General features: G+C 41.8%; 2 protein-coding genes across 6 annotated transcripts; one reads left to right on the forward strand and one right to left on the reverse strand.

Annotated features, from left to right (window-relative positions):
* Positions 1 to 4,096: 4,096 nt before the first annotated feature.
* Positions 4,097 to 112,045, forward strand: LDLRAD3 (low density lipoprotein receptor class A domain containing 3). Of its 5 annotated transcripts, none has more exons than XM_077179984.1 (6): positions 4,097 to 4,222; positions 39,312 to 39,458; positions 57,880 to 58,005; positions 60,421 to 60,555; positions 105,273 to 105,618; positions 107,236 to 112,045. In XM_077179984.1, the coding sequence occupies exons 1-6, from the start codon at positions 4,189 to 4,191 to the stop codon at positions 107,495 to 107,497; spliced, it is 1,050 nt and encodes a 349-aa protein (XP_077036099.1). In that variant the 5' UTR covers positions 4,097 to 4,188; the 3' UTR covers positions 107,498 to 112,045. The 5 variants fall into 5 exon arrangements, with proteins under 5 accessions (XP_077036099.1, XP_077036100.1, XP_077036101.1 ...); XM_077179985.1 differs by having other exon boundaries at positions 107,239 to 112,045; XM_077179986.1 differs by having other exon boundaries at positions 60,424 to 60,555; positions 107,239 to 112,045.
* A 24,158-nt stretch (positions 112,046 to 136,203) lies between these two features.
* On the reverse strand, positions 136,204 to 140,830 carry COMMD9 (COMM domain containing 9). The gene is made up of 6 exons (XM_054635610.2): positions 140,716 to 140,830; positions 140,511 to 140,636; positions 140,034 to 140,173; positions 139,332 to 139,366; positions 137,989 to 138,092; positions 136,204 to 137,169 (listed from the first exon to the last, which is right to left on the reverse strand). The coding sequence occupies exons 1-6, from the start codon at positions 140,764 to 140,766 to the stop codon at positions 137,029 to 137,031; spliced, it is 597 nt and encodes a 198-aa protein (XP_054491585.2). The 5' UTR covers positions 140,767 to 140,830; the 3' UTR covers positions 136,204 to 137,028.
* Positions 140,831 to 143,723: the final 2,893 nt, after the last annotated feature.

Genomic DNA, 143,723 nt, shown 5'->3' on the forward strand with positions numbered 1-143,723 from the left:
GGCAGTTCTGTCACATACAAAATATTGCAATACATTATAACAAATTTTTATCCTTAATTACAACAATCTTGACTTTTCATCATTATCAATCCTGTCACTGAGCATGACACATATAAATTACTAGTATTAATTTTGTTCAGAGTTCTATTTACAGATTGAAGTCAGCAAATTTAGATTGTACCTAGAGAGATTATTGCATTTTGCTCTTTTGCCTCAAACCAGTGTCAGCTCCCTAAAAAATCAACTTCTACCTTATAAGAATGATTGTGAAAATAAATAAGGGTTGTATACTGAGCTGATTAGAAACAAGAAATGAAAAATTTGAGCTTCAGCTTACAACACGCTGAGAATTGGTACTTCCTAGAGAGGTCAGGTTCTCTTGGGGATGCAGATCCTCTGCAATGTACTTAGGAATAATCATTTGTCCCCCTAGATAAGAGCTGAGAGGGCTTCCAATGTGAGTTGTTGGAGACACTCCATGACCTGCAAAACCTAAAAAAGAACAATTTTATACTCAGGCTTGCTGCTGCCACATCTGGAGCACTGGGTCCAGTCTGGGCTCCTCAGTACAAGAAGGCCATGGAGCTCCTTGAGCAGGCCCACTGGAGGGCTACAAGGATGTTCTGAAGCATCTCTCTTACAAGGGTTGGAGGAGGGAACTGGGCCTGTTCAGCCTGGAGAAGGCTGAGAGGATATTTCATCAATGTATCTGTACTTGCATATCTGAAGGGGGTCACCAATAGAATGGAGCCAGGCTCTCCTTGCTGGCTCCAAGCATTGGGATGAGAGGCAACAGGCAGAATCTGATGCACTGCAAGTTCCACCCGAATATATGGAAGAATTTTACTGTGTGGGTGTCTGAGTACTGGAACAGATTTCCCTGAGAAGCTCTGGGGTCTCTCTCATGGCAGATACTCAAAAGCTGTCTGGACACAACCCCAAGTGATGTGTTCTAGAGAAATCCTACTTGAGCAGAGAATTTGGACCATATGGTCCCACCAGTGGTCCTTTTGAACCTTACCCATGCTGTGATTCTGTAATTCTGTGATCTTGTAGGAATACCAATGAGTCTTCTGTGATAAGTTTGTTTGAAGAAAATTTCCCTTTCTTGCCTTTAACCACAGTGCACACAGCTGAAAGATGTGGCTTTCTTGTAATGGATCCTATGACAGCTTGTCATTAGTTCAGCATAATTTACTATGAAGCTAATCTCTTTTTCAGAGTATATTCCTTGTTTTTCCTGATTATAGGCTGCATTACTGGTAGCCATTCAGAATCTAGCCACATTCTGAGCAATCTGAAATTATTTATTTGTCCTTTATCTTTGTGGTGTAGGTGGCTGGTAGTTTCATCGAGAGTCAAAGCATGGGTTGACAAGAGTGACTTGCCTGTGGGTGTACAAAGTCTTCAGCAGAACTGGGATCACATCTTGCTTTGAGGGACAAACCCAGAAATCTGGCCTAGTGAGAGAGGAGAAGGCAGTTCATGTGAGGCTAAAGAGAATCAGAGTGTGTATTGTTGACTTGAGGCCTGTGTCCTTTTCACTTACACATACTCAGACTGTTTGTTTGTTGGCTAATCTAGCTGGAAGTTCACGAGTGTTCACACATATCCCCTCAGAAGTGATAGTGCACCTACATGTAAGATAGCTAGAAACAGGATTTAATTAGAAGATAGGCTGTGGTGATCAAACACAGCGCTCAGCTAGATCTGGCCAGCCCCTTTCATTCTCTTTTCCCTTTATTTTCCCACATTTTTTCCTCCTCAACCCATCTCATAGATTTCCTTCTCCCTTCCTGTGCTCTTTGCCCTAAACATTGCACAGTAAATCTTGCAGGTTCCCAAAATATTGTTCCCATTGCATCCCTTCATGAGTCCTATACCACAGGCAATAATCACCTTTAGTTTGCAAGGCATCTGGGAGACAGTTTCTTGGCAGGCTTCACACCAGCTACCAAGGTTTAATCAGTTTTATCTGATGTTCTTTGGAGCAGCCAGTGTTGTCTGGTCCATTTTCCCTGACGATATTACTGAGGTTTCTCTTCCTGTCTTTGTTCTCCCTGAATCTTTGTGTTAACAGGGATTACACTTTTAGTCACACAGCCCAACATCCGAAAGGTAACGAGGAATCACACACACTGGACCTTTTATTCTGTGCTGGCTAAGAAACTGTGGTGTACAAAATGCTTTTACAGACGAAGAGCTTCCCACTTAATCTCAGCAAACCAGAAGATCCTGCTTTTTGGGAGTTGCTAAGGAGGCTCCCATCCCCCTTGCTTTGCCTCTGAACCCCAATTGCTGCATGTAGTCAGGGTGAATTGGCAGGAGCCCACCAGCTGGTGAGATGGTCACACTGGGGTGCCACACGGACCCAGGATCTGTGTCCTGGCAGGCAGAGGAAATTCCCAGAGCCACATCGCTCAGGAGTCAGAAAACACTCCTCCTTCTCAGACCCCCTTCTGGAAACTAGTTCCCAAGCTGACTTCTATGTGGGAATTAGCTATCAGTGGTTAAAATACCACTGAAAAACTAACAGAAGCTACATCTAAGTATTCACATAAAAGCCTTATTTTAAATAAAAAATTAAATTCATCTTTCCAAATGATGGGAAACCCTTATCAGTAAATCTCCACAAGTTCTGAGTATGTTAAACATGAATTGTAAGAATTCTGCTTGAAACATTATTATTGTGCAGATCAGCTGGGCATAGTTTTAGAAATCATTTGGCAGCTTCTTACTGCTATAAACTGGCTTTAATTCTTAGCTAAAATACCTTCTGCACTAAGCCTTCCTCTCCAGCTCTTAAATACATGCCACAAGCTTTTTAGAGAGTTAAAATTTTATTCTATACGCATGCAGATCTACTTATGTCCTTGACACTCACACAGGGGAATATTTTACAACTAAACAGTACCACTTGATGAACCGCTCATGATTTTTACATGAAAGCAGAATGGCACACAGTAATCTGGGTTTCTTCCTGGTCATCATATACTGAAAAATGTTGTTCCTTGAAACAAGGCCCACTCCTGCTCCCACTGAAACCAAGTAGGGTCAGGATTGGGCCACTAGATTGAAAATGCAATATAAATTTCCCAAATGCTGTGTCTCAGAGCCTTACTAGGATAGTACAGCCTAGTCTGGCTCTGATTTTCCTTTGTCCTTGGCACTTCCCCCTGTACTCGGCACTGGTGAGGCCAAACTTCGAGTATTGTGTCCAGTTCTGGGCCTCTCAATTCAGGAAGGACATTGAGGTACTGGAGTGTGTCCAGAGAAGGGCAATACAGGTGGCAAAGGGTCTGGAGCACAAATCCTGTGAGGAGCAGCTGAGGGTATTCAGCCTGGGGAAAAGGAGGCTCAGGGGTGACCTTATCACTCTCTACAACTGCCTGAGAGGAGGCTGGAGCCAGGTGGGGCTCGGCCTCTTCTCCCAGCCAGCCAGTAACATGATGAGAGGACATAGTCTTAAACTGAGTCAGGAGACGTTTAGGTTGGAGGAATTTCCTCACAAAAAGGGTGATTAGATATTGAAATGAACTGCTCAGGGAGGTGCTGGAGTTACTGTCCCTGGAAATGTTTAAGAAAAGACTGTACATAGCACTCAGTGCCAAGGTCTAGTTGACAAGGTGGTGTTTGGTCATAAATTGGAGTTGATGATCTCAGAAGTGATTCTGACTGGCTATGGAAATACCTTGTCTTCTAGTTAGGGAATGAAGTTTAGAGGAGCATGCATCAGAAGATGTAAGGGGAGGCTTTTTGAAAGCAATATACCCCTTGGTCGTTGCAGAAGTGTTGAGCGAGCCCGTATGCCCCTGCATGTCCGCAGGGGTGCAGCTCCGACCCAAACTCTTCCAGGTGTTCCTAACGGGTTCCTGTCTGCCGCTGCACGGCAAGCGCAGACTTTGTTGTAAGACACGCCAATGCCACCGCAACCCGGCCGTCAAAGCTGGCCGGGGGTGTCTGATGGGTAGCAGAGGAGAGGAAGATGAGGCGGCCCTTCAGCCGTGCGGGCCGGGCGGCGGCAGCCGCGGGTGGGCACGGCCGCCCAGCGGGGCGGGGCGGCGGCGGCGGTGCCACCCCCGGGCCCTCCCCCGGGCCGGCCCCCGCATCGCCGCTCCCCGCCGCAGGCTCCGTCGGGCCGGACTGGCGGAGCAGCCCCGAAGTTTGCGGGGCGGCCGGCGCGGGGCCATGTGGCTGCTGTGGCTGCTGCTGGGCTCGGCGGGTGAGTGCGGGCGGGGGCGGTGCCCCGGGGCGCTGCCCGGCAGCGAGGGGGCGGCTCCGCTCGGCGGGGGAGGGCGCCGGGGCCTCCTCGCCACCCCCGCCTCCCTGGGCGGCTCGTGGCGGGCCGGGGGCGCCGCCGGCCGCCCCTCACCGGGCTGCTCTCGCCACGCTCCCCTCCCTTTCCGGCCGGGCCGGGATGCCCACGGCGGGGATGCGGCGTGTGCGTTTCGGCCCCTCCGCCCTTCGGGGCGTGCTCGGGGTGGTCCCGGCCGCAGCGGGGGTGAGCGGGGCTGGCGTGGGGCGAGGCGCATGGAGCGGGGCGCATGGAGCGGGCAGCGGGGCCGAACCGGGCGTCGAAGTCTCCGCCGGGCCGAAGGGTCGCGGCTCCGCTGGTACATCCCAGGGCGGGCCCCCTTCTCCTTTGCGAGGCCGCCTCGGGGCCAGGGAGGCCGTGGCCGGTGCGGGCGACCCTGTGGCGGTGGGCCCTTGGCGGGATACGGCCAAGTGAAGCGCTCGGGTCCTGCCTGGCTTTGCTTGGGGTGCGGAAAGGGGGTTACATACTTATTGCTCATATTCGTCTATATAGAAACTCTTTCTCCCCGCCACGGTCGGCATATGCCTGTCAAAATTGGCGAGTTGGTGATGTTTTGTGCAGCTTTGCTGCAGGTGTGAATTATTTCTGCAACATGATCTTAGCGGGCACTTTTCCAGACAGTGTAAGTAGCCTGGCTGCATGCTGCTGTGTCTGTTTCCGAATCACGCCTTGGCGATGAAGTGATGACACACAGTGTGTAAAACTCAGATTATCAAGCTCAAATTATTTTCTTTTCTTGTCTTTTAAGAGTATTTGTTGTCATGAAGAACTCGTAAGTTTCACAGCTTCTATGGTAAAAGTTCGAGTTTGGTGTAGACAAGTAGGAAGGAGAAGAGTTACAGGACTTGCACTGTTTTGAAATTAGACAACTGCAAACTTTGACTGTGACATTCGTAAGTCTTTGGAGGTTTAGGTGTCTTTGCAAAACTATTTCCGCCGTTCCATTTTTGGGAGACTTCAGATGAAGCTCAGCTTTGTTTACCTGGATTGTGTTGCCTTCTTCCTTATTAATTTCCATTCTACTACTGCCAAAATTCCATCTAATTATTCACAGCAAGTTATATGTTTCCATGTGTTGAATATATTTTCTTGTAATACCACCCTTATATTAACACGGAGGGATCCCATCTACAAGATACTGATCTTTACATCTGAAGGTTTCCCAGCCACCCACACCCCATATTCCTGCTCCACCTTGGCTTGGGGGCAGTGACAAAGACCTGTTTCTTGTGTGGAAGTTGGTACTTCAGCTTTTTGACTACTGGCTGTGGTTCTTGCACAACATTCTTGCAGTTACTTAACCAGAGACTCTGGCTTACTTTGGGGCAGATTCAAAGAAATTTCTGAAACTTCTTTTTTCATGTGTTCTGTTTTTCTTTTGAAAAATAAAGTAGGGGGTCTTCAGGGATTTGTTTTTTAGATGTTGCTTCCTCTGTATATTTTGGCACCTCTGCAAGCTTCCCACAGGGAGCATAAGTTTGTCTTTGCCTGGCCTTCACTCTGGTTTGAATTTTACTTCTGGTAACTCTTGATATAAAATATAAATACTTCTTTTCCTATTGAATCTTTTTTGGGTACAGATGGGAAACCTTGCAACCCTAGGGATGAATTTCAGTTAACAGAAGATAAACAGAGTATAGTGTCCCTGTCTAAACAGTTGTTCTGCTAGCGTGCAAGTGTGCAGAAGTAACTGTTGACTTGCATTGGCAGTGAACCTTTGCAAGGCAAAGTTGATCTTTTATTTTTGTCTTTATTCATAATATTGTAGTTGTATCAAATAGTGCTTTTCATCCTGAAAGAGCCTATCTGCATGGGAAAGGTTTTACTTTGTTATGATATTTGAGTTTGAACTTACACCAGGCTGTTAATTTCAGTTGGTAACTAACTGGTAATTGATCAGAAAGAGACTATGGATCTGAAGTTTCAGCCTCTGTTCCCAGCACAGGAGCTTCCTGGTTACCTTCCTTTCCTCTTCTAGTCCCCATCTCATTTCAAGTCTCATCAAGCTCTTGGGCAGCTCACACACCATGCACCCAGTTTCTTTCATCTCTCGTGCTCTTGCCAATATAAGCAGGTCAGGCTCAGCTCGGATCCCCTCCTGCTGCCCTGTACATGTCATAGTGTGACCCAGTTTCCAGCACTTTTCTTTGGCTCAGTGTCAGCCCATGAGTTCCTGGATGTAGGTTAGGTCCTGCAAGGATTCCTGTTTCCAGCTCAGACTGTAACAACATTATCAAGTTAAGTTAATATAGAAGGAGGTCTGTTAGTTAGAAAACAGACATCTATGTTTATCTTCTACTGCTTGTATGAAGTAATGGAAGCTGATCTACACACAGTTACAGTGAGTTTTGGAAAGGATTGTTTCAGTGAATTGCAAGTACACTACAGCTGAAAAACCAATAAAATGTAAACAATCCCTAACAGAAAAATGAGTTCTGTAATCCTGACTGCCACTGTACTGTGTATCCAAGACATTTTTTTTATTTAAAGAAACCTAAATCCTACTGAACATGTTTTGAACATAGATTTATGTATTTTTTTTCTTCAACCTGTATATCATCCATTAAGAAGAGAAATGATGGCAGGAGTCACAAACATTCAGGTAAATTAACTGCTTTTACAAAGTGAGCAAAAAGGGACGCTGTTTTTTCTGACAATTACAGACCTTTCTGTTTTAACTGAAGGAGGTTTTACAATGTTAGTCTTTGACTGGAGAATCAAAATGCAATGCACAGCTGGGATTTCTAAGTATCATCCCCAGGTGTCACAGTTCAATATAAGGGCCTTTCTGATACATTAGTCAAATATATAATGTAGATATTATGCCTCTTAAAATATACTCAGCTTGCTCTGTATTAAGGGGAAGCTTCTGTGTCTTATTCCCTCCAGTATTTTGGTCTAAGATTGTTAGGACCAGGACCCATTCCACAGACAGCATAAACATGAAGGGCCACACGTGTGCTTTCATTACATTTTCCAAATTCACCTCAAAATCTTGCAAAAACCAGAACATCCCTAAAATCAAGGAGGTGTAGGAGCTATTTGAAGAGTCATGTTACCACATTAGTCTGCATTGTGTAATATCTGCTAACTTAAAACTTCCACATGGTGTTAAGGAGATAGCCATTATTTCCTTAACTGAGTCTTCATTTGCACTGACATTCAGAGGTATTGCTAATAGAATTTCTTTGCTGAAAACCTTGTGTACTGCATGGCAGGAGTAATCAGCAGTGCTGAGTAGTGGTCTCCACTGTTAGATAAGCAGAGAGAAAAAAGCCACTCTCTACTTGAAGACTCATGTCTGTATTGTTTATTCAGTAGGTCTGTTCTGTGTTTTTCAGGCAGTCCTCTTAAAAACTCGTAAACTGAGTCTAATGCTTCATAACCAGTGTTTGTCTTTCTTGGTACATAAGCCAGTGAGCATGGGTAGCACATCAGTGTGGGAGGGATGGAGAAAGATTCCTGGAGTGGGTAAGTCGAGAAACTTCCAGCTTGGGACAGCAATAAACAACAAGCACTGGATATTTGCTGAGGATGTGAGTCTGCCAGTGGTCATAATGAGAGCAGCCAGGGGTACTCACTCCAATGCAAAGCTCCCCAGCCATGCTGAGGAGAATGTGGGATTTGTCACAGGAGCCTGTGCCCACACACGAGTTGTCTTGAATGAGTTTCTGGTATTCAGTGTTTGATGTTTGAGGCTGTTGTCAGACTTTACTCTTGCAAGTACATTTTTTGTGCAGAGAGTGAAATAAGCAGAGGATGATTTGGGGGAGGTGTGTCCTTGGCTAGATTTAAACAGATTTCTCTTACTCACTGAATGTGGGGAGTTGCAGGGCCCAGGAGCTTCCAGCCGTCCCATCTTGCCTGGCATAATTGCTGCAAAGAGTCCGCAGTTGCCAGGCTGAGAGGGAGGAAGCATGACTGCAATGTTGTAGTCACATGTTGTGATAGGCAGTGGAGATTGTTACAAAGAAAATAGATAGTAAAAATGCACCTTTTGTACAAATGTGGAATAAATTGTTACAAGCATGCAGTCAGTCTGTAGTGCTTGATACACTGAGACCAGCAAGCTCCATACCTCTTTAGAGAAAAAAAAGTTTCTTGGTGATACTATAATGTTTTTATTGTGACAATAGGAACCTGCATCCTGCTTTCATTCTTATCCTGATTATCTACTGGGTGAGGAATAAAATGGCTCCCTTTGCTGTAAATCTGGTAGACTGTTACAGGGTTATGTTGATTTGTTAAGTAGCAGTGATTAATTTGAGCTGAGATTCAAGCATCTCTGTGTTTCAGGGCAATGTGGGAAGGCCTAATTAAAAATTAATTTGTCACCTGGAGAAAGAATTTGTTTTGGTTTTTGTTCGTGTTATTTATGTTTTTAAAATTTTAATTGATTTTTCCAAACTGGTACATTTTACCAGAGTAGTGTCTGTCATATATCCTGTTCTCTGGTTCCTCTCTCTGTCCATGTGAGCAGAAATGCAATAATGGAGTAGGCCTGAAAAATGTGTAGTGTGAGATCTACTGTGATGGTAGCAGTGCTCTCCATTTCAGTGTCTTGTCTGTTATAGAAGCTGATGGGTTTTATGAATTGCTAGAAAGCCTGGAAGGCTGTTCAGTTGTCCTGCTTGCTGCAGACTGGAGCTGTGGATATTCTACCTTTGGTACAAGGCACTCTGTGATAGCTATTTCAACTGACATTTTCAGGGTCTGAAAAGATTTGAAAACAGCTTCATTATCAGCTGGCAGGTTTCGAAGATGAGGAAGGAGAAACATCTTGGGTCTCAATAGTTGGGTTTTGGCATTTTTGTCTTTTCAAGTATTAAAATAACTCTTCTGTCCTGGCAGGACCTCATAATGGGCTATATCTAAGATGCAGAATGGAATATTTCAAGTGAAAACAGTTTTCATTATGTATTTTAAGGTAGCTCTCAAGTGAAACATGGAATGACAGATTGCCCTTTGCTTGAAATGTAAATAGATCGTGGCTGGAGGTAATTGTATAGTCGGCCATTAGGATAATCAGTTTATCATACATTTATTGACTGCTATAGAATTCTTGAGGAGCAGCTCATGTATATTAAGAAACAAAAAAACTCAAACCAATAACAAAATTGAAAATAACAAACAGCGTAAGAAAAACTAGCAAACAAAACACCATGGCAGAAAGCATTTGTCTAAATTAGTTACCTCTGATAGTGAAACTTTTGATTTATATGATCAATGGGGTTTTGCATTTGCCAGGACTGTGTGTGTGTCCAGATTATTTGACATCTAGAAGCTTGTAAGCCGCAGTAACTTGATCAGATGTTTAGTTTCTTTCATGCAGCCTCTTGTGCTAGTGAAACTGTCAGACTAAAAGGAATTTTAGGCCAACCTCACCTTGCATGCAGTGTTGTCTATCAGGACAGAAAAATCCTTTTAGGAGAGAAGATGGTGTAATAGTAGCTGGCTTGGTGTGTGGGTGTGTTTTAACTTGCACATGGGAAATGCTGAGGCAGTGAAATTTCTAAATGGAGCCGTTGGTCTCTTGTTCTTGTTGCTTATACAGATCCCCACTTACCCACTTCTTGGTTGTAAAGGAACTTGTGGAATCACATATTTATTTTAGTTGCAGCTTATACAAATGTGTATTCTTTGGAAGTTGGAGAGAAATAATAGATAGCTCCTGTTAGTGTGAGAAATGTGTTGAAGGACTGGGGAATCATATGGGTGGATAATCAAAAGGCTCCAGATGAACAAAATGAAAATGGAAGCAATTTGGGGGATGGGGTGGAGTGGCTGCTGGTAATTTTTTCCTCTGTGTTTCTTAAGCCTTCTTCCAGCCATGGGCTGGACAGCTGTGAACTTGTCACAATTAAAACATATCAAGCAAAGCTGCTCTTTGTCAATGTGTAAATGGTTGAGTAAGTTTCTGTGTCACATGTCAGAGTGAACAGGGAGCTGAGGTAATGAATGGAAGGTGATGTGGCTGTGAAACTGCTAAAATCTGGGATCATTTAGGATTGGGAGCTAATGAACTCCAAGGTCCTGATACTATGTCTTCTTAGCCAAAAGATTTCTATTTTAAAATGGCTTTGGTATCTCTCAACTAGCCTGTGAGACTTAACTTATTAAAGATTGGAAAGTCTATAAGTTGAATATGGTTGAAATACGCTGTTGTGTTATAAAATAGCTTGTTTCAATAGGGGCAAAAATATAATTTTTCAGGTTGTAGTGCTATTTTTATTCTTTAGTAGGGATTCTGATTAGTTTTTTTCCTTTTAAATTAAATGAGAAAGCTCTAAGTATTGCACCTTGCTCTGGGTCTCAGGTGTTGCGTTATCTTTCATCTGCTTAGACAGATTCCGGATGGCTCCTAGGGAATGTGATCAGGAAGATTCCTGGTTCAAGATTCTCTTATTGAAAATTTTAGATGGAAATCACATGAGGTATAATGTGTTGGTCTATTTTGAAACTGTTGGGTTTGTTGGATGAAAAGTTCAATTTTACGTAACATTTTCCTGTGAGGCCCTATCTCTGTTTTCATAAAATGTAATAGTGCTGCTGCAGCAAGTAGGTTGTGGTTCCATTAAAAATTAAGATGTGAATTCTGGCTATTAAGTATTTGTGTTCAGATTCCATCATTCCTTGGAGTAATTTCTCTTGCTTTATGTATTTTAGATGAATTTATCACTTCAATTGTTAATGAGTCAGATGATGCTTATGGCTCCAGACAGAACACCATCGCCAGCCATGTGTATATGTGTCAACTAAAGACTTGTATTCTTCTGGGCAAAGCTATTCACCATCTTACTGCTGCAGGATCTACATAGGGGGATAGAACATAAGAAAATAAAGGTAGTGTAGAAAGTAATCTTACCTCTAAGGAGTTGCAGCTGGGCCAATTATCAAAGATTAGGAACAGGCCTGACTTTAACAGGCCACAGCTATAACCAGTGAGAAGAAGAGTGCTATAAAAGAGTGGGGTGGCTGGTTGAGAGGGGAACTGGAGTCAGTTGGCTGCTTTGTGAAGAAGAAAGAGTCAGTGCTCTGAGGAGCTGCCCACGAGAAGCACCAAGAAGGTATGAAACTTTTGTGATAAGAAGACAACAGTATGGAGCCCCTGCAATGAGATGACAACAGATCTATTCCAGGTTGTGTTACTGATCAGGGTATGACTTTGGGCAAGATTTAATTCTTTCCTCACTGTATTCCCTCCTCTTTTATTTGTCTAATTTTTTTTTTGACACCAGCTTTCTTACCATCTTTCTCTGATGCTGTTAGTGCTACCCTAGTTTTAGTCAAGAGCTATGTGCCACAAATATCAGGCATATGTTTTTACAGTTCAAAATAGTGGGTTTGGCGTTTAAGAGATGTTCTGCCTTGCCTGGTACGGATTTGATGTGAGGTAAGTAGATTTTTCTTGATATGATAATTTTTAGTCAAATATTCCTGTTTTTTCCCCTTTCTTTTTTGTTGTTAGCGTAAAGGCATTAAGATTCCTCAAACATAGGAGTGTTAGGTGTACAAAGATGTGAAGCATGATAGAGACACACAAATTGATGTACTTATGAAAATCCATGTATTTGTCAAGTTGCACTTTCTCTCCCTTTTGTAAGGCAGGGCAGGAGCTGACAAGTTGAAGTACTGTTGCTTGTCTAGGGTGCTCTGCACAGGGAACCCATGATTCAGGACCATGTCGAAATAGTGGCTGCTTGACAGGGAATGCAGTTACTGCTCACACGTGGCTACAGAAGGGAATGCTTGAGCTTGCACTGTTGAGTTTTGAGGCTGCTAATTCAGTCTCAGGGCTGGTATTCTGCTGCTGTCTCCCAATGCAAGAAGTTATGTTAAAGGCTATTAAATGTTTCTGCTTCTCTTTGTATAAGCTTAGCTAAAATTCTGCAGCTAAAGATAGTCATTATTTCTCGGATTTTGAATCCCTTTCTTGTCAGATTCAAACTCCTTTCTTTTTCTTTCTTTGCCTGCATCCTTGATCTGTTGTTGTGAAGCTGCATGCTGATGACTTAGGCTTTACATGCTTCTTTTCATAGATGATTTGTGCCACTTCCTTCCTCCTCTCAGTATCCTTTCCTCTTTTTTTCCTTCGTGCCTCATGACCTCACCAAATTGTACCCATTGAAGCATAGAGCTAGCCATGGATTTCCTCATCATGCCTCCGTACTTAAAAAGAAAGAGGCTGTTATGTGTACTTACTATATCTATGCCAAACTTGAAGGTAGGTATTGTCATTTTTCCATTGCCTCTATCTATTGCAGATGTTCTGCTTCACTCTACCACCAGTGCTGGGCTTGCTTTTCTTCTCCCTGTCCATTGCTTAGCTATGCTGTTTGCTAAGGCTCAGCTTTAGGCTGTGTAGGACTTTGCTGCTGTGTTTGAGAGGTGGAGTTTAGTAAGAGAAGACTACTTGGGACTTGGTCTTACTCAGTTTCTGGTACAATTTATAAGTGAATTGTGCATCTTAAGCAAATGAGCCATTTCTCAGGGATCATTTATGAAGAACAGGTAATGTTCACAATGCAAGACATGTTTTATAAATTGCTAAATCATTAGTGAATGCATTGTTAAATATGTGCAGTCATAGACTAGTTAGAGAGTTAAATATGTAGAGTTGCTTCACCTGCCAAAGCACATCAGTTGTTCATAAACACATAATTGGTAGAGTCAGCATGTGTGACCTTCAAAGGAAACACACTGCAATCAATGAGTTTCAATGGCCAAATAAGTCCCGTTAGGCAGCCTCCTGCCAGTGACACAAGTTGCTGTGGTGGCTGGATCCAAAACAGTGAAATCTTAAAAGCTGAGTGGAACTGCACACTCCCAAACTGAATATATGGTTATATGGAACCTGATGTGCATGTTTTTTGTCCTGAGGAGAATGGCTGTACACCAAAAGAGTTTGAGGCTCTGATGGTGATCTTGAAGATGCCAAACTGAATCTTCCATGATCTGATCCAACAGTAAGAAATGTCTTCTCAAGGTCTTGGCATCATGTAAAATCTGAACATCTTTGCTTGTTTGTGTAACTGGAAAGGCACAGTACAGATGCTGAGATCGAGATCTGCTCAGTCTGGTAGAAAGCAACCTGCGCTTGTGAAATCCTGGAGTCTGGAAGAACTTACTGCTCAATTACTTTTAAAAGACCAAATCCTTAAACTAAATAGGCATAATTCAGAATTGGCTAAGGAAGAACAGCAGTGTTTGTGGTGATTGCTGTCTTTCAAACTCAGAAAAGGCTTCTTTTTCCTTTCAGCAAGTTTTTAAAAGGTAAAAAGAAGGTGGAGAGGGAGGAAAACAATCCATATGGCTGATGTTCAGTACCTGCTTGTGAGTGAAATGAAAGCATAAATGGAGTTACAGGTAGAATTGTGAAAAAAACCAATCCAAAACACTGTGAACTTTTAAATGAGCAGATCATTCATTTTACTGTGTAACCAGGGTTCTAGATGTTAAACTTGACATTAATTGAATCGAGTCCTGTTGGAATTCTGATTTATGTTCTCTAAGAGTATGTAGATCTCACCTTTTAAGACACGGCTACCAAACGGTAGCCGTGTCTTAAAAGGTGAGATCTACATACTCTTTTTAGGCATTTTCAGTCTTGTGAATATACTGGCTTTGAATATCAGCAAGTGTGGAGGGAAGAGAAAAGTACATCCCTGTAATATTTTTCAGCTTACACATTCTTAATCCAACCACAAGCATTTGTCCTCAGATGGAGGACTTCCCTCTGTTATGTGCAAGCAGTATTTAAATTTCATGAACCTATTCTTTTTATCTCCTCTGAAAATGGAACTACCATGTGCAGTATACAAATTAAGAATCTGCTTCTGTCCAAAGATCAAAGTGGTCTGTCTAGAACATTAGCAGAGTACTTGGAAGACAAAAAAGACATTGATAGTAGAGTTCCTAAGAGTATTTTTGAACAATAGGAGTTGGCAGTACCAGTTGTACCCTGAAAATCTTCCATGAGGAATGTGAGCTTCAAAATTGCAAGTTTGAAGTAGAGTGTTGTCAGATTTTTTTCCCTTATAGGGATTACTGTCAGTATCATGTTTTTTGAAATGTTTTTCATTGCAACCTTTCTTTTCAAAAAGAGAGTCCAGAATAGCAGTGACCTTATTTTGTACTTGAATTATATGTCCATTAAGGTTAAGAGTGCAATAGACATTTTTCTTCTTCAAGTTTTCATAAAATGAGAGACAAAATGTTTTTCAGTGTAATTTCCTATTTGCACTGCAATTTCAAGTGATTGAAATGCCTGCCCTTTTCAATAACTGAGGTATTAGACATTTCATGGAATACTCCTGATTCAGAGATCCTGCATGTAGGCTTTTTAGAGGTAGCATGTAAGAGTGTGTGTCTCTTAGTTACATCAACAGAGTCCACCCAAAAGTGGTGGGTACTTGATAACAAACTTGCTTGGTTTGCACAGCCCTACCTTTTCATCAGTCTCACGTTTTTCAATATAGTACAGAAAGGGTTTGCCATTCTTATGCAAAATTGTGCATATTAGTTACACAGGAAAGGCCCAGTGTCTCTTCCTGCTGTGGCTTTGGTAATGTTCAGGCTTTCAAAGTTAAGGGCTCTTTACTTATTAATGGTTTCTACATGAGATAGACTTCAGCATCTAATCAGATTGAATATCCTTAAAATTGCTAATGGGATCCTTGAAAATCTGCCAATGGACTATATAGGTTTTCTGATGAATTGTTTTAATTGAGCTCTGCCTTGCTATTTGGTTAACAGTCTTCAGGGTAGCCTCAGGCTGCTTACTTTCCAATTTCCTTGTGTTATCTGTAGATAAATGTCCACCTCATTGGAGCTTAATGGCCAATTAGCTGAGTCAAATAAAATCTGGAAACACAAGAAACAGTGATGATCATTGGCAGGATATTCATGTCCTAACTGAGGTTGAATCCAGAGTTGCTGACCTGCTGACTGCCACTGCTCCTTGTGAGTAGTCTCATGGGGAAACTGTTCGGCCATGGTTTAGCTATTTTTTCCCTGCAGTGTTGGTACTTTGTTTTCTCATCGGTAGTTGTAAAATTAGGCAGATTTCTATTGTGAGCAAACTTTCCAGTTGAAGAAGCAATCAGTGTAACTTCCTTTGGGCCTGTATCGAAGAGACCTCTGTAAGGCCCATTAGATCTGTTAAAATTAGGCCCACATACAATCATGGACTCACCAAAGCCTTCCAAGACTGACTCCAGCCTTTGACTGAACACCACCACATCTACTAAACCGTAGCACTAAGTGTCGTGTCCAGTTGCTTCTTGAATACTTCCAGGGGTGGTGACTCCGCCATCTCCCTGGGCATCCCGTTCCAGTGCTCACCCTTTCAGTGAAAAAATTCTTCCTAATGTCCAACCTGAACCTCCCCTGGTGCAGCTGTCTTGAGGCTGTCTTCTTGTCCTATTGCTGGTTGCCTGGGAGAAGAGGCCAAACCCCACCTGGCTACAACCTCTTTTTGGGCATTTGTAGAGTGTGATAAGGTCCCCTGAGCCTCCTTTTCTCTAGGCTGAACAACACCAGCTCCCTCAGGACCCATACTTCACCTTGTTGAGCCTCATACAGCTGGCTTTGGCACATTGATCCAGCCTGCCCAGCAGATCAGCACTCCTGCCCAACTTAGCACTGTCTGCAAACTGGCTGACAGGACGCTTGCTCCTCTCATTCAATTTAATACCTCATTAATAGAGGTATTAAACAGGACTGGAGCCAACACTGAGCTCTGCGGAACACCACTTAGGAGTGGCCACCAGCTGGATGTACATTCCCCAGTGGACCTGGCTATCCAGCCAGTTTTTAACCCAGTAAAGAGTGCATGATTTAGACTTCTAAAATATCAGGTGGTTATCTCCATTTTGTAAAGGAAGTGTGTCTGATATGGGATGTCTCAAAGGAACAGTGACATTGAGGAAATAGAATGATCTTTGCGCCTTTGCCAGTCTGGCCCTTGAAGATGGAATAAGTTGAGTGTTTGCAAACACAAGCCTTCCAAGCTACTTTGCACATTCCTGTAAGAAAACTAACTTGGCACGGATTTAGTTACTGTTCCAGCTTTGTTTGCTTTGGTTTAGAAGGACTATGTTGGCCTGTTGTGTTGGAAAAAATGTGTTACTGAAATGCTATAGTAAATGTTTTGGTTAGAGAACCGTTTGAGTGATCTCAACTGTCAAAATTAAACCCTAGGTGTAAGCAGCTATACCAAGAGCTAGTCATTGCATGTTTCCAGGGTGGAGTGATTTTTTGGATACTTTGAAATATACAGATTTATAATCTGTTTTCAAACAAGCTTCCCAAGTTGTTCCCTTTTTCCACTAATCTCATCCCAACATTAAACAAAGTAAAGAGTATGTGCAAAAGGAAAACAGAAATTGAACCATAGCAGGTGTTCTTGTTGGACCCTGTAAGTGTAAATAAGAGGGCAGTTAATTTCTGTATCTAAAATGGTTTGAGTTTCTTAGGTCTAGGGGATCACTTATCTCTAGAGTTACCATGTGAACTGAGTCTAGTTGGTAGTTGAAGCTGCAATTTCCCAAACTCCTTCCTGCTTATCTGTTACAGAGTGGTCCTACCTATTTTAGTCAGAATCTGTGTATCAGCTGCATTCCTGCATAACTCAAAGATTTTTGGTTATAAAAATATAAAAATGCCTGTTTACTGTTGAGGAGTAAATGGAGTTTGCAGACAACACCAGGCTGGGTGGGAATGTTGATCTACTGGAGGGTAGGAAGGCTCTGCAGAGGGATCTGGGTGGGCTGGATCAATGGGACAAAGCCAATTGTGTGGAAGTTCAGCAAGGCAAGGTGCTGAGTCCTGAAGCACTTGGATCGCAGCAACCCCGTGCAGTACTGTAGGCTTGGGGGAAAGTGGCTGGAAAGATGTCCTGTGGAAAAGGACCTGGTGGGGGTGTTGGTTGACAGCAGCTGAACATGAGAAGGCCACTGGCATCCTGGCCTGAGTCAGTGTGGCTTGCAGGACCAGAGCCGTGATTGTCCCCTGTACTCTGCACAGGTGAGGCCACACCTTGAATCCTGTGTTCAGGTTTGGGCCCCTCACTGCAAGAAAGACATTGAAGTAGTAGAATGAGTCTGGAGTAGGGCAATGGAGCTGGTGAAGGGTCTGGAGCACAAGTCTTGTGAGGAACAGCTGAAGGAGCTGGGGGTGTTTAACCTGCAGAAAAGGAGGCTTTTCTGGGGGGAAATCTTACTGCTCTCTACAACACCCTGAAAGAACATTGTAGTGAGCTGAGGTAGACAGAGTTACAAGCAATAAGACAAGAGGAAACGGCCTGAAGTTGTGCCAGGGCAAATTTATATTGGGAATAAGGAAAAAATTCTTCACTGAAGGGGTGATCAGGCATTGGAACAGATTGCCCAGCAAATGGTGAAATCGCAATCCCTGGAAGTGTTCAAAAAACATGTAGATGTGGTCCTTAGAGATATGATGTAGTAGTGAACTTGTCAGTGCTGGGTTAATGCTTGGACTCGGTGATTATTGAGGCCTTTTCCTTCCTTAATGATTATATGATGCACAGATGGGCTTTAATATTAATAGTTTGCATTTTTTTATAATATTTCTTTAAAAACAGTTTATATATTTGGCAGACAACTGATCAGTATATATCTCCAGGTACTCATCTTCTCAGCATCCAAGCAGGGTGGAAACATAAATTATGGATGCTGGCAGTATTCCCATGGGATAGGAGAGCATTAGTAGTCATTAACAGATAAGGAAAACTGAAGCCAAGAAAAGCAGAATAATATGATCATGTAAGACATCTGTGGCAGGGCTGAACCCTATCTCTGGTCATCTAAAATTCCACACAGAAAGCTGCCCTTCCCTGAAAGACATCCTGTCTGCAAGGCTGGACTACATGGCAGGTACTGACATTCATCTTCCTCCTTCTGAAGCTTATGTCACCAGCATTCCTGTCAGAGAGCTGACTACAAGTCAGCACACTCGCATGGGTGTAACCATTGTGGTGTTTGAAGGGATGTCATGGTGTTTCACACCAGCTGGATGATGTACGGCTGCTAATTTGTAAAGCTGCATCTGTGTCTGCCTCAGCTCTAGCAGCTGCTGTTGAGGGTGAAAGCTGTACAAGTGTGAGAGATTTACCTTTAAGTGCATGTAGACATTAGCCTGTCTGCTTGCTAAGTCTGATGAAAAATTGTGAAGGGGCAGGATAGATAATGTGCAGTGAATGCTCGTATCTTCCTTTGTCTGGTTTTTAATGATATAAATAGATAATGGCAACAGTTGGAAAGCTCAGTTGTGAAGTATGGTAGGAGTAGAGTGAGTTCTCTTTCCTAGATCACTTTTATGTGTTAGTGATAGGAAATGTTCCTGTATGGCATTACTGACAGCCTTGAGTGGCTGGCAAGAGTGTTTTAAATCCGAGACTGAATTCTTGGCTTTCTTCTGAGTTTCTAGTTGAATATATTTGCATTGGCAAAATTAGTTGGCTGACTTAAACACATGTTAAGCACAGACATAAAGTATCTTGAAATAGTAGAGCTTGAATACCTTCTTTGCTTTCTCAAGGGCAAATTCTGCCACTGAACATATGTTGTAGATCACATTTTAAAGTGGTTTTTCCCTGGCTCCAATATTGCTGTCCTTTATTTTGAGCAACCTTTTTCTCCCCACCTCTGAAATGGTAGTAGGATGTGGTTACTGCAATTATTAAATTCTGTACCTGGAGCATTCACTGTGCCTCTCTGAAGCAGGAGTGTGTTACAAATCAAGGTAATATGTGACCATGTACAAACAGAACTGAGATAACGTGCTAGAGATAAGTGATCCTCGGCAAGGCGTAATGTCGTGGAATTGTTGCTGTCTGCCTGGCTTCGTGCCGTCTGCAAAATGGGGATGGCGCTTACCCACCTCAGTTTCTTTAGTTTCATAAATGCTGGTAAGTGCTCAGTTCCCCAAAGTGAGTGTCATCAATAATTCATTATCGCTTAATTGCTGGAGCTGGTTTCCGATTGATTTGCTAAGTAAGACGCTAGGAAGTGGTAGTTGCCACTGTCAGTTCCACTTCTCTACTTTTCCCAATGTTTTATGAGGTTGTTGTGCACATGCCTTTTTCCTTCTCCTCCATGAATGCTTTGCCCTTAAGCCCCAATAAAATTGTAGTAGCTTATGAGAAGAATGGAACAAACAGCATCAGGTGAGATGGTGGATTTCTTTTTGCATCAGCAAAGCAGCAGGTCCAGGAAGGGCTGAAACTCAGGCTGAACTTGGAGGACTGAGCCCTGCGTGTGTGACACACTATCACTGTTTGTTACTTTTGCTTCTTTTCTTTTTTCAAGTAGGCTACTTCTAGACTGCTGTCTTTTCCTCTTGCTGATGCTCAAAGTGCTTGCTTGTCTCTTAGCTTGTGTGAGAAGGCTGTTTCAGTTGTCCCTTTTATATCCCTACTTTGAATCATATGTGAGTTATTTCTGATAGTTTTTCATTATAATCAGAACATGTAGGTTGGGAGTGGATAACAGTTGTACATGTTTTGCTTTCTTATGTGAGGAGTCATAGATAAGGATTTGGAGTTGTGCAGGTTCTCCTTCCAGTGTTTCCTGATGTCAAGAAGTTAGTGCCTCCAGTCTCCTAGGGTGGAGCATTGGCAGATTTCTTTTTGGATGCTAGAGAGGGGAACTTTAAAATAGATGTCCTGAAAAATATGTGGTGCTTATTTTTATTAGCATAGGGCAGTCTCTGTTCTGTGTAAGATGTGAACTAAAATATAAATGAGGAAGCAGGGTAGTATCACGCTCTCTGATATGTAGACATGAGAGATGGGGAAAAAGTATTAATTTATCTATATAGCTTATCCCCTGGGACACTGCAAGGGTTTTTCATCTACTTTCCTGGATGAAGGTCCAAAGATAAATAGCTGCAACTGGACTTTATTCATATGTTTTCTAATCACTTTCTTAAAATTTGGGACATTGCCTCACCTTGCAAAATCTGAACTGTTTAACACTTGTGCAGGGTTTGGCAGTGCCAAATGTTTTCAAACACTGTGCTGCATCCTAAAAAACAGTGCACAGTCTGTTGGAGCATGTCTTTCATCCGAGTCTGGTTTGCCAAGGAGGCATTAAAGGGAAATATATGGTTTGTTTTTTGGGGTGGGTTTTTTGTATAAACATACGTAGCTTCCAGATTGATTCAGTTCTATCTTAAACACACATGAAGAATGATTTTGTTGCAATTTTTTTACATTCTTGAGAATTTGCATCACATTTCTTTAAAATAACCTCAATGGGTTTGTTTCAGTGCATTAACTTTTTGCCTTCAACTGCTGTGGGAATAAAAATGAATTGACATCTCAGTTCTCAGAGATGAAAGAATATCCTGGTTTGGAAGGAACCCACAAGGATCATCAAGTCCAAATATTGGCCCTGCACAGGACACCTCCTATGCCTGAGAGCATTGTTCAGATGCTTCTTGAACTCTGTCAGGCTTGGAACTGTGACCACTTCCCTGGGGAGCCTCTTCAAGTGCCCAAGCACCCTTTGTTGGTTTTGTTTCAATGTGTTCTGATGTCTTTAAACTTCATTAAAGGGACTAGGCTAGAAAGAATATTAGTGTCAATCAGCTGCTTTGTGTGATTCCTTAAAGACCTACTGCAGTCTTGCTTCAGTTTCCGTTTACCAAGCTTCCTTTAAAAAGTGTTGGTTTCAAAATGAAATTTCAAATGATGATATTTCATTTAAATAAGGAAGTTAATCTTTTCAGCCTGCTGCACTTTGTTAGGTCTGTAGTCACTCTTGCCTGTCTTCAGGGAAAGAGGACACAACTGATGCTGCTACTTTGAGTAAATAGTTTCCCAAGGAGGAGTTGTCAAACTGAGGGTTTTGACTTGAATGTGTTGCAGCTAGGATGTTTTGCACAACGATGTACCTGCATTATGTTCCTAAATCTGTTCTTCCATATACTAACAGGAATATTTATTGCCAACCTTTCTAGGCAGCAAATTGAGAAAAGAGTACTTTTTAAGTCTGTACAATGGCTTAAAACATCACTTTCCACAAACAAGAGCAATCCTTGAATCAGTGCTTTTCTCAAGTGCGATTTTAACATGTTTAGTGGAGGAGCTCTGATATAAAGGTGCAGCAGAAGGAAGAATTAAGGCTTGGGAAAGGAGTAATTACTTTCTGGTTTCCAGTGGCACAGTGAATTTTGTGCTTTTGGGAATACGAGGGGGAAGGAAAATTTTTCTGCCATACGTTTAAAGTTTTTCTGTGGTTTTGATCTTGCCATACAGATTTTTTCAGTGCTAAGTAAGCATCTCTGTCAGTGTGTGCTTCTTGCCAAGATACTCCTGACACACAGAAGTTATGTGGGCATACTGGGAAAGTTGTGTCACCACCCTTCTCTGGCAGTTGCTGTGATTGACGGTCTGTTGTGTCTGAGTGTGATGAAGAATGTCAGCCAGGTAGACGGTGATCTGCAACACACTGAAAAACTCATAATGGCCATTCAAATGATGGCAGTGATGACACTGCAGCGTTACCTTGTGGTAGCAGTCTCTGAGAACGTCTTCCTGCTTTTGGATGAAGCTTCCAGACTGCTGAAGGATACACTGTACCATTTCTGATCATATGAATGAACTTGGTGATCAGATGAGGATATAAGTTCTTGCTTCTTTTCACCTTATCTTAAGGATCTCTGTGTTAGGGGTGTTGTATTATAGACATTTTCACATGACCCTCTTTTGAGTTCACACACGGAATGAATGGATGTTGTTTGATGGAGGTAACACCTCAGTTAAGTTTGTGTGTGCAGTCATCAGCTGTAATGAAGTCAATACTTAGTGTATTACTTCTAAATTTATTTTGTGGAAAAAAGCACAGCCATAGTGCAAAGAGCTAATAGATAATATTAAGTGTTTCTGGTTGAGCCATATAATCTGCTTTGTGTGTGAAACACAACAATATGATCTATGACACAGCTTGGACAAAGTTTCTTGGTCCTGGGTGAATCTTAGCACTCCATTATGTTTTCTGTGTTAGTTTTCTCTTTATACTTTCAGATTGTTCACAGAATATGGGTCAGTGTACATGGTCAAAAGGAATGCTATTTTTGAGTTAACCCCCTGAATCAGAAATATCCATACACAAAACTTGCAGCAAAGCAATAAGTGCATAAATATTTCCTTTCTATGTTATAGACTATATTGTGATTGAATATGTGAAAATTAATTGCCTAGGAGATTAGGAGAATGTGAAAGGCTGAATGTGATTACTATAGTCTTTCTTGAGTGATTAAAAATGAAGTTAAATTAATTCTATTTATTAGTTGAGCTTCATCCCTTTTTTTTCCCAAAGGGACTAACCTCTGAAATAAAGTCCTGTTGCTTAAGTAGAAAGCAAACACAGTTGAAGTGCTTTCAACATAACAGAGAACTATACAGTTAATTTTTCCTGCAGCCACTCCAGTTACATGGCTGTTAACAGTTAAATTATGAATGAGGTAGTCTGAAGGAAGCTTCTTCTGACTCTCAGCATTCTCTTTTGTTGGGGTTGGTCACCAGGGTCACAGGAGTCTCATTCCACATGGAGCAGTATGAGATGCAGACAGGCTTTCTTCTGGACTTGAAGAGAATGCGACTGAGTTGTCGGTGTCATTCACAAATCTCAGCTCTTCTGGGTCCTTAAACTCAAGGAGTTTAGGTTCTGGTGCAGTGAATTATGAGTGTTCTCATACAGATTGATGAACAAAGGCATGTCTGGAATGATCTGGGCTGCAAGGTGCTTGCTTGGGGGTCTCTGAAAACAGAGCAGCCTGGTGTCTTGTATAATATATGAGATCACAGGTTAGCCAGTGACATCACCATTCTCATCATGTTGCTTATCCTGTGTCCTAGACAGCATGGCTTATTGTCTTTTAGTGTTGTGTAATGTCTCCTGCTAACAGGATGGCACAGCTGACCTGTTAAATTGAGCATTAGTGATAATAACAATGAAAGCATCCTTTTTTGGAAGCATCTTGGAAGATAGTGACTTTTTTGTGTGTAATAAAAAAATATTGAAAGTGGTCCCAAGTTTGTGGTCTTTATGATATAAGCACAGGATTTGTCTTCTCGGCCAAATATTTTTTGCTTTTGTGAGAGTGCTTTTTTTGCTTAGGTGCTGATCTCCACATACTTCAGTAAATTGCCAGTATTGGGAAATAAAACTGAAGGGAAAATTTAGGGAAGATAATTGTGCTAAGTGAAAGCCCCCTCCTACTTGTCTTGTAGGAAGAAAGTCTTCACTCTCTTTAATTTTTTTTCCATTTGCTTTACATCTTGTCTGATGCAAAGTATGTGAAACCTTTCTGAAGTGTTTAACTAATTTTCCAGTTATAGCAGAGTCTGTTACTTCAGAGCTTTCTACTTCACCTGTGAAGCCTGTTTTTCTGATGCTAATGGAGTAGCTTCAGAGAATAGGCAAAGCCTCAGTGTATGAGTGGTTGGAGTTTACTGGGCTTTCCAGCAGTGGAGGTGGCAGCTGTGACTGTGACCCTTCAACAGAAGATCTGAGCAGAATCTGTCACCTTGACTTTTAAGAAAATTACTGCAGTAACTGGGAGTCAAAATTAGAGAAATGAGTCTGTGAAGAATCTCAGGTGCCTTATTAAGAACTTTATTGCTCCCAAGTGTCTTCAGTTCAGGTTTCCCCAGGAGAAAAGTGAGTTTTCAATGTTTGGCAAGATTCCTGTTCTTTTAAATATAGGCCTGTGTTTAAAGAGAAGAGGGTATGTGTGCCAGAGGCTCTGGTGCTGAAGGACTGAAAATCTCAGTAAGTCTGGAGTAAGTCTGCTTAGGTATTTGGTTAGAAAAGTCAACTCTAAATGAGCAGAAGCAAGTAAAGACTGCGAGTGGGTTGAGACATTGTTCTGCCAAGGAGGAATCAGAGTTGTCATAACAGCAGTGATGCACTGCCACGCTGACTCTTGGAAATGCAAAGGCTGGAGGCTGCTTTGCTTTTGTTGCTTCTGGTGCACACTTCTGTTAAGTAGGAGAAGAACTTCTGTTAAGTAGTGTCTGTATCCATTACACTGGTGGTCTCTTTTGATGGCAGTGGGTATCAGTCTGGCACTGTGTATTACTTAACAAAGTGTCCTTAAAAATACCTATTATGTACAGTTTTCATTGTCTCTTGAACTTGTAATGAGTGACAAGGACAGGAAGGTGCAAATGTGTATGTGAGTAGTTCTGGGAGAGCCGCAATTAGAGCTAGCCAGTCGCTGATTTCTTGGGGCTGTGAAAGAAAATTAAATATTGTTGTTACAGAGAAAATATGTTCAGGTTGTCCTTGTATTCCAAAGGCATATTCTCCTGCTTCTTTTTTCTTACCAAGATTTGATAGATGCTTGGCAGAAGTCTTGGCATTGCTTGGCAGTAGCAATTCTCTGTTCATCAACTTGAAAAAAATGACTGCTGAAACTCAGAAATGCACAGAGCTGTACTGTTTTCATCATTATCAAGTCAATACAGTTTGATTTTTCTTACTTCTTTCTTTCCAGAGATTTGGGGAAAAAACAGAAAAGCTTTCATAAAGTCTGGTATCTTTCTTTTAATTCTCATTAATCAAATACAGTCTCCGGCAGTAAAAGCATGATGTGAGACCCACCATGCTAAATTTACACCCTGCAATTTTCAAACATTAGTTGCCACTAAATTGGCAGAGGGACTGGAATCAAATATACCTGTTTCGCAATTATATCTGCTGGGTTGGTATTTATGGAAATAGCCAACCAGGCCAACAAGAGTCAAAATTAAAATTAACCCTTATAGCAGCATGCTGAAACTGCTGTTCATTACTGTGTCAAGCAAGGTGCTGAAGAACCTCTGTTCTGGCCAGCCTCAGGTGCCACTGCAGCGATAGTGCTTACTTTCCAAGAAGCTTGAAGAAAAGATTGGCAAATTTATGAGCTTAGTGCACCCTAAGTTCCAGCTTGGATTTTGTGTGAAAACAGATGTGTCCTGCCTTGGAACCAAGTCCTGTGCACTTTGCAAATCAAAAATTTATTACTATGTAGATTCCATGTCTTTTGTCTATGCATTTTGAGTTCTCTGGTTTACTGAGATAATTTTCAACAAAACAAAAATCTTTTTTTCATGAGGTTCCTGAGATCTTTTGTGTTTCTTCTGATCCTAGTGTGTGCAGCTCTGTAGGTGATTCCCCAGCTCGTGGGTTTGCCCTGCAGCCCTCACAGCATTTGCCAGTATGGTGCACTCTGCCTGGACATGTCTTTGCCCCAGCTTCTGCAGAATGTACACTTTGTAGCATACAGAAATATGATGGGTGCCAGAAGGAATGTGGACTTTGTTTGTTTAGCCAGGAAAATGATATGTGGCATTATAGCATTGGGTTTTAGAGATCTCCTGAGTTTTGATTTGGCTCAGTGGAGAGTACCTGTTAGAAAAAAATGTTGAATGAAGCCTTAAAAGGCAAGAATGGTTTTTAATGGTAGTTAACTGGAAATGTATTCATTTTTGTTAACTGATTTGTGCCTGGGATTGAGTCATCTGAATGAAACACATCCAGGTTTGGAAGCTGCAAGAGGGCTCAAGTGAGGCACCCAAAATATTTGGATTAGGGGCTGAAATTTTTAATTGTTCTTAACTAGGGCCTACTGGGAAGCTTTTTTCTGACACTTGTTGTGTCATAGGCAGTTTGAATAGGGTAGATAGGATATTTCTTTCTTTTGGGACCAGGATACGTATCTAAAAAGCAGATGCCGCTTTTCTTTTGAGAAGTTTTTCAGAGGATTTTAGAAATAAAGGAAACAGTACTGTCAGAAAGCAAAAAGTGGGAAAAGGAAGAAAGTTGGTACACCATGTACACTGAATCCTGGTCTTTTTGTTTTGTGGCCCTTTCCAGAGTCACTTGTCTACAGTTGCATCCATGGCTCCTAGGGAAAGTTCATTTTTCTCACGCTCTTGTGAAAAGCTTTTCTGCTTTTTGCTACATCTTCCTCTGTCTACCTTCATTCCTGTATTCTTCACTCTGTTGTGCTGTTAAATACAGCAGCTGTTGAAAGAGCCAAACTCCAAGATTACCTATGTTGCAGTGAACCCCCTGATTTTACTGCTAGCTCAAAAGCAGTTTGGGGTACGTGGTGTGTGGAATGGTGTCTTGCTGTGGAAGTATTTGCTGGAAAGAATCAGCCACCAGTGCCTTGCAGGAAGATTGCATAGCCCCACTGTGCTCCCCATGTTAATGTCCTGTCGTGTGGAGGCACTCTGTATATTCCTCTACAGGGAAACAACATCATTGCTCTTGGCTATGGCGTCTGGCACAAGAAGTGAAAGACATAAGGTGAAACTAAACTCCAGTGAAAAGAGTGAGACCTTCCCTTCAATATAATCCCTGCCATATATCTGCCTAACAGCACATTTCCTATTGACAAAATGCAAATGATGCTTATTTTTCTGGTTTTGATTTGCTTACAGAAAGCATCAGCAGTCTAATTCATGCAGCAAACACTGAGTAACTTTATCTTCTGGATAAATTTTTATTATTGCTGTATAAAGCACATCAGAGAGTTCAGTTTGAATGGGAGAAAATCATACTTTAGGTAAGTGGATATAAAAGCTGTTATTTCTCACTTGAAATTATTATTTTCTAGGTCTCTGGTAGTGATGATGGGAAATTTCCAACTTCAAATAAATAACCATTACTTGTATACATCTGTCATTCCTGAGCCCCATCTTCTGCCCCCACTTAACTCTCTTTGAGGCTTACCTAGTGGAGGGCATGTGACCAGAGGTAGAGGAAAAGGGCAAATACACACTCTTATATAAAAAGAAAGCTCTCAACTCTAAAGTAATGGCAAAATCTCTTCAAGTGGACCTGGAGCATGACATTTGAAGAGGCTTGTGTCCTGTGGTTAAATTAGACCAGTCTGTTAGCAGGGGTCTCCAAAATACTGTGAGAGTGGTGAGAGCCCCTGGACTGTCTGAAGGATGTTGCTGTGACGGTCTCATGGCTCATCATGGTTTCATTTATATAGGGTAGATGAAAATCAGCTGATTATAACCCAGCCTGGTGATGCTCTGAAATCAAGGCTCTGTTTTGGCTTGTCTTGTTAAAATTGGTTTTTTTTCTAACAGGGTCCAGCTCTCCATTCTGCAGCTGATGAGCAATGAGTTACCTTTCTCCTTAAAGATTCAAGGATGTTCTAAGTTCACTTTGCATCATTTTTTGTCACCCAGTACACAAGGTCTTCATGTATGCCCTCTTTTCAGTTTCACTCCTACCTCTTAGTTGGATTTGCATGTATATGAAGAGGTTATCATCTATTTCCAGGTGATGCTTCTGTTTAGGAATACTATCCCATCTTCACTGTCTGTGTGCTATCACTACCACCTAGTACAGTCTGTCCTTTTTCTTATACTATTGCCTTTCCTTGGCTCTGATTGTCTTCTGGTAGTTCTTCTGATTTTAACTGTTGACTCAATGTATTTAGAAAAATGTACTTGTCCCTTTTCCAGATTTTTTTAGGAGCCTCAGGAGAGAGGTTTCTGGTCTCCTTGTTTTCTTTTCTTAGGGCAAGACTTCAAAGCAGGAGCTGAGTTGCCTTCCTAGGGTAGGGAAGTCTGCAGATCTGTCTCTTGTCTAGATGAAAATCATGGTTATCTGTCATCAATCTTCTCACACTTGGAAATTAGCTCAGTGTTGTTGAGTGAAGGGTTATGAGTTTTTTCTTTATTGTTAAGGACAGTGTTGATGTTTTGTTTTGTTACTCTGATCTGCATCCTGGCCTTCCTTGGGCTTGGTTCCTCTTTGGAGCCTCACACGCATCTGTCTCTTCCAGGCTCTTTGAGGTGTGACCTTTTCATGCAGTGTCAGAGCCCAAGTTCTCCCCTCGTTACCAGTAGCAGAGCTTAGTGCTGTCACATCCTAAATGCAAACTCTGCAGAGGGAAGGTCCCTCTGCCAATCTCTATCATCAGAAAGATAATCATTACCACAGCTTCATCTTGGTTTGCCTTCCTCACCATTATTCCACAGCAAGTTAGCTTTCAGAGCCCTGCACTTTTTGTCCCTAGCACACCTTTGGAATGGTCAGTGACCAGTGCTGAGGGATACACTTGGAGCAGGCACTGAGTGTGCAGCTGCAGTGGGAGCTGCAGGTTGTGCCCTGCCTGGGAGGAATGTTGGGAGCCCAGACAAGGAAGGGGCTGTGATCTGGTGCTGACCCTTTGCACAGCAGAGGGCACAGGGACCTGTGGCAGTGGCCAAGTGACTGGACACTGGGATACAGCAGAAGCCAAGGATTCAGTAGGAAGACCCCAGACTATTGGCAGCACAGACTGAGGGTATGAAAGCACAGGAATTCCTTTGCTCAGGCTCCCTCTCCAGAGGCACCAGCTCGAGCTGGTTTTGTGTTATGCACCATGATTAAATTACTTAAAGGAACAGAGATTTGAGAGTGCACTATGGGAAACCAGGGTTAATGTGGTAAGGAAACCTTGTCTGATGGGAAACCAGGATTAATGTGGTAAGGAAACCTTGTCTGATGGTGTGAGTGTTCAGAGAGTCAAGTGCACCCCTTGGGTCACTGAGCCCCACACTGTGTAGGGGTTTCAGTCCCAGCAGTGAGAGAGTCTGATAGTAGGAGTGTGACTGCCAGAGTGACTCCTGGTGGTTGGACAGGAAAGTTCCTGTGACACCAGTAAATGTCAGTGTGGGAAACCAGCCTTCACCATTTACACGTATGCTGGGGCACACAGTGGCATGTTTGGTTCTGACAGAAAGCTTTCCTTGCTGGAGAAGATTGATACACACCTATCAAGAAGAAATTAGTGCTCTTGAAAACTTTGCTGCTTAAAGAAGCAATTGTGGAATAGTTGTTGAAGACAAGCAACTTTGTGAGACTAAGTGGTGTCTATTGCAGTTGAAAATGGCAGAAGCATTTGCTTTAGGTTGCCTGACTTCGCCTGAGGAAAGCCTACAGTCCTTGTTGTGCTCTTAATCTGGAGAGGGCATGCATGTTCCTTTCTCTCTGTTTTGTGGTGGCATAAGCTCTTGGAACTTTGTGGTGGGTTGATTCAGGCAGCACTGAGAGCTACAGGCTCTAGGTTAAGTGTTTTTTAAAGCTTGCTGCTCACCTGTGGTGGAGTTCATGCAAGTGGATAGTAAGAGGAAGACAGGAATTTATGACCGGGTTTAAAGAAAGATGGGGCTATTTGCTCTGATTTAAATCAGCTTGAACTGATGAAGGCATGCACCTTTAGCTAATCAGCTATGCACAGAAAGCAGCACAGAAAAGTTTGACATGGTGTTTTCTGCCCCTGAGCAGCAATAGCATTCCATACTGTCATCATTACATGGACTTGGACTCTGTGGGCTCTCTATAAGTGTAGTGGTTGTAATTTTGTATATTTGAGTTTTTTTTCTTCCTGGCTGAAACATTCTTTTGTCTACCAGTTACTGATATCAGTTTGTTTGTTTGTTTTTCCTGTAACACGTAGCTCTTTCTTTAACTGCATTCACTTGCAAAGGTTGATTCTGTGTCTGATCTGTGTGCTGAGACATAAGACCACAGGAAATATTAAATATTGTTAGAAGTGCTGAGCAACTACTCAGTGAAGAAGAGGAAAGATGATACTTTGCTGAAGCACTCTTTCTCCCCTTCTCTGTTTTTGTATTGCTGCATATTTGGGCATTGTTGCTTTTGTATGCTGGGATGTAAAAGAGGGAGGAGTGTGTCCAGTGTCAGCTACCAATTCCAAAGGACTTCAGTGGTTTTTATGCCTGTAAGTTCGAGTGTACTTTAACCATTACCACAGTAAAATGTTCCTAGAGCAGCTGACATTATGGAGTTGGTTTTTTTTCCAGAGAATTAACACTTTTACAGCCTCACAGTTGGCTTTTGCAAGTCCTTGTGGTTACTTCTCGTTGGAGCAGCGCTTTAAGTGATTGCCATGTGACATAACAGAATAGCTCGAAGTACCAGTTGCTTGTGGGGAAATAACCTAATAGTGAATTCAGTTGTTTTCTCCAGACAGAGCAACTGTGGGATTTTTCTTACATCATGTGTAAGGCCTAATGTATTTGCCCAGCTAGTAAGGCTGAACATCCCGGAATTTGCACAGCTAACCCATCTTCTCTGAGGGCCCTGAAATGCAGGTAATTCAATACATGTTTTTAAGCAAGAAAATCTGGTTAACAGCAGCTGTTTATGATCTCTTGCTTCTGCACACTGCAAAAAAAGTCCTTGCAGAAACAAGTCTCAAAAGGCAATTAAAAGCTTTTGATCTTTGAAAGCTAAGGTTCTAATTCTGATTGGGAAATTTAAACTTAGTTATGGTAGGTAGGTTTTTTTATTGGCATAGAATGTCATGTGAGGAAATTTAAACCTAGTCCCTCCCAGTTGTTAGAAAAACAATAGAATACCCATAGTGCTTCTTGTTAAATGGAAGGGGTTTCTTAATCACTTCTGCTGCTCTTCTGTTACTCCTTTAAATTTGATGGTGAATGAATCAGACTCACTCTTGCTGCTGTCATATTTCAGGCATGATCTCAGTATTTTCTGGGCAGAATGTCGAGCTTGGCCTGATTTTTGGGAAATTGGAGTAGTGTGATGGATCACATGAGCTTATTATCTACTTGTTTACCCCTACTCCCCATTTCATTTCTTATAGGCACATCTGTTAGATACAAAAACTGATGCCAAGTAATTACAAGTGTATTATTAAATGAAAGACAGGAACAATGAAATCTAAATTCTGTCCTAAGATCTGTTGTAGGTTTTCTGCATAACTGTGCATAAATCCTTTAGTCTTGTTTTTGTGGAGACAAAAATAATGTTTTCCTCAGGGTGTTGTTGTAGCAACATGCCATAGAATCATAGAACATGCTGAGTTGGAAGGGACCCATCAGGATCATCACGTTCAACTCCTGGCCCAGCACAGGACACCCTGAGAATCCCACCCTGTGCCTGAGAGCATTGTCCAGACACTTCTTGAGCTCTGTCAGGTTTGGTGCTGTGGCCACTTCCCTGGGCAGCCTGTTCCAGTGCCCAGCCACCTCCAGCTGAAAAATCTTTCTTCTAATATCCAACCTAAGCCTGCTCTAACACAACTGCAGGCCATTCCCTTGGGTCCTGTCTCTTGTCACCAGAGAGAAGAGACCTGTACCTGCCTCTCCTCTTCCTTTCAGGAGAAATTTGCGGACTGCAATGAAGTCTTCCCTCAGTCTCCTCTTCTCCAGGCTGGACAGACCAAATGACCTCAGCTGCTCCTCATACAGCTTCCCCTCAAGGCCCTTCACCATCCTCATGGCCCTCCTTTGGACCCTCTCTAACAGCTTCATGTCATTTTTATATTGTGGCACCCAAAACTGCCCCCAGCACTCGAGGTGAGGCTGCCCCAGTGCAGAGCAGAGGGGACAATCCCCTCCCTTTCTGGCTGGGGATGCTGTGCCTGATGCCCCCAGGCCAGGGCTGGCCCTCCTGGCTGCCAGGGCCCTGCTGGCTCAGATCCAACTTCCCATAAACAGAGCCCCTATGTCCCTTTCCTGTGGCACTGCTCTACAGCCTCTCATTTCCTATCTATACACACCAGCAACCAGGATTGCCCCATCCCAGGTGCAGAATCTGGCACTTGACCTTGCCTTGTTAGACTTTGCATAGTTGGTGTCCTTTAAAGGTATTAAAAATAAAATGTCTTTATCTTTGCTGCTTTTTTAAGGGAAGCGGTGTGGGTAGCTCTAGCTTGGATAAGAGCAGCATAAAATCTCCATTTGACCTTCTTGCTGGGGAATGCTTGTCTTTCGAGGTGCACCAAGTTCAGTAATCTAAACTATTCTTTCCTCTTTATTTATTTCTGCTTCCTTTTTCTATTTAAACATGTACTAGTTTGGAGCTCTGCCCTGTTAATGGCCCACAGCCTGTTTACCTTCCATCATGGTAAGTGTGCCGAGAGCCTGCAGACCTGGGGGATGTATTTTTGGTGTATACTCAAGCAGCTGCACTGCTGCTGAGGCAAGCAAGTGAGGAAGCTTTGGTGAAGTGCTCAGTCACCCAAATATAGAATCCAGCCATGAAGGGTGCAGGTTTAAAGTAAGCCTATTCACCTCAGCTCACTTCCTGCACATGTTGTTACAAGGAAAAAGCAAATGGTTGTTTAATAGGGAATGATTTAGAATATTATATTTAATTAAGGTGCTTCCACGGCTGAGTGCTGAAATGCAGCCACCTACTACTGGGAACGTGTCAGTTGCTTCAACTAACGCTGTAAGATATTTAAAAGAAGATACTCTGTTCTATGCATATTGTGTTATTTATGGTGGAGACCATGATGGATTAATTGATCTCCAGTTCAACAAAGTCAGGTTTTGCAGTGAGGAATTAATGGGTGAATGATGGACATTGGGTAGTAGTCAGTGTTCCTTGCTGAAGTAGTTTTTCTGTCTAAATTCAAAGAAGCTATCCATTTTAGTGCTCTGAAAGGGATGGTTTTCCCACTGTCTTTGACTTGCCTCAGTAATATTTAGTGTTAAATTTGAAGTTACCATAGTAGCTTCTGGTCTTTTGGCTAAGACTGATCTGTGGTAAATCTTGAGAATGCCAGATACCAAATATACCTCATCTCATGGAAAACTGAAGGAGGGGAAGTTGAACCTGATCAATGAGCAGTTCCTTGAGTAATCACTAATTACCTGCTGCCTCAGTGAGGAAACGTTTTTGAGCACTTGTATTGCAGTGGGACTGTCAATCTGCCCTTACAAATAACCCTCATAACTTCTAATATAGCATGAGCACTGTAATCATCAGGCAGTTTAAATGAGGATAGGGGAGTATAGGGATTAAAACTACTCAAGGGGATTTAAGTTGTCAGATAATTAGTGGCAGGTGTCCTTTACTCGTGGCAGATGGCTTAGGTGTTGTCAGAGGTTTCACTGCAGAGCAAGAGAGTGCTTGTCTTATTCTTTGCTTCCCAAAGCCAGCATGAATGTGCACAGGCATGCTTTTCTTCTGTTTTGGCAAGGACCTTTGCAGCAGTGCATAGGAAAGCAGATTAAAGTGAAGACTGGCATTTTTGCTGATTTACATGATACACTTACGAACATTGAACTTTTTGGGTAATACCAAAGGTGTTTATTTGAGAGATGGAACGTAAAGTTCCCCCTCATTGATGTATTTTCCTTACCCTTTTGGTGCTGTTAATGAGCAATCTTTTTATACCCTACGTGCTTGAATTCGGTATGGGTGCCTTCCTCTTCAAAGCTAGTTCCTTGTTTTCATTTAAACAAGGGGTGAAGTGTAATAAAGAGGTTGAACATGTTTGTCCCACAGTCTCTCTGGGTGACTGTAAGTCCTGACTTTCTCCCATAAGCACAAATTGTCTCTGCCTTCTGTTTCAGTGCAGTGAGCATTAATCCAATGCCTTAATGCCACTGCTGTTATCTTGCTGACAACATACTTTTATTGCCAGTGAAGTTTGTGCATGCACATGTGAAACTGAAGTTTATAGGCAAAGCACTTTCTTCATGCTCAGCTTTTGAATTCCTTTTCTGAATGCATCACCTGCATTAGATCTCTGTAAAGTGGACATGGAGTGAGTCACATGCCTCATGTGAACATAAAGAGGTATGAAAAGAAACATCTGTCCTGTGGGGCTAATTTCACAGAAGCAACTGGATGCAAGCATTTGGAAGTAGTTTTGTGTTCTCTGAGGAATCAAATCTTGTAATAGCCTACCAGTCACCAGACTGTGCTTATTTGCAGTCTTTTAAGATGACAGAAGAAGATCAAATAATGTTTGTTGAAGTCTACTAATATTGCTGGCTTTTCTTTATTTCTGATGTGTTTTGCTGGTGATCAGGTATTGGCAGGTATTGAAGGTATTTCTTTGGATGCCATCTTGCTGCAAATTCCAGTTACTGACTTGCTGTAGTCTCTCTCCATTTGTTTTCGTAACATGTTGCAGATTTCAGTAGAGTTAAAACAGATTTCTGATGTGCTTAAATCAAACCTAGTGTGGATTTATACCTGGGAAAGGTTTAAGCAGAAATTAAAAATTAGTATGGCGTATAATATGTGCATGGCATCACAGGAAAGTATCATCAGTAACCCTCAGCCTCACAGCTACATACCAGCCTGATCAAAATAATTCTGTTTACATATGTAAAGCTTTAAGCAGCAATCCATTGAGAATATCCGGTGAAGATCCCATGATTCCCACAAAAGACATGCCAAAGCTTTGGCAGTGAGGTGTTCATGCTTCATCCTTGGTGATGGATCCCTCTTGCCATGAGGCTGATGTTACTGGCATTGTTCTTGAGGGCAATGAACACGTGTCCTGTATTTCTTCCTCAAAACCTCCTTGGCCAAGCTGATTGCCTGCTCTTACTGATTATACTTTCTGATACAGAGCTGTGTGATCAGTAATGATCTGTTCTGTAATGTGCACAATTCTCTGGAGTGCTTTCAGGTAAAGGTGGTTTTGTGAAGGATATCCTTGACTTGCTTTCTTAATACAGTGTGAAGTGCTTGCTTAGTATGACTTTTCCTTTCATTTATTTTCCCCTGATTCTTTTTTGGGGAATATTAAATATTTAGATACCAACATTTTTGCAAGTGGCTGCTAAAACAGATTGATTTTCCTTACTCAGTCCCTTTCAGAGTGAAACACGAGTCCGTTTTTTTATATTCAGCCCAGATGGTATGCTGCTTAAAGTGAGCAATGTGTTGCAGTGAAAATGGACTACTTTCCCCTTCTTTCCTTCCTCCTTTACTTAACTGAACGCATCCGTGTAGCTCCTATTTGGGTTGAATTCAAAATTAATCAAAGAGGCTGCAGGGTAAATATGTCAACTTTGGAATGCCAGCTCTGCCAGATTGAAGGAGTTTCTGCCCCTGCCAACAGGCAGTGCCGCAAGCTGGCTACACAAAACCTGACATCTTTATGGACCTTGTTTGAAAAATGGACACGATGATGTGTTTTGGTCCTCTCCATGTCTGTACTGGGTATCTGTGACACTGCTTCTCCTTGTGCATGTGCAGTCCTGCATTGGGCTGTGTGCTGGGTGGGCAGGAGCATCGCATTCCTGAGGGCTGGAAGCTGAGGACCACACTGAGGATTTCTTTGGGGGTTTTTTTTTAAGATCCATTAGGGGAGACTTGCAAAGTGTGAGGGAAGCAGAATGGGTAATACCATTTAAAGCAGTTCCACATGTGCTATTGTTTTGACAGTTTTTTAATCCACCAATGAATTTTTTGGGCATGGAGTAATGCACTAAACAAGATTCTAGACGCATTGGCTGTGACTCTCAAATTGCTCTCTGTAACATGCAACTCTCCTAGGAGCTGATGAAGGTCGTGTTTTAAGAGAAGTATTGGTTGCTTTGAAACTAGATCGAGTCGGAGTTCCCATGTTCCCATTCCTCAGCAAAGCTTGGGTAGGGCTGTCGGCAAGTATCTTGATCTGCCGCTATCTTTTGTTTGTTTGGTGAAAGGGTTAATAATGCATCCTGACTTTAAAAGAATATTGAGGATAAGTTTATTATATGACAAAGGAAATCCTGTAAATAACTTACTGGATAACAAAATTTGATACTTGTTCCTGGAATGTTGCTTCAGTCTAATAGGGTAGAAGTATGCCATTTATTTAAAGGAGTTGTTAAAAGAAACAGGGACTTGATAATGCTTTTTTAGGGAAGTTGTTTTTTGTTCATGCTTTTTGAAACTCTAAAAATTTCTAAAATTAGTTAGATTGGTCTAAATTTTTTCATTAAAGGAATGTGGAGATCATGGCTGAAACTTTTCAGCAGGATAACAGTTGTAGATCTGATAGGAGCTGACGTTTGGTTATTCTGCACAGAAGGTGCTACAGTGCTTGAGTTTTCTCTTGGAAACACCAGGGTGCTTCATGGAGCAAAGGCAGTTCTGTAGCTGGGACAGGTGGCTGTGAGACCTGCTGCTGGTTCTTACCCAACAACTTGCCCATGTCAAGAAGAAATCCCACTTAAGTGTTCACAGAAGGACTTATTATTTTAAATAGATGCTGCTTCCATGTGGAAGGGGGGGCAGGTTGGATGAGAGATATATGAGGTTAGATGAGAAGGTAGTGCAGAACAATTGGGAGAGATGCCATGAGGCTGGTGCCTTTTTGTTGTTGCTGCCTAAATGGTCTGCCTTAGTTTCTTAGCTTCTGAGAGAGCAAAAGCCTTGGTAATTTCTAGTTCTCATATCAAGTTTGAATAAGCTGTTTTATATGAGGTTTATTCTTAGCCAGGACATTTGTTTTGTAGTATCTGAGAACTTGTTAATTCTAATGAAAGTTTAAAAAATTACCAGGAAAGTTTCATAGTACCATACTGACCTGAAACTGCTTTTAGGGGGAATTGTGGAGAAGGGAATTAGTTAGATTCTACTGTTGAAGTTCTTACATGCCTTGTAACTAGCTTGAGTACATTGACTGAACTTCTGCATTGCAAAGAATACTGAGGTATCTCTTTCCTATTTTGATCTGATAATGGCATCCTGTAATTTTGTTTTACTGTGGTAGGTTTTCTCCAGTGGCAGGCAGAGGTGGTGTTCATGCTCTGCAAGTGGCTTGCTAATAAAAGGTTGTGCTAATGCTGAGAGCTTCACCCTGCAGCTCTTTGAGTGTGGCGATTTCCACTTGGTCGTTACTTAGCAGGTACATGTCAGTGATACAAAGACTGAGCTGAGTGTGTTTGATTACTGTTGTAACAGGAAAAAAATGCCTTAAGCAGCATCAAAGTCCTTGCTGGTTGAACACAGAAGTGCCGAACTCAGTTAACAGGGATGCTGTAAGGCTGCCCTAGCCTGGGGGTGCTGATTGGCAGCGTGGCATCTGTTCAGTGTTGCATGGCCTGGGTAGCCAAGGACAAACTGGTGCCATTGCTGATTTTAAAGTCAGGGACTCAGGCATGAGGCAAAGTTGGTGTAGTGTTTCCCCAGGAGCTGCTGGGAGCAGTGAGGGCTCTGCCTGACTGTGATGGAGATGAGTCTGTTCCAGTGTGCTGTAGGCTGTAACAGTGTAGAGAGCAAACCTGCTGTTTCTCCATGGGAAGAGCAGTGATGCAGGGAATGAAACTGAGGTTTGAATGACACTGCTAAAAGATGTCTAATTGCCAGCTGCATGCCTGGGCATGCTTTTTGGTGGCTGTCACTCTCTTTCTTTAAGGTGCTACATACAGCATGAGGGTTACAGGTGGCTCTGGAGACCTTATTTCCACCTTTTCTTTCTGAACTACATTGTCTTTTAACAGCTCAGGGCAAATTTCCATTAAGGCATCTGCTCTGTGCTGGCAGATTCTTGAAACATTCCCAGGAAAGTCAGCCATTTGCAAGAAATAACATTTGAAAGGAAGTACATTGTTTGAGACAGACATAGGTTTAAAGAGCCTGCCTCCCTGAAGCATTCCTCTGTATCTTTTGAAATAGTGATGTGAAACTTAGCAGTTTTGCCTGTGTCATGGATGGAGCATTGTGATGTGTTGTGGGGGAGGGAGAGAACAATCTACATTTGGCTGATTCAGAAGTTTCTGAAAGGCCTCATTCACTAATCATGCTATAAAACTTATTATTTTGGTAGGTGTGTTCTCCAAAGGTGCCTGTACAAAGCAGATTCCTCCCTGGGGCTTCAGGAATGAGCTAGGAAAAAGGGCTTACCTGAAACTTCTTATGCTGGCAGTTGTGATCTGCTCTGTGCCCTGTGCAGCACTGAAGAATGGGGCTCTTGCCATGTTGTGTTCACAATAGTTTTCCTTGCCCTTGGTGTTCAGGCCTTCCTGGGAGAGGAAGGAGTTGGACTCCAAGAGCAACAGGAAGCAAGATGACATAGGGATGGGCAGTGGAGGGAACCAACTACAGCTCTGCTATTCCTCCAGAGTTCCAAAAATAATGTGGTTATCCTCAAAATAGATAAATGATAGGTAAGTGGTTAAGCTTAGTGTCAGCTTAGTTTGTTCTTCCTGGTTCTGACCCATGAGGGTATGCAGATTGGCAGGGGAGACATGTTTTTAGGACATCCTTACCTGGGAAGGTTTGTATTTCTAGGGTTTTTACCTACTCAAGTGTAGGTTGCCTGGGACTAGTCTGGAATATGACAGGAAGACAAGGGGAAGGATATTATATTTCTCACTTTCTGCCTTGTCTTGCAGCTTCCTCCCAGCTCTGTGACAGGTCATGCCATTTTGATGCTTATTAAAGCCATTGGGTGTCATTGTTCTTCCTTCACTGAAGTTCGTTCATGTTTCTGTGATATCTGCATTCCAAAAGAAAATGCACAAAATGAGAAAAATGGTAGATTAAAATGGTTGACTAATGCTGATAGCTGATCTCTAGGTTTCTTTCTCTCACTGTTCTCTTGATCTCCAGTATCCTGCTACTGTCCCCCCTCCACTTGGCAGACTCAGTGTGCCAGCTGCCTTACTACCCTGTGGACAAATTGTGCCAGGGGACTGTATTGACACCAAGAAGCTCAATTCTAACTTTGACCAGAAGCACTATATTTAAAGCTTAATTGAAAATCTAGTATGAATTAGTCAGTGTGTTTCCTTGTGCATAGCCCTTGGCTAATAACAACAACAACAAAATATTCTGCAAGCTAAGTACTAATCTGACAAAAGCATGGGAGGATAGAGCTGAGTTCATGTAGCCTCATTTTTTAAATTCTGTTTAGACTGACCCTGTGAAGAAGAGAGAACTTTTTAAAAATAAACATTGCTTTGACCAGGATAGAAGTTGGGTATGTGTTCCTAGAAAGAAAATAGCAAGAGGAAATCGGCAAAATAGTGTGCGAGAATGGAGAACAGATAAAATGAGAATTTAAGAAAAAGAAAGTGCTACCAAGTACCAGGCACAGGATACTGATAGGATGACAAAGTAACCAGGATCAGGGTCCATTTGTTTAATCTTCATTCAACCACCAATAAACAGCTTGCTCAGTAACAGCTTTTGCTGCCTTTGTTAAATCCTCAATGAACTTACCTCTCTTTCATTTCCCGCAGACAGCCAACTGTTGCCTGGGAATAACTTCACAAATGAATGCAACATTCCTGGAAACTTCATGTGCAGCAATGGACGCTGTATCCCAGGGGCCTGGCAGTGTGATGGGCTGACAGACTGCTTTGATGACAGTGATGAGAAGGAATGCCGTAAGTGACCATTGCTGTGACCTTAGCATGCTTTTTATCACAGGGCTTGGCTAACTGGTCTTACTGCTGTGTTCTGTGTTAGAGAAGGAACAAAGCTGCTGCCACTTTCCTCATTTGGATCTTGCTGGAAAAAACACTTAGTGCTTCAGGTCTTTAATATTCTTCAATGTCCAGTTTTAATACAGCACTTGGGGAGGTACGAGAACTGATGGATAAATTGAGGTGGACTTGACTTACAATTCTTCCATGATGCTTTGTGATTTTCAGGTATCTTGTATGTACTGCTTCAGCACACTGGTGTAGTGCTGTAAGTTGACCTTCACTACCATCAAACTTAGTTCCTTCCATTTCAAACTTGTTGACTGTATCCTGTGATTTTTATTATCTCCAATCAAAATGCAATTCTTAACTCTATGAACTTTAACAATAACTTTCTAAAAAGTGGGCTAAATTAATTTGCTAATTGGTGTTTTTAAGTTTTAATCCTTCCTAAAGAACTTCTAGTTCTAGAGAGCTAAGAAAGTCTGGTTCTTGTCTGTGAATTCATCTTTTTCGTAGTATTAAGCAAGATTTAGTTGATGTTACTCTGCCACAACATGAAAATTTCTAGCGTACATGTGTTAACCAGACAGCAAAATTATGCTGTATCATAATGAAATCCACTTGAGAGTGAAAAAAATCAAATTTCATGTGATTCTAGAGTAACTGAGAAATTTCTGCGACATTACTGGTTTTCATGTAGCAAATGTGGTTTCTCTATGTGTATACTTTACAGAGGTTTTCATTACAGTTAAACTGAATTTATAATAAGCTTACCTTTCCCAGGACATCCAAGACAGCATTAGCTTTGCTGATAGAGCAGAAGGGAAAAAGAATAGCTTCTTTCAAATTACCTGACTAGAAATCCTTGAATTGTTAAATGCTCTTGCTTTTTAAAACTTGATTCCTCTTCTTTAATGCCAGTAATCCATCCCTTTTAAATAATGGGGCCTTAATACCTGTGCTGTGTAAATCTCCATATATAGTTTTGCTTTAGGCCAGTGAGCTTTGCTCACTTTCTAAAGAATTAAAACTATCTGTATGAAGTATCTAATGCTTTGCAGTCTTTGTAAAGCATCAGGCTTGTGTTGTAGCATTGAAGACAGGTTAATTTAATTTTTTTTCACACTTAAATGTTGACATTAAAGGATAGGCCTGTTGTAAGGATTGATCAGTGTCATGCATATCTGTTTAAACCCTAGCAGAAAATTATATCAGTGGGAGCTTTGGCAAGAATAAAAATATCTAAAGTTCAACCTGTACCTTTCAGTGAGATGTTCCTGATGACAACAGCTGTGTGACTCAGGTTCCTCATTACTTGGCTCCTGAATAGACTGCTGGCATGACTTTTGGTGTGCTGCTTCTACTTTTTAAAGCAAGCTGAATGACAGTACTTCTTTGTATTTATAGGATACACACCAGGAGTTTCTGTGTCTCTAAGAATGTTGTCCTTGTCTGGCTTGCTTAAATTTTTTCATTTGATACAATTAGATGATGTCTATGAAGATTTTCCTAATGAAGGCTGGACTGGGTATTTACTCAGGAATCAGTAAAAAGAAAATATGCTTTGTGACTCTGTTCAAAAATTTCCTTACCAAAATCAGTTGGGTCTGGTGAATTGCAAACAGTAATAAACATAGTAACTGACAATAAAATATAAATAGCTGTAAAATGGCAGTTCATAAAAGCTGTTCTTGTCACCACAGACTCAAATAAACCTCAGTGATGTAGGCTATGCTGCAGCTCTGAATTTTAAGTTGCTGCAGAACTGTCCTTCCTGGGTTTTTTTTCAAATACTTTTATCCGGCTTGATTGGCTGACAGTTTCCTGGATGAGCAATCTTTGATCCTGCACAAATTGATGGAGATAATTAGACTGTTCTTTCCTCTTGCCATACATCTATCTGTTATTGGATCACCCTCACAAATGTAAAACTAGCATACAAAAGAGGCTTGCAGGGAGAGCAATCAATGTGAATCCTGTGCTGGCCTGCTGTTAACAGGTCAGATAAGCCAAAACAGAATGCAGATAGTGCTCGTTTGAATCTCCACATTTGTTGTGTTTCCAACCAGTCTTTTAGGTTATAAAGTAATCAGAGGTTGGATGGGCTTATACAGGCCAAATCTGGTGTTAGATTTGTTCCTAGCTCAGAGATAAGGCATTGAAAAGCAGCCTTATAGGTATATATTTTTTCCCAGCATTTTAGTCTATAGTTTGTTACTTTCCTTCCATCAGAACAGGGCTCTACTTCCTAAAACTTACCTTGCAGCAAAATTAGAGTTCTTTGTTTTCTACTGTGATTTTGCTTTGCAGTAGCTGAGCTGTTGATGGTGAGCACAAAGCCATAGGAGTTGCATTAGCAGCATGAGATGGCTGAGTTCCCAGTGTGTTACTACTCACAGCTGTACTTTAGGCTGCTTTGTCTGTGATTCCTCATCAAGTAACTATTTCACACTGAAAAGTGTTAATCTTGCTTAAAAATGTGTGTGTGAGTAGGAGCTTGGTTACAGGGTTCATTTGTTGTGAAGATGAGTATGCTGTGTTGTGGCATGACCATGAGGAAATAGTCATGCACACGTGTTATATGGAATGTCTTTTTTTTCTGATTTGTCTTACAGTTGAATGTGGATGTCCAACAATATTTTATCAATTCTGTTGCTCTAGCATCTCATCCTGTCTGCTCCCCTTTAAACAGGAAAACTTTGAACTCTGGGTCTGGTTCTGGATTTTTCTGGCCAGCAAGTGGAAAAGTGATGGTCTGTGTGAAGAGGAAATAAGTTGCAAAGCAGAATTACCTGCACATTGTCCATTCATGTCTTAACCCTTTCTTTCTTTTGTCCCTTTTCTGTCTCTTTTGCAGGACCATCTCTGTTAACCATGTCACTTTGCTTATGGCCTTTCCTTCACCTCCCACACTTGCCAGAACCCACACGCTCACATACCATCTGTCATCTTCTGTGCTTCCTCTGTGCCCTTACCTGTCACCTTAACACATCCCATGCCAGCTGTCTTTGTGCTGTTTAGTGCACAGAACATTTCTCATACTCTTACTTCTATAATAGTGATGTGATGACTGAAAAATGTTACCTGGTTTTATCTGGGGAGGAGGGTTGAGGAAAAGCATGGAAGGGAGGGAATAAACTGAGACAGTGACTTCTCATTGTAGTACATAAGAACTACTTCTTGAAGAACAACCTTGCTTTGTTTCTTCCTCCAAGCAACTAATTGAGCTTGAAAAGGATTAATTTACCATATCAATGTGAATGTTTTGTGAGTACTTCCAGTTCTCTGTAGTTTGAGTAAACTGCTGTCAACAGTGTATCTCCCAGTGGAGAACTGTTTTGTAGTTCATTCCCATCTTCTGGTTCTCATCGACTGGATTGCTCCTCAGCCTGTTGACCAGTATCTGTCACACACATTTCTTTGAAGTGTTGCTATTATTACTGCTTTTCACCTGTCTAGATGATTTATAAAGGAAGCTGAGGCTCTTCTTCACAAATGCAGAATCTTTACCAACAGGACTTTCCTGTGAAGCTTGGAGGGATTGATTGCACAGATCCTAAATCCTCCTCTGGTTGCACACCAGGCTTTATAGATACCTGGGGTGTTAGTGCTTGTCCTGGTCAGGTTGGGAGCTACATGCTGTCAGCACTCAGTTCTTTCTGTTATCAGGAATGGAAGATACAAAATTTTGCAAAATAAAGAGCCTGAATGGAAGGAGCCTAAAAATGTGTGCTTGCATGTTTTGAAACGTTTTGAGGTAAATGGATTATCTCTGGTGCCGACTTCTTTACCTACCTGCTGACCTATTCTTTTGGAGCCAAGACCTGTGTCTTGCTCTTGGAAGGATTCTCATCTTGAGATTTACGAGTGCATTAATATTCTTAGTTAAGCTCATAATTTACTCTGTCATCTCTATTTCCTCTTTCTTTTGCCTCTTTGTACATCTTTGTATTAGATTATTACAGAGAGAACATTGTGAACACAGAATGGCTTTTGTCACTAATGAGCAGCAGTTAGTGGGGAGATGGCATGTGCTGCCTTTGTCAGCTAACGAGCAGCAGATGGTGGGGATTCAGAGCATGGCACATCATCCACGCTAAGTGCCTGGCATGACAGCAGCCAGAATTAGAGACATACCAAATACCCAGGAGTCTAGATTTTCCTTTGTTGCTCTTCTGAGAGATGCCAAATTGGTATGTTTAGCTATGAGCAAATAGTGGCACAGAGTGAAGCAGTGACTATCTGTGTTACTCCAAGGGCTGAACAGTGTAGGCTGTGGGCTGGAAGAACACTGTGTGCAAGGATAGCCTGGGGGCAGCGTGTTCTCGCCTTCGAAACCTCAGTCTCACTTGTTTCTGTTTCCAGTTGGTGCTGTTGCTCATTCAACACCAACATAAAGGTAAAGCAGGTTTCTGAGTCAATGCTAAAAGCTGTGACTGGGTTGTATAGATGTCTATGTTGAACAATGGAGTATCATCCATGCTTGTAAGGATGTGCTGCCAATGCACTCCTGGGCCGGCTAGCAAGAGCAGGTCTGTAGGAGCATCCGGAACTGTGGTAATAAAAACTCATTTCATCACCCGCAATCCCTTGTCATCAAACCTTGATCTCTGATCGTCCTTCAGACAGAGCAAGTCTCCTCCATGGGGGAGAATATCTTTATTAAATGAAGTGCTGCATGAAAATGGTCCATTATAATTAGGATTCCCCAGACAGGTATTGAAGCCACCTGCCAAGCAGGCTTCCGCTAAAGGTCAGTTCTGTCTCTCTGCCTGAGACACATGTGCTTGCAGAGAACTCAGTGCAATCAGAACTGAAGGTTTTGTCATACCTGCAATCCTGGGTTGCACTCAGCATGGTGTGGTGAGCTAAGCTTTTCTGCACTTTGACAGCAGCAGGCTAACTCTCAAGGTCCTGAATACTGTGTCTTGTATTTGGGCAATCTGAGAAACCAGTTTAATCCAAGTGTCCAGTAGATCTGGTAAGAACATTTCCATTTGTGTCAGGAAATTTAATCCCTTGGCACCCCTGCTGAAGCCAGGGTCTGGTGACAAGCACTGTAGGAACTTCTACACCTGGTAGGCTGCATGCCATAGTTGCAAGGATGAAGGTGGGAGGTGGGAATGTGTTCTGGTTATGCTTGTGGCCATGCTTCTGTTGCTGGTTTTGCAAGAATGCAGAAGCATTTTTACCTGTCTTTGTCAGGTACGTAGAATAATATTTGAGATAGTCCTGTAATTACTTGTTAATTGCTGATATGTTAGCATATTAATCTTTGATTTCATCTTCTCTTGTATGTCTTTAAACTATGTTCTTGCTTTTACCCTGTAGAGTTGGAACTGTGTGTTTATGTATAGTAAACATGACCTATTTTGTCACATTCCATTCTGTGTCTTTTTCCTATGTTGAGTATGTTTGCATTTCCATTTAATCTATCTCAGTGCACACAGGATTTTTGTATAAATGCTTTATAGTCTCAGAAGATTTTATAGATCAGGTGTCATTGGGGTGTGGAATGCTGGGGTGGGAGATGTGGCACAACTAAATCTGCATCATGCAAAGTGTTTGTATCTGCATGCTTGCTCTAAATCTTCATTGTCTCTGCACTGGTGAGGACTTAAACTGGATTAGCAGTATAGTGTAGTTTGAAAGTGCAGCACATAGTAACCATTTTTAAGTTTCCCTGAGGTTTGCTGTACCTTTTTTTCCTTGTTTTTTCCATCTCCAATATGAAGCTCTCTTACCAGACAAATGTTTACTGCTCCCTCTGGCGTTCACTTGCAACAGGTGTTGAGCTCCCTACGCTGAGGAGTAGCGAGGCCACGGGTTCGTAATGATCAGCTACACACAGCCCTGGGAGAGAGAGAAAGAGTCTTTTCACAGGAATGCCAAATGAAACCCACGCTCTGCAATTAGTAGCCCGGGTTTCCTAGATCATGTGAAGAATATTTTACTGTGCTCTAAACCCTTTCATTTGGGAAACTGAAACTCTTGGGGAACAAAAGCAGATTAGCTAGGTTTTTTTTCAGGTGAATTTTAACTGACTTAATTGCATTCAGTTTCTACAAAAGAGGTACTTTTTTAACAACTGCATCTGAGGGCTGGAAAGTTTTTTGAAAAAGAAAAAATCCCACTGGAACCAAAGTCAAGTCTGAGGAAGTTTGTCTGTCATTGGAGAAGCTCTTGAGTGCAAGAACTCCTACACTTGCTGGCACGGGCTGCAGTAGGAAGAAGGTGGTTTGAGTGGGGGCTGCAACAGCTTCAAAGCCCTGTCATATGCTTGGAAGCCTCAAACGAGGACTGTCAGACTGCCTTGTCCTGCCCTCTTTGATGTAGGGTATATTTCTGGAGGTGGCCTTTAGATTTGTTGCTGTTTGCTGCTTTAAAAAAAAAACAAAAAAAAAACAAAGGTAAATCATGGGGTTTGCCCTCAATCCAAGAGCATGCTTTGAGACTGCTCTATAGGAAGTTCACAAGTTGATAGACTAAGATACATTGTGTGCTTTTCCCTTTTTAAGTCCCAAAATTACAATAGAGGCAAAGGCAAATTTTAGTACTAAATGGTCATTACTAACAACTCAAATCATTCTGGTGACAGTCTGAATTTAGATGTGTGTTCTCAACTTGTTAAGGTTTGCTCTGAGAGCAGTTAAAATCATGACTTCCACACTGCTGAGAATAAGTAACCAGCTTTAATAGCTACTTTTAAAGACAGAGGAAAAAATCTTGTAAAGACAATGAGTGCTACAATCTTTATAAGGTATTTAATAAGTGCTTATTATGACAGTGCAGTTATTACAGCTGAAGACATTTTGCTTGGATTTAACCACTTAGCAGGGTCAGTCTAATGATTGGCTTTCATGTACAGGAACAAAGGGCACAAAGTAACTCTGGCTCTCATCCTTTTAAATACTAGGCTTTCAGTTCAACAAGCAGAGCTCAGTGCAATGAAGAATGAGATGTGGTGTTTTGCTAGAAAAGAAAATAGAAATGTCTGCCTCATTCAGAAGGGATTGTCTAAACCAGTTGAGATCTAGAAATACAGCAGTGGGCCATGACTTGGGCAGGACTAATCCTACCCACCAGTAAAGACTACTGACTTTGAATTAATATTCAGTGGCCCCAGAAAATTATGCTTAAAGCATCAGTTAAAGCTAGGTGTAGACTAAGAGTAATTCTACAGAAGATGAGGGGCAGGGCAGGGTGATATTTAGAAGAGATGCTTTCAGATTCCTGGGATTAAGATCCAGCATTGCATACCTGCAACAAGTTTTTGGATTGTCCTATCATATATAAAGTTGAAGGCATCTCAGCTGCTGCAGTCTGCAGTTCCTAGCCAGCTTTGAGAAGATACTGTTGCTGAAAAGTCGTATTCTGTCTTTCTAGTGAACAGTTTATAGGCAGTGTGAGCTAAGTAGCTGTGAAGTGGTCTTGTATCAAAGCTCACTCGTTTTTAGAGAAGATAAGTATTCATTTATTTCTTATTTGCATGTAAGTGATTTAGTGACCTGGCACTTAAAAAAAAAACTAAGTAAACCCAAAAAATACTAAAAAGGGAATTCCAGCATTGAAATCACTTTTTCATATCTGAGGATTTTGTTACAACCTTATGATTGTAACACAATTCAAAAGTATTACAGCTGAACTTGTAGTCTTCAGTTCATTGAACCTCTGTCTGCTACTTTGGGAAGTGTGGAGTGTCTGTGATAAGGCTCAAAGTACTTACCAGAGGGTTAGGTGGCTGTGAACTTTGGTCATTGTCTGTGTGTGGTTGTGGAGGTGATGACAAGCCTCTGCTGCAAATGGATGTGTACAAAGACAAATGGTTGATACAAACTAGGCTTAACCCAAATGCTAAGAATAAGCCCAACCCTAGGTGAGGGAATACAAGGTGCATGGGGGTGAGGCTGGTCATAGTCAAACTCCTCTGCTAAAGCAGGTATACCTGCAGCCAATTGCACAGGATAATGTTCATGTGGCTTTTTTAATATCTCCAGAGGAGGAGACTATAGAACTTCTCTGAGCAGCACTAGCTCTGGACAGATTCCTCCCAACCCAGCCTCACCAAGGCAAGGTAGAGTGGCATTGGCTTTCATCTAGTGCTCAGGTACCGCTCTTGCTCTCCATGATCATTCAGAGGCGATAGAGAATGGCTTAGCAGTAGCATCGTTTCACATTGGGGTCCATGGATTTGTGTGTGCCAGGTGTGCCTGATCTCCTACCTGTTCTTCCTCAGCCAAGGGAAAGCCAGACTTTCTCTCTTGCCTTCATGGTTTAGGATTCCCAAGGGTTGCCCTTAGCAAAGATTGAGGCAAAGAAGGCATTCAGTATCTCAGCCTTCTCTGTATTCTTTGTCACCAGGGCACCCACCTTGTTCCCAAATGGGTGGACCCAAATTTTCCCTGGCCTTCCTTTTGCTATTGATGTACTTGAAGAAGCCCTTCTTGGTGTCCTTGACATCCATTGCCCATTAATTCTAAATGGACCTTAGCTCTTCTTATGGCTTTCCCTGTCTACTCTGACAGTGTTCCTGTGTTCCTCCCAAGTGACTTGTCCCTTTTTCCACATTCGATACTATTTCTTTTTGTTTGAGGTTTGACAGAATCTCCTTGCTTATTCATGTAGGTCTTTTGTCCTCTTCACTTGATTTCTTACTCATAGGGATGCACCTGCCCCCTTTGGTGCATCCCTATGAATAAGAAATTAAACAATCTGGAGGTTGGAGGAAGCACTACTTGACTATTAACCAGTTCTCTTGGACCTTCCTACCTTCTAGGGCCATAACTCATAGGATTCTCCTCAGGATTCCTTTGGCCTTGAGAATGCCAAAGTTAGCTCTCATGTAGTCCAGGCTGTAATTCCAGTTACTGCCTGGCTTTCTTCACTCAGGATCTTGAATTCCACCATCTCATGGTCACTGCAGTCAAGGCTGCCCCAAGTCTTCACATCCCCAGCCAGTCCTTCCTTGTTTGTCAGTACAAGGTCTAGCAGCACACCTCTCCTCAATGGCTCCTCCACCACCTGTGTCAAAACCTTACCATCAGTGCTCTGCAGGGGCCCCCTGGGCTCCTGCCTGCCCACAAGTTGTTTCTCCAGCAGAGATCAGAGTGGCTGAAGTTCCCCATGAGCACCAGAGCCTGTGACTGTGAGGCTCCTTCCAGCTGACTGGAGAATTCCTCATTGACCTCCCCTTCCTGACAGGGTGGCCTGTAACAAACACCCACTCGTGTCACCCATGTTGTCCCTTTCATGTTGCCTTCTTACCTGCCAGCTCTTGTCTGGTTCCTCACCCAGCCTGAGGCAGAGCTCGATACATCCCAGCTGCTCTCTCACATAAAGAGCAGTTCCACCACCTCACAATCCTGGCCTGTCTTTCCTAAAAAGATGCAGCCATCCAGGACAGCATTCCAGTCATGTGAGCTATCCCACCATGTCTCTGTAACTGCAGAGAATGTGCACACAGATCACTGATTCTGCCTGGTTTTTCCCTGTGCTGTGTGTTGGTGTACAGGCATTTCAAAGAGGTAATGGTTCCTGCAGGTTTTCCTGGGGGAAGGGATGCAGGAGGATCTGCCAAAGCCATGGACACCCTTGAGATGGTTTTCCTTCTGGATCTCATCTTGGTAGTGAGATCAGGAACATTTGTTGTTGCTGTGGTTGGCCTGGCTTATTCCCCAGCTGGATGTGATGTAGTGAATGTTGCCACTTTGGACCTCACACCCTGAGTCCTTCGGTTTAATGCCTGCTCACTGAGTTGGCCAGTCTGCCAAAGATCCCCTTGCCTCTTCTAAACAGGTGGATCCCTTACAGGATGATAAATAGGTGTGGATATTCTCCGTTTGGTTGAAGAAAGAATAGAGATAATTTCTCACTGGCTGAGCCTGGGAAACTTAGAGGAAAGAATGAAAGCAATTATTATCTCTTTCTGTAATGCTTGTTTAGAGGTATGATTCTTTCTGTAACCGTTGTTTAGAGATATGGTTCTCCAGAGTGTGCTATTCATAGTTCACCAATAGTGTGAGAGAAGATTCCTAAAGGCCAATCAGGTCTTAAGTCCCCCATTGTTTCTCTAAGAACTATAGATTTCTAACAATAAAGTGTCTTTTCATGCCTTCTGGTGATGGAGTTTCTGTATCACCTTCCTCCGTCCCCGATACCCCTCCAGTGATAAATAGGAATTATTTTTTATATTGACAACTTTTGGTGGGGAGTGTGTTAGTTTATGGAAGGAGAAAATCTAACAGCAGGACCTGAACTTAGGAAGAGAGAAGCATTCTACCAGAATTAGCATCCTGAAAGGGTCACGGCAATGAAAAGCTGCTGTCAGTAGATTTTGTGTATTACTGTTAATAAGCATTGTCATGTGCTAGGATTCCAGCAAACCAGACTTTAGATGTCTCATTCTTATTTAGAACCCAGTAATAATTTGTGAAAAAATCTAATGAAATTAACACCTCTTTTTCTAGATAACTAGAATATATAGCAGAAAGCTAGGAATTTCTCAATGAAGGTTTTGTAATGTTTTGTAATAGATGCACATATACACATGGAAGACCTCTGGACTTCTAGTTGCATCTCAAAATCAATGAGTGCTTTTAAGTCTCTTCCTGTGTTTTTTGCTGCTTCCTGTCATCTCCAGGTTGACCTGGAATATTTCTTGCAGGTAGGTAAAAAACATCAGAATTATTAAGCAAAGCTGGATATTAAACAGTGCATGAAATGAGCATCAGCATTAAATGGGAAGATGCTGTAAGACAGCTGCTGATCTTTTTGCCACTTACTCAGACTGCTCTCAAACTTGGAATATCAAACTGAAATTAGCTCTTATTTTACTCATGATTAAGCAACCAAATACTTAGTAGTTATAATAAGATTTGTAATTAAGTGACCATGGTGAATGTTTCATTTGAAGCTCAATTACACGAGTAAGGGCAAGTGCAATAGCTGCTTATGTTTGATAGCTTTTTATGCAGGGAGATCAAAAGGGTTTGTGGTGCTAATTATTTAATCCTCTTGATGGAGGTCTGTAAATAGCCTGGTTGGAGAGCTTGGAATTGGACTGGTTTAACAGTTGGATGGAATCAGTGGCACAACTGAAAGAAAAAGAAGAGGTAGGTAGTATCCCAGAATAGAATGAGGGATTGTAGCCCATCAGGCACACAGTTGTTCCTGAGGAGTACTGCTGCTGAAGTGCCTTAAGGTTGGTGTTCTGTCCTGCCTGTTTGCATCCGGAGTAAGTTAACAGCTTTGAAACTGTGCTCACTTTGTCCTTCAGTATGATGTTATTGTTTGGGTTGCTTAGTGAGCAGTAACTTCTAAAATACTTCTTTTAGTGAGAAACTGGTTTACTGAATGTCTGACAACCAAGATTTTTGTCCATGCTCTCCTCTGACATCTCTGCTTTGTGGCGATTTTGAAGGACTAAAACAGAGACTCCTAGACCATGAAAGATTACTTTAGGGCCTTACTGTCTGGCAAGAATTAAAGGCCACCGACTCATAGTAATTCAGCTCTGAAGTGCTTTCTTTTTTCATTTTTTTAGAAGGAAGCCATATACTCTTCATGGCAGCAGACTTTTGACTTTTTTTTTGCTTTAGCATTGTCCTTTCTCTCTTACTGCTAACTACAGTGTAAATATTACTCATGTAAGTGGTTGATAGTTTACTGTATTGGAGGCAACCTCTGATGCTTCCTACTGGGCTAATTTCACTACTTAAAAACCCATAAAATTGCTTCCTTTAAAATAAAGCACATCTTAGGCTCTTTTTTAATAATGTTTGCATTAGCAGTTTAAGAATAGCAGCTCTTTCACCTGCCTTGTTAAACAGGGAGCAAAAGCAAGAGTGACCCAAGGGCTTTTTATAGGTGCAGTGAATGCTCTGCAGTTGGCTGTGTTTTGTATCATAACTCAGTAACTTAAATAGTTGTTTAGTTTTGAATTGGAGAAGTTCTGACATAGTGGGCTGTTGAGTGCATTTTATACTGACAATATTACTCAAGTGCTAGCTTTTTTTCTAGATAGGAGACAGCAAGCAGAGGAAGTGAAACTTGTGTTGTTCTGCAGGACAGCCCTGTTCCAGAGCTCTGTGAACCAACAAATGATGCATTTGCCTTCAGTGGCTTTCCCATTGGAAACAGAACTGAAAATACTGTAGGGTCCAAACAGCAGTTAACTGATGCAAAATAACTGTGTTAACAGAGTTAGGGTTTATATCAGTTCTTGGGGTGAAAGGAATCAGATCCTGGTGCTATCCAGCTTGTGTTACATGTTGTTGTCAAATCAGTCCTTCTTTGTAAATTAAAGTTGAAACCCTTATCTCCTTCATGTAAAGCCTTTACTGAAATGCTGCATCTCACCATGCATTCATCAAAAGAATCTGGTTTTACAGTGCTGTCTGATGTGGCTGTAACATCCCTAACTAAAATTACCCACAACAGAGGAGTTTTAAGGTGGTTTATAATCAAAGTCAGGAAAATACTGATGTCTGTGCAATAATGCAGCATCTGCACGCAGTGGTTTCTGTCTGGAGAGTTGCTCTTGTCGCATGCAAGTAATCAAGTTTTGATTAGCTGAATAAATCATTATCGGTTGTTGAGTTTTTGTAATGTTGAGATGCATAGCTGTGAAGCAGCATAAAGTTACTTGATTGCTGCTTGGAGAGGTTCTAAGGCAACAATTTAGTTCAAAGATGCTCAGGTTCTCTGTAGCTTACTTCTGTCTGTATGTTGTATCTGCTGCATCCTGTTTCCTCACTTCAGATTACAAAATAATTGAGAAACATTTTAAAACTGCAATGTTTGTAAAGTTAAAAGGAAATAAGCTTGTCTACTGGCCACATGTGTAGGGTGCCTGCTGTGTGCTCTTTGCATGTTGCACTCAGTAATTAGTGCCTAGTTCACTATAACTACCTGTGAAATACTTGAGGTGTCGATAAGCTGGCTCAACAGTAACAGTCATAGAATCACAGAACGGTTCGGGTTGGAGAGGATCTTAAAGATCTTCTAGTTCCACTCCTCCTGTCCATGTGCAGGAATACCTTTCTCTAGACCAGATTGCTCAGAACCCCATCCAACATGGCCTTGAACACTTCCAGGGGTGAGGCATCTGCAGCTTCTCTGAGCAACTTGTTTCAGTGCCTCACCATCCTCACATTAAATAATTTATTCCTTGTATCCAATCTAAATCTACTACTCCCTTTCAGCTGAAGTGCTGTCACCACATGCTCTTGTAAATAGTCCCTCTCCAGCTTTCTTGTAGATCCCCTTCAGCTACAGAAGGGTCACAGTAAAGTCACTCCAGAGCCTTCTCTTCATCAGGCTGAGCAACCCCAACTCTCTCAGCCTGGTCGCATAGGACAAGTGCTCCAGCTCTGTGATCCATTCTCTGCTCTCCCTCTAACAGATCAATGTGTCCCTCCTATTCTGAGATCCCCAGAGCTGGATGCAGTACTCCAGAGGTCTCACAAGGACAGAGTAAAGAGGCAGAATGCCCTCCATTGCCCTGCTGGCCACACTGCTTTGGTTGCTGCTGAGGATGCATTTGACATTCTGGGCCACAGGTGCACATTGCTGGGTCATGTCCAGTCTCGTCCGTCAGAATCCCCAAGTCCTTCTTGGCAGGGCTGCTCTCAGTCCATTCACCCTCCAGCCTGTTTTCATATCAGGGTTTTCCTTGACCCAGGTGCAGCACTTTGCACTTGGTCTTGTTAAACTTACAGTTAATACTGTTAATTATAAAATACACTTGATGTCTTTGCTGCTTTATCTATGAAAAGAAAAATCACCTGCCCATTGCAGATCAGTTGTAACTTTCTAATCAGGTTCCAAGTCATTGTAGCTGTGACTATCAAAATTGCTTTTATTCAAGAGTGTTATCTGTATGCAGCATAAGGCTTTACATAGTATTGCCAAATCTGATTTCTTTTTCTCTGCTATTGTGCATCTCTGCTGAGAAATAATAAAACGGATTACACTTTTTTAAAAATAGTACAGTTTCACACTTGGGATCCTAAAGATAGCAAAATGTTTTTCTGTTACTGCTGTAGAGCTGTGCCTGCAAACTGTCACATTGTCAGTGAAGTGTACTACTGGTCCTGATGGGAAGTTAGTATTTTTTTAGAGTTTGAAAGTAGAGGGTGGGAGGATTAGGTTCTGTGTAGCATAAGGAGCGACTTCACGCACTCGCACGTACAACTGCCAAAATAGTTTTTTTTAACTTAAGCGAAGCAACCTGGAGGGAACATTTGGCAAACTTGTACTGTGGCCAGCAGCCCTCTGCCACCATCCTTCACCATTTGCTTCATGTTTCAATTTTAAGAGATGAAAAGAATATTTTAGTGAAGAGCAATTTCTTCCCATGGGTGATGGAGTCATAGGAGGCTCCTCAAGTTCATGGTAGTTCACTGATGCCTCTTTTTAAATACCACGGCAATTCCCTTTTGTGTAATGTAAATACAGATTCACATTAATCTTCCAGTCATGGGTTGCTTCTGCCATGAGCAGGTAACAAATGAAGAGTGGAACTGGAGTGAATTGATTCTTTTTTGACATAGGCTCACAAATTGGTTGAATGGCAGTTTTTTGGGGTGTATTTTGTACTTGTTATTTTGAATCCAGAGTGACAGTTTTGTAAGTTGCTCTGTGCTTTCTTGCTGTATTTCACCCCTTCCTGTCCAATGTGTGGTCTCTCGGTTTCTTCCTTTCTGGAGACATGGGTTCAAGGGGACTTGCCTGCAAGTTCCTTTAAAAACAACCATCTTCCTCCCTTCCCTTTCCTTTAGCTGGTTGTAATACCTTGGATAAATAAGGTCAGACAATCCACATGTACCTGTTCATTTTTTCACTTCTATTCTGTCATTTCCAGATACCCCTGTAATTCTTGATTATCCTGAGCCTGTTTCAACCAAGTGTAGCAGAGAAGAATATAGATTGCAAAAACAGTGCTGTTCTTGAAAGCTTATTGAGGCTGAAATATCCAAATAGATAGCTGCTGTTAGATAAATATAAAGCTTCTCACATACAGATCTGTCTGAAAACTCTTAACCTGTGCAGTAGGAGACACAATGATGAGCAAAGGAGAAGAAAACTTTTTGTAACAGTCACGTAAATGGGAGCTGGAATTGCAGAGGAATGCTGGGATAGTGCAGCACATGACTTGAATGTGCTATAGGCTGTCATGATCCTGGTATATGTATCTGTTACTTGTTAGGGTGCCAAAGACCTGAGGAAAATGATAGCCCTTTGTGTTTAGAGTATTTCCAGAGATCCTGCAGAATGGGAAGGTAGATTTCTGCTCTGGAAGAAATTATTGTCCTTTCCATAGGAACTTTATGAGCAGTGACCAAAAAAACACTTACTTGAAAACCTTGGGAAAACTATGCCAGGGGACAAGAAGGATGTCAAATTGGAAATAAAGCTGAAATTCTTCAGTGGAGTTTTCCAGAGTCAGGGGACATGACTTGGACTTAGCCTTTACTGGTTTCTAATTTTTTCTGCATTTGTGTACAGCATATGAAAAATGCATTTTGTGTCTGGAATTGGAACTTGGAAAACTAAGTTCTGTTTGGGAGAAAGACTTGTGTCTAGTAAGCGACTGACTGACTTGTGAATCACCTTGGTGGTTGAAATGCTCTTTTATATTCCTGGAGTCTCTAATATAAGTGTGAGTTTGAATTGGGATTGGTTTATATGTTACGTCTGTTGCAAATATTGAGAATTGAATTTGAGTTTTGTTTGTTATTTTTTCCTTCTCTTCAGTAAAAAACAAAACAGAACTAGTGGACTATAGAAAAGGGAAACTTAGAGATAATTTGAAGGTGTTTAATTCCTTGTTTGTTTTTGGTCTGTGGTTACTAGTATGTGTTTTTTTATGAACAGTTATTCTAAACCAGAATTTTCTTGTGCTCTGGCTGCTGTCTCCCAAGGAGAAGATAGAAAGATGTCTGGGCATAAAATGTTTAACTAAATATTGTATAACTATCTAAGTAATACTTATCTTAGATAATTGTCCTGAACAGTTTCTCCCTCTTTTTTGGTGGGGTATCTATATGTTTTATACAGAAGAAAGACCTCTTGGTTTTGTTCCTGGTCATTCCAGCATGATTTTCTTCCAGGTGTGGCCAAACATTAAATATTACTTATGGCTTTACTGTGGTAGCTCAAGGCAATGTCGCAGATGTGCTTTGTACCCTCTGGGGCCAGAGCAGCCGAGGATGTTGTGACCTGTGCCTGTCATGCCTGAAATGGGGTTCATGCACAGCTCACTGCCACTTCTGGCTGCACGTTCACTCTGCTTAGGAATGTGCAGCCACATGACCTCTTCAGAGGGCCAGAGGCTCTGGTTTTGACAATTCACGGTCTGAAATCTGTCGGGAAGAATAGGCTACAAGAGTAAGAGAATGGTCCATGCTAAAAATGTTAAAAGTAAATAATTTTGAAGCCTTAATTAGTCAAGATTTTCAAAAAGGACCAAGAGCATCATTGAGTATGATTTGCCAGAAAGTTGATAGCCTCTGAATTCAGACCCCAAGTGACGAGAGTAAACCTGCTTGGAGAAATGGAATCCAGTAAAAGTTAACAGAGGCAGAAGTACAGTTGCTTCCCTCTTTTCTTATTTCTTCTCCTTCTTGAAACTCTTGGAACTTCTTCCTTTTGTCCCCTCTGGAACTGTTCTGGCTCAAAATACATCTCTAAAATAAGTTGTCCAGAAGCACTTGGAGTGTGTTCACTGTGGGGTTTCAGAAGGATGTTAGCTCTTATAGAAAGGAAAACAGCAACAAAAGCACAACATGTGAAACATTGAGCACCTCTTCACATGTGTGTGCTATTATCACTCTCTTCCAGCAGCATCTTGGCTGGCTTGTTAGTGCATTAGTATGGACTGTTTGCTTTGATGACACTGAATCTGTTGCTGAGCTTGTTTTTCTGCCTTTATTTAAAGATTTTTGGGGAGTTGCCTCACACCTCGAGGTTATTAAATTATTTAGCTGAGATCTGTCTGTCTCAGAATTCTAACACAGGAGCTGCTCTTTGAAGTTGTGTGAAGAATTGCAGGGGCTTCAAATGTCTCTGCTGATGGTTTTCTATAGCCAGAGGTGTGAAGCACAGTGGCTACTTCAGGGTAATTTATCATTTTTTCTGCAAAGTAATGGCTCACTTTCTTTTCTCCAAGTGGACCTCGGATAGTCTTCAGAAAAAGTGGTAGTTGAATATATGCAATTTAGTGATATATCTTATTTTACTTTATCATAATTACTTCATAATTCTAATTGAAAACTACTAATAAAATGAAGAAAAACATGTAAGAGAGGAACTGCAAGAACTTGATTTTGGAGGACACTAAAGCAAGTGAGAATTACTGTAGTTGTGGTTTAAAACAATTTATATGCATTCTGTTGAGTGACTGAAGAAAGCCTTGCTACAGCTGTACTTAGTAGCTAATCCTGGAAGAGAGGATTCCTTCCAAATGAATGTTGTTTATCCCTATTAGATACCTTGTTTTGGTCTGTACACTGATAGTACCTGACCTTGTCCTGGCTTTGTAAAACTGTGCAGGTTGGTGTATTGATGTGCTTTAGGGCCACATTAAAAAACTTGCCTCTTGCTGTGGTACTTGTGAGTTGTAAGCATGCCTTAGATTTGGTGTAGTAGTAGGAAACATTTGCTTAAAAGGCCAGCAAGCTCTGAATCTGGCTTCTTTCCTGATGTTCTCCCATCAGTGGTGTTACCTTATTGCACCATACACACCTTCCTGCAGAGACTGCCTTTGCTTTAGAGTGGACTGTCCAAAGTCTTCAGTGTCCTGTGGTGTGGTCTATCAAGTCATGAGATAGTTTGAAAAAGCAAAAACGTAACCGTTTGTCTTGTGAAATTGCTTTTTCTGCTGGGAGTTGTTTTGTTCTAGGCTGGTGATATGATACTGCAGTACTTAACTGGTGCTTGCCTTGAGCATCGTGGTGGAACTGTCTGCATTACTATGGCTGAGGGCAGTGTTCTCTTGCTACAAAAAGTGGCTGTGCAGTAAAGTAAAAAATGTGTAGCACTTGAGATCATAATGAGATTCTGTAATCACATGTTAAACACATTTTGATGCTATTGTTAGTATTTAATGTAGCTGTGCTGTGCAACATGAGATACAGTGGTTGTTTTATATAAATCATGTTAAATAAAGGCAGTGTTATTTGTTTGCAGCCTGAAAAATATTTTTATGATGGTCTCTTGTGTTTCTTAGTCTCACAAAGACACTAATTTGCTTGTAAGGCACCTAACATCAGTGCCAACAGCACTGCATAGAACACCCTTAACTGTACTGCTGCAACAGGATCTCTAACCATTGTAAATCGCTTCCCTCACCTCTGCCCACTTGTGTCTCTCCTCACAGCAAAAGCCAAATCCAAATGTGGTGCCACGTTCTTCCCCTGTGCCAGTGGGATCCACTGCATCATTGGCCGCTTCCGGTGCAACGGCTTCGAGGACTGTCCTGATGGCAGCGATGAGGAGAACTGCAGTAAGTGGGAGCCTGCTTGCAAGTGAGGGCACTCCTGCTTATTTCAACTGATTGATGCTACTTAGAAAGGAAACATTCAGTAGCCTTCCATTTCTGAGTCAAATATTCTCCTTGTCATTTGCAACCCAGACGATCCTTGGTTTTTCACTTCATGAAAATTAGTCTGCTGTTTGTTTTTTTTTTAAGGTCCACCTCAGTCTTGCTTTGTATATAATGGCTGTGTGTTACTACAAGCCCCTGAAATTAGTTTTAAGCTGCATGTTTGCTTTGAACACATTCTCTGTACTCAGATGTAATTCAGATTCGACAAATATTAAATAGAATTTGAATTGTTCCATTTTTACTTGCTTGTTTCATGTCACTGAAGAATATGATGTATTTGGCCATCAGTGCATCTGAGTTTCTCTGTTTATACATGTTCTCAAACAACAAAAAGCAAATAATGGTATATTTAGTGAAACAGGTTCTTGGAAGGAGAGGCAGATTCTTGAAGCCAGACATGCCTGCCAATGCACAGCAGCAGGGAGGTTGTAGCAGAGAGATGATCTGAAGTACTGCTTGTTTTGGGCTAAACCCTCTGCATGTGGCTACACAGATCCATTTGTATCTGTAAGTCTAGCAGGGATATAGCGTAGCAGTAGGGAAGCGTTATGTTGAATCCAGCAGCTCTGTTGTTACTATCAAGAGCTGGTAAAAGCATGGGTCTCTAGGTGAAAGCTTGCAGCAAAATACTTGCTCATTCTCCTGTCAGAGGCATGCTGAGGTTTTGTTTTCAATGACTTTTGAAGGTCAGGAGGAGGACAACAGACAGCAGCTTTCAAAGATAACAAAAGGGGCAATCTTTAGCGTGATCTGTCACTGTCTGCTTGGTGGAGGACTTGCATTTCTTGTTGGTGGTTGGTGTGCTTCCACAGCGTGAACCTCTCAAGGTGGCATCTGTTGTTGTCCTGGAGAGTCTGGTTTGGACCCTGCAAGGACTGTGTGGCTGTGGCAAGGAGTCAGCATTTCTGAGGAGAAAGTGAAGCCAAAGAAGCATTGACGGCTAAGGAAATTACTCTGGGTTATGCTTGAACACGTGGACTAAAAATAAGACTTGACAAAAGTGCTTTGAATATCCTTAAGGTGGTGGACTGACAAGTGGCTGGTCTCAACTGAAAGTGCACCAGCTTATGGAGTTCATTAGGAATGGCACAATTTCCTGTGAGCTTGTAGTATGTAGCTCTAATGGGACCTTAAAGCTGATGATAACATGCTACTGATCTCCCCATTATTCTATGCCAGTAAGGCACTTGGTGTTTTTAGCATGTCTAAATGTCTAGTTACTGCTTATGTAGAGGGACAATCATTTAGCTTCTGAGGTGACCTCAAAAATCAGTGTGCTATGCAAGTGTGCAGGAGTTTCAAACCAAAGGAGTTTTAGCATGTTTATGCTAAACAAACTCTTGGGGAGCTGGAGAAATTGGTAGTTTTTGTTATTTTTCCTGCAGGTTATATGCAGTTATAAGACTTTAAAGTTTTATTTATTTCTTTATTTTTAAAAAAAAAATTTAAATGTAGCTTTTACTTTAAAGACAAAAAAATGGAAGCCAGTTAGTATTTGGAAACAAATCCCCTTCATTATTGTTGCAGAGAAGCAGTTTGATAGGGCATCTAAGCAGCCTTTTAAAAATTTTCAGTTGGAAAGTTGCATTCTGTTTCAGTCACCCCATTACCAAAACCTGTTTGAAGTTCAGAGAAGAGTGCCAAGAGGTATTAAAGGACAGAGATTGATTCATTAGTAGATATTAAAACCAGCTAAATTATGCATATCTCAGCTAAGTGATGACTGTTTTGAAGGATATGGTTATTTATGACGTGTATGAAGGGTGTAAACATTGTTCCTGGAAAAGGAGTTGAAATTCAAACAGTGAGAGGCTGAGAGATTTTAACATTGCTGTTATATCAATTCAAAATAGTGAGGAGAATGGGGAAGAGAATCAGAGGTAAATAAACCACTGCCTAGCAGTTCTCAGTCAAAATTGTTGTCTTATAATATGAAACTTCAGCTAAACTGAGCCTTCTGTAATAGGAATCAACAGGCAGTGTTTATGGTAGGCAGTTCTACCCTCCATATGTCTTCAGTGTGAGCAAATGTGGAACAGTGATCATGATTGGGCCCTCATGAAAATGAACAGAAGGCTTATTTACAACTGTGGGTGGGCTAAATCTCTGCTAATTGTAATGAATCTTGCATAAATTAGAAGTTTCAGCTCTCCCTGGTTAGAGAGCCAGGGCTGCTTTGATTGCCAGGTTACTCCCACATACTCAGCGAATTGACCAGCTGTTGAGTTGTGACCTGTGGTTGATGCTTATCAGCTATTTAACTGCCTGAGCAAGAGAATTCCTAATGGAAGGTCTCACTTTCTCTTTTTGCAGCAGCAAATCCCTTGCTTTGCTCTACTGCCCGATTCCACTGTAAAAATGGTCTTTGCATTGATAAAAGCTTTGTGTGCGACAGTCAAAATAACTGCCAAGACAACAGCGATGAAGAAAGCTGTGAAAGCCCTCAAGGTAGGCACAGGGGTTTTATTCTCTTCTGCAGCATTATACCAACTCAACACAGAACAGGCTCAGCTGAAAATACTATTCTCTTGGCTGGCTCTGTGTTGGCTAGCACTGCAGATAGTGAGAGTGAAATGTGTAGAGAGTGTGCACATGCATACATTGCATTCTCAGTGCTCAGAAGAGTGGCATTTTTTCAGGTTAGTAAAAATACACTTTTGCTGGAAGCACTTGTAATCTGTGATCCAGTGCTCACTGAAGTTGCTGGGAATCCATTTAGTACTTCTGGGAGATGGATTGGACCCGGGGGGCTTGATAGTAAAACTTGAGTTGGAAGTGAATCTATCTGTTTACCGGATGAGTAAATCTTGTGTATGCTTAAAGCTTTAGATCTTCATTGCTCAGTTACCTTCTGAAAGATATGTTTAACTTCAGGACAGATCTACAATGAAAGCATTTATTCTTACCCTTCTCCTGAAGACAGGGAAGAAAATTTTTATTTGAAAATTTTTGTGTATTGAGTCTTGGGAGAATCTCAAAACACAGTGACATTTTTATTCTTTTTAACCTATCATTTAGCCTGAAAAACACTATAAGGTAGTGTTTTTCAGTTTTGTTTTCTGTTACTTAATACCCCACAGTATTTTATAAAACAAGAAGTATATATGAATGACTTGAGATTAACAAACAGTGTGTATTGGGCATCTGTTGCTAAACATTTTAATGTCTGACTTACTACCAAGAAGCCAGAGTAGAAAAAATATGGGAGATGTGGATATTTTCAGGGGAGATGTGGTGTGCTTCAGCCTGTAGAAAGCAGGACAGATGAAGAGAGATAAAGCAGCATATGAAGAAAGTTGTAATTAGTGAAATTGAAGGACAATTACTTTACTATCGACTTGCACTGACAAATTAGTCCTTTGTGGAAAATAAAATAATCCTGAGTTTAAGATGCTGATAAAAAATAATCCTGAGCTGATAAATATTCTTGACAACTCACAGAGGAAGAGGAAGAACACACAAAAGCAATGCTAACAAAACAGGGGTTTATAGCAGTGGTGTGTGACAGACTCATCTGTGTCATACCTCTGCTTAACCTATGAGCTCTTTTCTTGGCTCCACATGTCAAGGTTGGGGGGATCACCTTGCTGACTCTTCTGCGTGCTGAGCTACATCACAGCCTGGGAACGCAGCTGTGCTCAGAGCAGAGCCTTGGAGAGGGGCTGGCCTGCCCCTGCTCTGTCGGGAGTGGGACGAAAGGGCTGCCGAGGGCCTAGCACGTGCCCAGGGCTGGGCTGTTCTTCACTGCAGCTCTAGGGCAGCCTAATCACATTCATGTGGGTGGTAAGGTTTCTTTTGCTTTCTCTCTTCTTTATTTTGGCTTCTGAAGCTTAAAACAGCAGTGCTATTCTCTTAGATTGGGATGACTGCTTCCTGTGCAGATTAATTGGCTGGATTGCCTCCAGGTTGTTTGTTGTCATGACAATCTGCTTTTGGAACTGACTGTCAGGCTCAAGAGAAGAAAAGAGCTGTATTTCATGAAGCTGTTACTTTTGTCTTCATATTTGGTCCTTCTGGAAATGTTAGACTAGTAAGAGGGTAAGCAAAGTAATTCTTTCTGATTAAATGTGTGAAAGAGACCCAAACAAGGAAGAAGAAACTCTCTCCATTAGGACAAGAACAGCCATGGTTGTGGGCTAATTTAAAAAAGCAATGATCAAAGTATGGGGTTGGGAATGAGGAGTTCCCACAGTGAAATGCTGGTTGTGGGGAACCTGTGTAATTGGCTTTTCCCTTTGGCAGCTCAGAGCCTCCCTGAATTGCTGTTTCACAGTCTGTAAGTGGACAATGTGTGGGTACCTGTCTTTCAAAGCCAGGATTAAAACAGTGTGATGTGTTCATCTGCTTCCCATCTGAGTATAACTGACGATTCCCTCTGGAGCTTGCAGCTATGGTAATGTCTGTCCTGGGTTGCAAACACAGCAACTACTTTGTGTTAATTGGGAATTAGATGCTACTGTGGACAGTCTTTAATTTCTCACAATTCTTTCTACAGCAGATCTAATTACTGTAATTACAATGTGTTCGTGTTCACACAGTACCCAAGTATCCTGGTCATTAACTAGAACTCAAGTGCTGAGGGTGCTTAGGGACAGAGCAAGGCAAATCTGTAGGGTGTTATAAAATGAAGATAGAGGGGTTTCTTCCCACTTTCTGTGTTATGTCAAATGTGGTAGCTTTAGTTCAGTGTAATTGAGTGTAATCTGACATATGAGATTGTCCTTGTGTGCTGTTTTTCCATCTGTAAATGTGTTGATTTAGAAGTCACTAAGCTTCTGAACCACTGCATGATAGTGTCATCACCATTTACCAGATGGGAAAGAGAGGGCATAGATCAGCTAAAGGAAATGCTCCCAGAGTGCCATCCTGACTGGTAGGAATAGAGCTTCAGCTGTGCTTGTCTGCTTCAGGGGCATGCCATTAGACTTAATCAATGTTTGCAAACTGTTTTGAGATACTATGACAACATGGGAATTAGAAGCGTGAATTATTAATTGCTACTTTGCTCTCCTTCTGCTCTTGGGTATACTGACAAGCTTTTTAAATTATCACCTCTTCCTGCTCTTCCATGAACTTCAAAGGCCTCCTTTATCCTGCTGTCATTACTGCAGAGCTCCAGTAGTGTATCAGTTTGGTTTGTGTCAGATACTCCTCCATGCGTAAGGATCCTTTCAGTCAAGAAGGGTCACTCTGCAGATGAGGAAAACGGGAATGTGGCCTCCTACTGAAAAAGTACTGACCCAGCTTTAACATGGAACACTTCAAAATGTGCCATCCTCAATGAATAACAGCTTTGCTAGCATGCTGCAATTTGAGATGAACCTGAAGACATGCATTTATAAAGATTAATTTTAGTCACAAATAAGAGCAGATTCATTTGACAGGAGGGAGGGCCCCATGATTTAGTTGTGAAAATGAGAAGATCATCAAATTTTGGAGGATGTTCCTGTCCTCCTTTCTCCTTACCACTTGTAACTGAGTGTTGTGTATTTTACAAAGGTCTGTGTGTCATGAGGAAAGTGTCAGATTAAAAAGTGCCAATTTAGCAACAAGTCAAAGAATTATTCACTAATTCCTCACAGAAGTTATCTGTAGCTCTTGTCACTGTCATGATGAACTTCAGACCAATTCTTTTAATCCCACTCCAGCTATACTTTGGTCATCTCAGTTTTCCAGCAGTGAAGTAGCATGGCACAATATTTCCCTTAATCCGGAATGCGATATATTCATCAAAGTATGTGCTTGAGTTTTGGGATTGGATGGAAGTCATAATTGCTTGGATTATCCATACCAATCAAATACATGAATTACTTAAGAACTGTTCTTTCTAGGGCTTTACTCCAGGTTTAACAAAACCAGCAGTGATTAGAAATTTCTGCTCCTGTTCTGTGTTTTTTGATCTCAATTCAGAGGAAAGTTTCTCTCCCCCATACACTTTTCTCCTATGCTTCTATTTAGCTGACAGAGTTAATCTTAATCATTCATAGCATCTACTCTGGGTGTACTCCTCAGGCCTGTCTGTTGCTGGGGGGATTTCCTGTTCTGTGACAGGCATCCACTCAATCTGGAAGGAATTACTCCTTTTCAGTATCTTCCAACAACCATATAAATTTGTTCAGCTCAAGGACTGTGTTTAATTTATTCTCTTAATTAGTTTGGATGTTTTTTAATCTAAATGTGTCTTCACAGTTCTTCTTTTCCTCCATTTTGTAGTTTTAGTTTAGAAGACTTCAATGCTAACAAAAGCATACTGGGTAGTTTAATTCAAACCCGTTTTTCTTTCACAGCCCTTCTTTTTTCTCCATCTAAGTTGCTAAATACCTTTAGTAGCTTTAACCCCGTTGCCTAGGAAAGAGAGTTTTATTGCTGCTAGTCTGTATTCACTCTGTCTGCTACTGTAAAGAGAGGCTCTTGACTTAAGTTATATTCCTGAAATTCTAGCTCTGCAGTTGTTTGCAAACAGTACTGTTGTGGTCACCTTATAAACCAAATGTTTTGCAAATGTTCAGAAGTTAATTCTTGTTCTGTCTATTTGGTAATGTCCACTGCTGTCCATGTGGATACCTCCTCCTTTTATTTTTTGTGTATCTTTTCATTGAATTTGCATTATGATTTTTATATACCCCAGTATTCTAAAACAGAAGCATACATAGTTTTAGAAGTCTCTGTTCTTTTCTCTGGGGCATTTATGAATTGCTTATATAAAACTTGTCAGCGTAGTATATAGTAAAAAATCTGACCTGTGTCGAATAAGAGGACAATCATTCAAAATGATGACTTCCTAAAATGAATCTTTAAGTGATAATATGAATTCTGTGATGATAATTTCTGTGGATTAAGTTATAGGCAAAGCTGAAAGTAGGCTGGCTGTAGAAGTAAGCACCAAGGCCGTTGCTACTGTTTGCATGATTGAGTTGCAATGCAAAGTGGGTTTTAGAACTGACAGCTAAGTGGAACGCACGTACTCTAAATTTCAATGAAATACAACAAAACCTAGTTTATGAAGCACAAATAGCTCCCAGAACATCCTGCTCTGTGTGGAGCTTGTAACCAGCTCTTTGCACATGATAAATTGAAATTCTGAAATTCCCAAATGCTGTGGTATCACTTAGACATCCCAAGGCTTTGTAGTCTGATCCTGTCTGTATACAGAGTTTTATTGAGTCTCTCTGACTCATTATTGTCTCAGTTTGTAAACTGAAGCTCAAGTTGCAATTATTATGCATAATCTTAGCCCAGATTCAGCCTGCAGCAGGAATTTAATACTCAGAGGCAGACTGAATAAAAGCAGAAACATAAAGAAGGACACAAATAAAATGTCACTGAATGTTTTATTAAATGAAGGCTTTGCCTGACCATATTTAGCTCTCTGATATCCTTCTTTTGTAATACTTACTAATGGAAATGGTTTTGTTAGCTGTGAATTTTTTCTTTCCTGTGTTTCTTCATTCCCTGAATCCATGCTTCTTCTTTCCCTTTTTTTCTCCTCAAAAGATTATTTATTTGAGAAGGTTCTTGTCATGGAAGAAATGTATCCATTTGGGACTAACGTGGGGTCTAACAGGTGGGGTGAGCTATGGGAGGCAGGTGTTCATGTGGTTGGTACTGACCTTTCAGGTGATGGGCAAATTCATCTCTAGGTTAATTTTGACTGCACGTGGACTCTGTGGTCTGTTGTGCCTCCCATCATTTGTAAAATGGATTGTTGATCCCTTGATAAGAACAGCTGATAATAACCAGCCATTACTGTAGATGGGCCCAGACTTATTCAGAAACATGGTATCTTCTGAGTGGGATCAAGAGAGGAACTCCTACTTCACTGTGCATGGAGGCTTTGGAATTAAAGCAGTTTAAAATAGATGTGGGGACCTCAGGGAGAGGTCCAAGTGGATTTGAGTTGCTATGCCTCTTAGCTCCTTGAGCTTGTGAGTATGACAAGGTTTTGTTGCAGAACAGGCAAATGTAGATGAGGAATAGTCTCCTTGTAGACCAGCATGTTGCTTCTACAGGCCTGTCATTTTGGCAGAGTAATAAAAGATATGCTGCCAAAATGTTATGCTGCCCCTGCTTGGAGCACAGATGTTCTATTAAGAGGAACTGTGATGTGGCAATAGAAAAGCAATGACTCCAAGTCTTCAAATGGGCAACAACCTTACTTTAAAAGGTATTTCTAGATCTGGGAGGTGTCCAGACTCTTTACCTAATCTCCTGCTCAGCTCACCTTTGATGACTTCAAGCTCAGATTTACCAGCAGATGATGACTTGGCTACTGTAAAAATCAGTTTTATGATCTTGGATGGGTTGCTGTGTCACTGGGAGTCACCATGTTTACCAACAGCTTTATCAGAGATGATAGGGAAGAAGAATAGGATCTGGCAACAGTCACCTTGACCTGAAAGCAATTCCTTGAAGATAGTAAGGATGAAGAACTACCATTGTGCTTCCAGCTTGTGTTAACTATGTTCTTTAGACAGATATACTTCAAAATGCCTTCCCTCAAGGCACAGCTTACTCCCATCATGGAAGTGCTGGTCTCACTGGAATGCCTTACTGGACTTTTATTGTAACACCATGATTTTTAATTTTGGTTGGTTGTTTTTTTTTTGTTGCTGGAACTGAAATTGCAGTTCTCAGGCTACTTACAAAAACAGGAGGTGCAGAGATACTTTTCTTTCATCAAGCTGATGAGAAGACCTGGGAACTGAGTTTGAAAAGGCATGGGGTCTTCTCACCTGTGCAGAGATGAAATGTGAGCTCTGAACACTTGTGTCCAGATATTCTTACCTTCACTTTGTGGCATTTATGTCTAATTAAAAGTTCCCAAAAGAGGTGATGAGATGGATATCCAGTTTCATTGCCTGTGCTTCAAAACTTCAAAAACAGGCTATAAAATGTTACACTTGAGGAAGACAAGTGTGAAATAAAGGACATTCTTTTTCCCCATTGATCTTGAGGCTCATTAAATTATCTCTTGAGCTCTCATTAGTTAAAAAAAATAAATTCCTGTGAAATACATTTTCCACAAGTTTATAATCTTGTGTTGGTGTTTGAAGTACATTGTACGTATTGACATGCCCTGGCTGCTGACTTGCATTAACTTTTCATTATGTCAGTGTGATCTAATTGAGCAAAAGGCTCCTGTTGCTGGACTCTAGGTGCCAGACCCAAGTCTTTTTGCTGTCACTGGGGGAAATCTACATAAAAGGCACAGATGTTAATCTTTGACTTGCTGTGAAACAAAATCAGTTCCAGGTAAGATGACCAAGTGTATTTTCTATAGTTGCCATAGGAAATGATTATAGCATTTGTATTTAAAATGAAACCTTCTGTTATTGCAGTTTCAGTACAGGGGCAACTGTACCTTTTTTGTTGGAAAATGGGAGTTGTCATAGCAAACATTTGTCATGGAAGAGCCTCCACAAAGATTTCCTGGGTTAAGTACTGAAGAGACACTCTCAGTAGCAGAGTGGGAGTTGGCTTGGCTGTGTCTTCTGTTTCATGTTCTAACCCTCATTCATCACTGGCCTGCCCCAGCCTGTAATTCTACTTTCAAGCCCAGCTGGGAGCTGGTCTGCATGGCTCTCCCACCAGGTCTGCCCCCATCAACCCTGCACTTTTAGTTAAACCTTGCTGTTTAGCCTGATTAGTGGCATTAATCTCTGATAGTAATAATGCTTTAGCCTAAATCTAGCTTTGAGACCTGTGTGCATTAACCAAGGTCAGCAAAAAGTATGAGGTTAATTTATGCTTCAGTGCCTTTATTAATCTTGGTCTGGCATGGTCATGTCTGTAACCACTGGTTAGAAATGATTTCCCAAGATGAATTATTGAGGAAGGTGGCTGCATTCAGCAGTTTGCACTGGGACTTGGGCAGAGAGCACCATTGTCCCTTTCTTTCTTTTAAGAAGTTTGACTGGTTTTTTATGCAGCACTGGAATTGGCAAGAAGACCAGTTTTGTTGCATATACCTGTGTGGTGTGGGGGGGAAACAGATCTTAGCTACCTGAGTGTCTGACTTTGGGGTAGTTTTTTAATTTTGGTTTGGTTTTTTTCCACCTGCAGCTGCCAAGAGTAAAGTTGGAAGATGTGGCTCCTAAAATGTCAGGCTGCAACTTTGTCCCCAACTGTAAATAGTTTTGCATGTGGTTAAAATCTGTATATTTTCACTACTTCAGTTATATCTGGGAATTATCTGTGGCATGTGAGCTCTGGCTGAGCTTGTATGTGTGTTCTTACGCAAAGCTAAAGCCTCAAGCAGAGCCAACGTGGCCAGATGTAAAAGGGTCTCCACTCAGACTGTGTAGCAGTTTAGTACATAGCCAATTATGTGATTGACCTAAAGCAGTATGTTTTCAGTGTAGACAGTCCCCTAGAGCAGGGTTACCAAGCTCTGCTGAGAGAAGTTTAACTGACATTTGCTCAACAACAACAAGGTCAGTGGTTCCAGGTTAGCCAGATGTCCCTTTAGCTGGAATCTGTGCTGCTGCAATGCACTTGCTTTGTAGGGAGGAGAGCAGGTAGAAATGCAGAATTGTCCCTAGAAGTGCAGGTGATCCCATGAGTGCAGGACCTCAACAGACCTTGGCAGTTTGTCTCTATTACTTTGAGAAATCCTTGTTTAGGGTGGTTCCTGTTTTTCTCTAAGTGGTTTCACTTCACTGTGCAAGCATATCTGCAGTTTTATTCTGCCTTACAGAAAATATGATTTTATATCATCCTATAGGACAAATAAAGGTATGGAAAACTGAATTGTGGGGGATGCCAAATCACTGAGGTGATACCAATCTCAAAATGTATCTACCAGGCCTTACTGATCTTCATGCCCACTCCTTCCATGTGCTGGTCCCAGCCAGGTCAATGGAAGCATTAACTTTCTGCAGCTGAAAGCATTTGTTTCTTTATTGTAGATCACGCTTAAGTTGCTATGCCAGTGTGCTGTATTCACTGGAGCACACATTGCTTGAGGATGGCTTTAAAGCCCAAGCCAGTTGCCAGCCAGGGTTCCAGAGAAAGGTATTTCATACTGCCTGATCTAAAACTACCAAATGAAACTTGATGAGTAAATGGATTATCATGGAAAAGGAAGTTTCTTGCCAGGCTTTAGATTAAGCTGAGATTCATCCTCAGCCAAGCATTTCAGTACCTGTAAATGTGTGAAGGATGAGGCTGTTGAATTCTAGATTTTCCTTCTCTGTTGCTCTTGCATTCAGACTTGTGTCGCAGAGTCTGATCGGGCTTCCTAGCAAAGCTGGGAACTGCAGCGGATTTTCTTCAGCCTGCTGAAAATTGTGAAGTGATGAGAGACATCACACCGGTATTTAGTGTTCAAGCTGTTCCCTCAGCTTGGCAAAGTAACTCGTGCTCCCATCTCACGTTACCAGATTTTTGGTGCTAATTTGCTGTAAAGCATTGTGTTTAAAAATCCATATTTTTGAGGGATGTTAAAACATAAAGTAATTGTATGGTTTTCAATTACATAAACATCAACATGCAATGCAAATTAGAAGCCGAATAATTAATTTTCTATTTGTTTGCTGTTTGCATAGACTCTATATTACAAAACCTGGAGAGTGAGCAGGGGGACAAGTGTGAAGGGTATGGTGCCATAAAGTGCTTTTAGCATCTCTGTTCAGTTCAGATGTCCAAACAGGTATGGGCTATTAAGGGAGGTCACAACCTGGTGAGTGGAAGCACTGGGTTCAGAACTCCTGTTGATACATATGCCCTATTGTAGGGACACCGTTTGTGGTAATTGGGGCGGGACTGCAGCCCTGCCTCATGCCCAATGGGTACAGCTGTGAGGAGCAGGTGAGCAGCATTGACAGCAGTGAGCCATGGAGTGCCCAGGGGCACTGACCAATCACCAAAGGGAGCAGAGGGCACACAGATGCAGTGCATGAACATGAGGGGTATAAAAGGTTAGGCTAAAGAACAAGAGAAGCAGATGCTTGCAGCCTTCTGAAGTGAAGTTGCTCTGTATGGGTAGATACCTGAAGCCTTCTGATGTGGTGAGGTGTTATTTTGTATGGATTGAAGCTTTCTGAAATTGTGTACTATGGCTGTCTCAACTGTGACATATGCTGTGTCATCCTGTGATTAAATAGTGCTTCCATTAACGTGGCTGAAGGCAGGGACACTTGGGAGTGCCTGTTCTCGTGTCCTGAGCACAGAGGTGGCAGCAGCTGGAGCTGTCTGATGCTCACTGCTACTGGTGTGATAAATAACCTTGGGGAGTCTGGGTTGTATGCCTCATCTCTATTTTGCATGGGAAAAATACCAAACTTTCAACTTTTAAAAGGTGTGTAAAATACTATTAAGCCAGTTGAAGAAAATACATTATTCATAATTTCTGAATTTGTCAGTCAGCTGCAGTACACCAGCCTCAGTCTGGTCATTGGTGCTGAAGTACATCTTCAAAGCTTCTAACAGCATTAATGCGCTAGAGTAAATGCAATTATTATTGAGCTCTTAAGTGGACATAATTTTGAGGATCTGGTGTTTTTGTTAAGAGGCAGGAAATGTGTTACCTGTGGGAATTAAAAACTAACTTGTTCCATTTGTTCAAGTGTTTTTTTGTAGATTGTCATTTCCCTCTGCCTCCTTCATGCTGAATAGCAAGCAAACACCAGCCTTGATTTAGCAATGGCTGTTAGGAAAACACTTGAAAACTTTTTGAGGTGTTTTTTTCACTGCAAATAGTGTTTATGGTTCACTACAGAAGACTAAGAACTGTGCTGCAGCACAAATCCTAGACCTCTGAGGTTTTCTGAACTAAAACTTGAACTGTTTAGTCAGTCGACTTCAAAGTCCATGCTGGCTGGAGCCTGGCTGACTGGTTGTGAGGATGTGGTTTGGAGTTAGTTTGAGGGAAAGGGAACATTATGTGCAATTAAAATGGAAGCTCTGCAAGATACCTTGTGCTGATACTTGTAAGAATCAATAGTTGTGGGAATACTGCAAGGGAATATCATATGGGTCTTTACAGTAAGTCACCATCAAATTTAATTTTTTTATTTCATACTGTAGAATTAGAAAACAATAAGTATGTGATTTCAGGAATGCAGTGCTGTGAGGGAAGTTGTGTCCTTGCTTAGAAACTGGTCAACTGTGATCAACCACAAAAAGGGGAATGAGAAGACCATATGTTCCATTCAAAACTGAACAAATTCCAGGTTGATTTTCTTTGTTGTTTTTACTTGCTATTAAAGCAGAATTTGTCTGACCAGATAGGAACAGCTGTGTTTGGGATAGGTTTGATAACGAGGTTCTTCAGAGATGGGCTCAGACAGGGAGGCTGCAGCAGGAATGAGAGGATGGAAGCAGCTGTTGTGATAAAAGATGAGGCCTGGTGGCAGTGAGCAGAACTTACTGTGCAAATAGTACTGCACAGCTGCACATCACAGGTAGAGGCTTAAGCTGTGCTCCTCCTTCCTTTTTTTTTCTTTTTTTTTTTAATTGCATTTTATGAAAGGGCCAGTGGGCCACGGTCTTGTCAATTGCTGTTGTGTGGGAGGCAGCTCCTATAATTAAGACTGAGGTGGTAGTAACATGCTGTTCATCTGCACACATGATCAGTTTTGTGATGAATTAGCTGCCAAGGTTTACAATCCTGAGCCCAAAATCTTGCTTTTTTCATTGAATTCACAGCGCATGTGACTGAATCACTGAGTGTTTGTAGAAGCCACTGCTGGCCTCTCCCTTGTTTTCCAGACTACTTTTTGCACCTCTTGATATGTAAATCCCAGTTGATGGTTAGTTGGCAGCCATATGAGATCAGGTTCTAGCCATGACTGATAATTGCAAGAAAATATTCAGGGAGTGCCTTCCTGGCCAAGGTGGACGTAATTCAAGACTCCGCATGTGAAGGAGTGCTGGCTGGAAGTGCCTGAGGAAACGTGCAGATGTGGTGCTGTGAGCCCACATCTTGGAGACAGATCCCAGCAGATGCCTCTGCAAGCTGTATGGCCTGTCTGAGGTGGAAACCAAGCACCTGGAAAACCACTGTGCAATGAGTTAACCTTTGAATAATGCATTTCCCAGGAAGGTACCTGAATGCTTTTGGTTTGTGTCTCTCTTATCTGTACATCAGCAAAATATGGTCAATCTTTCCAGAAAGCCTGGTGTAAATACAGAGAAGAGGAAACATACTGAACCTGTTTCTCCTGTTTCTGTGCTCTTTCATTCATCATTTCACCTTCACCATACTCTCTACTTTCTTTTGTTGGAAAAAACTCTTTAAGTAAAGAAATTAAGTCAAACTTGTGCTTCTCCCCCCCCCCCCCAGCTTTTTTTTTTAATTTGCCTTCTTTCCTGTAAGACATCAGGGGCTTTTCCTCATTTGTTTCTGTTTATTTGCTTTAGTTTCTTTCTGTCTTCAAATTTTGCATCTTGCTTTTTTGTCACACCTTTGTTTTTGCCTTTTCTGAATGTGTTAGACAAGGGGAACTTTGCACTAAGCCATAGCCAGACTTCACTCTACTACCGCTAGTTAAAACATCACAAAATTTTGTTGCCCTATTCAGGTAAATCTCTCCTACATAATCATTGTTCTCCTATTTTAGTGTCACTTTGGAGGAGCAGGAGATCATCTAGGTTTAAAATATAAACAAATATAAGAAAACACTCAAAACCCACAGGAGGGAGCAATCACACATCTCCCTGAGAAGACTGGGTATGAGTTCTTTTCTCTTCCATCTCTGGACCACATCTCTTCTCTCCAATGAGATTGCCAGACAGTGGCCCTCTACAAGAACATTCCCAGCTGGCAGTATTCATAGCAGTTGTGTGTTTCTTTCAGCAGAGATTTAGTGTAAGTTTAGTGGTGTCTGCAGTTCACAATCAGGTGAGAAAAGGAGTCAGTTTCTGCTCTGGTTGTGCTATAGCTGTTAGAGCAGGAATTTCCTTTCTGCCTTTTTTACCATATTATTTGTACTGCTTGTATTTTATGGCCATGATTTATAGCATATGTCATGAGTTTCTCTGATGCTGCTAGCAGTTCCCTGCCTGTGGTTTGCTAGGTGGGGGCAGTGTCCTGATGCTTTTGACATGAGGTGTGTTTGTTGGCTGCAGTACCTTCCCTTTGGACACCAGAACCAAACCCTTGCAGTGGAAGGAGGTGGTGGGGGGAATGTCTTGAAAGAAGTTACTGCATTAAACATCTGCTGGAGGAGGAAGTTTCCACAAGAACTGGGTTAATAGTCTGCTTCTGGAGTGTAAGCTGGGGGCAAGCCTTTGGCCAACCCCAGCCACATGCAGCACGCAGCAGCAAACGTGGCTTTGCAGAGATTGGGGTGCAGAGCAGGAACTGTTGCCCACTCATACATTAAAAGGGAGGAGGGGGAAGAAGCCTTTGCAGCTGGGTTGAGCTCAGGCTGCTGCCAGCAGTTGTCCAGAAGCATCCCTCACTGCCCTGAGTGATGCTTCAGAGAAAAGTCTCCCTTGGCTTTTTTCAACCACAAGTCTTTGTCATGCGTAACAGGGTGGAGTTCTCTGCTGTGCTCTTCCCCAAGTTTTTCAGTGGGAGATAGGGGAGAGGAAAAAAATTATTCAGACTTCTTCAATTTGTTCCTTTCCAGGGGCTGCAGGACTGCCTCTCCAAAACCATTATTTTATCTTATGGCAGTTGTCTCTGGAATTGCAATCACATCATATTCTGTCTCTTCTCCTGATAATTTGGACAGACTTCTTTAGCTTTTTGCTTTTTCTTTCTTTTCTTTTCCATACCTTTTTCCCTTCTACTTTTACTATGCAGTGAGAAAGCCAAGGAAATGAAGAGGGTGCTGCACACCTCTGCCCTTTTCACATTGAGAAAGGAATGTGTCTCTTTTACGTGTGCTATGGCTCTGTCCCAATAAGAAAGCCAAAAATTATGAAGTGTTTTTTTTTTTTTCCAAAACATATGTTTAGATGCACAAGTAAGGTCAACTTCTAGTAGGTTCTGTACTCCTGGGCAAATTTGAAAAGATCACCCTTTATATAATGTCAATGTGGGTTTTCTTTAAAGGAGGTAAATAATGAAGCACCAAAGATAACTTAATACAAGCAAGACTTCTCCCTGCTTGGAAGAATGCTGAGTGGAGCAGATATCAGAGTCCTTCTTTCCACTTATTTCCTTGTTAGAGGCTTCAAGAAGGATCACCATACCTTGACAATTCAGTTTGCCCTGTCCTGTACACTGTGCTATGCTTTGTTCAGTCTAAATTTCAAGGCCTCAGGCTGTGAGGATTTAATTACTGTTTCTGGGGGATTATTGTAACTGCAGCTCTCACATGTTTTTCTGTTCTAACCTCACCTCTGCTCTAAAGCCAAGGAAAATTCAAGTGTTATATAGCCTATGTGGTTTCAAGGCCTCTGCAAGCTTGTAGTGTAGAATGACTCTTAAGTTTTACCTTTCCTTTGTCTTTTGCATCCAGAATAAACTTTCTAGATCATTGATTTATCCTGAATAGAATATTGAATTTATCTCAGTTGTTTTGGATGAAAACCGATGCTGAGATAAGTGAGGTTTCCCCTTCACTGGGCTGCTTCCACTCTTTCTGTGAACTGTATATTAAATGTGCTTCCTCTTTTTAATGAACACTCAATCCCAGCTGCATTTTTTTAATTAAGGTCTTGTGGACCAGTTCTTGCTGAGTCTTGCTAAATTGCTCTTGCAAGAAGATTCTCATTGGCTAGAGGTAGGATCACGTAGCGCTGAGCTTGTCCTTTAACTTGTTACTTTTCCAGTGGTTAGATCAGCTGCATTTAGCCCCATTTTGCCATTAGGAATTTATTAAATTGCTGCTCTGTGGCTTCATCTTCAAACATCAACCTTTCTGTTGACATTCTGTGCATGGTTCAACCTGGCCTGATCTCATTCTGTCCTCTGCATTCTATCTGTTACGAGGTCTTTTTTTCCTGCAAGTCTCATGTGTTTGCATAGGTACTTCATTTCAGAGGAGTACAGGAGGGATACAGATGTTATGACTTCATTTTTTTATTATTTATTATCCTGTTTGGGCTTTTTTGATCTCTGGAACTCACAACAATGATCAAACAAGGATTCTCTTTCATTTTTCTTGGCACTAGTTTTTCTCTCCATGGATGTAAGTAACTGAGGTTAGTTTTCAGAGTCAGTGACTGGTAAATCACATGAATCCATCCTCAGTCCAGCTGAATTTATTATAAGCCTATTTGTGTTTTTTTGCTGGATCTCAATTTCTAAACCTTACTTTTGCCCTACATAGTTTACACTTTCAGTCTGGAACACTAAATGTATCTTGTGATTCTGGTGGTAAATGCTTGATGTTTCCTCCTCCCTATTTAGCTGCTTTCTTGGGCAAGATGCAGTTCCAGGCCCTTGTCCCCTGCCTGGCCCAGGGAATGGCCAGGGTTTGTTGCAGGGAGGGAGCTTTGCCTGGTGTCCAGCTGCTGTGGGTAAAGGTAGCTCTGCTGCAGCCTCAGAAAGGGCTCAACAGCATCTGTTTTGTTAGGCACTCTCAGGCTGCGTGAAAATTATTTCAAGCAGCAGAAAAGCATTTGTACTAGCCAAGTATTGCAGGAAAGATCCAGGAAACAGATCTGGCTAGAAAACCATCCATGGGAGGGTAGAAGGAGAAGAAGAAGAAAATAATAGAAACTTTCAGAGGGAGTTCAGTGAAGTAGAAAGGGAGATCTCTTTGGCCTTAATAGTAAAGTTTGAGTCCTACTTTTCCTTTCTTCTGCCCCACCAGTATCTCTTAAAACTTCCAATTGTTGCTGCTGCTTGTTAAAAGGTGTTTTCCTTCTGTCATTCTTTACTTCATCTCACATTGATTCACTGGCAATGCTGTACCAGCCCCTGTCTCACCAATGCTGGTGAAAATCCTTTCCTTCGCCCTTCGGCAGAGTGTCTGAAAGTGCAGGTGGATGTTCAGTGCTCTTTGTTTGCTGAGACACAGGGATGCTCTGCTGAAATGAGGGGGTATGTCACTCAATGCAGAACACAAAAAGGAGTGGCTATTGCTTGTGATGGTTATTCTGAGGGCTTGACTCTCATCTCTCTCTAACTGGGGAAAATTCTCTGGTGTCCTCTACACCAGCTTATTTTTAATTTTCTGATGAATCTGAAAGGGATGCTGGCTGTTGCACAGTGTCTCTTAGTGACATGAGAAGCTCTAGATTTTTCTGCTGGGCCTTGTGGGCTTTGCAGTTCGGTGTCACCTTCCCCTGGGTAGTTTTCCCCCTCTGGTGATAAATGGTGTGTAGTATGGCTGCAGTTTGGCTGATGTGGTTTTCGTTCTGTTGGTGGTGAAGTAGTGGGAAAGGTGCGAAAGTAGATGTAAGTGGGAGACAAGGTCCTTTACCACTATGCAGTCTAAGAAAGGAGAGGGAGAGGTCTGTTCTCTGGCAGTAATGTGTAAGTGGGAGCATTTTCAGAAGAGATTATCAACCTGTCTTTCCCTCTTGATTTCGTGCTGCACCTTAGCCATCTGTTCTGTCAGCCCTGGAGAAAGCTGCTGCTTTCTCTAGTTTCACTTGCTTACCCAAGGTTGTGAAAGTTTATTCCTTGCAAGGACAAAACTCCTGTCTGTTGTCATTTAAAAGCATTTACTATTATGAGTTATGATGCCACCTATGTTCTGCCCAAGTGGGCTTTAAATGAAGCACAGGTTTGGTTCATCGAAGTACAGCTGTCACTGCAGCAGGAGTCCTTAGTGTTGGTGTAGTTCTCATTCCTGCAGGAGAGAGAGAATTTCCCACTCTACAGATTCACCATAATTTCTTACAACTTACTACTACATCTTTAAAATGCTTCCAAATGGGCTTCCAAAGCTCAAGTTTTTCAGTCTGTCTTCAGTTAGGTACATCCTAATATCAGTTTTTCCTTGCAAACTATCAGTAGCTAAATTCATTACATGAGCTTGCCTGGAAGAGACATGTTCATAGAAGTCCAGAAGGCAAAGTGGGAGTCCTGAGAGCTCACACAGAAGAACTGCTTTGCTCTCTGTGAACACTTGGTGCTGTGGTAGTGCCAGCTCTGGGGTTTTTTTTGCTTTCCAGAGAAATTGCATTGAGGGTGATGGGGCACAGCCTAAGGGAAGTTGTAATCTGGGTCCTCTGAAAAGTGCCAATAAACTGCAAATCAGGTATTGACACTTAAATACAGGACTATATTTCAATGAGGATCTTGTGCTTTCATCTGAGACAAAACCTTGAATATTGTGACTCTTTTGGCATGGTGGTGTGGCAGTATTCCTGATGAAAGTGAGCATTTAGCTTGCTGAATTCCTATTTCTACTGTTGGCAGTAGCTTTTTGATTCCCTTTTTTCCTGTCTTGCACTGTCACAAGCATCTCAGGAAAGTCATTTAGCCTAATTCTGTGTTTGACTCATGAGACCCAATGAGCTAATAGCTTGAGAATAAATTGCTGTAGCAATTGCATTCATAAATATCATGAACAGCCTCCTTAAAGTGGTGTTTGATTACTTGAGACAAAGCTTTCAAAACATTAAAACAGTTTAAAATAATCACTTGGCTAAAGCAATAACATTCTGTGGATGCATTTTGTTTTTCACAACCCTCTATTTATTTCCCTTTTCAGAAAATGGACAAGAAGCTTGTATTAAAAAGTAATTAAATCTGCAACCCAAGCAAGACAGAGAAAATTCAAAATTTAATGCTAATGCACTTTTTTCATTTTGCAGATGATTGTTGCCCACTCACATGCACACAAGTATGCACATCATTAACATTGACAAAGAGCTGACTGTTAACGTTGAGATTCTTGGTTTCCAAGAGTTTATTACACAATCCTATTATGTAAATGTGGTTTTGTTAACTTGTGCAGTTGCCAGGAGAATTAGTGTCTGTCTATAGACTGCATGAGATGCATCCGCAAAAGCTGGGTAGGACTCTCTGTTCTGTTGAAGAAGAGTCATGTTGCTTTGATTTATAACTAATCTTTAAAAGTTTAAAGAACCCTGACAATATAAACCAAACAAATCTAACAGTGTGATGGCAGTGTTTGCCAAATGAGACCGTGTCCTGCATGGTATTGTGTGTATTCCACTAAGGCTTGGGGGGTTGCTGCATATTTGCTGGCTTTCTTTAAGAAAGGCATGTGTTGTGAGGCTGTGTGAAAATACATAGAACAAAAACTTCTGGCTATTTGGCTAAAAAAAATAGATTAGCGTTGGGTCCCTAATTTTTCCTAGCTCAATACAGGAAGTGTTTGTCAGGGGAGTGAGGTTTGACAAAGCCTTATTCCTGTTACACCTGGAGACCTGATGTATTTGTTCTTGATTGTAAGTCTGATCCAACATGAGGGGAATGGGAACACCCCATGAAACATCCTAGTGCTTGGAACTTTCCTGGCTGGAGGGCAGCGCTGGGAGTTCCCATGTCAGGTAGTTCACCTACCAGAAAATAGAATTCGAAGGCTTATTAAAGTCTAGTTGTGGGTGTTAGTCATGTACATGCAGGAGCTGGTAGGGACTGGTGATGTGCATGGGAGGATTTATTTACCCTGGGAGAATATTGTTCTTCTGTGAAGGTACAATGTGTGGTACGTGGTACCAAAACTACTTTTTGTGAGTGCTGTCAAGTGCCATTGGAAATAGCATTCACAAATTGTCCCATCCTTCTGTGAAAACAAATTCCTTCTAGCTCTCAGGGTTGGGAGGGGAGATTCAATAGGCAGCTTGTTCAAGACCATACTTCGAGGCCCATTAGTTAACACGTCTTTAACCGTAAAAGGTTGTCAGTTTATGAATTCTGACTTTGAAGCTTGCAATGGATGAATTTGGGATTTGCTGCTCAGGATGGAAGTGAATTTCACCTGTTAAATTGAGAGGTTTGTGTTTGGCAAAGAGCTTTCCTTCCCCGGTCTGCGTTATGCTGAGAACATGGACAATGCAGCTTCTTAGCACTACTAAACTTGTAGTTTGATTGTTGCACAATATTTAATGAATTATATATATATAGCTAGAGTCAGGGTCAGTTTTTTTAAATATTAAATCTCATCACTTCCATGTGGTTTTAAGCTTAGAGTGAAAAGCAGTAACTTGATAATTACTCAATATAACCTTTGTGATGTCTTTACGGCACAGTCTGGTTTGAACATTGCTCTTCCTCCTCACACCAGCAAGATAAATCAGTTGCATTTTTTGTTGTCCTGGTATCTGCAGCCAGATAGAGATGGAGATAAGGCTTCATTGTGAAGCAGTGAACCATCACAGGTTTGTCACACCCCAAGTGCTGTCTCGCTGTCAGGGGAGGCTCCTGAGCTGCAGTGTGAATGTTTAGTGGTGGAACCTGCCACCTTCTGTAAGAGTGTGGTCTTGGCTTCCAGAGAGCAGCAGATCCAGAGCATCTCTGCTGCTGGTGGGCTCATTTTCCATGATCTGGTTCATGAATATTCAACTCATCACTATGGGCTTTAACAGTCAAAGCTTTTGGTTTGTCCTTGTCCAATACAGAGATTGATTTGAAAGCTGAAATAATGTTGGCGTGGTTCCCATATTTTGCCCCAGATATTTTGCTGTGGATATTCCTGTTTCATCGCATTTTTATGACTTGAAAATAGGCCACTTCAGACACCTTCCTGTGTAAAAATTGAGCTAGACCATTTTCAAGATGAACCTTTAAAATTAGAAACTTCACACTTGAATGTCAGAGTTGTGTATAATTTCCTGTGTTGACAGCTACATTGCCTCTGTCAAGGATGAGTGAAATGTCTTGAGCTATTGCTAAGTAAGTTTGTGCCTGTTTCAAGAGCTGCTGTGCCTCTGTGGCACAGATAAAGAAGTCAGCTCTAGGTTGTGCTGTGGCTGAGATTTTCTGGTGTGTTACAGTCACTCTGCAGGGATTATCAGCCTTTCAAATAATTTTGCCATGCCAGGGTTATGCTAGTTATATTTTAGTAAATCTGTTTTGCTGTTAATGGTGTCATGTAAGGGCTGAGTATTTGTGTTTAAAATTGTTAGAGCAAAAGGAAGATCATTTTTCTCTGGGCTACACATAGAAAACTCTGGAATAACATGTTTGATTTTCTATCAGAATAGCTTGCCATAGCCTCTGTCACTCCAGTGGGTAATGTTTTCCCTTCTGGTTCCCATTACTATAATTAAATGCATTCAGAGCATTCTGTTTCTGTCTATTAACATGTAATCATGTGATTGATTCTTGTATGCCAAGTAGATATTTTTTCCAAAGGAAATATTTATTTACATGAGTTTTCAGATCAGCTGTGTAAATCAAGTGCTTATGAGTGGCATTTTCATGTGCAGCTTGAACACTGGTATTTCCAGCTTCTGTCCTCTGCACTTCTCCCTCATGTGCCTCCTCAGCTTTCTGCTGCTTTAATTGTTAGTTCCCTCACTACCATGCTTAGTCGGATGTTCAAAGCACTGGTTATTTAACTTGCCAAGAGAAGATGTTACTGTATCCTGTGGATTTTTTTATTGATCAGGATTTAGTGGGAGGCTGACTTGCCTTTCTGAACAGATTGCTTGTGTCAAGAAAAGCTGCTGACCAAGGATATTTTTAGACATTGTTAATGATCCAGAGAATGTACTGTCAAATATTTTCTTTTCAGTCTGTTTTATTTTTTTGGCATCACATCAGGTTAACATTAAGCTTTTTGTGTTTGCACCCTTTCATACTATAAATTATTTGCCTTTTTTGTTATAACTGTCTATGCCAACCTTGTGACTCTGTTTCTCTGCTCTCAATTATTTTTGTTCCCTGATCCATGGGAATAATATTGCCTCTGAACTATAGTAGAATTTCTAAAAGTGGCCAGTAACTGTAAAAATGACCAAATCTAAAGAATTCATAAAAACACCCTATTTTTCTACCCCAAAGAATTAAAATGTATGCTCATGGATAAGGCATTGATGATCAATACTGTCTTCCTTCCAAGTGCCTTGTGTCAGAGGATAGGATCGGTTCGAGACCATGGTTCCAGAATTGTTAATCCTGGGAATGTTTGCTGTTCTGTCAGTCAGAGGTACAGATTTGGCCATATTTTTGTTGTTAACTGCAGCATTGAGTTTAGGTCAGCTGAAGAAAGACTGGTGATGTCTATCCAGCACAATGTTTTCAGATGCAAGCACTTGTTTTTAAATTAATTAACCCAAAGTAGCACTTTGCATTATGGCCCAGGTATTTTTGATTTCAGACTGCAGACTTGTGCTGGGGATGCAGTGGCTCAGCAGAATGTCACTAATCTAGGAAAGGTATTGAAGCCCCATCTGTGAGTAGATACTCATTGCATGCTTCATTTACTGCCATCCTATGCTGAATAGATTTCACCTAAAAGCAGGAGCTGTCTTAATCTTCAGAGATGTAAAGAAGGATGTTTTAATGTCATTTCTTTACGCTGAATTTTCCAGTCCACTGTGGCTCCAGAATTTATTGTTGTTTGTACTTCAGACCAATTGCAGAGTAAATGGGAACATCCCAGCTGCTTGTGCTGGTGTAGCCATGGCTGCATTGACAGACTCAGGAGCAGGGTATTGCTGATAAGTCTTGTGGTCTTAATCTGCTGTTTTATTGATATTGTAATGATTCTAATGATTCCCTATACAGAGTATTTTCCTAGGGAAGAAAGATTTTCTAGGTATATTTGTGGAGCTTATCTTTTTGAATGCATCCTCCAGAGAAGGAAGAGAAATGGTGGAGGGAGTCTGACGTTTAGTCACGCATTTGGCATTGCGATTCAGAGTGCTTACTTGCTGAAATGTGAAGGTATTCCTTGCTCTTGATCCCTGTCAGTGTTACTAAAAGGATCTGCATTGTTAGCAACTGGTTTTGCAAATCAAGAAATATATAGTTTTTATTTTTAAAAATACTTTCTATTCCCACTCTGCTTTTAGCTAGAGGAGAAATATAGGAATGATCTCTCTAAAGGTTTCCTGGCACACTGTAATCATCACTAGAGATCATAAAGATTAAATAAGGCATCCTTGACGTTTGAGCCATCTAATCAAAGAATTGAGAGAATAAACTTAATTCCTTGATCATCTGTGATCCTACTATGTGACTTACAGCAAGTTTCTGTTGAGATAATTTTTCCCCCAACTTTTAAGTTAGCAGTTGCACTTCCTTTATCTTCAAAGGGTATAGTTAGAGATTTATGTAAACTATTTGTTGATTGCTTACTTAATAATGGAATCATTAACACCTGTTTGGGTTGGGACTTCAAAGATCATCTAGTTCCAAGCTCTCTGCCAGGGGCAGGGACACTTCCTACTGGATCAGTTTGCTCAGAGCCTCACCCAGCCTAGCCTTGAACAGGATGGTGCCTCCATGACTTCTCTGGACAGCTTCTTCCAGTGCCTCACCTCCCTCACTGTAAAGAATTTCTACCTAATACATAATCTGAATCTGCTCTCAGTTTAGAGCCACCCCCTTTGTCCTGTCACTACATGCCCTTGTAAAAAGACATTAAAAAAGACAGTAAGCATTAGTATCTTGTCTCTTATATCCAGCAGGACAGAAACATACTGCCACAAGTTCACTTGATGACATTGTTCAGGAAGAAGTAGTGAGTCCATTTCTCTTTTGGACATGCCCTTGGAAATGTTAGGAGTTAATTCATGCGGTTCCCCAGGGCATCTCCGACAAGGTGTTTTGGAGAGGGGGTGATCTTGATTGGATCCTGCTGTATGTTTGCAGTTCAATTCAAATCATGTTTCTCCCAGTAGATTATTTCACTTCTAGCAAAGAGGTGCTCCTGTATGTGGAGTTTCCAAAAAAAGCTTTTAATACTTCATTATGCTGACACACAGAACTGCTGTGTGGCTTCCGCATGGGTGAAATGGGCATTTTTCAGTTTGTGGGACATACTTGTATCAATCAGCAATTTGAAGGGCAACAGAAAAAATATAGCTCCCCTTCTGATCAATAGAGTCTGATTGTAGGCATTAGTCTTTGTTTTCTAGCGTGACTCTTTTATGCCTTGTTAATCCTCTTGAGCAGCAAGAAGAGTCTAATACTGAAGATCCATTTCACCTAGGAATTCTTAGAAGAACACTTTAGAGTTGTATAAAAAATAATGTGGTCACAAGAGGGTATTTGCAAAATAAGTATTCACATTATGATCTCAAAATACTTACTCTGGCCTCTAAATCTACCAGATGTTTTTATCTCTTTTCATATATTTACATTTCCATTTGAAATCAGTCCAGTGATTAAATGGAAGTATCAGAACATCAGAATACAATTAAATCACTCTTTTGCTTTGTCTGTGTAAGTAAATAATGATGAATCAAAGTTTATAATTTTTGTCTCTTACCATCTGTTTTGTTTTGGGGCTTTTTATTGGGTTTTTTTTGCTTACACAGGTAATTTTTATCTCTTGGATAGCCTTTTTCCTTTTTGTAGTCTTGACATATAATTTTAATGACTCTAGATATGTTATCCCTGCTTCTGATTTTATGTAGGTTTTCTTTTCATTAAGCTTGGTGTGCATTAGAAAGTCAGATTTTAGTTCTTTTGAAAGACTGTCCTTATTAATTAAATCCACTAATTATCAGGAAGAGGTTAATATTTTCTCACTAAAACAGTGCAATTAAAAGTGTTTCCAGGGTGTGCTTCCTCAAAAGATAAGTCTATGCTCATTCAGATCTGCTCTTCTTGGAAATAGAGAAGGAGGAATTTTTGTTGCAAATCAGTGATGAAGGCCAAAAGATGAAATAAACATGAGAACAGGGAAGGCAGAGGTGGGGGAGAAGTTTTGCTAATTAACCACAGGAAGAAACATCTGGTGTTCTATTGAGGCTTTTTACTTGGAAAGTAATTTCTTTGTTGGCATCTTCATAATGATCACGCTGACACAGTCAGTGTATATGGCAGCCTCTGTTCCCCTGAGTTACAACATACAAGCCCCATGGAGTTTGGGGGATGACACAAGTGCTGTGGAGGTGCTAGGGAAAGGAAACTCATTGCTTCTTGATTTATTGGCAATCCAAACCTGGCACACTCCTGTGCCCCCTCAACTCAGCAAAGAACAGCTCTTGTTTGTTAATTGCTTATAATCAATATCTGAGAAGACACTGTTTTGTTTTGGCATCTTTGGAAGTGGAGTGTAAAGGAAACTTCTAACACATTAAAATTCAAACCCATTTACCATTGTGAAGACAATTCTGAATTTTATGATTCTGTACATACTGAAAAGACTTAATATAAACTCTACATCATGTAAAATATGATGTATGTTATGCAGTTCATTGATGTGAATTCTGTGTTCAGTGCTGCTCATACAGCTGCTTCTGTTCAGTTTCTCTGCATAGCTAAGTGCAACAGTCCTCAGGTTACACAAATTTAAAGGTAACATCAATTCTGTCACAAATAAATGTGGTAGAAATACAGTGTCTACCACTTTAAATCACCAGTTCAAAGAAATGACCAGTCAAGCTGAAAATCCAGCGAATGGGGTCAGTATGTTGTGTGAGGCAAAAACATCATTCCCTTAAAGAGTATGGAAGCAGCAAGAAGAATAGAGGCTGTGGAACAGTTATTAACATTTATAGTAGTCAATGAGCAATTAAACAGTTTTCTATTTTCCTATCAAGTATGATGCATGTATCGTATGCACAGTTATATAATACTGAGCTAAGCAAAAATTAGAACAATGCAGTAATCAACTCTGAGGAGGAGATCAGATGCTGGTGGTGACCAGTGGTTTTTCACTTTCCTAGTTGGGTGCTGAGGGATGCCATCCTGAGTTCCTCTGGGTTGTGTGGTGTCAGAATTGTCCCTTTTGCTTGAAAAAGAGTATATTATTACAACTTTTGTACCAAGATAAATACTGGGACTTGTATTAATAAGATTTTGACTTTTCTCACATCTGTAGAGGTGTGGGAGAAGGGAAGGAGAAAAAACAGTGCAAGAAAAAATTAATTTATTTAAAGCTTCCTGAATGCCAAATTTTGAGTAATTTTCTTTCTAAGCAGATCTGCAGTGTATGTCATTATCCACCCATTTCCTTTTAACACAAAAAAAGAAATGCATACCTTGTGCTTTAAGGGGAAATGTGCTAAGAGGAAGATTCTTGGTGTTACTCCTCTCACAGGCCAGGTGAATTTTATAATAGTGTAGAGAAGACCTGGCTGACTATTTTCCTCATCTTATAAAATGAAGTATTGATAATTTAAAGATAGAAACAGCTGTTGGCCGTAAATGAAGCCCGGTGATGAAGGAAAATAAAGCTGTGCAGGTTTATGTGTGTGAAGACATGCCCAGCAATACCTTGGTACTGACATGGTACTTTAAACTCAGCCATACATTTATGTGCACCTCAACTTAAATATTCAGCTGACAGCTCTGGGATCACTTGGGCTCAGCAGGAGGGGAGGAGGCTGTGTCCCTGCCATTGTCTAGGTAGATTTCTACCAAGGATACCTGTTCACATGTCCTGCCTGGAAGCTGTTGGCTAGCCTGCAGTCCACAGGAATGGTTTCTCACTCAGATGAAGGCTGTCTAACTTTAGCAGCACAGCACGTTAAAAAATTTACATTTGCGTCAGTGTGAAAACTAAAATGTCTCTGTTGTTTCAAGCCTCAGCAAGTGCTTGGAAGTACCATACTAATATTGGAGCATGAAGATGTTAGCAAGTACTGATCAAATTTGTTGTGAGTGCTTGACAGCCAGTCTTGAAATTTTGTTGGTGGTGTTGTTTTAAAAAAAATAAATTGAAATAATGGCTTTGTAGATATCCTGAGAGGAATTCTGCAAGACTAGATGTCGTGAGGGAATCAATATTAAGATTGTCAAAATGTTAAGGACCTAATCTGAGTATAACATACTCCATTTTAAATGAGTAGTAAGTCATCTGGTATTGTAGCAATTAATCTGGTGTAAATGAGATTAAAATCAATATCAGATTAGTGGCTCATGGGACCCACTGATTGGTGTGGCTGAGATTTCAGGGACTGGAGAGAAATTCCTATGGCCTATTCTGCTGTGCAAACTTTCCTTTGTTCTTTCCCCTGTTTTCTACGGTGCTTTTTCTCTCTGCCTGAATTTGCAAATTCTCATAATTTCTAATTACAATTGAAGAGCTCTCCTTAGGAGGGAGCATTTCAAAATTGCCTTGTAATCTCTGCTAGGAAAGATAAACCTGAAATCAGAACAGATGGTGAAATTTTATATTTATTAAAAAGGTGTTACAAACTCAAATTTTTCTGCCTGATATTGATGCAGTTGGCTTATAGTCTTACTGGTTTTTGTTGAGCCCCAATTCTGTCTGATTTTCTCACACTCTTGCTTTATTGTTCCATGTTCCTTGCATTCAGGTTGCAGTGCAGCTGGCTGACAGATGAGGGGGAATTGCATTTGTTTTTCTTTGAACAAACTGTATTAATTATCATGCCTCCCACTGGGCTTTCAGTTTGCTTTAAGTAGCACATATCATTAGCTTTTAAAAACTGACAGGATCATAAACTTCATATTATTTTATCTTAAATGGTGTATGATTTAAATGCACAGTATAACCACGAGGCAGAACAGCAAACCTGCACTCACAATTCTGGGTGCTACAGAAAAATGTGCAGGAAGAAAAATGTGTTTTTCTTCCTGAGGAGAAAGCATCTGTATTAACTAGAAGGGGTAGAAAGTTTGGGGTTTTTTTCAGTCCACAGTGCAGGTTAGTTTTTAACTGTGTGTCCAGAGCAATCAAAAGTGAACATTAATGCAGTCTTAACAGATGTGTTCTTTTTCATATACACGTACATATATTACTGGAGAACAGGTTCCTGGCATGTTTTCTTCCTGCCAAAAAGCTTTTGGTAATGAACAACAGACTTCATCCATGGACATGTTGTGGCTTGAATAGTGGAGGTCTGTATCTTCTGTTTCTTGATTTTCAGCCTAGCTCAAAATATTCTTCTCGACAGATGAAAGCACTTGCTTGCATCTTTTTTGGATATTTTAATGATCAGGAGTTTGTCAGAGTGGAGGGGTGAAAGGAAAATTCCAGGATACCTGGTTTACTATAGGGTATCAAGAAAAATAGTTAGGAGCATGTACTATGTGCTCTATAAGGGTGTCATTAGTTACAGGAGAAAGTCAGAACCTTGGGCTATTTCCATACAATTCATTCTGAGTTAGGGTTTATTTAAGTCACCCCTTGAAGTGTTAAAAATTCAGGTGTAGGATGGATAGGAGCTTTCCTGTCCTGGAAAAGAAGGAATTTGCATAAAGTATTTAAGATGTTTATCACACATCATGTATTGCCATGCAAATACTTATGCTTTGTGGCATGCATTCACCAAGTATAAGTAAATAGAACCAATGAATTTGGTCTGTGGGCTTCAGATGAAAGCAAATTTTCGTTGTTTAAGAAAGTGTTTGCCTTGTATAATGTAATGCAGCAGATTTTTCACTTGGTCCCTTATGTAAAAACAGTGCACTATAAAGGATTGTTAAATAAGGATGTACAGTTCATTGAGTGAAATGCTGTATATCCTGTTAGCAGCGGAACAACAAGCAACTAGTGAGCAAATGAATTAGTTTCATTAGAGCTTCAATAAAGAAACTATGCCAAAGACATAGTCAGAAAGAAAGTTTGTTGCTAATCTTTCTACAATACGCTGATGATAATGGTGGAGATGACAGAATGAGAAGGATGTGGTTTTGAAAGATCTGTGCCACTGTATAGCAAGTTGTTAGTCCAAAGAGGGACCTAGATTAATGCAGCTGAAGTGTTCTGTACCTGCTTCCATTTGGGTGGAGCAAAGCAGTTTGGCTTTGGTATCACACATGTATCTGACTGAGATGGTCTCAGCTGGAGTTCATTTATCAAAGACGCCCAAGGTGGAGGGCTCACATGCACAAACAGGATTAATTTCCCCCAGAAATGTAACACTTGCATTCACTTACCTCAGAAATACCCAGGAAAAGCTGATTTTTCCCTTTCATCCTCTATCACGGTTAGTTAAATCTTTGTTGGAGAATGGAACACCTTGCTGCCCTCATCCTAAAATGTTTATGAGCAAAACACCTTAAGAGAGAGCCTTGAACTCTACAGCTTCAGGGTATATGGGTGGAAACACTTTTTATGACATTTTATTGCTTTGTAGGAGAGAATTTGAGAGTCCTTGGGTGGGTAAGGGAGAGAAAGAGGGAGGATGATCCAGAAGAGGTGTGGGAGGAGGCAGCTCTGTGTTCCATTCTCCATAAGTAGGGTTCATGTATTTATATGTTGCACTGTACAGGAAAGCATAAGCAGTCCTTGCAGAAGAGATGAGATTTGGCGTTTCCTGGGTGAGCTCTGTAATTGTTAGGCCACAACCTAGAAGGTAGGTTCAGTAACTTGGGGAGATTAAAGAATCACACAGCCCCAGTTGCCTTTTGATATCAGATACTAGTGAAGAAGGAGAATGGAAGAATACTGATTTTGTGTTGAATGTCATAATGCTGCAGTTCTGTTACAGAATTAGCATGCAATGAGGAACATGCATAATATTTGTTCTGTGCAATGAGTGTCAAGTTTGGAGTGTTTGTGTAAGATGCAGCATTAAAAAGAGGGTGTGCAGCATAGAATGTCATTGTTTTCTCCTTGATCTCTACAGGTTCTATTACTTCAAAACTGGTTCAGTTATTTTCCTGGATGTGATCCTTAAAGCATCATGGGTTTATTCCCAAGGGCAGAAAACCTTTCCTTTACTGAAATTTGGCAAGTCACTTTCAAAAGAATGCAATTTTTCTGAGTCTGAAAACCTGATTTATTGCTGAATCCCCACAGAGGATATAGAAAGTGTCATATGTTATACATTCTATGGTGTTTTTGTCTAGACAGAGTATTAGAGTAGGGTTGCAAAGATACTCAGGAACATCTGCAATTTTTAAATGCAAGAGGACTCTATTACTAACTACCTTCTCAGCTGCCAGTTGCTTTTCATTGCATACTTAGGTTTTTTAATAAATACAGATGTCTGTAGTTGCTTCCTACTAAACAACTTTGCCCTGTTTTCAACTACTCAGCAGGTAATTGCCCTCATTGCTTGGGTTTTGCCCAGAACCAGAATCACTGTCTACATCTGACATAGAGCCTTTGGGATTCTTGGTCAAAAATCTTAGTGTAGGAAAAGGATGAAGATGTACACAAATTGTCCTTCGCAGAGGTCTGGAAATCAGTGGGTGGGTTTCAGATTGCTGACAGCTTCCCAGAAGTCCCTGTAGGACATAACTCAGGAGAGAGCAGAACTTCTTACCATCATTGTGGTGGGTGTGCTCTTGGCCTCTTTCAATCCCCTGGTATGAACAGGACAAGACTCTGCTCAAGGTGACAATCCTCACTCTCATGTCTGATGGAAACTGCTGTGAACTGATACCATGTGGCCTGAAAGACTCCTCTCTTCTTTCCCCTTTGCTGTACCACCCATTGTCCCCAAGAAAGCTCTGACTATTTCACTTGAAGTGACCTGACCCTGACTCCTGCACCCAGATGGCTGAAATGGTCACAGTGATGACTCAGAGGAGAAAAGTATCAATGAAACATGAAGAAGTCTTGGGACTTCTGCATCAGGTCCACTCTTACTGAGCTGACAAAGTTAATGCTGAATAGGCTGTTTCCCTAAAAGAAGTTGATTTATTTCCATCAAATATTCAGTTGCCATAGACCCTCAGGTATGTTTGGATTAAACTTGTGAAACCAGTACTTCTTTGTGAGCATTGTATTACTGAGAATGGTATTTAAACTGTGCCATAAGGGACAAATTTGTGTCCAGCATCCTGCCAGACTGAGGATTTTCCATTATACTGAGGTCATCCTGCTAACCTTCACTGGCTTCAAGGGAAAATAAGCTCATTTTAAACCACAGCAGTAATTAAATCTGCATGCCTACTTGACTGATTTAATGTTTAATTAAAGCAGAAGTATTGTGGTGGGGTAGTTGAAATAAATGACTGTCAACATTTGTAACACTGACAGAATCTTTTTTTTTTCCTTGTTCTTTTTAGGTTTTAAAAATGCTTTTTAGTGTAGTATGTAGGTATGCACTGAGAAATCCTTAGAATATCTGAACTAGCATGAAATTTTTGAACCGTGTTTTCTGAGGTTCAAATAAGAACATAGAAGACTTTCCTCAGATAAAGCTGCAGAGTACAAAAAAATCATGAGTTTCACACCAAATGATTCATTGTATTTTTGTATATACATCTGTGTAACACTTGCTACCAGAATGAAGTTTCTTTGGTTAAGAAAGTGTAAGACTGGTTTACAAAAAGCTTTGCAATTTTATGTGGGTAGAAGTATTGAACTATAGTCAGTCTATGAAAATGCACAAGTGAATTCGTGTTTTGCTTCAACTTTTAAACTGGACATAGTAAACAAGTAGGGATTTTTCCTCATTGAATTGCAAATTATCTGTAAAACAGAAATCATTGCTTTTTGACACTGTACTAGTCTAGTTTGCTCAGAACCTCCTAGCTAATAATACACATGTGGCTCACAGGTTCACAGCTACTCACTGGCAGCTCTTAATCTACTGGGACAGAACAAATATTTTATTCATTTACTGGTAAGCGATCACTTGTCATAGGTCTTTGACACTTGCTGAAAGAGCTTTCTTGGCATTCTTGGGCTCTTGACTTTCAATGATTTTTCTTATTACCTTTTTAATTACTCCCCAACCACCCTGATTTTTGTTGCAACAAGATATTCAACTAATCTACAGAAATTTAAATATTTCTACAGAATTGAAAGATTGTAAGAGAAAAATTACCCATTGAGTCACTGGCTTATGGAGACTTATAGTGAAGGAGTGAGGAACAAGTGCTCTCCTAGCAAAGTTCTCTTGGGCTTTTGAAAGTCATCTATCTGATTAGAAATTTGCAAGATTTCTTGACAGATGGAAAAAAAATAAACAAGATTGAAGCTTTGAAGTTAAGATTGAAAAGGTGTTTGAAATAAAGACTTTGTTTTGTTTAAAACAATAATGAATTATTTGAGTGGGCAAAACCCACTAATATTGCCACTATTATAAGATCCTAAGGACATAGGTTTAAATGAAAATAATAGTGAAATAATAAAAATAGTGGATTGAGTTACATGGGACTATATGGTGTGGGCCCCTGCAATGTCCTCTGGTTTGCTGAGATGTGTCACTGGTCCTCTTTGAGTGCCAGTTGTGTTTTGGAAATTGCTGGGATCCCCATCCAGGGGTTCTGCATCTTCTGTCTGTTGTCACAGCATGGCATTTAGATGCTTCCTTAGTTGATAGGAAGATTTTGTGTTGTCCTTCATTAAAGGCACTCCCAAATCAATAAATCACAATTGACTGCAGAGACTACCCTAGAATATGAGGACACTGTGTGCTTCCTGGGCTAAGTCAAAACTTTTTGGGCAATTATTTTTCTAGACCAAGTCAAATCTTGGCTCTTCCCCTCTTCCCATGCCTCTTAAGGGAGGAAATGTTCATTACTTTTTCAAAATCAGTTGTAGAACTGGACATCCAAAATCAATAGTCACCCTTAAAATATTAGCACAATGCTTAAACCATAGTCAGATGAAATTCCAGGTTTGAGCTGGATCTAAGCTAACTGTGGCTGATAGCAGTCTCTGCCTCAAGGGATGATATGCTAATGCACTGCACCAGAGGCCAAGGGCCACTGGACAGGCTGAATATTCTATGGAAAGTGTAGCACTACCAAGCATATGGTACGTATGCATTAGAGCAACGCTCTCTTATTTTAAATGATAACATTTACACTACTCCCCTATGCTGTATTACTAAAAGCCATTAAAATAGCATTTTGGTTATGGCACCATCTGAGGTAAAAGCACCATGCTTTCAAGAATGACTGGTTTGAAAAATTTTAATTTTCAATTAAGCTTGAAAGGACAAAGTGCAAAATTAACTAACTTGCAATTAATTTCAGTAGTAATTATGTAAAAAATTCCAGGCATACAGAAGATGAGAAGCATGGCATAATTAGTTGTGGAGGTTTTTACTGCTGTAATTACAGTGATAAATATGTATGAGGCTGTTTGGGGAAGGGAAGCACAGCAAGCAATTGTATTTAATTAAACTTTTAGCTGGCTTAGTTATGGAGACTGCTCTTTGTTTTAATCCCTTCAAAACTGCAGTGACACTCCCAAGGCAGGATAGTTACACCCCAGTGTGTGAAAATTGCATTTTAGGTTTTATTTTTCCTAGGTAGAGGTCTCCCAGGTCATCTGTCACTTTATGAATTACAGGTAATCACTATGTTCCAATTTTACAGCTCTTGAAATTTTTGTGAAAAGCCTGATGAAAGCAAATTGCACAATTTGTTGTTTATGTATTTAAAAAGTTCAAAGAGAAGTATGTAGAATTGCACAGGTGAGCACGATGCAGAGGAACCATCAAGCACAGGTAAGAGTGACTGCTAAATAGTTTTGTTATGATCAGTCAGGCCTTCAGCATCCAGAGGTCTTTGTTTATGGAGTGCTTATCTACAGCTACAAAATCAGCTGAAAAATAAAAGCTGTTTGTAAAGGGAGCAAGGAGTCATGCAGACCAGTGTGTGTCTGTGGTTTGTTATGCATTTTTATTCAGTATTTTTTAGATACTTGATTTGTTCCACTTAGACTAGAATCCAGTGTGATTTGGTCTTTTTTTTTTTTTCTATTTTAATTTTCTTTCCTAACTTGAGTTTAAACACATTTTTAAGCTGAGACGTAGGCATATTAAATCAGCCTCCATCTTTAACGTGTGAACACTGTATATAGACAGCTTGTTAAAATACCAGAGAGTGCTGGGGAGGACAGGACTGGGTTGCTCAAGGATAATTAAGTGCACCTTAAGAGTAAAGCAATAAAGCTGCCTCCTCTTTGATAGTAAAGAAAAAGTAAATAATTCATTAAAGTCTCTGTGTGTGTGGGGAGCAGGGTATGGCTGATGGAAGCTGAGAATTCCCATTTTCTGATCCTGGCTGACAATCTTTAGCTCTGCAACTTGAAGTGAATTGTTTTATTAATTTAAATCTTGCTTTTTAGGTATGGAATAGGTTTACCTATCTTGTTGGATTACTGTAACATTTATGTGATTTGTCTTTAAATACTTAAAGGAATAGTGCTAAAAAAATACTATAGTTGGCCATTTGTATCTGTACTATAAAGGAGTAGTAGTAAATGGTTTTGTTTCTTCCTCTTTCAAATTAGCTAAACTCTTAACCTTTGTTAAGAATGATTTTTAAAATTGCAGCAGATGCTTGTGTGTGTGTAAATGGAAACATGTCTCAACTATTACAAATTATGCTCCCTAGAAGCTTTTACCCAGCCCACACAGTCCCCCAGCTTTTGTTTAAATTTAGTCATGAAGCATCATTTTACCTATTTTCTTCCTGAAAAGTGTTTCATTAAATTTGTCATGCATCTTTTCCCTTTTACCCTCGTTCACCTTTAGTTCTGATCTGTCCAATAATCTAAGAATTACTCACTGAGCTTATTTTTTATAACCAGTGGCTATTATAAATACTTCAGTCATATCTCCTCTTAATAATATTTGCTCGATACTAAATAAAGCATGCTTTTTTCTCTCTTGATATTTAAGCCCTGTTTCCCCCATTCATCATCTTTGTTTCTCAGGCTGCACTCTCCATCAACCTAATTCTGTCTTCAAGTAAGCTGGCCAAAATAGGCTGCCAGTGTTCAAACATGGTTTCATTGGGGTTTTGCAGAATCATGCCATAATGCAGTTAATATCCTTTCCCTGTGATAAGCCAGTTTTTTATTAACCTTCTTTACCACTGCTATGCATTAGCTGAAGTTTCTGTCAATAAAGGTTCATTCTCATGTGACACATTAGCTAATTCAGTGCCTTTTAAACTATGCTAAGCTGTACTAATCATTATTATTTGCCTCCAGTCTTCTTAGGCAGAACAAGAACTATAAGTATGCCACCAAAAATCTCTTCATTTGCCCTTGCATACAGTAATTATCTTGACATAGTGATTAATAATTATGATTCTTGCCTCTTAATACAAATTTTAAAATACATTTTTCTTTCTTGCATTGTACACATGCTTTTCATATCAAGAATTGCACAATTCAGTATGACTGGTTTAGTCAGTCAGCCAGGGTCAAAGGAAAAATAAATGTTTCCACAATCTCTCTGGAAACAAAAAGAAGACTACATCTTCAGCAAGAATAAAAGCTGGCACTCTCACATTCATTAGGCTGCATTTGTCAGTGCTGAATAAACAGCCTTTCATCAAGTGCAGCAATTTTCTCCGTTCTGTAATTAAAGATATTTTTTTGCTTAATTTATTTATATGAAAACTTGCTGAAGTGAGACCAAAATTTTTATAATGCATATTTCAAAAAAAAAAAAGGTTCTGGATCAAGTCCCAGGTACTGTAATATCTTGATTTACTGTCTGAAATGTTACAGTAAGTCCATTCACAGGGTAAAGGTGTCCAAGTGTCCTCTGCACTCCAAAGGAGGGGATGAGCTCCTCCTTCCATTCTGAATGCATGGTTAGCTTCTAAGGCTTACAGAATTTATTGATTTGTCAATGAAGTATGAACTCCTACTGAACTTGGGAGAATAATGGGATCATGTAACAAGTGATATAAAGCTCCTTACAAGAGGGCCACCATCCTCATTGTTGGAAGGTGGTTTTTTGTCTTTTTTCTATGTATCTGAAGACAGGTTTGGTGAAACAAACAGGTTTGTCAGCTCACCAGGAGAAATAACCCAAATTTAGGTTCTGTGAGGTGTTTTGGGTTATTTGATTGTCAGGGTGAAAGTGTTGTTATTTCTGACTGCAGGCCAGTGTATGCATTCAGAACTGTCAGAGGTCTCAGGGTATTTCCAAAGCACAGCTAGACCATTGCTAGCTCAAGGGGATCTGTTCCAGTGCTGCATTCTCCTTGCCACTTTCCAAGTTGCACCTCACACCAGAGCTACCCATGTAGGTAGAAAGTCCCTGTGGTGCCTTCCCTTTGGAGGTCAGTGGTTCAAATTCAACCTGGATTGTGCATACTTTAAATTGATAGGATTTTTTTTATATTCATCAGAAAAACTTTGAGAAACTCTCCTGAGGACTTACAGGAATAATAGTCCCTATGGAAAAACTGTTAGAGTGATCAGTGTAACTGGAAATCTAGGCATGGAGGCATGTGGTGCTACTAGTGTTTATTCACTGGCAGAGGTGACAGCTCTAATCAATTAGATGTGTGAAATAAAGCTGTGATTTCTCACATTAGTAATTTAGGACACTTCCCTGCAGTGTTTGAAAGCCCTGCACTTACATTGTTAGAGCAGGCATGGTTTTGATTCTCATTAATTTCAAACTTCTGTATTTAAACATATTAAAGGCTTCCCTGCAATGTTTTCTTCAGCCTAAACAATCCCTTCTTGGTAGATAGTGTCTATGTGGGCATCTGATAATTCATGTTGTTCTCCATCAAGTGCTGATTCACCTTTGCTCATTTTTTTAAAGTGTGATGTCCTGAGCTGGATATCTGCTTGAGCACACACCTTGCCAGAGCTAGATTCTGTTGGGGTTGTATTTTTCACTGCCAGTGAACATATTGTTCCATGCTGACACCTGACTACATGTGATCCTGACCATTTCTGCTATTTTAAAATAAGTTTTAATTTTGATCTCATCTAGCTGGGTTGATGTGCCTAACAGCAAGCTGAATAATCATTCTCTGTCATTCAGGTAATTACTGAATAGTTTCAGGAGCAGAGCCTTTTGGACTCCCCTGAAAAGCTTTCAATTTTCTAATGAGCCACAGCAGCCATAGCCTTTGAATGTTTCCCTCCCACTCCCTATTTTCAGTGTCATCTCTTCTGATCAAGTGAGATTTTTATCAGAGGATGAAAAGCAAATGTTTATCTTCTTCCTGGTGTTAATGCCTTCCAGATGCTTGTTAGTGTCCCATTTGTGTACACTAGCTTTCAAGTGCAGCTTTTTTCTTTTTCTTCTCTTTGCCTCATTTGCTTCTCTGTTCTTTCTTCCTCCCTCTCTCTTTCTCTGGCATTTGACAGTCTGAGTCTCATGATCAGGAAGGCCAAAAAGGGCAGTGCAAGAGCTGCTTTCACAGCCAATTGCTGTCTTCTCTGCTGTTGTATTTTGTTCTTTTTTTCCCTGATGTATGTATGTGCATATAATATTTAAGGAAAAATTTAGAATTTAGTTTGCAGCCAGGTACAATGTTTCTTAAGACCTTCCTGAAGGTGGAACCTGAAGACAGTAAAGCTGCTGAGGCCACTGTTTGGCAAGAGTTTCTTGAGTTTACAAAGCTTGTGCCTGAAAGGAAACATTAGTTTGTATGTCAAACAAATGTAATGCAAAATCAGGATAATTTTAAGAGGGAAAGCATCTCAGAATATAACTTCACACAGGTGTATTGTCTGTTGGAGCCAAGCACTGAGCTAATTTTGTTTTGGACTCAGTGTCTACCCACATTGCTCAGTTGTTGCAGTCTTGCTTTCCTCTCCCATCTCCTTTTGATTCCTAGAGCCAGAGGGTGGCCTGCAGGCTCTTGCTGGAGTGGATTTGCTGCTGGTTTCTTCTGTGGCATCCTGGAGGCAGTCATTGTAGGGGCATTGAGTAGGTATGAATGAATGGCTGATGGAAAGAGATTAGGTGACCTGGAAGGTATTCTCTGTCTCTGCAGATTTGTTTCTTTTTTCACTCGGGATCACAACCTGCTCATGGTTTCTAGATTGTTAGTAGCTTCTTGAACAAGTGAAACTATGTGTACTGTGTATCTGGCAACATGTCTTCTTCACAATTCTAGAAAATAAGTAGGATTGACAATATTAATATGTAAAATAGGACATGGATGTTGTACTAATACTTTTTCAAAAATCAGAGCCATTAAAATACAGTTCTTGAACGATTAGACTAAATTTATAAACTGATTATAAACTTACTCTAAAATAGATTTAAATCACATTTAAGCAGTACTTCTTGCCATGTATACCTGACTGCAGGCTCCATAAATCCTGCACTGTATTTCTTCAAGCCTTATTATCCTTCTTACGCTCCAGCTGTTCATAGCACTAATCAGCACCCAGGAAAAAGTTAATGTGCACATTCTAGCTGAGCACTGTGTGTCTCTTCTTGCCAGCCTCCAGAATAAACACTATAAAAATGCAATTCAGCTGTCCTGCACAGCATCCCACATTCAGCTTTTCCCATACATTCTGTTGAAATAACATGCATTTTTTTCAGGCATATGGATCACTCAAGATAAATTGGTAACAGTTTTGCAATGGGTGTAATTTCTTTTCACAGTTGATAGATGATAAAAACACAAGCATTTCATCTACAAATTTTCATTTTAATTAGTTTACTTTTTTTTTTATTTGTTGGTTTTTCTGCCTCCTAAGATATTCACATGATTCCAAGGAATATTAGTGGAGTATGTCATGGAAACTTGGATTCTAAACACTTAGGGAATAGGAAAGGCAAAGCCACCCACGGCCTTTGCCAAACCCGTTTTCCATCATACTTTTGGCTTAGAATTGTACTGATGACCTTTCAAAATTAATCAAGGTAGGGCATGCCTTTGCACTGGCAGGGAGCTGATACAATGTCCAGGCTCTTTCCTGGCTCTGAGCTCCAATTAACCTTTGCAGAAGACAGCACAGTGCACTTGCACATACATTTGCCTGTGATGCCAAGGTTTTTTGGTAGAAAATAGTATGCTTTAGTTAAAGAAGTGAAGATGAAGCTGATGTTACAGAACCAAAGAATCACTAGTGTTCGAAGCGACCTCTTGAATGTCTCCAGAGAGAGATGACATAATTTCCTTGGACAGCCTGTTCCTGTGCTCTGCCACCCTCAGTGTAAAGGAATTCTTTTTCATGATGAGGTGGAACTTGTATTTTAGTGTATGTCCATTACTCCTTAAATATTGGAGACTGAGTGTGCTTGGGTCTTTCTGGTTGAATTTCATAGTTCTGTTAATGTCTCCATTAAAATATTATATTGTTTTAACTTTCAAGGCTGTCCTATACTACTCACTAATGGCACACAAGAGATTACGCAGCAGCCAAAGACCCCAAACCTGGAGTTTTTATGCAGTTGGAGAATACTGTGTGAGACTGAAATATCTCTTGGGAGATTGGAGGAAGGAGCAGGCTATGCTTAGGATCAGTGGCTGTTATCTTCAACTTAGGCACCTTGTTTGAAATGGCACTAGAGCCTGGGAGGTGTGTAGTTGTCATGAGTCTCAGCAAGAGCACCAGAGCATGTTTATGCTATGAAGATAATACTGTCTTTTTTTCTTTGATGCAGATTCTTGATTTATTTTATAACTTGGTCTACCAAAGAGCCTTCTGGTGGGTGCAGTTAGAGATTTTCTTTCTGTAGAGCACGTTTAATTTAGTGCTTGGAGGGTCCAATAGTAGCACAAACCCTTAAAGCTTTCAGTGCCCCAGACTCTTCCTGAGTGGCATCTTCCTGTCCTAAAATGTTGCAAGAACTCTATAGTAACTAATTTCATGGTAGCCTTGTTAATGGTGACTCTACATTTGCAAACCAGAAAGAGGAGACTTACAGGACAAAGTTCTTCCTTTTTATGTTTTACCCCTCTTTTGGGCTGGGTTTTTGTAGTGGCTGTGATTTAATCAAAGTACACCACTATCCTATCATGTGTCCAGGAACTGCTGCATAGATCAGTGCTGGAGTAATCCTAAATTACTTCTGAGTAACACTTAATTTCCTCCTTGGGCTCCCTCCAGCTGCCAAGCCTGGACCTTTTGCTTCTGTGCTTTATGGCAGGTTTTGGCTTTGCAGGTTTTTACATTGCTGCCAAGTTAATTTTAGAACTTTGGTTGCTATGACTACTGCTAAGTATTTCTTAGTTCTCCACTTATTTGCTCAGTTTGCTGCTTTTCTTTGTGTGTGTGTGTGAAGTGCATGGAGTAATTATCCTGCCCTGCAGAAGATAAAAAAGGATGGCATGTGAGAGGTGAGGCTCTTGATCTTCAGGCTGACTCAGCTGCTCATTTAGAGCAGCTGCAAAGACTTGAAAGCACAGCTCTTGCAGCGTGTGGTCAGGATGAGGATTTAAGTCTGGGGAGGAAGGCACTGGTAATGCACCCATTCTGGTGCACTGAATGAGACATGCTGGCACTGCTTCTAATTCTGCTGACTGCTACTGTCCTTAGGTTTATCTGTGTCTTGCTAGCTAATTTATAACTATATATAGTTCCAAGTCTTACACATAGCTTTACATTCTTGGGAGCAATAACCATTGTTTTGCTCAGAGCCTCTAAAATGCATTATGCAGAGAAATTCTGTTTCATTGCTCTGAGCTGAAGTTGCTATACTAATAATAATAGCGATGTAAATATATATATATGTACAGCTAACAAGTTCTTCATATCAAGAGGTCCTGCTGTGTTTGTGCAGGCAAGGTCATGACTTTCTTTCCAGTCATCTGAAAGAATAGGTAAAGACAGAGCATCCAGTGGTATTTAAGACTTTTGACTGATACTTGAAACACTTAAGACTTTTCAGGAAAATGTAGTTCTTGTCAGTATGAAACAGCTTTGGAGAATGTCCTGGGAATGTGGGAACATCACTATCTAGTTTTCAGGTGGGGCTAGCCAGGCAGAGGTGGAGAAAATTACCTGATGGGCAACTTCAAGAGCTGGGAATAGATCCGCCCTTTGCTCCAGCTTCTTGGATGAAGGGATGTTCTGTTTGCTGTGGTTCTGGGCTGTGGGCATTTGGGACACTTGTGATTAGCAGGGAGTTAAACACAGGATAACCTTGGTGCCATTTGAAGCCACGACATCTGTGCAGGTGCCTGTTGTCTGTCTGTGAAGCCATAACTTATAGACATACCTGAAAGGAGCTTCATCCTGGTGCCTTCCCAGAAATCTTATCCATTTACCAAGTACCTGTTAAGCAAAAATGTAATCACATTGTATTCCTTTGGCCAATTCCCATAGATAAGACCTGTTTAGTATGTGTAACACTTCCATTAGTGAATCTCTATTCTGTGCCTGAAACAGAGAAAGCCATAGCAGGGCAAAAACACGCTTTGAATGCAGTTGAAAACAAATCCTTGTCTCTGGTGTCTATGGGAACTGTGAAGCTGTTCAGGAGGGGAACAGTGGTAACCTAGCAGGAGGCTTCATGAGGTCAAGGTGCTCTGTTGTCTGAGAGAGATCTTGTTTGTAACACTGAGAAGGGCAATAGGAAAAAGATAAGTCAGTTAGAAAAACATCACTTGAATAAAGAACATTCTGAGAGTTCAGTGCACAAAAATCTATGAAAGACTTGTTTTAGTGGCACATAAAATCATCAAGGATGAAAAATTTAATAAGAGTTTTGAGAGACTTAGCTGGATGCCCTAAGAACTCCAAACACAAAAAGTAAATAATGTGCAGAGGCTCTGCCTGTCTGCATTTGATTTTTGTTCTTTAACCTTCCAAGCTGCAGCTCTGCACTTTAACCAGTTGGAATTTAAATGTGTTGTTACAGTAGCATCTTTGTTGGAGATGGACCGTGACTCGTGCTCATTAAGGCTACAGATGTCTGCTCAGATTATGTATTTCAAAAGCTTTTTCTCCAATGAACTGTGAAAAGCCAGGCTTGAGCAGAGGATTGTGAAAGATAAAATAATAGCCTCTCATCCCTGTGTCTGGCAGACTTAATGCAGTTACTCTCAGATCTTTTTTTGTTGCAGTGTGATGCAATATCCTGTTTCAGCTATCCCAGTCCTTTCCCAGGTGTGCCAATACCTTCTCCCTTCCCCTCCCCTTGAGTCCTGCTGAGAGCTGTCTGTCAATCTTGGCATGCCAGCAAGGGCGTTGTGTGATTGGCGAAGTTCAAAAGGTGCCCCTCAGCCCTGGGGTCATTGGGTTATCCAAGTGTCACTTGTCCCCCCCTCCTACCTGGTTGGTGGCACACCTTTCCCTTCCCTCCCCCTTTCCCCGGGGGCTTAAAAGACACGGGACCATGCGGTTGGGATTCTGTTGGAGCTGTTACCAAGATTCAGAGATCTGTGACCTTGGAATAAAACTCTGGATTAAACCCTCCGGCAGAATCCATCTCCTTTTCTCCTTCACCATCGCCTAAAGCCTTTCCACCAGAGGTAAAACTGAGTTCCTGCTTGCCTGGACTTGTTCCAAGTGCCAGCTGCAACATCCAGCCAGCCAAAGGTGTCTCTGAGGTGAAAACACCACAGTTGCCACCTCTGGCCAAGCAGCAAGGGCCAGACGAGCCCAGGCACATTCCACCCGGTAATAGTGGGATCGTATTCCAATATTTTGGCGCCCAACACTGGGCTGCAGCCCCAATTTGTTCACAGTCAAAAATAGACCTCTAAGCACAACCTGCTATGTTTTCTTTATCAGTATTTTCCTAAATTGTTCACAAGGCTTTTTACATTCCAAAAATCTCTAATCTGTGAATTTGGCATTTTCCAGATACTGGGGTTTAATAGGCATAAATGGCATTGATAAACTGTTTATATGTGGCATGATAGAAAATGGATCTTCTTAAGGGGAAAAGAAAAGGCACGAAATAGTAAATGCTCCATGAATTTAGATGAAATTTGTTTGCCCACTCACTCTTTTTCATGCATTTGCGCTTAGTAGCAGAGCAGACAGAGCTTTTTAAATCTACCTGGATAATGCCTGCTTCTCCTGGGAGACGATAACTGAATTACCAAGAAATTCAGTTAAATGACTTCTGTGATGTGTAAACATTTGCTGCAAGTTACTAGAGCAGAGCTAAAGAGTCATGGATTTTGTTTCCTTAAGTAGTCGTGCATGTCCTACAGACAGTTTTCAGGTGCTCTTTTTATCTCACCTTCTTCCTTTTACAGCAAGTGCCAAATGGATAGGTTCATCAGGCAGTCTCAGCTCAGTACCTCTCATTCCCTTCCAAACCTGTGAATATTCACCAGGCTATACAAAAAAACCAGAATGTTATAAAGGAATTTTAAAAAGTTACATATTTCAACATGATCAGGTACATAGGAAGACAAAGCAAAAACTTGATGCAAAAGTCTCCTGTATGCAAAACTGTATGCATAGTTCTCTACTATGTTTTGCTTTAGCTGGGCCATAGAGCAATTTTCTTGTCAAACGTTACTTTGGAAGACCATTAAGGGCAGTTCACCTTTCTAGAACTGCAAGCCAAGCAGTGTTGATAGGCTCAGGTAATGTTACTTTCATCTTTTGCAGGCTTGGATTTACTGGCCTTGCTAGAAAAGAGAGATTAGGTACAGGTTGGCCTTTGTGGAATAAATTATATCACGGCAAAGGTGAAGTGCCAACGGACTTCACTTGTGAGTCTGGATTGCTAAGGGACCTTAAGGTTATGTCTTCCTGGCCCAGAAAACCCACTAATAAGGTGAGAGTAATGTTGTTTTTGTGGTGAAAAAAGATGTAGTTTCAATGGTAGCTGAAGCTTCCTGGGTAGAACTCCATCTCAGGTACAGTGCATTCCTGGACAGGTATAAAGACTATGCATGTCTAGGGAGCTGGATCCTTTGTGTGGGGAGGGTGTCTCTATGCAAATCCTCAACTCTGCCTGGGGTGCAAGAAAGAGCACTTGACAAATGAACCAAATTCTTTCCTCTTCACAGCATATATCTGTACTCCTCTGTGCTGTTCATGTTGGACACACATGGGCTAGAATTAGCTGAACTGATGGAGATGCTAATTCTAGTCCCAAATGCAATATTGCTGCATTGGCTGGTTCAAAGGTTGCTCCAGACAGCACTTTCAAAAGAGCACCCTAATAGCTCTGCTTCTGGTTCAGAGACCTCTACACAGATCTGTAGTCATGCCCTTAGATTGCTCTGGGTTTCAGAAAGACAATGAATTAAATGGGAATACAAGAAACAGATCTAAACACCGAAAAAGGAATAGTTACTGGTAAATAAATGTTTCATTAGCCACAGTAATCCCAAATCTCCAAAACAGTGTGTTAGCTGCAAAGTTATCCCAAATCTCTGCAAAATATGTCTGTGGTTGTTGTATGAAAGGACTGTAAAATCAGATAAGAGACGTTTTGTTTCACACTGTTCTGAAGCTGGTCATCAGATCCCATCTGACTTTTGACAAAGCAGTTTTTCTTCAGCAGTCTAGTTAACTTGTTTGGATTTATAGAACTGATTCTCGTAGGACCTAGAAGATGTTATCCTAAACAGGTGGATAACTTTAAAAGCTTGGGAAAAAAAGTTGATGGATAATTCACTTCTCATTTTTCTCCTCTTTTTAGTAAGATGGAGATTATACAGAGAAGAGACTGTGCTGCTGCAGAATGACCCCATGGTAACTAATTAGGTCTCATCAGGTCTGCAAAGGCATCCTATTTTCAGCCTTATGCCAATGTACTGTAACCAGTGGGCCAAGTTGCGTGAGAGTCTTATGGTATTTTACTGGGATCTCATAATTGATTTACCTTCCTTGCACTTGCTGCAGGTAGTAGTATTCATCCATGAATGAATGAAGTCAGTCCTTGCAGAACTTCTTGATGCTTGCATAAAATGATCTGCTTGTCATTATATTCCCTGCACTGGCCCTTGTCTGCGATGCGTGACACGAATTCATTTCTCAGCTGTTGAATTTAGGGAGTGTATTAAAGGAGCCAGAGTAATATGTGATGAGCTGTAATTAAAATTACTAATGCATGTCAATTCCTTTCCTTCCTTCTGTTCTCATTTACATTCCTCATGCAGACTTGGTTCACTTTGCTGAGTGAGCCAGAGACCAAATGTTGACTGGAAACAGTGATTTCTGCTTTCTCTAGCACAGTTGCACAGGGAAATAAGGTTAGCAAAGATCCTCCCTGAGGTGTTACGCTAAGTATCAGGAAAAGTCTGGCTTGCATCTGTCCTGCAAAGCTTTGGTCTGTGGTTGTAGTGGCATCATCAGTGGAACAGCTCTATCTGAGTGGTACTTTTCATAGTTGGTAGCAGGATCAGTAGTCACAGAACGGCTTGGGTGGAATGAACCATAAAGACCTTATTGTTCCAGCCCCCCTGCTGGGAGCAGGGAAGCCTTTCACTAGACCAGGTTGTTCAGAGCCCCATCCAGCCTGGCCTTGAGCACTTCTAGCGATGGGGCATCCACAGCTTCTCTGAGCAACCTGTTCCAGTGCCTCACTACTCTCATAATGAAGAAATCATGTTTTCTTGGTTCTGTTACAGTCTTTTTTTCCCATCTCATCTCTTCTTATGAAAGTATGCTTTAAAATGGAGATGTTTAAAGGATTAGCCATTTTATGTTGTATTGTTTTACTGACAAATGCAGAAGCTGTTTTTAGTGATGCTGGAAATTGTGGTTTGGTGTTTAACCGTGGAAGTGAACTACCAAAATCAAATATTGAGAGAGATACCTAAAGCATCTTGGATGAAAACAATGGATGCTTGAGTATAGATCTTCCATTATGCTGGGCACAGTGTATATTTCATTATCTGTTGTTAGAGAAATATGTTTGTGGTTCTGTTGCTATTCTGAATGACTGAAAAGCAGTTTTGCTTGATAAGGAAAAGAGAGGAAAATCACATGCCAAGACTTAACTGTGCCAGCCTTTTGCAGCAGGAAATTATGAATTTGGATGGATCATCCACAATTGTGTGGATTTGAGGTTCTGTTTGTTTAGTTTGGTTTGGTTTTTACTCAGCCTCATATTTTTCTTGAGGTAGATGAATGTCAGAATAGCCTGTTTGAGGCTATAAGGAATTACAGGCTGCACTGAAAGAGAAATTCCTGCCCAAAAATACATTGCTCAATGACTGCATGACTTTGTGGGTGTGGGGCTTAAATGGTGTCAGGGGAATGTAAGGTAAAAAAAAAAAGCAAAACATGTTGTGCCTTCTATATGTCTGATTCTAGTGAGCTTTGCCAGGTGCAGCTGAAGTATTGTGGTTATGGCTTGGAACTGGGTATCTCACCTCTGGAAACTAAAGCTGTGACTGTTAGGTATGGGTGGGGGAGATACTCCCATGATAATGCTCATGCTTCCTACTACAGTGTGTATCTCAGCTTGTCTCTCCCTAGTAGTTTACATGCTGGCACTACTGTGGGTGAGGATGGACTGAGGGATACTTTACCATCTCCAATTTGCATGCATGTGCTTTTAATGAGCTCATTTGTCACAATCTGAAGGAAAAGGGAAAAGCTTTCTTTGTCACGCAGCGTGTTAGCAGAAAACATAACGTAGGACAAAATCAATTTTATATTGAAACCAATCTCAGGCTTCCTTTTCCTTTTGTCTTGCAGAAGCAGGGAGCGGCCAGGATTACGTGACCTCTGAAAATCAGCTGCTCTACTACCCGAGCATTACCTACGCCATCATTGGCAGCTCTGTCATTTTCGTGCTCGTGGTGGCCTTCCTGGCCTTGGTGCTGCACCACCAGCGCAAGCGCAACAATCTGATGACGCTGCCAGTGCACCGCCTGCAGCACCCGGTGCTGCTGTCCCGCCTGGTGGTCCTCGACCACCCGCACCACTGCAGCGTCACCTACAATGTCAACAACGGCATCCAGTACATGGCCAGCCAGCCCTACCCCAGGCCATTGGAGCTGGACTCCCCACCATCCTACTCTGAGGCTGTGCTCGACCAAAGGTACGTACAGGAGCTGGTTGTGGCCTCCCCAAAGCATCCCTCTGCTGGTTGCAGCTCTGGTAACCTGTGCTACTGCTCCCCACTTACTGCTGCTGTTGACAGAAGTCCAGTGCTGTGCTTCTGTCACCTGCACAGGGTCAAGTTTCAGTAATCTGAGCTCATTCTGTGTATGAAAACTTCATGGTCGTCAGGTCTGTTTACTGTTACTGGTATTAAAAGGGATTTGAGGGAAACTCAAGTCTCTTAGCACATATTGGTAGTAAGATTTTAAGAATGGCAGGAGAATGTATCACTTGTCTAGTAGGGATAACCTGTGCCAGTCTGGAATCAAAATGTGAAAACTGAATTTGAAGTTTCACCAAAAAAAAACATCAGGTAAGTTATAGGTCATAGAACTGACAAAATACAGCCCTGTTCATTTATGATAACAATATAAAGGTGAGAGCGTTCTTCAATTCTTTTATAAAGAACTGTATCATTCTTCTACTTTGCACTGTTTTACCTTTTACCAAGAGAAGAAAAAAAACAGAACTCTGGAATGGAAAGGACTCTTCCTAATTTAAATAGCTGAAAGTGCTTTGAAGTTTGGTGTGGGTGTGGCTTGTATGTGATGCTTTTGTAGTTATGTAGTTATGACACTGGTTTTATTTGTAGATAATTAACCTTCATTTTAACCTCTGTCTGTAAAGTCTTTCCAAACAAAACTTGCAAGCAGGCATCCCCTGTATCTAAAAAGGATATGGTACAAACTTCAACAATTCAGATTGTTCACTATCACCCTGTTGGTATTTACAGTACAAACTGTGGGATATAAGAATAATTGTAAATTCCTATTCTCTACCGCTTTTAGCTGCAGGTCCCTTGTCTTAATGTTGACTTTCATAATAATGATATATTTTCATTATTAAGGACAACTAAATGAGCATGTGTCCAGATTGTAATCATTTCTCACCTGAGCTGATAAAGCCATCAGCAGTTTTGGAGCTAATTGCTCCCAGTGCCTGTTACCAATCTGCTCAACTCTTACTTGCTTGCTATCAGAACAGTCTTCCTGAATGCAGTGTTCATCTTGCCTGTGCCTACTTAACAATTGTTCTGCGTGTGATCTCATGACAGCCAAAGTGATTGGTCAGTGTGGAGAATTCAGTTTATTTATTTGTAGACTGTAAGCCATGAATCTCTCTCACTTAGTGGAAGTTTCCTTGGAGCTTTCTTCTGCTTGCATCATCATATATAGGTATAAATCCACCACTTAATGTAACTTCTTTTAGTGTTTTCTCTGGAGTAAATGTTAAACAGAAAAGTTTTTTACCTCTTGTACAGCTGTCTTTGGGCCAGCTTTGTTGGAAGTTCACAGCCATCTAACTCAGCGTGTGGATTGTTAAATTGGTTGGTTGTGATTACTATATTGCACCTTGGCCAGAAAACTTGCTTCCCAGTGGTGGTGTGGATATTTTGAAATTACCTGAATAATGGGAGCAGGTCTGAGATCTCTTGATATGTGTCATAACTGAAAAGCTGAGAAATGCTGTTTGTTTTTTTCATCATTGGAGTACTGCGTACAATCTTCTGTCCCACTGTTTTCAGTAACTTCTTACTCTGTTGTGTGTCTTACAGCAGACCACCTTGGTTTGACCTTCCTCCACCACCTTACTGTTCTGAATCTGAATCCCCTAATCAGGCAGACCTTCCTCCTTACCGCTCTCGGTCGGGAAGCTTGGCCAGCGCAGACAGCCGCGTGGCAGAAAGCCCTGTGGGCACATCCGACAGCTGGACGAGAGATTTCCATGGCAGCATGGATGGGCACAGAACTCTGCTGGAGAGGACAGTAGATCAGAGTGATCCTCTGGTCAGCCACACTGCTGAAAGAGAAGTGTAACTTTTCCAGTAGTTGGGATGGCCAGAAGGCATTTACTGTGTCTGGGTTAATCTGCTGTGGCTAATAGGTTTCAGGGGGACGTGTGCCTGAATGATGACTTGTTCTGAGTTCACACTGAGTTAATATTTGAATTCAGCATTTTGGGCTCATCGAAGGCAGAGCAAGGAGAGCTGAACGTAGAGTCGCATCATCTCTCCACAGTATTTCTGTGAGCAAGTTCTGGTTCAGAAAACTAAGAGAAACATCAGTGCTTTGTCAAAAGAACTGATGTGGTGTATTTATTGGACTGCTTACTGTATATGAATGTATATATGTGTGTGTATAATATTTACAGAAGTTGCACAGGATAACTGTGCCAGAAGGACTCTTGTTTTCAGACTGCCTTCCATCCTCTCAATGTGGGAGCTGTTTCTTCTTACTGTCTGGTGCCAACTGGTGGTCACTGGAGCACATGAGAGGCCCTCATGCTGCTTCGAGGTCTGGTGCCCAATGCCAGTCTCCTAACAGTGCCCAAACTGCAGAAAATCTCCTATTGACCCATCTCTGCGTGGCCTGGAACGTTCTCACTGTGAAGGAGGTTTAAGCTTGTGAGGATGCAGCAACTCTAAGTCAGGTTTTTTTTCCCCAGATGCCAGTATCTAGGCCAAATTTGCATGGGTTGTCTCAGCAACACCACAAAGCTTGGCTTATCTGTCAAATGTCAAGGCTGAGTACAGAGGCACTGAAGCATCTCAAAACAACAGGGCAGGGCTTCTTTTCCTGTGTGGCATAACATTACTCCATATATTCCCTTTAAAAATTCCCCACAACTGAACAACAAAACAAACCCCCAAATTGTTCCAGCAAAAGCTTCAACACTGAAACTGCTTTGAGGCAAACACCCAGGACAGAAAGCTTTATTGTAGCTTGCTACATTAGTAGTTTGCTATATTTGTAAAATACCTGAAAGCAGGTCATGCAGTGAAAGGTGTGGGCTTGGCATCTCATCTACAACATGTGTGTGAACAGACGTCGATACCTACCTGTGTGTAGGTATGTACAGAGTGTATCACTTGGGTTTAGTTCTGCTAGACCACAAGAACTCTGATGTCAAAGTTTTGGTTTTGATAAGCTCATTGGTTTTCACAGGGTTTGCATTTTTCACATTTATTTGGTTGAAATTGTAGCTTCTGCAGCAGAACTATTTATGTCTGTTCTCTCATAAGTCTTGTAATGGTCTCCTGTCAAATGTGTTTCAGTGCACCTTGGTGAATCACCATGTGAAAGCACCTCTGAGGTTAAAGGTATTTAGAGAGGCAAAAGGGAAGAAGCTGTGAATTTAAATGCCACTGCTGTGCTGTACTTACAGAACACAGTGCAGTGTCTTCCTCTTGTCTGGAGGGAAATTTGCCTTGAAAAATTATTTGTGTTTGTTTATCCCACATTTCCCACTCTTTCTATGTAAAAAAGAATAGTCATTAAACAGACTTTGCTTTTTAAAGGAAGTGAAGGAAGCTAACTGCCCACACCTTCTGCTTTCTTCCTCCCCATCTTTGTAAGGTAGATTCTTTTGCCCAAAGGTTACATGCTCAGAACCCAAGAATTTGAAGTGTAGGTGAGGCAACAACTCAAGTTCAGTCTCAGTTCTTACAAATAGACCTGATTTTTCAGGGAGGGAGTTAGGGTGTTGCTTATTGGGTTGGTGTTTTTTTGTTTTTTTTGTTTTTCATTTCCAGCTTTGGAGTCTGTTGCCACAGATTCCAAATATGCAAGAGGCAGGGACCAGATAGATTTACAAACACAGGTCATTCCAGGACTGAGGACATGGCGGAGAGTCCTGGAGAATTCTAATGCTGATGGGCTAGGCTGGCTTTGGAAGCAGATTAAGGGCAGCTTTCATTACAGGCTTAGGCAGCCTGTGGTGAAGTGCATTGGTGAAGATGCTCCCAGGTCCTTGCAAAGTAATGTATAAGAGTGGCTCAGATTTCATCTTTGCTGAGAACTCAAGCAATGTAAATCTGCTGTCCTGCACAAAGCAGGATTTAGCTTTATTACTGACTGACCAAGGCCATAGGCAGACTGCTGTCATTGCACAGAGCAGACAGCTATTCTTTATTTTACAGGTAGATAAGACTCAAGTATATGAATGAATTAATAGTACAGATGGGTGCAGGGACATCTCCTGTGATCACTGGACCCTGCTGTCCCTCTTGCCTTTCAATGAGGTTCTGCTTGGCCTCTGTAAGAGAGCTGTGTTATGCTGTATTAACCTTAATGGTTTTCTGTTATAGTTTTATAAACTTCATATTTGCCTTGAAAACACACCCACACCATTGAAGAGTTTGCAGTAGTTTCATTGTAATTAGGTATCTTTTTTATTTTAAAGTTGCCTAAAGCTGTATTAGTGAAACTAAATCTTTGTGTCCACTACCCCTCAAACAAGCCTTCCACAGGGGATTGCATTTCACCATGTGTATTCTAAGACTCCAGAGGGTGTGCAGCCCAAATACTGTGTGCCTATGGCATTTGAAAAATGTTGCCTCACATTGCTAAGAAGTAGGAAAAGAGTGAATATAGCCTGTTTCTTCTGTCTTGTGTCACTCACTGTCATATATGTACATATATATAGTAAAAAAAAAAGATACTCTTTCAGGATGTATATATTCATGTAATTTTTGCATTAAGATAATCCATTTGGACTTTACCAAAAAAGAAGAAAAAATGTTCTTAATGGTGTGATGTTTTCCCTTCCAGCTAAGGGTGTATTTATCTTTGTATAGGAATTGTCTAGTTTTTGAGAACACAACTTAAAAGGAGATTGTGCCTTTCTGTTTGAATGTTGATTGGAAAAGCTGTTACATGCATTTCTGGGTGTTATGTGTCATTGTCTAGAGATCCAGAAAGAGCAACAAGTCTTGTCTTCCTCTTCCTTATGGGGACCGCTGAACTTTAAGGACTACAGCAATTGAGTGTTTTGTTCAAAAAACGTGTGCTAAAACTTGGGGTGGCTTATCTTACTCCAGTTTTCTGGTTTGTAGAACAGGTTTGCTAGGCTGTTTTCTTTGAAATTGCTGAAATCACACAGAAATTGTTTATGGTGTATCACTTCTAGTATGTTAATACAGCATTACGGTGCATTATTCAGTGGGATCTTTGGGAAATGTGCTGATGAAATTAAATATTTCATTGAAAATCCTGCAGCTTGTAGGGCTGAAGTTAAATGTTCATCCAATACCATGTGGTAGGGTTTCTTTTCAGTAGCAGGCAAAATTGGAATTGATCATCCTATTGTTTGCAATTGTTCTTAACCTTTTAGTTTGATGTTAGTCATCCAAGAGCTTTCCTTTCTACTGAATATTTAGACAAATGGATGTTATTTCAAAGACTTATTCTTACAAAAGTAAATTCAATTAAACTTCTCTTCAAGAGCCAAATTCTGTTTCCACATCTGTACTGAATGGTGACCATTGGATTGAGTAGTTCTCAGTGCAACTATTAATATATTTAAACAAAAGAGTTTGAAGAATTGATTACTTGAAGTAAATGAAGGCATGTTGGAAAGGTCATTTAAATACAAACAAATAAATAAAATTCAGGAGCTTCAACTGTAACCTCTGCTGAAATCAGAGTGCTGTGTATTTAAAATGAAGCCATTAGTGATTCTGCTTGATAGTAATCTGAAGTTCCTTGTAAGGTGAATTGCCATTTGCCTCTCTGGTATTGGAAATGGAAAACTGGCACTGATGCTTTTAAAAGAGAGCCTGTGAATAATTTTCTTGGCTCTTGTCTGCAGTGACATATACAAAAACACTGACTGCATTGCAATTTTTAAATAACTGCATTCCTTCTTCCTCTACTTTTAAGCCAAATCAGTTTTATTTACACGACTTCGCTTTGATACAGCTAATAGGGCCCTTGTGATAGATTTAGAAACTGAGTGGAGGAAAAGAGATGACTCTCACTTTAATTAATGCTGCAGCTTGTTAATCTTGTGCTCTTTCCTTTTAGACATCATAGCAAAGACAAATGGTTTTAGTAGATAAGGAAAACTATTAACGATGAAAAGGATGGAAGGACACTGATTCTGATTTTTAATGAATATTTAAAATTGTATAAATGAAGAAAAAAATTAATGCTGTGTTTTTCATGTGGTGATCAAATGACAAATACTGTTTTTAACTGTTGCTTATTGGAAGCTACTTTGCCTATAATGCCTGGAACTAAAATTGTAAAACAAGGGCTTTTCTTGCAGTTCTTAGTAGATCTGCAGTATTTTTTTTGTTAACACAAGGTTATATTACACCCATGGACTAAAATATGGACTGCAGGAAGAATTTCAATACTGTGCTGGATTCTGCCTGAATGTATCCCAGTACAGGACTGTGGCCTTCAATTGTCTTTTTTTTTTCTTTGAGGGGTTTTGTCAACTTGAAATTGAGATGTTACTTAAATGCTTTAAAAGAGGTTGTGTGTTGAGAGCCAGCCTTGTCTTAAACTTTTGTAAACTGGAAATCTTCAAAATGTATTCTGTATTCCTGAATAAAATTGGTGTTTTAATACTGTTCACAAGTGGGCATGTCCCCTGTCTCATAAAGTCTCAGTTGTTCTGGTTTTATAGCCTCCTACATGAGGCTTCTTACAATTTCTTTTACATTCCATGTTAAGTTTTGTTAACTCTTTGTGGGTTTTAAATATATTTTTAAAATGAAATTATATTGGAAATCACATGTACCTGTGTGTATAAAAATCTAGTGATCCATAGTTATACCAATGAAAATTTCTTAATATTATAATTTCTCATTTTGCAGTCCTGTTTGTGCTATCAAAGACGAGGTGTCAGAACCAGTTTTGTCTGCTTTGTTACAAAGCTCTGGAGGCTGCAGCAGAGGTTGTGCTCTGAGCTGGCTGCTGTGTATGGATTTACCAGCAGAGCTCAGGGGCTGCCAGCATCGGCCTCTACCTCCCCCTTTCTGCCTGCCACTTCCCACCAGTCGTGTTCCTAGCACAATGTCCCTGTTTATCTCCAGGTCTGGGATCCACGTGCTGGGTGTGTGAGCCAGGTTCAAGTGCAGATGCTCCATGGAGGCAGGCGTGTCTGCCTGTGGTCCTGAGTCAGGGCTCTGACCCTGACAGATGCCCCGTGTAGGCACCACCACTGCCAGGGGAACCATCCAGACCCACAAAGTCCTGTCACTCAAAGGTTTACTGTAAGAAGTACCCCAACGTTATAAAGTTATTTTCCCAGTCTAAGGAGAGCTAATTCCAATGTTATGTCTAAATTGTTGAATCTCTGTAAGTATACAGAAGTTGGCATATTCCACTTCCGTGATTCTTTTCCTCTTGCTAACTTCACAAAGGCATGCCAGTTTTATTGTTATCCTCATTTAATTAAATCACATGCTCTGACTCAGATTCTCGGATGAAAATCTTTGTGTGGTGCTGGCAAACTGCCCCAAAATAGCTGTGGCTCCAGAATTTACACCAGCAGCACAAGGGAGATGGAGCTGTTGAGGTTGCCACAGTGGGCTCTCTGCAGGAGAGGGAATACTGGGCTCTCAGGGCTGACTCATTCAGTCACACCCAGCAAAAGCTTTGCTTGAGAAATGTTGATAATAAATACCATAGTCTCCAGCTAAGCTCCCTAATTAATCTTTTTTGTTCTCTCTGCTTTGATTTGTTTAAAGTTCCTATTTTTTACACCTTAAAAATTAAATGGGCAGCAGTGATTTCTGAGTGCAACATCTTTTCTTGCTGGTTTGTAAGCAAGCAGTCTGTTAATCAGTCAGCCTCACTTATCTGTTGGAGAGAGAGCTAAGCATCTTTTCACTGTTTGGGGAGCTGTAGTCCAAAATGATGTGCTGTTATTAATTGAAGCAAAGACATATTCATGTGGAAATTCACAGCTCTTCTTTGCTTTTCAAAGCAAAGTTGAGGGTATGCATATTGCATAAAGCACTTTGGAAAAGTACTGGATGGATCTCTCTAGGGAATTAACTTTTCTGTTTATCTGCCAAACATACTGTGAATAGATAAACTGAAACATGATTCTCTGCTCCCCAAAATCCTAACAGTATTCCTTACAGCCTTATTGCAGGGACTGCTGGAGAAGAAGAGGTGGAGCAGTTTTGGGGCTGATCTGACCCTTAGCATTTCTGTGGGAATGGGGGCAAAGTGTTTCAGTAGGTGCAGTTGCTTTGATGCTGGATACTGTGTAGAAGACCCCCATTCACTGAGAATCGATTTGGGACCATCACTTCCTATATTCTTCCCAACAGCCACTGCACAGGTGGCTTTTCTTTTTTTTTTCCCTAGTCTCTTACCTAAGGTTAATTCCTATCAGTTACCCTGAGGTAAAAACCTTTCATCTCTCATTATTTGATACCACAGCCTGTAACCCCTTCAGATGGAAACCACTGTCATTTTTCAGCACACAAAAGTACAATAACCTTCACCTGTGCAGGAACAACAGGGGTAACAGCTCAGCTTCACCCAAACCTCTCACTTCTCCAGGAGCACCCTGGCCAGTATCATTTTGACTGAATGAATCTGAGCCTCTTACATTTATTTGCAACACCTGCTATTTCCTTGACAGATGTGGGTCCTGTAGTGGCACAGTGATGAAGAAGTATGATGTTGTGTTTGACAGAGCAGATTTTTCTTCTCATTTGTTGGTGACAGAGTTATTTCAGAAAATGCTTCAAATGCTTCTTGCCCAACACTGCATCCAAAGCAGCACTATCTCACAGAGGTGTGGGGCAAGGGGAGGACAGTAAGGTTGGCTGTTTAATGTATATGTATATATATAACTGCTTTGGAGATTTCTTATGTGTTCCAGCTCTTTTACCTGAATAAGAACTATTTAAGTGCTGCACAGTAAGTGAATTTGCAGACTAAGGAAGTATGGTTGATACTTGGCTGCTCTTTTGCTAATTTCTGTTTACTCAAATATGATGCATAGTCAAGAGCAAAAATTCTCCATGCCTCTGTTGCTGTGTTTATTGTTCTCCCTTGGCAATCTGTGCAGAGCAGAGGAGTTAGCAGAACCAATGAATTACCTGAAGTGGATTTGGAGAGTGCTTTGCTTCAGAAATAAAGGAGCTGGCTTACATATCCACTTGCAAGGTGTCATGTTAGATATGCTAGTTGAGACATAAATTACATAAAATAAAATTGTACCTGAGCTTTTACAGGAAAAAAAAAAAAGGCAGCAAACCTGTGAATCTGAGAGATGCAGCAGATCTTCATCAGCAAGGCCAGTCTAGGAGCTGGCTGCAGGTCAGGGTTAGAAATTCCTGCACTGTGACCCTTTGTGAAGCTGCAAGTGCAGCACTCAGAGGAAAAACCAAAAAACCAATGGTTGTTTCAGGTTTGGCAGCATCAGTTAGTCTCTCTAGTATCTGATATCTGAAATATGTGAAAATCATTCCAGACCAATTGTCAGCTTCCTTCAGGAAGCTGCATGGAAATCATTTGGCTGCTTTGTTTGCATCATGTTTCTCAAGCAACTAACCACTCTCTCTTCCTTTTTATCCATTGCAGGGATGGGAGGAAGATTTGCACTGTTTAAGTAGGGACAGCTGACACAGGGAGAGACATCAAAATGAGTTTCAGGAATAACAGAACCTGCATCTTCCAAGATCCAGCTTCCTGACCACTGGATAGTGTTGTCTAATCCATGCATTTGAAATCTTTTAAATCCATTCTATTTAACAGAAGATTTTTTGCAGATTTATGGAGAAAAAAAAAAAAAGAGGTAAGTCTGGATGTGCAGGTAACTGTTTTAAGTTCTTTTTCTTTTTTGTGAAAATTCATGTAGTGATCAAAAAAATATGAACAAATCTTTGAATTCCTTATTTTCTTCTATCTTTTAGGTATTTGTTAGCCCTGTTATTTCTGCAGACTCATTGAAACAGTTACTCTGTCTAGCTCTTCACATGGAGGAGGATTTTGCTCTAGAGTAAGATTCCAGGCTAGGTCTTAACCTAGAGTAGGTATTTCTGTAGGTTTCCAGAAAGGAAGGTTGTAGCTTAACAAATATGTGGACTCCAGAAAGGAGCTGGGGGAGTGTACTGGAAATGGTTTACTGTAAATAATGCTGGTTTAAAGATGCACACTGGAATTACAGTGTGTGGAGGGAGGGCCACAGGTACTACAGGCACTGAAGGAACACTTTGTCAGGTGGCTGGCACCGACATTTTCTGCTTTATGGAACAGGGGAAAGGAGGGGGAGGAGGTGGGAGGGAGAAATGTCATTTTGACCCTGAGTTTATAGGTAGCCCAAAGAGATACAAGGAACTACAGAGAGAAGAGTGTGACCTGGCTGCCTTTCATGCTGGCATTTGAAAAATTAGCTCAAGATAGTGCTTTGAAGGGTAATATTAAAAAAATAAAAGAAGTCCCCACTTTCTTTTCTTGATACTGATATCAAGAATGAGATGGCTAACGTGGGCGAGAGTGATTCAAAATGATTTTTGGATGGCTTTTTTTTCCTTCCTTTGAAAATTTAGGTGAAGTTAATTATGGAATGGCAGCAGCATCCTAACTAAAGTGAGTGCTTTCATCTCACCTCCTCCTTTTAAAATAGCTGCATTCTTATCTCTGCTTTGAGAAAGGGGGTGTGGGGGGAGAGCACCCTGGTGCTCTTGCAGCCTGACAGTCACCAGATGAATGAAATGCCTTAGAAGACCTGAGGCCATTAAAATCTGCCAGCAAAGATATTAAGAGCCTGCCAATGTGCTGATAGCATGTTTTGTGTTAGTCTGATGAAGTAAGCAGAGGAGCTGTTCCCAGCACAGGCCAGGTGCGGTGTAGGGAAGCACTTGCTGTGCTCAGCGGGATGGGCTTTGAGTTGCTCTGGGCTGTAAAGGGAAGGTGTGCTGTGACACCAAGACAGAGGACCAAATGCAAAACCCTAAGAGGATGAGGCTGTGGCTGGGGAGGAAAAGGCAGACAGGGAGTTGGAGTGCTAATAGCATTGCTGCCTGCTAATCCCATCAAGGCAGCCCCTGCTCTTGGCTTTTTCCCTGGGGGTGTGTGTATATGCCACATGCCTGGTGAAATCCCAGGTCAGGTGAGAGCTGAGGGCAATACAACAGTGTCAGGGTGAGCCTCCCTTCAGCTGCTGGGTAATGAGCCTTATAACCCCATTGTAAACACAGGCTAATCCTGCTGCATGGTGGGCTGGTAGCACCAGCAGCTCCAGGGGCTATTCATTACCTCTTAGTGCACAGGACATGCCTGCACAGGCACACTCGAGGGTTTCACATTCCTTTGAATAAACAAGCACTTGTTTCAGTGGATGCAGTGTGATCTGGCATTCTGCAATCACCTGAAGCCAATGGTTCTGGGATCCATGTGAGGAGAGATCTTGGATTGCTAAATATGCTCAATACAAGGGCTTTGGACTTCAGTCCTCTTACAGTGACTGAGGACAGTAGCTGAACCTCTGTGGCAGCCCCAGGACTAAGTCTGTCTGAAAGCCCTTAAACCACATTATGGGATCCAAGTATCTCCTTAAACAGAAGTTGCACAGACCATTTTTCCCAAATGGACTGTGACAGGTCTGAAGGCAAAGGGGAGGAAATGAAGGGGAAGTGGGTATAAGAATATGAACTGTCATCTGGAAACAGGTTTGTGCTGTACTCTTTGGCAAGTAAGTGTCTGATTTCACACCATCAGTCACCTATGAAGGATCCCTGAGACTAGGGGAGCTTCCCTTCACCACTACCAACTGTTAGGAAAATGCCAGAGGATCTGTCTGGCCTTATCCCTGTTCAGTCTGAGAGTTTATTAAGATGCCTTGAAGAATTTTGGATTTTATTTGTGTCTGTGGGTAGATCTCTTCTGTCAGCTGTGTATTACATGTCTGTTGAGTGGAGGTCTGGTGCTCCTGTGCATGCTCTGTCTGAAGGCTGCCTTCTGCCCTTGCTTTCTCTTCAGCTTACATGACTGCTTTACAGTGCCCTGCTGATGAAATGTAATTCAAGGAATTAAAGTAACCTCCGAGCTTTTACTGGATATTTTCACAGCCCAACATTCACCTGATATCCAATCTAAACCTCCCTGGCACAACTTGAGGCTATTTCCTCTCATTCATGTCTCTTGTTAGCTGGGAGAAGAGGCCAGCCCCCAGCTCTGGCTACAGTCTCCTTTCAGGCAGTCATAGAGAGTGACAAGGTCCCCCTTGACCCTCCTTTTCCCCAGGCTAAACAATCCCAGCCCTCTCAGCTGCTCCTCACAGGACTTGTGCTCCAGACCCCCCTGTTACCCTTCTTTGGCACACTCCAGCACCTCAATATCTTTGTTGCAGTGCGGGGCCCAGAACTGGACACAGCATTTGAGGTTTGACCTCACCAGTGTACTCACTAGTACAGAGGGACAGTCACTGCCCTGGTGCAGCTGGCCACACTATTACTGAAACTATTCCTGATATTTTTGTGCCAGAGCTTGCCAGCATGGAGGTCTGGCTGCACTGTTGAGGCTTGACGAACTTCTTGAGTCTCTGCTCACTGTCTTTAGGCAGCCAGTGGGAAGAAGCAGCTAAGCATCCCTCTTCTGAAGTGGCAGTTTGGGAAAGCCTCTCCCTAGCAGCACTCTGCTGCTGGCTTGGTAACTCGAGACATGTCTGGCATCTGAGGCACCACTGATCCTAGTGCAGCCATATTTTCACCCAGCAGCCCATGCAAGGGGTAACGTACTTCTCTGTAAGCAGTGCTCTGCAGTCAGAGAGATGAGCAATGCATTAGTTATGATGTGTTTGTGGTTTTCAAGTGTCTTGTTTTTTCCAGTGAGAAATTAATAGCTTCAGCTGTAGTCTGGTGAGTCTAGGAGTCACAACTTAAGGAAGAACATTTCAAAACCAGGTTCCAAACCAATCAAACATCTCAGATGGTTACTGCTGAGTTAATGACTCAGTGAATAAACAAATCACTGTGTGACCCTTAATGTTTCTAGTCTGCCTGATCTTCCTTTTCCCCCTGCAGCCTGCATCACCCAAAAATCAAACAGAAGGCAGTATAATCAAATACAATGCAGTAGTCTCCTTTGCCTTCTCTGGCAGGGCTTGTTTTTCATCCTGTGCTACAGAGTAAGGCGGGCATGAAGACATGAAGCAGAATTTGTTGCACCCCCTCTGGTTCAGCAAGAAATTACTCAGATTTTTTTCCAAGATCAATGAGTTGCCATCGTGTCCCAACAAGCTTGCACTCCCTGGTAGAGACATGAAAAATGATCCTTTGTCTCTCATGTGACACTGGCACTGTGGGTGACAAACGCTTCCCTCTTTAAGCCTGCTTATGTTTTGGCGTTGTGCGTTTTTCTAGATAAGCTGTGTGGCAGCCCTCTCGTTAATCAGATGTGCTGCTGCCCATGAACTGCAGGCCTAGAGCACCCCTGGATGGATTTGACCCCACTGAAAGCAGGGTAGAAGAGCTGGTGCTTCTGGGGGTACTGGGGTTGTGTCCAGTAGCATCACATTTCTTTGCTGAGAGCTGTGTGCTCAGATAAATAAGTGGACCTGTGGAGTATTAGCCTGATTATTTAGCAACCTCTCCTTGAACTGTGTGAAGCATTTAGTCTTTAGTCTGCAAGTGAAGCAGTGATTCTCAGTTAAGGTGAAAGAAAAGGGAGAAGTATCAAGAGATTGGCACTGGGTTGCTTTTAGACAAGCTTCTGGAAAATGCCAAAGAGAAGCACTTTATCATTTTCTAGTTGAAGAATATTAGTTCCAAGCTTTTAATTTTGAAATGGTGAATGACCTCCTCAACACACCCCACCCCCCAAATGAGACTGCTAATGAAACAAACAGATGGTGATTTGAATAGAGTAAAAGGACATCATAAGGATGTGCTTTGTAACAGCCAGACAGAACAAATTACACAGGAGACAGTGGAAAAGAAAGTGGTGGAAAACTGAGAGCAAACCACCACAGTATTCATATAGTTCACCAAATGGCCTAGCATGTGAATGGAAAACTGTTTAATTATCTTCCATAATCAGATGTGAAAAAACATTTTCTATGCAGAAAATATTGGGCTGATAGTTAAAGAACTGTAGTCTGGATCAAGCACAGAGGCCAGTCGCAGGCATCTGTCTGTGTCTGTGCATCTCACTGCAGTCTCCAGGGCTATGCATGTCAGCAATGACATTTGTTTGCTTTCTATTTTAAGCAATGCCTGGGAGAAAACTAACTTTTTTTGTTTGCCTCTCTCCCAAACTAATGCAATTTGAAATGCTGTGCCAAGGAGTCTGGAAGGCCTGAGGCAAAAGTTGAAACTGTGACCTTCTGAATATTAAACTGTATCAGGGCAAGCTGAGCATCCCTCAGTCGGGGAAGGGGCTTGGGAAGATGGCCTTTGGGCTGGTTGCTTCATCACTCCCCTCTTTCTGCTCCCTCTGCCCTGTGTCTGAACTCCTTGGGCTTCATGACAGCACTGGCTGAGGCTACTTGCTGCCCTTTCATTGGTACTTTCTTTCTGGGAATTGCTGACTGCTTTGCAAGCACTATGACTTAGGCTTTATAAGCTGCTGTGAGGAGGGGGAATGACAGAACCAACTAATTTACTAATTTCAAGTTCAGAGTAAAAATAGGTGGTGAAATCTGCCCCTAGACTGCAGACTGAGGAAAAACCCTAAAAACTGATTTTATTTCTGCTCTTCCCAAAGGCTTCTGGTTCTGAAGCAATGGAGTATCTCCCCTTCACACCTGTTTTCCCTGTCCTGGTTTATTGCAGCCTGGTTTGTTGGCCCCTGCCATGGCACTGGAAGAAGTTACCTAGGTATTGAACACTTAGGGATGTTGGAAGTTATTAATTCAAACTGAGATGAAATCCTTTAGGATGGGAAGAGGGAAGGTGGCACCTTCTTTTGGGCCCAGCTACCAAAGCTGGGAGAAAAGGAATGTGGTACACTTAACTGCAGAGTAACCCCTATCTCATCTGCACTGACTGCATGGAGGTGACAAGTAAATCAATATCCAAGCAGCACACATCTCCAAAGCTTTGATATTTCAGTGTCTGATGTTCCAATACTTTCAGTAAAAATTAATTGTGCTCTTCTGTCAACCCAAGTCTCCACAGCAGCCTCATTAACACACAGACAAAAGTTTCTCTCTTCCAACTTAAAGGAAGTAGAAATTAGTTTTGTTTGCTTGGCTGGGATTTTTTTTTGCAGTGAACAAAATGCTTCTTTGTTTCTATGGTACCTGCAATTGCACCCTGAAAGGAGAAAAACAGCCTTCAGTCTCTCCATCATCATCAAACAACAGTTTTGCAGTCTTTGAGCATCATCTTTCACCTTCCCTTGCTGTATGGCAAGTTCTCTGGTTCCCTCCAGCTTCCTTCCATCTGATTATTAAAATTGTCCCAGCAGAAACAAGTAGGAGCTGTGGGTACCCTGATGGCCTGGCTTGCTGCTACTCCAAAACAACTGTGGCAGCTGCTCAGTCTCAGAGACAAACTTTAGTGTCACTTTGTGCCTTTTACTAGATTTAGTTAATAATAAATATGTAACTTAAGCAAGAGCAGATTCCTCTCCTGCAGACACACATCAGTTCTGTGTGCACGCACCCACTCCTGTCTCTCTGGGGAGAAACTGAGACATCCTTCAGTCAGTCCTGCCTCAAAATCCTTATGCAGACTATGATACAGTCTCTTACAGAGAGCTAAAGCTTTTCAGCTTCTGTGTGTAAGCTAGCAGGAAATTATGATCCTGCTTTTACTCTGGTGTACCTCATTGGCAGGGAGAGGTGAAACAGCCTGAGCACAAGGCTTGCTGTTTGAGCCAGGACAGGATCCCTGGATCCTGGCTTGCTCTTTCAACATCTGGATTGTGTGCACTGGCTTCAGCTTAAAGTCATGATGATGGAGAGATCTTTGAAAGCATCTGAGGGATTTAGAAGTGCATTTGTGCTCCAAAATGTAGCACTTCATGCATGTTCATTATGCCACTGGCACAGCTCTGTGTTACTACAGGATGTGTCAAAACATATATTGCCCACAACAGTTTTGAGGACTAAAGGTGGATTATCAAACACTTGCCAGAAGTGTCTAGTCAAAAACCTGATCAGCACATGGTTGTCTTTCATTACATGGAATCAGCTTTTTGCTGGTCTGGGCAACATAAGCTCAGTCCTGCTGACAGTGCCTAGAGAGTTGCTTTTAGCAAAGGAAATGTCTCAGTTTTCCTTCTGTGTTCACTGTCTGCCACATGCCCTGATGGCCAAAGCATCCCACTAGCCATTAACTAGTTCTAGCTCTGTGTGTTGCTGTCTTTCTGTAAGGAGTAGGGAGTCATCCTAGTGATGCTGAAAAGTGAATTTTGATGTACTTTGGAAGACTCTTGGGCCAGCAGCCAAGGTCAAAACCTCAGACTAATGTGATTTGAGGTTGGATTTATTACTTATACTTTCCTAGAGGTTTCTGTGCAATGACACTGCTTTTAAACCTCATTTCAGTTTGCCTTGCTCAGACAAACTTTCCTATGGTCTTCCTGAAGAGCTAGAGCCTGGCAGGACATCTCCAGGATGGCAGAGACCTACCCAGTTTTCAGAAGTGTTTCTTCATAGCCTCAGGTGGCAAATGACTCCCTGAGCTGGATTGCAGGTGAGGAGCAGTGTCTGCAGTGCCCAGAAGGAGAGTGGGGAGTAGGGACCACAAACCTCTGTGGCCAAGGTCACAGATCCAGGGGGAAACAGGAGTTTGCTTCTCAGTGGTAGCAGTGGTGTATTAAAATACAGCAGCTGGCTTAACTGGCAGAGCTGGTCCCCCTCTGCAGTGGGACTGGGATGGTGCATGGGGTCTGCCAGGCCTCACCAGTCTGCATTGCCTTGGCCAAGTGAGCTTTCAGGGAAGGAGGGAAGACCCTGCTACTGGGGCTTCCCATTGTTTCTGCCTGTGGAAATGGCTCCTTTCTTAGGGCTAATAATTGCTATGGGGGTTTTAGTGAGGCAGGAGGCAGCAGCTAAAATGAGACTCTGCAAGGGGCAGGGGGAAGGCAGATGGCTCTGAGCCTCCAGAAGGATGGTGAGGTGTCAAGGTCAGGATTGCTCCCCAGGTGACCTTGAGGAATTCAGTGTGTCAGTGCCTGCTTATTTCAGAGGGCCCTCTCAAGCAGCCTCAGGAGCTGAGAGGAGACTTCAGTGGTCACAGGAAGGGGAGAGAGGGTCCCTTCATCCCACCTGGGTGGGATGAGAAGCAGTTGGTGGAAAATTTCACATCCAGGTTGGAGACTGGGAAAAATACCTTTGTGAAAAAGGCAGCAAGGCATGGGTTGGGCTGCAGGAAATGTCTTGTGCCAGCTGAGGGAGAGTCCTCAGAGTCCTGCAAGTGCCTTCTGCCCAAGTCACTTTGCAGCACCTGCCTGCCAGGCTCCTTGTGAGCTGTGCTATGGCTCTGACCACTGCTAAGTCATTGATCCTGTCCTGGTGCTACACTTGCTGTGGAGTCTTCTCCAGACATCAGTGCTTAGGTTGCTATCTTGCTGTCCTTTCCAGATGTCCACTTATTTCATGGCTTTCAGGCAGTGGTGTGGAAAGAAACAGAGCATGGTCTCTTAAGAAACATTTTCTAGCCTTGGGCAGTTCCCAGCCTGACCTGGTGAGATGCAGGCAACAGTGTATGGAAAAGTATTGCAGCCCTAGCTAGTAAAGAGTTAACCACTGACCCTTTCAAAGCATTGTAATAACCCACTGATGGAAAAAGGATAGGGAAAAAATCAAACAGTCTTTACTCCAAAGGAGGAGAGAAGCAATTAACATGGTCAGATGTGGGAAATTTGACAGGGGAGATGACCAGAACCAGAATTTGCACTGATATCCTTCTCCTATCAATCTTGCCAGGGAACTTGACAGGCAAGAAAAGTCAAAGAGCAGCCGAGGAATTCTGAAATCAAAGGGCTTTGAAAGCTGGATCAGAGAATAGAGCAGTTTTTCCATCTGCTTTGAATTTATTGTTGCTAATGAGGAGGCACGCTCTGGTCTGAGTGAACACGTTTGACCAGAGGGGTCACTTGATGTATTCATCACATAGGTATAGAGGGACTCTCTCCAAGTTAACCCTTTCACTGTCAAGTACTTACAAATGAGCAGTTCAGAGGAGGGAGAGACATGCTGTTTGGACTATCAGATCCTATTTATCCATGTGACTGGTGGGAGCTCCTGCAGGCAGAGCTGAAAATCCCAGCATCAGCCCATCCTGCAGATTGTGTCACAAACAGGTGTGAATCTTCTGCTTCCCTGCTGATGTCAGCTGTGGTCAGTCTTATTTAGCTGTGAATCCAGGATCGTGACTGAGCATTACTTTGCTCAGTAACATACAGTCCATTTATCTACAAAGCTGGAAGGGGTTGTTTGAAACACTTATTTACAACAAGGCCACCTGCTCACTTTGGATGCTGTCCCTGTCAGCAGGGGTTGCATAAGGGAACTGACCTCGCTTCCCCAGCATCTCCATCAGGGTTCCTAAGCAATGGAGACTACAGTGCATTTGGGTGAGGGAGCAGATAGAAAAGTAGGCTGATGAGAAAAAGAGGAGAGTTGGAATTAATTAGAGGCCTTTGGCAACCCATGAGAATTTATCTTGAAATTGGTAGCCTCATTATCTAAATACCAAACACCAAGCTTCCCATTCCAGATTCCTAAAACCTCTTCTGTGTTCTGTGCCCTTTCCTGCCCTAAATGCTGATGCTATCACATCTGATTTTCTCTGACTCCTGATAATGCTGAAGGCACAACAGCCAGAGATGAAAGCCATGGGGATCTGCTTGCTGAGGTTGTGATCCCCAATTATCATTCCAGGCTGCTGCCTGTCTGCAAGGCAAGAGCTGTAGATGAGGCTGACAGAGCTGCAAATATTCCGAGTGGGACAGAGTGTGCATGTGAGCCACATCTCTGACTCATCACTGAAGACATTGCCCAGGGACCCTCAGTTACAACAGGGAGCTTGGTGGCTCACACTGCAGAATTACACCTCATTTCTTCTTCTCTTGAGCACTGCAGAGCTCTGAGCCAAGCTGGCCATTGGAGCAGACATGGGTTGCAAAGGTAGCTAAGTTCAGGGGGTGTGTTCAGAAAACTTGCAAAGCAGGTGAATGGATGCTTGTGTGGGTCCATCTCCTGTGAATCCTCTTCTAGCTGTTGTGTTAAAAGTATAGAAATCTGGCAAAAAAAATTGACGCCCCTGCTTTCCAGCTGGTCCTCAGAGATCAGAGGGGTTGGGTGTGGCTGGGCTTAATTTCTGCTAAGTCTGGTTGCATTTAATAAGATCCCAGGTGCACAAATCCTGTGGGTCACCCTGTAAGTCTGGTCACCTTCACTACCACTGCTGCACAAATAGTGCAGTTTCTTGGAGCAGCAGGTTACAGATTACTGTGAGAATGCAGGTGATAAATTCGCCAGACTTGCAAAATATAAATGGATAGCACTATGTACAAGTGTTCCTGGGAATACTCCAATGCAGTCAGAGGCAAAATCTGATGAAAGAGGCTCCCTGCTTTGGGGAGGAGAGAAGAGCAAGTTGATCTGTCTGCAAGGTAGGGTTGTATTCTCATCCTCTGCCACTGAGGATTTCAAATGCCCCTTTTTACTTCTGGCAGAAGTGGAGGTGAAAGTGTAGTTGAAATATCCTGTTATTGCCATCATAAAGGGGAGGGGGGAGGCAGCCATCTTATGTGTCAGTGAGGGATATGGAGAATTACAAAGCAAGTGATTACACAGTCTGGGGTTTGTGCAAGGTTAGAACAGAACACATCAGGTTGTGTTAGTGTCTCACTTTCTCTTCCACCAGTCCCAGAGAGAAGGGTCCTCCCGCCTGATAAGCTATCAATCAGCAGGCCATCATGCCCACTGTCACTGTCATGCCAACATAATCCCTTCACCACATAATCTCTCAGCACATCTGATGGAAATCCTTTCACTATTTATCTGATGGCATATCTCGTTGCTTTAGGCCCCCCTTCCTGCACTGCAAAACACATTTAAACCTTTAAACCACATTTAAAGCACAGGATGAGACAGATTAGTCCCATCCATTCAGAAGGGGTACAGTATGGCCTTAACTTGGCATTTCCAACCTGACCTGTCCTAGGTGAGGGGTGTTGCCCTGCCTATGGCTGCAGCTCAGGTCAGTGCAGCTGTGTGTGCTCCAGGCACTGGCAGTAGAAGGCATAGTCAGTTAGCATGGTTCAGCTGATGTGCAATAACATTAAAAGGTGGTGGGCTGGGTGTGTGGCTGAACCCTGAGATTTGCATGAGCTTAAAACCATGAAATGTAATTACTCTCTGAGGATTCATTTACAACCAGTCTCAGTTTGTGATCAGGTGAGGGTGTGTGACAATGTCTTTACTGTACTTTGTCATCTTTTTTCTCTTCTGGAAGACTGCCTTTTCTGAAGTATTTCTACTTTAGTTGTCTCCTTGAATGTCAGGATATGTAGTTTTAGGGCAATCTGTCATTTGGCTTTAGCAGTGTTGCACAGAGTCTCTTAACAGCACTTCTGGGCTGCTTCAGTGGATGGTGATAATGTGGTAGATATCAAATAGAAAAGGATCTTGGAGTAGATGAAGGGTGTTGTAGCCATTGGTTAATGAGATATTTAGGATTATGTTTTCAAATAAAGTGTTGGAAATTAAAGAGACAGTGAGTTTTCAAGGGCATTTTATCTACTGGGAGTGTTTAAACCTGGAAATACACATTATTGATAACACAGCAGGATTAAAGTTTGCTGCATCAGATTGAGCACAAATTTGGTTGTCAGCTAGCAGACAGAGCACAAAGTCCTTAAGCAGCAGTTAATTCTCTTATTTGGAGGCTTTCTCCTTGCTGACTGCTAAACTCCAAATACTGGCTGACAATTGTCTGTTTAGAACACTGTCTGTTCTTAAATCTCCCTTCCAAACTGCTGTTCTGGGTCTGGCTCACTGAACAGCTGACTGAACTCAGCACTGAAATCAGCAGGACCAGGTGCATTCACTGCATACTCCAAACATGGCATGGCTCGGGGATCTGCCCTTTTGGGCCAGAATTAGTAGATATATTTTTAACACAAATTGTTTTTTCAGCTGAATATAGGTATTGTTCTTCTAAATCCAAGGCTTTGCTGAGTCCAGCTGGAGTTAGATTAGTTAGCAGTCAGGTCACATGTGTTAAAATAGTCCCATGGTGTGGGTTGCTCTCAGCCTGCCATTTCTCATCACTAGGGTGACGGGAACATTTTCAATCTGGCTGCTTGCAAAGAGCAGAGCACAATTGATCCTTCCCTTCCCTGCACCTCTCTCTCTCACTTTCTTTCCTTTTTTTCCCTGTAATGCACCTAGCACCAAATAAAAAAGGGAAGCTGTAGACACTGGAGGGAGCAGTATTGATGTTGTCATTGCCTTCCTAACAGCACCCACCTGGATACAGAGCCCTGAGCTGCCTGCAGTCCTGTCACAGGTTAATTAACACCAGACAGCCCAGTCCTGTGTCCCACAGCAGAGCTGCCCTCCAGACTGGAAGGTGCTACCATGGCATGAAAAACAGCTGGGGGTAAGGAGGGAGAACCTGTGGAGCTGGCTTGGGTTTGCCTTTGTTTTCAGAAGTGCAGTAGGACTGTGTGGTCATGCAAAGGCAGCACACAATGACAGGGACTTTGGGGACAAGGGATCTTTTTGGTGATGCATTTAGAGGACTCCTGGTGGAGGGCTCCTGAGGGGTGTGAGAGGAGGAAGAGAGGCAGAAACACTGGTTAAGGCTTGTGACATTTTCTTTGGCAGTCGACATGCAGCATATCTCAAGGGGAAACTAAAAGACCCATGAAGTTCTTTGTAGGTCAGCCCAAATAAAGGACAGCACCTGAACGTAACTAGCTCATTGCAGGCATTTCTCTGCCAGGTGTGGAATGTCCAAATATCATAAATGCTATAAGAAAAGTGAGTTAATAAGGCAATAAATGGCAATGATGAAGTCCCTGGTTGATTTCAGAAGAAACAATAAATCTGTACTTCTATTTCAGTTAGGATGTCTGAAGGCCCCTTCACTTTTCCCTGCATCTGCTTCATCTCAGGTTTATTTGAGCAATATGTCATCCCTCCACCCATGAGACATCTGTGGTGTCTGCAGGCTCTGCAGACCTCCTAAAGGCCTGCTGAGGCTGTACTGTCTCCCAGGGCACATTTATTCTGTACCATGTCCTGTAGTAAATGCCTGGGAACCAGCATTTAAAACAAAAATAAAAAACCAAAACAGCCTAGGCAAAAGGGACCTTAGATGTGAAAATGGAATTAATGTCAGAGAATTGATCAGAGTCATCCAGGCTTGGTTCAATCCCTTCCCTACCCTGCATGCACGTGAGCTTCATAAGCAGAGACTTCAAATGCATGGAATTTATTTCCTGTGCCCATTCATCTGCTCAGTCACAGCTACATGAAAGGAGAGACAAAATGCTACTGGATAAGATGCTGCTGGAGAGGTGCAGAAAGGAAAGGGGGGTAGCAGGGAAATTGTCTGGATAGTTGCCGATTTACATGGAAGGTCTGAAATTGAGACAAAGCAAAGGGGGTTCTTCCTAAACAAACAGATGGGCTGGTCTTTCACTGTGGCCTTTATTCACAATTTCCTTCTGAAGCCTTTCATATGGATGAGGTAGAAGGACACACTGTTAAAGTGGGTCAGGGAGAGGTGAAGAGTTGCAATCAGCTATAAAGCCCAGCAGGATGGGATTCCTTTGAAGAGCGTTGTGATAGTGATTTAGGTCCAGGAGTTGAACCCTGTTGTATTTTCAAAGATGTATGGTACTGTGATCCTGAAGAACTTGAGAGAGAGAGAAATTCTGCAAAACACTCTTTTCTTTGTAGGCAGCAGAAAATCATTTCAGCCTTCGCTTTTGTAGGGAACACAATACCCCAGTATTGACGTCTTTGTCTTGGCAAAATGCTCAGTACACGTGTAGGTCCCTTTACCTACACACTGCAAGAGGCTTAATACCAAGTGGATCAGTTAGTTATTCTATCACCACCACAATAGGTGTAATGTAGCTTTTTATCTGCTAGGCAGAAGTCAGAGGTAAAGTGAGATATTCAGAGACACTGCAGAGACAAGCACTTGGCTCAGAGGTCTGCATTTGCAGGCCTCACTCTCACCCCCACCTGGGCTGCCTGCTTCAGTTTTACTGTGCTCCCAGAGGTGACATCAAGGCCTCCAGGTCTGCTGTAAAAGCCAAACTCAGTCCCCTACCCAGGGCTGGACATGCTGTTGAGCCTGGAGAGCTGCAACTGTTCCTGTGCCCTGTTTGTTTCTGCAGCCAAGGAGCTGTGGAAAGTTTGATTTCTTGTAGAGCATTCAGAGCTCTCAGCAAAGCCAGGCTGTGGTCCAGAGTTGCACCAGTGCCTGCTGTTAGAACAGCTCTATGCTAGAGGGTACTCCTTCCCCAGAACACTGCTGATGTGAGTAAGCTGCCTGTACTTGAGAATAAATATCATTAATGCCCAGTGTGTTGATTTTGTATGCAGAGATTGTCCCCAAAGATTTTCCCCCTCTCTAGAGAAATGCCAATTAATTGAATTTCATCACCTGAAAGTCAAGTTCATTTTCAGTTACTAGAAGGCTTCATGCCTGTCTTCACCATTACAACAAAGGACAGTCTGTGTAATTTATTTTTTAATTTTGGTGCTTTTCATTGACTACTGAATTTTTGAAATAGGATGCTGTTCTTTCACTGCCAGAGTGTAATCCACTCTGGAGTGAAGAATGACAGTGTGTATGATACAGAATGATATAAGGAAATGGAATTGTAGAGGAAGAAGAAATTTTAACCAAAAAAACCATGGCAATTGCTTCTCTTGGGGGAAATTGTACTGAGATCCCTTCTGACACTGCAGATTAGATGGGCTTAGAGGGAGGGTTATCAGATGTATATCAGAAGTATCTGAAGTTCCAAAGTAAGTATTTCACACCTCTGAAAATTGGACCATTTCTCTGTGAGCTGCCAGTGGTGACACAATCCACCCATTAAACTGCATAGATCAGCCTTATTTATCTAGGAAAAGATAAGACCACTGCTGTGTCAGGCAACTGGAAATCTGATCCTGAAATAACTGCAGTATTTTGGTGACACCAGGGGACAGAATCCTTGGTGTTACTGATAGAGTACCAGTGGCAGAGTCAGTCTCCTGTACAGGGCTGTGAAGACAAAGTCTCTGCCTCAGACAATGTGCAGTCTGGAGAGGTCACTGGTGTGCAAACCACAAGGTGGAGTGAAGGTTCACCTTGATTAGATTTCTTGCTTAGCTGTTTTATTTTATTGTTTTGAAAGCATAGGAAAGGGATTTTATTTTTTACTTGCCTAAGGACAAGGGGAAAATGTGGCCAGCTTTCATTTTGTTTAAAGGGTCTTTGCTTTATTGAAAACTATGTTACCACACCCACAAGGGAGTGTTGAAAGTGTCTATTTCAGTGCCTTTAATATTAGCCAGAACTTCCAAGACAGCACCAAAGGGAGAAATGAGGTCACTGGAAAGCAATGGCTAGAAATTGTAAATAAGATTGCTTACAGGGCTTATGTGGTAGATGGGAGTGATGGTGATGTTTGAAGTTTACCATCTGTGCCCAAGAAGAGGAAAACATCCTGAGACACAGATGGCCAAGTACACTTTCATGCTGTTCTTTTCAGAGAGGAAAAGCAGTATTTTCTAAATGCAGTTCTCTTAACTTTCAGTTATGCAGTGCACTAAAGACATGCTTTGTGTTTCTTTGATTTCACTCTGATCTTCTGATTATTTATTTGCCATCACTTTTGAGTCTATCAGTTGTCTGTTGAGATCCAGTTCAAACTTTCTAGACTTTCTACCATTCTGGCTTAATAGAGCATGGAGTAATACTGGCTGGCACTAGTGGATTGAAAAAAAGAAAACATTCAAAAGTAGGGGTCATGTTTCTGTGTAGGCATGAAAATAAGATAAATGCAGGAACAGGCTTGGGAATGAGGCCCCAATACCTAAATGCCATCAAGCACTAAGGAACCAGAATACTTCAGACAGTGAGTAATTTACTGATTCTGGTCATAAATCTGCAGTGAGCTTTACATGGGTTGAGCCCTGCCACTGTGTGGAGTAGAGATACAACCTGGGGAGCCTTGCTGACCTGTACAGTGATTTGTTTGGAAGTGAAGATACCATTAGCCTCAAGACTTACTGATACAGAAAGTGTGTTTGAACAGCCTGGACCTAGAGTCACTGATACAGTTGTACAGAAATCAGCATTTCGTTAGCCCTGTCAGTGCAGAGCATTGGTACACTGCAGTCATCTCATCCAGGTTTCTTATCACTTCTTTTCAGCACAGTGCAGAATGTCAAAGCAAACCTGACTTTATTTTTTTTTTTCCTTAAGAAACTAAAGGGCCCACTGCAAGGTCCTGATTTTCAGTGTAGAGTTTCTCCTGCATCTTATTTACAAGGCTGAGTTATAGCCCTCTAAATTACAAACAAAAGCACTGGCCAACTCTAGCTAACAGCTCTGATGGATGCTATTATATTTCTGCTGCTAGCTGGCACTCAACCCTCACTATCTCATCAGCATAAAGGGATGCTGTCAACATGACAAATTGTGTCTTCCTTAGAGGGGGGAAGCCGTACCTACTATTGTTCCAAAGCAGCCTTTACAAGAACAGTGACTGGAGGAGAGTAAGGATGAAAGCAGGGCACTATTTCACTGCCTCTGTTCTGTGTGTTTACTTTGCATATTTGACAGCACAGTGTGGTGTGTCATTGTTGCTAGTGTGCATTAGCACTTCCCCTCCCAGAGTGGCAAGATGATGCCTCCTGGGAGGAGGGGGTGCAGAAAGGTCAGCGAGGGGAGGGAATGCTTTCATCCCAGGCCTTGTATTAACAGCAGCAGCAAAAGTGAGTGGAAAAGCAACAAGAGAATTTGTATATACATTGCACAGGATGCCATTGTGCTTTGTGCACTGTTCTAAATTGTTTTCTAACATGCTTGGGAAAGAAGGAACTCTCCCTCCCCCCATCTTGCTTCCTCCTCCAGACATGATTTTATACAGTGTCCCGCTCACCACTATTTAAAGACAAATCTATGCAAAACTCACATTGTCTGAGAGAGGCCAGTATGGAAGCATTGAAAGTTGTCCTCATCCCTTTAAATGCAACGTTGTTCTTACCCTTCTAAGTGCCTAAGCTCTCCCTGGAGGACTATGCATCCAGCCTGGGAAAAAGAAGGGAGAGTTCCTCCTTCTTGGTGTTTGAAATGACTGGCACAGTCCAGAGAACCATCTGCTGCTTCCGTCTCTGCCAGCTTCCCCTAAAATGTGCTCAGCTGCCTCAACCTGCGACTATGGGAGCAGTTGGGAGAGCTTTTGCTGAGCAGTGAATAATATCCCCCTTCTGGTTTGGTGCTGTTTGGACTTCGGCAGGCATTGATTTGCTCCCAGATTCTGAGGAGGATAGCCCAGACTGCTGCGTCCTGCCGAGAAACTGAGGAGGGAAGAGAAATGGGAGACCGAGCTCGCCATCTCCTGGAGAAAAAGAATTTGCGCTTTCAGGAATGTTTCTTTTGTTACGGCATCCTTTGATTCTCACTCTGCTTTCATTCACACCTGCCCAACGTGTCGGCGGGTGATGGTCAGGTGCTGTTCCGAGCTGGTCCAGCAGTACCAGTTTAGAAGGCTGGAAATACTCAGCTAAATGGTTAATTTATCAAATTCTCTCGGTGCCATTTAGGCTTGAGTGTTTTAGCTAACTAGCAGGACTGTAAATCTAGGCTCATTTTCTAGTCTCTGTTAAGTTTAGCCTGGTTATTTGGAAAAGGTTCTTTCCCCAGAGGGTTGTTGGGCACTGACCAGGCTCCCCAGGGAAGTGGTCATGGTATCAGCCTGTCAGAGTTGAAGCAGTGTTGGGACAATGCTGTCAAGCACATGGTGGCATTGTTGGAGCTGTCCTGTGCAGGGTCAGCAGCTGGACTCCATGACCCTTGTGGGTCACTTCCAACTTGGGATATTCCGTGATTCTTTCTTTGCTAAAGGCCAATGTTACAGAAAGCTTAGGAAGCTTGTGAGCTTGCAGTGCCTGCTCTGACTCTGTTGTGGTCCCTCTTCTTCCTGTGACACTCAGTAAAATACACCAGCGAATTGTCACAGGGTGGGTGTGCTGTGTTGGTATTTTTGTTATGTGTTTCATGGGTACTTTAGCAGCAGCGTTGTCAGTGGAAGGACTCTTAGGCACTAAAAAGTCCAGAAAAGAGGTTCATAAAGCATCAAGCTGCAACAGTCAGGTTCTTACATGCTTAAAAGGGGAAGGGCTGTTTGGCCACTGATCCTTACAACAAGGCTTCTAGTGCACACCTATGGTTTTTTGAGTGTAGCTGAAAAACTCAAGACTTTTAGCACATTCTCATCAGCCTTGCTATAAACGTGTCCCTGCTGGAGTTTGTGAGGTTTAATTCACTGGTGCTTGTAGTGCAGCTGTCTTCAAGCAGGGGCCAGATGAATGTGGATCATGAGAGCAGATGGAAATCCTGGGCAGGGTGAGCACATATTGATGGTGGGTAAGCCAAGGTGTTGCATTGTAATGATACAGGGCTGTGTTGGTGCAGTGATAGTGGAGACTAAGGTACATAATGTTAATCAAGTTATACCTTGGAGAAGTCAGTTAATAAGGCAGGTCCAAGCATCACAAGCATTATTAATCTGTTACATTAAAAACAGAGCAAAAAATCAGCAGCTACTTGCACAACATTTGTTCAGACAGGGGGAAAAATACATGAGTTTGTGTAATTACTGTGTCATGGACTAAAGTTTCTGACTAAGGGGTCAAAATGTTAGAAAAGGGTCTGGGGAGGTGGGATTCCTCAACTTCAAGTGCTGCCACTCTACAGCCTAGTGAGATTAATCTTTTAAGGGTATATAAAAAAGAGTGGTAAATGTATTAAACTGCTACTTTTGTAGGGGTTATTTTAACTCAGAATATCCATAGTTATAGAACAGCTGACAAAATTACACCACTAGGGATGTTGTTGTTTGTACCAAAAACTGAGATTAAGCTGGACCGTTGTGGTTTTTAAGAGAGATGTTCATTTAAAAAGAGGGCTATCCCAGATAGGTCTCTTGATCCCAAAATGACATCTTCAGTCCTGATCTGGGCAGGTGGCCCCATCTATATTGTTAAAGAAACTTTATTATATCCAGTGAAGATTAGATTGCAAAAAAATAGAAACTAACATTTTTAACTTAGGTCAAAACAATTCTAAACCAGATTACTAGTAACAAAATAACTTGTTTGATGTGAAACAGTAAGACCTCAGTTATAAACTAAGCATAAACTTTGTATACATGTTAGTTTCAGAAGAGCTTGAATATATAAATTTCATGTATTAAACTCAAAACTTAGAGTAATTATTAGATCTTTACCAAACCATCATGAGTCTTAGAAAGTCTTCTACAATTTTAAACCAGAGTTTAAAGATCAGTAATTGAAGTAGAAGCTAGGAACCTTAAAGGCATTTTCTTTCTAAGCTTTTCTTGCTCTCAATCACACCTACACAATTTTTGGTCTGAACACCCTAAAGTGCACAATTTCTTGCAATAAAAGCTAGCATTGTTTGTGTTGTTTTGAATAATATAAAGTAGGCTTTATTGTTTGTAATGCTTTTTCAACACTTTGACACAGATTCAACACAATGTCTGATTGTGAAATTACAATTTGAATTTAACTTGCATACTGTGTTTTACAAATAAGTTTATCACTGTTTTTCTTACTGTAACGGAATTAGCATCATTACCAAGTGTTCATGCAGAAAGTGAATTTTCTGTTTCTCAAATACTGGAATGAGGATGGAGCTTTTAAGCTCCACTTCACAATGAAGGCTTGTGGTTTCCTGGCAGGAGTTCATTCAGGTGATTCACATACTGTGACAGTTCATTCTTTAGTAATGTCCTTGGACAATCCTCCAGAAACACTTGTGGTGATGACCCCGTTCAAGGGAGATGCAAACTGTTAAGTGAAGAATGGCCACTGCAATTCTGAAAGGCACAGAATATAGAGCTTACAAGGCTTAGTCATCAAAAGTGGTCAGGGATTTTACTGCTTCTTAAATAGGACTGAAAAACGGAAAGGCAAGAAAGAAGTAAGCAAAAGAGGACAGTGTTGGCACAGTAACAAACTGGTAACAGAGATGAGATGAATCCATCATCTCTTAGGCTAGCCCTACCAAATAGCAGCAATATGTGGAGGGAGGATGAAAATCTAACTCATTTTAAGAGAGCAATAACTTTATGAAAAAGATCACATATGATTGCCTGCAGTAGCAGGCAATTTATTCTCTTTCTGTGTAGCAGTCTCCATAAAAAGGACTTTAATGTGAAGTTCTCCTGCTGTCTGGGTAATGACAGTCCTACTCAGCCTCCTTTGTTTTATGTACCTTTTTCTGAGCAGTCTCAGCTCTTCTGGCTAAGGAGATAAGAGTCCACAATAAAATACCTAACAATTTAGGCGAAGATTTGAAGGCAAGCTCCCACAGCATCCTAATATTGGGCTAGAAAATACCAGTGTCTTCTTGCAGAATGACTTGACATCTACCCCTTGGAGTCACCAGATGTTTGGCATGTCTCTGGTTCAGTGGGCACACTCCTTTTTAAGACTCCACAAGCAACTTTTAGCTACCTGCAGAAAGCTCCACTCTGCCACCAGAAAAGCCTTTTCAGTTTTAAATCTTCCTTTTCTTTACAACTATTCTATAGCTGTATAATTGTTTTACATGAGAACAACTATCAGTTCTTCATTGCATTGGACCCCTACATTTTGACTATAACTTTAGTATTTACCTCAAGAATTTCCTCTGTGTTTTTGACTTCCTCACCTCCTCTAGCACTCCAGTACTTCATCCTGAATTATTTACCTCCTCAGTGATTCTTACCTTCTAAGACACTACTATATAAACTATTCATTTTTGGGTTTTTTTTTTTAAGGCAACAAAATTTCCTCAAACTGAAGCACTGTTAGAGATGTCTTTCACAACTTGAGTCTTACAGAACATACTCTTAAATATCCATCTCCTCCATTTGAGATGTCCAAATTATACATGAAATGTACCAGTTTGCCTTGATACTATACTAAGCATTATAATCTTTGCTCAAGACATTAACAAGGGACTTGCCACTCAGTTGATCTTGATGCATGAGCTGCATTTCCTGAGCTCCATTATCTTTTAAAGGCACAGCCTTCACTTACACTTATATTCTAGCCTGCACTTTGGGGGTATGTGTAGAATTAATTAACAAAGTTCTTGTAGTTATGCACACTTCTTGAATGATTCTGTGTTTCCAAACACAACAATGTTTGTGTCTTGAAGGAGAGCCCAGTGTTGCAGGAGAGATTGGATTTTGCCATAAACACATTTGGATATAGACTTCTATAGAAGCTCATCAGAAAGAAGAATCGGAATTTTGTTGATTTTCTGCATTTAACTCCTCCACACTCGCAATGCACACATATTTATAAACTTCTAGATCAGGGTAATCCTCTAATATCGTACAGAGGTGATGCCCATGGAAGAAGGTGCCCTGAAACTGTATAACAATGAAGAGAAGGAAGTTTCAAACATGAATCAATTTGAATAGGAAACAAAAGAACCTTCTTCAGCAACAAACAGGAACATCCATTAAACCAGCCTAGAAACTTGGCACCATCACAAAGAGGCTGAGGTAACCCAGGACAACATCTCTTCCAGACTGAAAAGGATTCACAGAATCAATTAGCAGTTCATTCTTTAATTAAATGAAGATTTACACAAACAACAGAACACTTAGAAGAAGTATAGGCACATATTGCCACAGAGGGGTTTCCTACAGCACAGAAAACAGCCTTCAATTCTTTATTCTCCCAGTTTGGTTTTTGTGCAACAAAGACAAAGCCCAGAGTCCAATAAACCCCAAACATGAATTACCTGAACTCCTTTTTTACTTTTCAAACAGAAGGAGGAAATTAGTTCTGCTAAAGATGATGAGAACAGTCATTTTGCAAATGATGCTGTGAAGCTGATCAGAAGGGAATGTGTTGTAGCATAACTGCCCTATTTCAGTGCAGCATCCTCTAATAACAATCTGCAGCATGGCTCTGCTTCACTGAGAGGGAGAGAGTGCTACATCCAGCAGGCACCTCAGTACATGCACATCCCAGAGAGAAGCACCCTCCCTTTGTTGGAAGGCAGCCATTACCTAGCTTGAGCCTTTCAGATTCTCATTTCAGGACAGAGATAGAACTTGCTTCATTGGCTGCAGCTATTTGCTGTTTCCAGTTATGACCCTTGTGATTAAGCCAAGCTCCGAGCCCAGAAATCCTCTTCTGAAACGGTGAACAGCTTTTGTTCAACAACATAATAGGAAACCATTTCTTGGCATCCAACCAAATGAGTATTTGAGTATTAGCTTTTCAAAAGCTATCTCATTAATTCAAGAAAAAAACCTCTTTAGATTTGTTTTGCTGAAATAGAAAACGTGTTACACTAGGCTGCAACTTCTGACAGCTGTAGGTAGAGAGTACTTCCCTTCCTTGCTGCTGGCATCCATGCCCTGAGCATTCATTTGTTTGCAACAGCAGAAAGCTGGTCCCGAATCCTTCCCAGACCTTCTAACATAGTATCCAGGGTTTCTTTGCTCAGTTCCACAGTCAGTGCAGAAACAACAGGATTATTTCCACATAAGGCAGCATCTTCCTGAATCTTAAAATAGGAATGCAGATGTTAGTTGTATGAAAAATTAATTTATGTGTTCTTCCAGAGCCGCTACAAAATGTAGTGTTTAATACATGGATTAAACAAAATGGTCTGAATTTGGAATCCAGCTCCATCCTGAAGAACCATGGCACATTTTCTAAGCTGTGTACCTCACTAGTGAAGTGCACTCCCATTGACAGAGTGCAAGTGAGCATCTACTGCCATGAGTATTGGGATATTTTGAAGATAGTTGTGGTAGGAAGCCACATCTGTATCGAAAGCATCTCACAGATACCACAGAGGTACCACATTAACCCCACCCCACATACAGAAATTAGATTTTAATTCCTCCTCTGAATCCCACTCATCTGATTTTTATTGGTTGGGGGGGATCCAAAACTCTGCAGAACACAAGCAGTAAGTTAGGTATACTCCCCAAATGACAGATGCAGCTAGTGAACAAAGTTATTAGTTATCTCAAGCAATTTCCCAACTAATGAAGTCAGCTAAGCATGCTGATAGAGTGCTTAAAATTAAAGGATGATGGCTTCATGATTTATCTTCTTTTTTTCTGTAGAAAACAATGGTGACTAGGAAAAAACATGGTGACTTCTCACATCCTCATGCACACAAAACTTCTGTGCAAGAGAGCTTTCATCAGAGACACCGTTCCCATGCTCTGTGGCATTTCAGGTATCATCTCTGAGAAAGTCCAATGGCCCACCAGGCATGAGGCAAGCACCAGATGCCTGTCTGAACTGGTTTTCCCTGGCCAGTCAGGTGTTGGACTTTGTTATTTGGGTCCTTCACAGCCACTGCCATTACCTTTAACTGCAGCAGGCAGGTAGGGATTGCCATTCTTACGATGCTGTCTGAAGATGTCTTGATGTCCACCCTCCAGTCCATGTCCACCAGCCGAGGAAGGGAGACTGGGAGATTAAAAATGGCTCTGTTAGGCTCAGCAGCACATGGTGATACCACACCCTGCAACCTGTGACCACCACCATGCACAGGCTTCTCCACTTCTGGCCCTGGGAAGTGTACAAGTTTAGCTCCTACTATGTGGTTTCCCATCATTTTACTCTGGAATAAGCCAGTCTCTGAAGACCTCCTCATGACACTGGAAGGGCAAAAAGGGTTCTCCCATCATTATTACATGCAATGACAGTTCAGTGCAAGAAGCAGAGATAAATTTCCAAAGTAGCTGGGAGAAGGAAAGCAGTAAGATTCTTCTCCCCATCTTTATGCCCTGCCTTGCTGCCTGCTACACTCAACTGGTGTTTCATTGTGAGTTGCTCTGGCACCTGCATGCTTATTGCTCTGCTCTGAAACTGGTACGAAAGCACTCAGGAAAGCTTGTAAAATCTGGCAGCATCAAACATGTTATTTCAAGTTCCCCAAAGCATCCTGCAGTACAGCAAATATACTGACAAACTGCAATCCTCACATTCCTTAAAATTATTTCAAATATCACCCTAATTACATGCAGCCTAGCAGAAACCATTTAACAGGTGCATTACGGACATCAATAGCTCAGAGCTGGAGACCTCCTGGGGCTACCCAAGGAAAGAAACACGAGTCTAACTTGGCTGCTAAGGAAAGAGCTGTCTCAGTAGGCAATTGCAGCCTGTCTGAATTCTGCCTGTTGTAAGATGCTTAGTGTCTTCCCCAGGGGTTGATTGCCAGCCTTCCTACTCACTACAGACACTCAAGTCACTTTCTCTCTGTGCTTTATTGAGTTTTTTTGTGGTTTTTTTTGTCTAACTGAGTTTTTTTTCTGTCTGGGGAAAGGCTCTCTCTCCGTGCCCCTGCTGCTTCCTTGCACAGAGCTCCAGGGGGCAGTGCACAACTGGCTGCCTTGCTCCTGCTTTTGGAACAAATTCCAGTTCACAGTCTGTCAGGGCCAGCACTTGGCAGCACTTGCAACAGCACAAAATACATCTGTTAAGCCTTGTACGTTAATTTGCAAAGATTGATTGCTGGTGGCTTGGGAGGGGCAGGAAACCATTCACTTTTTTATGTTAACACAGATCAATCTGTTGGAATGTCTGCCTTGGACCACTGCCTTGGTCCCTATGTAATGCATGTCAAGATACTTTTATAAATCCAATACTAAGTTAATCCATTATTTCCTAGCAGACAATCTCATTCCTGAGATTACTACTTACTCTGACTGGCTTGTGCTTCATTCCTCCAAGCAGAGCTGTGAAAAAAGTGGAGAAAACAGTATCAAAAGTGCTTTTAGAAAAAAAAAAAAAGAGGTAAGCATTTAGCATGGCTTATCCCTGACTGAAGGGTCACCAGCAGTAAGCAGGAGACAGAGACTGCCTATGCTACTGAGTGCCATGGAAAGGCTGGGACTGGTGGCTAGTGGCAGGCAAACTGGTGACCAACCATGGGTTCTTCTGGAAGGGCAGCTCGTTTAAAGCCCACACCTTCCTCCCTGGTCTAATCAAAGCCGTGGGCTCCAAGCACTGAGATGTGCAAGCACAAGTCCCCTCCCCTGCCACCACCTCATGTATGCCCTATCACATACAGTGCCTCTGCACCTGAGCCATGGTGACAAGTGGATGGATATATAGGTACCACCTAGATCTTCTAGAGCTGAAATCCAGCCTTCTAAGTTTTATCATCAACAGTAGCATTTTTCTCACCACACAGCTGTTAAGATAAAAGGGGCTTTGCATATTAGGAATGTGGCACACGTCTGTTTCAGAAGTCATGGGAAAACTCTGTGTGCCCATGGCTGTTTCATTGGCTATTTACAGAAACAAGACAAATATCCACGTTGCCAAATATCCACATATCAAACGACATACACAGGCTTTAAATCTCCAGCTGAAAGCAAATGGCAAGTGGGTAGCACTTACATATTCTCCAAGATTATCTTAGTTAAGAGGTTTTTCAGGTTTTGGTGGAAGTTTTCTGGGAAGAGACGGAGGATGTCTTCTGCCCCGGTCAAGCCGCGGTACACCACGTGCCTGGTGAGGTTGTGCAGAGCAGACACCAGCTGTCAGGAGACAAGGGCTGCGCTGAGAAGCATTACATGCAGCACAGGACGGGCCCTCTTAGCCAGGAGACACAGCTTATGCTGGAGACCCTCACCACCAGAGCCCTGAGCATCCAAGTACGGCCCGACGGCCTCAGCAGGACGGGGCCGAGCTCCTCAGCGCCCCCCGGTTCGCAGCCTCCGCCCGCTCCCTTCTGCCGCGGGCGAGGGTCGCTGTTCCCGCGCACGTCTCGTTTCCCGCACCTTCCCGAGGGCCTGGGCCAGCCCCGTGCTGGCACCGGCACAGTCCCGCTCGTTCCCTCCCGCCGGGGCCCGCGGCTGCCCTGCCCGGCCCTACCTGCTCCGCTTCCTCGGCGCTGACGGCGAGCCCGGGGCAGGCGCGCTGCGCCAGCGGGCCGAGCGCGGCGGGCGGGCTGGAGAAGCACTCCTGGCACAGCTGCCGTACAGCGTCCTTCGACGGCGCCTGGCGGGGAGCAAAGCGGGGGCGCTCAGCCGCGGCCCGGCAGCGGCGGCCCCGGCCCCCGCGGCCCGGCCCCGCTCACCTTCAGCAGGATCTGCAGCGCCGCAAAGTCCCCGTCCCGCAGCGCCGCCATCTTAGCGCCGTCAGCGCGGCCGCGCTCCGCCCGCCGCCATCACGCGCCCGTCACCGGGGCGGGGCCGGGGACAGGGATGGGGACACGGACAGAGACCGGGACACGGGCGGGGACAGGGACCGGCGCACGGAGAAGGGACGTGGACAGGGATACGGACCGGACGTGGGGCAGGGACAGGCGCACGGACAGGGACAGGGACGCTCTCGGTGTGTGGCACTGCCCCTGCCGCTCTACTCGGGGCGTTTTCTACTCGAGTGCAAAGCTCTGCCTCGGAGTTGAGCTGTAAAGGCGCTGCTTTCAGCCAGCGGGAACGGGAGGCGAAGGATTTATCACGGCACTGTGATGGCGATACGCACCATTATCCTTGCAAGCTGTGCCTTTCACTTTGTGAGGAATTTAAATAAGTCCTCTTTCTGAGAGAGAATGTCTTCTCTTTGCCTTGCGTGGCTTCCAGCACATCTGGATCCAGGGCATCACTAATCTATGGTCTTTCCCCGTCACTGCCCCTGTCACGTCCTTATCCTTATTTCCATCTCTGTTGGTTTGTAAGCAGAATTTTGCACAGTGAGAAATGCAAACATAAATGCTTCTTCCACCGGGCTTCGCAAGCCTGGCAGGAAACAGGGTTTACTCTTGTAGGGAAGCAGATTCTTACTACACACACAAGGATAGAACAGAAAGTGAAGGGAAGGATGGTGAAATATTAATTTTTTATTTCCAAAATGAAAGGTTTGCAGCTAGTGGTTTAAACAATAGCACCCCAGTGGGGAAAAAGCATGGGGTAGTGGTTAGAGGTTGGGGTTTAAGAGCTAGGAAACCAGAATCACATTCTCTTGACCCTGCTTCAGTCTTTAGATGAATCAAGGTAGGTCAGTTTGTCCCGAGTGCCAGGAAGGTAATGGCACTCTCTGTATAACACATAATGTCCTGCAGTGGTAAGTGTGGGCATTTATTAACATCAGCAGTAAGCATGGCAGTTGTGAAGGGATAAACAGAATGGAGGCACTGTGGAAAAACAACACTGTGTTACAATCTGAGGAAGTATGCCTAAAGGAAACGGGGATTGTTCACAGGATATACTTGTCCTTGCATCATTGACCTCTTATAATCTGCCTGCTTGTCTTGCTCCCAAACCAATAAGGCCAACTTTTCCTAAGAGGTAAGCAGAATTTTTCTAAGCAGTAACACTTCTGAAATGCCCTATCTAACTGGGGGAGAAGGACACAGCTTTTTTCAGAACCTTTCTAAAGCAACAACTTTACAAATCTTCAATAAAATCAGGTTGATCCATGCCTAGCTTATTGGGTTTCTGTGGTAAGGTTCTGGTAGTGGCAGGCTACAAGGATGGCTTTTTTGGCAAGTTGTTAGAAACTTCCCCCATCTCCAACAGAGCCTGAACTAACTGGCTCCAAGATGGACCTGCCAAAGGCCAAGGCCAAGCCCATCAGTGATGGTGGGAGCACCTCTGGGATAGCAGGGCTAAGAAGAAAAAACAAAAGTTATTGCAAAAGTAATTTGTCCAGCTGGAATCAAGTCCAGCAGGGAGGGGTGGGGGGAAGGTGCTTTTAGGATTTGTTTTTTCATTATCCTGCTCTGATTTTGACTGGTGATAAATTCAGTCAATTTCTCTGAGTCAAGGCTGTTCTGCCCTTGATGGTAATGTGAGTGATCTGTCCATGTCCTTAACTCATGAGCCTTTTGTTACATTTTTTCTCCCCTGTCCAGTTGAGGAAGGGGGTGATAGAGTGGCTTTGGTGGGCACTGGGTATCCAGCCAAGATCAAACCACCACACCTGGGTTAAGGACTTAATAGTACAGAGTAACTTTGTCAGACAAGTAGGTGGAGAAATGGAAAGGATGGGAGGTGTAGGGTGGGGAGTGTAGATAACTGTCTCTGCCAGCTCTCACAGGAGTGTGTGGCAAGAGAACATTTACCTGTGAGTCACATACTCAGAACAAAGATGCTGCCTGCCAGTAAGCACAGCTGACATCCCACTGAATTTGTTCTCCAGTCCACCTCCTATTGCTGCCATTTCCTCACTCTGAGAGCCTTATAATTATGAAGAAATAATGACAGGTTTGATTTAATATCAAAATTGAAATGCTATTGTTTAATATCAAACTTGAAATAGCTGAAGCCAACAGAAGTGCTTAGTAAAATGCTTTATTTGGTTTGATCTTTTCTTCTTCCTTCCCTGCCTTCCTTCCTCTCCTCCTTCCTTCCTTCCCTTCTTCCATTCTTCTTTCCCTCCTTCCTTCCTCTTTCTTCAAGGTCAAGGCCTCCAAAATTAAATTATCATCAGGCATGAAGTGGGAGACTGCATCCTGTAAGGAAGGCTGGCCCTGTGATCAGTGTGATTGTCAGGAAGGTTTGAGAAATACCAGTTCAATTATCTGCTGTGCAAGAGGCACTTCTCTCTGAGTTTGAAAAAAGAAACCCACTTAGGGGAGTGAGATGGATTGGATGTCCTCCAGAAGTGTTTTCTCACAGCCCTTTTTTTACCATGATTTCATGTCTGTATCACCCAAGGGGACTCAGCTGTGAGTTCTGAGCCTGCAGATGAGTCACAGCACTGTCTGCAGGAATTGGGTTAGATCTCATGAACCAAATTGTCCAGTCATTGAGTCTGAGAATAAAATTTTGCCTCTGGGCTGGCAAATTTGCCTGCACCCAGTCTTGGGTGATACAGCTGGGGTACTGACTGATGTGACTCTCTCTTGGCTGAGCCAGCCTAGGGGATCTGCAAATCATTCTCCCTAACGTATTGTAGGTATTTTTTTTCTCCTTGAGAAGTAAAACTGGGAAATACTAAATTTAGCTTGCCTACAATTCTTACCTGGAGAACTGTAATCTTTTACACTCCAGGGAAAGAACCAACAGTTTTAGCTCACTTTGTCCATTTAAGGGTCTCTGGGAGAGAAATCCTTGGGATATCAAGGATTTGATGAGAAGAACT

The sequence above is a fragment of the Agelaius phoeniceus genome, chromosome 6, assembly GCF_051311805.1.
Source record: "Agelaius phoeniceus isolate bAgePho1 chromosome 6, bAgePho1.hap1, whole genome shotgun sequence".
NCBI lineage: Eukaryota > Metazoa > Chordata > Aves > Passeriformes > Icteridae > Agelaius > Agelaius phoeniceus.

What these genes read in the sequence shown, in the direction of transcription:
- LDLRAD3 (XM_077179984.1), top strand. Translation starts at nt 4,189, where the DNA reads ATGTGGCTGCTGTGGCTGCTGCTGGGCTCGGCGG. An exon ending in AAGCTGTGAAAGCCCTCAAG is followed by an intron (nt 60,556 to 105,272) that starts GTAGGCACAGGG and finishes TTTGTCTTGCAG; the next exon opens with AAGCAGGGAGCGGCCAGGAT. An exon ending in GAGGCTGTGCTCGACCAAAG is followed by an intron (nt 105,619 to 107,235) that starts GTACGTACAGGA and finishes TGTGTCTTACAG; the next exon opens with CAGACCACCTTGGTTTGACC.
- COMMD9 (XM_054635610.2), bottom strand. Translation starts at nt 140,766, where the DNA reads ATGGCGGCGCTGCGGGACGGGGACTTTGCGGCGCTGCAGATCCTGCTG. An exon ending in AAGATAATCTTGGAGAATAT is followed by an intron (nt 139,367 to 140,033) that starts GTAAGTGCTACC and finishes CTTTTTTCACAG; the next exon opens with CTCTGCTTGGAGGAATGAAG. An exon ending in TGAAGCACAAGCCAGTCAGA is followed by an intron (nt 138,093 to 139,331) that starts GTAAGTAGTAAT and finishes TTAATCTCCCAG; the next exon opens with TCTCCCTTCCTCGGCTGGTG.